Source organism: Xyrauchen texanus, chromosome 21, assembly GCF_025860055.1.
Source record: "Xyrauchen texanus isolate HMW12.3.18 chromosome 21, RBS_HiC_50CHRs, whole genome shotgun sequence".
In the NCBI taxonomy this organism is placed as follows: Eukaryota; Metazoa; Chordata; class Actinopteri; order Cypriniformes; family Catostomidae; genus Xyrauchen; species Xyrauchen texanus.
Genome location: NC_068296.1, coordinates 4,817,288 through 4,938,112, shown reverse-complemented (window position 1 = coordinate 4,938,112; position 120,825 = coordinate 4,817,288). Strand labels below are relative to the sequence as shown.

General features: G+C 37.9%; 6 protein-coding genes and 1 pseudogene across 7 annotated transcripts; 4 read left to right on the top strand and 3 right to left on the bottom strand.

Moving 5' to 3' along the window:
• Positions 1–20,984: 20,984 nt before the first annotated feature.
• Positions 20,985–31,441, top strand: LOC127661597 (ZP domain-containing protein-like). The gene is made up of 13 exons (XM_052152363.1): positions 20,985–21,124; positions 22,994–23,205; positions 24,265–24,402; positions 24,689–24,827; positions 24,948–25,317; positions 26,091–26,232; positions 27,233–27,376; positions 27,472–27,530; positions 29,538–29,713; positions 29,874–30,274; positions 30,506–30,602; positions 30,686–30,875; positions 31,014–31,441. Exons 4-13 carry the CDS (start codon positions 24,723–24,725, stop codon positions 31,154–31,156), a joined length of 1,827 nt encoding a protein of 608 aa, XP_052008323.1. The 5' UTR covers positions 20,985–21,124; positions 22,994–23,205; positions 24,265–24,402; positions 24,689–24,722; the 3' UTR covers positions 31,157–31,441.
• A 3,227-nt stretch (positions 31,442–34,668) lies between these two features.
• Positions 34,669–41,420, top strand: LOC127661273 (uncharacterized; annotated as a pseudogene).
• Positions 41,421–48,752: 7,332 nt separating this feature from the next.
• LOC127661602 (regulator of G-protein signaling 9-binding protein-like) lies at positions 48,753–51,488 on the bottom strand. The gene has a single exon (XM_052152369.1). It carries the CDS (start codon positions 50,972–50,974, stop codon positions 50,246–50,248), a length of 729 nt encoding a protein of 242 aa, XP_052008329.1. The 5' UTR covers positions 50,975–51,488; the 3' UTR covers positions 48,753–50,245.
• A 17,008-nt stretch (positions 51,489–68,496) lies between these two features.
• On the top strand, positions 68,497–96,207 carry LOC127661601 (palmitoyltransferase ZDHHC7). The gene is made up of 8 exons (XM_052152368.1): positions 68,497–68,642; positions 71,243–71,319; positions 73,369–73,662; positions 74,581–74,705; positions 76,302–76,398; positions 76,743–76,824; positions 80,795–80,925; positions 90,431–96,207. The coding sequence occupies exons 3-8, from the start codon at positions 73,375–73,377 to the stop codon at positions 90,608–90,610; spliced, it is 903 nt and encodes a 300-aa protein (XP_052008328.1). The 5' UTR covers positions 68,497–68,642; positions 71,243–71,319; positions 73,369–73,374; the 3' UTR covers positions 90,611–96,207.
• A 324-nt stretch (positions 96,208–96,531) lies between these two features.
• Positions 96,532–100,156, bottom strand: nip7 (NIP7 nucleolar pre-rRNA processing protein). Its single transcript, XM_052152372.1, has 5 exons — positions 100,013–100,156; positions 99,390–99,476; positions 99,160–99,298; positions 97,114–97,254; positions 96,532–96,782 (listed from the first exon to the last, which is right to left on the bottom strand). Exons 1-5 carry the CDS (start codon positions 100,066–100,068, stop codon positions 96,663–96,665), a joined length of 543 nt encoding a protein of 180 aa, XP_052008332.1. The 5' UTR covers positions 100,069–100,156; the 3' UTR covers positions 96,532–96,662.
• A 71-nt stretch (positions 100,157–100,227) lies between these two features.
• Positions 100,228–105,916, top strand: cog8 (component of oligomeric golgi complex 8). Its single transcript, XM_052152362.1, has 5 exons — positions 100,228–100,563; positions 101,820–102,027; positions 102,156–102,974; positions 103,755–103,923; positions 104,919–105,916. The coding sequence occupies exons 1-5, from the start codon at positions 100,235–100,237 to the stop codon at positions 105,284–105,286; spliced, it is 1,893 nt and encodes a 630-aa protein (XP_052008322.1). The 5' UTR covers positions 100,228–100,234; the 3' UTR covers positions 105,287–105,916.
• A 1,735-nt stretch (positions 105,917–107,651) lies between these two features.
• Positions 107,652–117,294, bottom strand: LOC127661598 (RNA-binding protein NOB1-like). 2 transcript variants are annotated; one of them, XM_052152364.1, is made up of 10 exons: positions 117,188–117,294; positions 116,509–116,641; positions 116,264–116,397; positions 116,103–116,174; positions 114,195–114,335; positions 112,112–112,252; positions 111,784–112,020; positions 111,571–111,668; positions 108,241–108,385; positions 107,652–108,137 (listed from the first exon to the last, which is right to left on the bottom strand). In XM_052152364.1, the coding sequence occupies exons 1-10, from the start codon at positions 117,254–117,256 to the stop codon at positions 107,880–107,882; spliced, it is 1,428 nt and encodes a 475-aa protein (XP_052008324.1). In that variant the 5' UTR covers positions 117,257–117,294; the 3' UTR covers positions 107,652–107,879. The 2 variants fall into 2 exon arrangements, with proteins under 2 accessions (XP_052008324.1, XP_052008325.1); XM_052152365.1 differs by lacking the exon at positions 114,195–114,335.
• Positions 117,295–120,825: the final 3,531 nt, after the last annotated feature.

Below are 120,825 nucleotides of genomic sequence, written 5' to 3'. Positions count from 1 at the left end.
ATATATAATTTATATACAATTACATGTCTTTTTTCTTATCTCACTTTAAGGTTTTGAGTGTGTAATAATATTATAATAAAGTATGACCACATATAAGAAACACCTAAAAATGCAACCATACAGAAAAGTGATGCAACAGTATACTGTCACAAATGTACTTTGAATACTTTCCACAGACACCTGTCGATCACCACGGTGAAACAAAGCAATACATTTTTTTTAGAAAATTTAAAAAAAAAAAAGGAGATAGAATATATCGTTTGTACAGTATAAAAACCATTAAGTCTATGGATAGACTTAAGTCCCCATAAAACATGGAAACCCAATGTGTGTGTGTGTGTGTGTGTGTGTGTGTGAGCGTGTATTTATCACTTTGTGGGGACCAAATGTCCCCATAAGGATAGTAAAACCCGAAATTTTTGACCTTGTGGGGACATTTTGTCGGTCCCCATGAGGAAAACAGCTTATAAATCATACTAAATTATGTTTTTTGAAAATGTAAAAATGCAGAAAGTTTTCTGTGAGGGTTAGGTTTAGGGGTAGGGTTAGGTTTAGGGGATAGAATATAAAGTTTGTACAGTATAAAAACCATTATGTCTATGGAAAGTCCCCATAAAACATGGAAACACAACATGTGTGTGTGTGTGTGTGTGTGTGTGTGTGTGTGTGTGTGTGTGTGTGTGTGTGTGTGTGTGTGTGTGTGTGCTAATTCTCAGCCTTGATTGAAGAACATCTGTTCATTTTGAGATTCAGACTTTATTTGGACTTTATCTGCCTATGTTATGAATACCTGAATTTATCTCATCATGAAATCCAGGTCAGAAATGACTAAAGACATTCACATGCTTAGTACATGTGTTGTGCTCTCTCGATCATGAAGTGTGTGTGTCTTGGCTCAGTGCAAACTGATTGACAGCTGTGATGAATGACACAAACTCTACATCTACTATGTTGTTGTCACTCAATTGAAAAGGTTAAACTGTTTCATGACCCTCTAACCTCACAAACAGATGAACTGATCGCTATCATGTTATCATGCTTATTCTTCCATCATGCTGCCATGTATCTATTTGATCTTTGTGATTTTTGACGAGAGACTGACACTCAAAATACCTGGTATGCCAGTCTGTTTGTTGTACTTCTTTATATCTAGACTAGAATTTCTTTAAAAATAATAACATCAATAGTTGTCATTCATCAATTAATTCCATATAAAATCCAGTAAACATAAAAAGCTAAATCAATATTTCTCAACACAACTTCGGTAAAGTGGAAGGGTTAATTAAATTGGGTCACGCACCAGACACATCTGGCAGATGATTATTTTCTATGAAGTTATGTACGCACATACCACAGAATCGCCATCTCCGGATGCTGTTAAAAATTCTGCAGCACCACATAACTCAACTCACATAGTTTTCCATTAAATTCGACCCACATCAATATCAAAGGACATCGATTATTTACTCTAGTCATTACTGGATGATATATTGTGTATAAGAATCTTTCATATAGCCTACACAATGTATTTTCAGTTACAAGTATGCCTTTTTGTGGTTTGATGGTTTTAATGTAAGACCCATTCAAGGCTTCATACAGGGTAATTGCAGGGTAATAAACATCGTAATTTCGAACCATTCAGTTTGCGTAGTAACAGAAAGTTATGTACACTAACCTGCAAACTCAGGAAATAGTACAAAACCCTTCGTAACTTTAGACTACCATCAGCTCGTAATGTGTGTGCTGCCTCGTTCATGCCGCCGCGACCAGCTTCAGTAAATGTTATGTCACCCCCTTGTGGTCTCCAAAGCCTATTACATCAGACTACATAAAATGGAAGGCAACGGCAGTGAATTTAGGCTTCTAATTTAAATGTTAATATCCATGTCAATAAAATAACATGCACCCACTTCCTGTGGCTAAAATTGACATTAATACATTTCCAGGAGGTACACCCTCGACTCGACTTTACATCCTAGCACAGAAACTGGTTGTGTTGAGCTGTGCGCACTTATTCATAAGGCATGACGCATATCCCAGACATAAGAAACACAGGAGTGGATTTACTGTACGGAGAATGCAGACTTCAAGCGGTGATCCAGGTGTGGGAGAGATATGGGGAAAGCTGCAGTATCTCTTCACATTGCCCGAAAATGCTCTCGCACTATCATCTGAACCAGGGATGGATTACCGACCTTGCAAATGGGGCCAGTGCCCAGGGGCCCTTAAATACCAGGGGGCCCTTGACTGCCCGTGGGTGCCCTGGGCTTTAAGGCTGGGTGATCAAGTTTGGTGATTTTTGTGTGTATAATGAGCTGTCACTCGTAGGTTGCTGGAGATATGACCTGGAGAGTCTTCCTTCTCTTTCTTGACATAAAATCGGTTTCTTAAAATAGAAAATAAAATATTGGGGAGACCCATTGGAACATAGCTTTCTCATGTGTAAAGCTGAAGATTGTCACATCTAAATGCTCTGTACAGTCCAAATTCCAAAAACATGAGCTACAGATTAATTGCTTTAAAAAGGCATTCAGCAACTGTTTCTAAACTTCACGTCTACAGTACTTCCATTAAATTGATCATCTAGATAAACTGGTTAATTTTCTTTTATGTGTGTCAGATACCTCTTTTTAACACACAAGCTATTACGCATGTTTAACTAAACCCAGAGAAAAAACAGTTTATTATAGTACGGTAATAACTTGAAAGACAGCATTACTTGATAAAACAGCATGAGCCATGTAAACATGTGAGCTGTTTTCTGCATTCTTATGTTCAATCGCTGTTAAATAAAATAGGGAAAATACTATTATTCCCTGCAAAATATGTCAAGATTATAAAATAATTTTGATGCTTGTAAGTAATCACTTCAAAGAACTACATCAAAATCCTAAACAGCTGTGTAAATGTTGTTTGTCTCAATTATTAACTGAACAACTGTTAATGCCAATCATTCTTTGTAGGTAACTCACATACCTTGCCTCTTCCTTGAACTTATACATTGTCATTTCCTCCATCAAGTACTTGAGTTGAGTTGCCTGGTGCTGGAGAGTGAGATCAGAGCTCTGAATATCATGTCTTTCTCATTTCTGCTCTTGACCCAGCTGCTGGTCACCACCGTTGCAGCCTCTCACTTCTACGGAGGCTCAATGACCTTCAACCCTCGAAGGAACTCTGATGGAACCTACAAGGTAAGAACTTTTTTAATTAGTTTACAGCGTTGAATCTGAGTATGAGCACCAAGATTTTTCATGTTTCTTCCTGAAGTGTGCAGTAGGGAATCTTAATTATTACAGTTTTATCTTAAAGGTTCAACAGACTTTTTTGTAAACACCGACTTTACGATAATTTAATAAAACATGGACTTTTTTCAGGTGGAATTACGCTTCAAAGAGACGTACCATTCCTGTTATCAAGAGGATTCCTGGGGATGCAGGTCTGGTGACTGCGGTAATGAGAACAGTTTTGCGATTGGGCAAGTAGATTCCAGTTCCAATGGTGGTAACTGGTGTCAGTCTGAGGGAGTTGTAACAAGAACTGTTTCCACCAACAACCCATTTGAGCTGCTGTAAGTACACATATTTACAAGAACAGAAACCATTAGAAAGAATAATTTGAACTAAATTACAAATTGATATTTATGTAACAAATCTGTCAACTGTGTCAACAGCAAAAGTAGTTGCTGCTGGATCTACAACACAGTCACTAATGTTGGAGGCTGGAGTCTTCTCACTTATATTGATCTTGGAGTGAGATCCGATACCTCAGAGCCTAACAGAACACCAATAACCACCACATTACCCTTGATTAGGTAAACAGAATTCATTGAAGCCAATACTATCCATTCATTTATTATTTTATTATTATTATATGTACTCAAAGTAATCAAATGTTAAATTCAACTGGTTTGCATTGTGTTGTAGAGTTCCTCAGAACTGTCCCAGGAGGTACAATATTTTAGCCTTTGATCCTGATGGTGACCAGGTGAAATGCAGATATGGCCTTAGACACAATAATGAGTGTGGAGTTTGCAATCAACCTGCTGGTTTTACAGTGGATCAGGTGAGCGAAAATGAAATATGTCTGTGAAATATTTGACGATTTAGGCCCTTTCATAGACATTCACATAAAAAGCTAATTTTAATTTTTAATTTTAATTTTCTTTTTAATTTTCTTCAAAATTAAGAGTAGCTGCTCTTTGTCATATGGCTACACATGGCTCCCTGGAGTATATTCATTTGAGCTGGTACTGGAGGATTTTCCCATGCATAGAATTACTCTCTCCTACACCAACCAACCTTCAGTGACAAGATCTCCTATCAGTGTCATCAGAGACAGACGTTCTAATAATGGACAAGGAAATCCAAATCAACAACTACCTGCTGTCAATGGTGGTCAACCTCCAAATAATGGACAAGCAAATCCAAATCAACAACCACCTGCTGTCAACAGTGGTCAACCTCCAAATAATGGACAAGCAAATCCAAATCAACAACCACCTGCTGTCACCGGTGGCCAACCTCCAAATAATGGACAAGGAAATTCAAATCAACAACCACCTATCAACAATATATCTTCAACAAACACCACTACACCTACAACAATCACGCTTGCAATGAAAACAAAGACTTTATCTACTACTACAACCATGGCTGAAACTACTACAACCACACCTGAAACGACTACAACCACTTTAGCAACTTCTACAACCACGCCTGAAACGACTACAACCACTTTACCTACTTCTACAATCACGCCTGAAAGGACTGCAACCACTTTAACTACCACAACCACACCTGAAATGACTACAACCACTCTACGAACTACTACAACCATGCCTGAAATGACTACAACCACTATAACTACTACTACAACCATGCCTGAAACGGCTACAATCACTTTACCTACTACTACAACCACGGTAGAAACGACTACAACCTCTTTACCTACTACTACATCAACACCTGAAACGACTACAACCACTTTACCTACTACAATCACGCCTGAAACGATTACAACCACTTTACCTACTACTACAGTCATGCCTGAAACAACATCAACCACTTTACCTACTACTACAACTATGCCTGAAACGACTACAACCACTTTACCTACTACTACAGTCATGCCTAAAACGACTACAACCACTTTACATATTACTACAACCATGCCAGAAATGACTACAACCACTTTACCAACTATTACACCCATGCCTGAAACTACTACAACCACTTTACCTACTACAATCATGCCTGAAACGATTACAACCACTTTAACTACTTCTACAACCACACCTGAAACGACTGCAACCACTTTAACTACCACAACCACACCTGAAACAACTTCAACCACTTTACTGATTACTACAACCATGCCAGAAATGACTACAACCACTTTAACAACTACTACACCCACACCTGAAACTACTACAACCACTTTACCTACTACAGTCACGTCTGAAACGACTACAACCACTTTAACTACTTCTACAACCACACTTGAAACGACTGCAACCACTTTAAATACCACAACCACGCCTGAAACTACTACAACCACTTTACCAACTACAACCACGCCTGAAATGACTACAACCCCTTTATCTACTACATCCACACTTGAAACGACTACAACCACTATAACTACTACTACAACCATACCTGGAATGACTACAACCACTTTACCAACTACTACACTCATGCCTGAAACAACTACAACCACTTTACCTACTACTACAACCATGACAGAAACTACTACAACCACTTTACCTACTGCTACATCCACACCTGAAACGATTACAACCAATTTACCTATTACTACAACCACACCTGAAACAACTACAACCACTTTACCTACTACTACAACCATACCTGAAATTACTACAACCACTTTACCTGCTACTTCAACCATGCCTGAAATGACTTCAACCACTTTACCCATTACTACAACTATACCTGAAATGACTACAACCCCTTTACCAACTACAATGACCATGCCTGAAATGACAACAACCACTTTAACTACTACCACAACCACACCTGAATGGACTACAACCAAATCTGAAAGGACTACAACCACACCTGTAATGACTACAACTAATTTTATACCAACAACGACCACAATAACTACTACTACACCAGAAGCAGCGACTACTTTGTCACTGAGCAAAATACCTCTTCAATTTTCTCTCCAAGGTATTGTGCAGTTTTAAATGCTTTAAAAAAAATGATGTTGCAACTTTTGCTTATTTGTGTGTTGCTGTTTCAGTTGATGGCCCAGCACCATCTTGCATTGAGGGTGAATATCTACCACGGTTTCTCCACCCAACACCTCATCATGGAGAACTCCTGCAGGCTCATGTGGATGAGGAAATTGAGATCAGAATTAAAGCTACTGCAAGTTTGTCAAGGTTGGGAAAAACATTGAAAATGTTCTTATTGTTAATATTAACAATGCATGCAGATAAATCCTAAAAGGTATATTGTTATGTGGTACTGTTTTCACTGTAAGCAAAAGCATTTTATATTTCAAGGCATCTGATGGATACAATACAAATTTTGCTTATGGAGCAAAACAATTTGCATGCTTCTAAAGAATTATGCTGTTTTGGTCATCTAGGATAATTGATGTCATTATTAGTGGACCACTAAACAGTTCAAAGCACAAAACTACCACTGGGGAGTATGTGATTAACTGGACACCAACTGCAGACAACTATGCCCAACATTTTCCATTTTGCTTCATTGCAGAAGGACAATATGGGTATGATTCACTCATTAAAATCATGTTAGACCAAGCGCACATCATATCATCAATGTTTACAAAATTCTTTCTGTTTTAAGGTCTAACATTTACCAGTCTGAAATGAGGTGTGTTATTGTAAAAGTGGAAGCTGTTGGTAGGTTTAATTTCCAAATAATTTTGCACTTTAAAAAAAATGTGTATGCATGCCTGTAATAAGCTACAACTATTTTAACTTTCAGGGCCCATGGTGCATGTAACCTGCCAACAGAACTCAATGTCAGTGACAATTGAGAGATCTTCCATCAAAGGAGTCCATGGAGACCACTTAAGGTTTATAGATCAATCTTGTCGGGTTTACTCCAATAGTACCCATGTGTTTGCCAGCACACCTCTTAATGGTTGTGGCACTCAGATGGAGGTGAGATGCCTCAATAGTTTTCAAATGGCTTAACAATATTCATTAATTTTCCTTCAAAGTTGTGAACATTGTAATGATTCATATATTTTGAGACTTAAACTAATGATTAGTTCTCAACTATTTAAAAACGTCTATTTCTTTAAAGGAGAATAATGATGAACTCATCTTCAAGAATGCAATTGTTACATTTGATGACCCCAAGGACGTTATCACCAGGAGGCATGAAATAAATATTGAAATCCAGTGCAATTACCAGAAAAGGAGCAACCTTACATTGGAGTTAAAAAGTCACAGAACTGCAATCAACTTCATCGAGGGAGGCTTTGGCTCCTTCAGCTATCAGTTTGAGATTTATGATTCTGCGAGTTTCTACGACAGAAAAGATCCAAACTCATACCCACTGGAGTTTGACGTGGGAGAGATGATCTACATGCAAATTGAGTCTGTCACTCCAGTCCAAAACACTGAGGTCTTCATCGAGTCCTGTGTAGCGACACCCTACGATAATCCAAATCAACCAATCTCTTATCCCATCATATCAAATGGGTATGATTCTAGAAACACAAATGCAGGGCATGTTTGTCATATCAGTTTGGCCCAAAAACTAATCAAAATATGCTTTCTTTTATCAGATGCAAAGTGGATAAAACTGTTCAGTTTTACTCAAACCACAAACCATATATCCAGTTTGGGATTGAGGCCTTCGAGTTCATTGGGTTCCACGAACAGGTCAGGTTGACAGAAAGTTCAAATCAGTAGCTTCAAAATAGCTTCCCCAACTCTTCCTGAAAGTAAAACCAGTAATCACAGGCATGTATATGTGTACGAGAGGACACTGTATATAAATAATTACAAGCAATATCTTCAATTTAACTTTCTGCATCTTCCTTATTCTGTCCTGTCTTTCCTCTGTAGGTGTTCATCAGTTGTTTAATCATCATATGTGAGGTAAACAATCCCAACACCCGCTGTTCTCAGGGCTGTATTAACAGCACGGTAGCTCCACCAACACACCACCATCGCAAAAGAGAAGCTCCCATCCAGACCTCCAGTCACTTCATATCCCAGGGACCCCTGCGACTGAAGAGGAGTGTGCATGGTAAGTCATGATTTTGCATCTGTAGGTTGTGCACCTTGTGTAATAGATGATCATATACAAAAAACAGATTTTTTTACACTCATTTTAGAGGTCACCGTAAGCCAAAGTGTGAATCTGAACGTGATTGTCATCGCTGGCAGTCTCCTGGCAGCATTTGCCATGGTGTGTGGTGTGACTGTCTACAGATCCAGAAGGCCAATGATCGGATACCAACCCTTGCCAACACACGAGTTTTGATCATGTCAACTCTGTTTAAGAATTTCTCAAAGCATAATGCTCTATATTTCTGTACATCAGTTTCAAAGCATTGGTGTCATTTGTTTCTATAGCTGGGATTTAGTCACAATTTGGTTGGTTGCAATTATGACATTTTTGTTTTAAAATGTTTAAATTGTGTTTTACTTTATGGTATTACTTTTGTACTGACAATAAATAAAATAATATGTGTCGGAAAAAGCTAATTTAAATTTACAACTTTAAAATTTGCTATTAAATGTTTTTTTACTGGGTTATATAATCATATAGTGAAAATGTGAGAAGTAGAGCTGTTCAATTAATCAAAATAAATTTTTAACTATACTCAGTATACTGTAAATAGTGACGGTACTACCATAATATTGAGACATGTAGTTACACTAATAACTTAAATTGTAGCGACACTATTGCCCAACACTGGTTATTTAATCACACTTGAAGCTGAAGTATGTAATTTCACTGACACTAGCATCACCAAATGAAATTGCAAAAATAAACATTCAAACTGATTTTTGACTACACCCTCCATCTGCCATCAGACGAACTAAAAGATAGTCCCGCCCCAAAATCACACCATTGATTGTGTCGACTGGCCGCTCAAACAAACAGAGGTGCATTTCCCGTAAAACTACGTAACTTGCTGCGTAACCAATATAGTACAATGCATCGTTGTAGAAATTAACAAGCTAGTCCCGACTGTTTCACGAAACCGTAGTAACTATTTTGCACATCCATTGTTTGAACCACGTTGGTTCACCTATTGTTAATTATGTTATTCATGGAGTTTAGTAATAACTATACATCATAAAGCCGTTTAATGCTAGAAACCTGCTGAAGAAACGAAAGCTGCATGCACTGTGTAGATGGGTGTTTCTCTCTATATTAGACTTCTGTGTTCCCCGACGCACTTGCGCATACTGTATGCACATGCGCACTCTTCAAAAACATATTAACGGCACTTCTGCATTAACATAAAATATAAGCCAAAAATAAAAGCCACGTTCTCCTATAAAAAGATAAAGATAACTTCAATGGCTGCTTATGTGACATTTCAGATCTTGAAACTATGCTTCCAACCACAGGTAAAGAGCTGTAGATCCGACCACACAACATTGTGATGTTGTTTCCAAATGTTCATTGGAACTACGGTTTTGGGAAACACAAAATTGTTGAAATATGTTGCTAACAACGCAACAATTACATCAGCTTTAAGTATATTTGATTGTAGTACCTTGGTTTAAATCTACCATTTTTTCATATGAGCACTTAGTTCTGAGACACTTGATATTTTAGCCAATCACCTGATCCAATAGTGACTATGCTAACTAACCATACAGTATATTTTCATTATTATCTACTAATCGGCTACATATATCTGTCATAATGTTACTAGCTGGACACTGATTGGCTGTGTATTTCTGAATTCCACAGAGTAGGGATGGATTTCCATAATTTACAATATGCTGATGGTGTGCTGCACACGCACTGTAAAAAATACTGTAAATTTACATCCAAATTCCTACAGCAACCTACTGTGATTCTTAAATACATTAGTTTGCTATTAAAAATGTTGCATTCTGGGAGCAGGCTCACTGTGAAGTTGCAAGGAGTAAGTTCTATGAAAGCTTTAGGGGAAAATGAACATTTAAAATCGTGATATCATCTTGGTGAAAGCTAAAGTGACATTTGAATGTCAATATATGCCACTAATGTCACCCCATGCCACTAATGTCACCTCACTGCATCACCAGCAGGTTGGTGGCAAATTCCACACTCATTGTTTTGCCTAAGGCAGTATCTGCATTTCACCTGATCTGGATCAAAGGCTAAAAGATTGTACCTCCTGGCAGCTCATCGGAGCACATAATTTAGTGGAAGATTGAAATTTATGATAATTTTGTGAAGTAAACATTCTTAATCTTAACCTTCAAGATCGTACTGTATGCAAAAGTCATTGCACACTCAAGATTATGCATTAAATGAATTGTCGCTGAATTCTTTAACAATGAGCTGTTTCTTAATTATAAGTTCAGCAACAGTTACTGATCTAGTTTTACTGCAATTAATTAGCTCATCTAGATCAACTGGTTCATTTACTTTTAAGGGTATCAGGTGCCTTAACGAGAATCATTTCAACACAAACCATGGAAACCATGTTTTGATTATGCAACAAAAAGACTTTACAAATAAACATTACCACAAAACAATCATTTGATAGACAGCTAATCTGGAAAACAAAACTGATGTGAGCTACTTTTTGCATGCTTTTGTGCATCCTACTAATTCCACAGACAAAAAGGTGAAATAATTATAATACTATCCTTCTAGTAAGATATGCATATGATATCTGAGCAGATAAACAATATTAGTCATAGTGTTTTTGTACATACTCCATCAAAGTAACTAGAGTAATCCCTTAAAAGGGCAGTAACATAGAAAATGACTGCAAATTATTATGTTGCCATTTTCCAACACATAAGGAGTAAAATATTAAAATTCCTTGTTTTTCTGTCAAATGTTGCATTTTATTTTACAGGCTGAATCTCCAATGAAAATAACATGTCAAAGACAGTATAATTTACCTCAGTGGACTTCTGATGAACTGCTGCCATGTTAAATTTTAGATAAAGATGCTTTGAGTTGACACCATATTAAAATATAAAGTTATATTTCATGTTGTGCAAATCAGACAACCAGCTAAATATTTAACGTTTACATTCAGACATTTTTGTTGTCTTTTGATTGTTAAATAACTGCTCTTTGACATATGGCTACACAAGGCTCCCTGGAGTTTACTCATTTGAGCTGGTACTGGAGGATTTCCCCATGCACACCATCACTTTGTCCTACACCAACCAGTCTTCAGTGACAAGATCTCGAATCAGCGACAGACATTCTGTTCATGGAAATAGTCATCAAGCATCTTCATCTACCACTACTGCTGCCACAATGAGTGCTCATTCAACCACTACTGCTCACATAACTACTACTACAACAACTACTGCTCATGTGCCATCCAAGAGCACAATTATAACAACTACTACTCACACTAGAACTTCTACTGCGCCAAAGAAAACCAAGAGCACTATTACAACAACTACTGCTCACACAAGAACGTCTACTGTGCCAAAGACAACCAAGAGCATTATTACAGCAACTACTGCTCACACTAGAACTTCTGCTGTGCCAAAGACAACCAAGAGCACTATTACAGCAACTACTGCTCACAATAGAACTTCTACTGTGCCAGAGAAAACCAAGAGCACTATTACCGGCGCTTTGGTAGATCCTACCTGTTGAGAGGGAGGAGTTGCTACAAACACGGCGACCGGGGGGCAGTGGGGACTGCCCAAGGGAGACACGGGTCCGCTCGCAAGGGGACCTTACCGTGGAAAATACATAAGTCCACATGGGGGCCCATTCTGTGGAGCACCTATTCTAGTACAGAGTAGTTTGAGTACTCGTAGTGGGTCTGGTCGGGAAATTCGTGGACCAGAGGGCTAGGGAGGAGTCATCCAGGGAGCTGAGTTAGTGGGATCTCCTGGGATAATAGCGCACAAGATCGCCTCAGTGGAGGGGAAAGGTGCTAGATGCAAGCTGTACACCCGGTCAGTTATTTCCACATTACCGAGTTCTACTGGCTTGGACCTGAGAGAACGCGGGATGAAACCAACTCGACCCTGAGATTGTAAAATCTCGTAAAGGTATTGGGTGTTGCCCAATCCGCTGCTCTGCCTCGCACTCGCGGTAGCCCGGGAAAGCATAGCGGACCTCTGTGCGTCAGGCTCAGACTGGGCGAACAGACCCGAAGGTGGCGGCCCAGGCGAGTCATCAGCATCAGATGCCACTGTACCGCTCTCCAATGCAGAGGCGATGCCGTCATCCAATTCCGGGAGCTCAAGGGGCCTGCCGGCCGGCCGTGAAGCAGGCTGCGCTCATCCCGAGCTCGGACGGAAGCAAGCAAGCATGCCGGGGAGGCGGGTGGTTCGAGGGGATTTACCCACCGAAACTGAGCCCGTCATTATCCCCAAATCGCCTTCATCACCTGTGGCGCCTGCCCCAATGCCGTAGGAAGGAGATGAAGCGCGGCTGATGTGGCTTTCTCTCGTGACAAAAGAAAGCCGCGACCGCAATTCTGCGACAGCTATGTTCTCGCACTGAGAACATGAACCATTGGAGAGAAATCACTCATTCCGAGCTTGGATGGAAGCAAGCAAGCGTGCCGGGGAGGCGGGTGGTTCGAGGGGATTTACCCACCGAAACTGAGCCCGTCATTATCCCCAAATCGCCTTCATCACCTGTGGCACCTGCCCCAATTCCATAGGAAGGAGGTGAAGCGAGGGGGGCGGCTGAAGTGACTTTCTCTCATGACAAAAGAAAGCCACGACCGCAATGCTGCCCTGGCTATGTTCTCGCACTGAGAACATGAACCATTCATAAAACGCTGCCTGCGTGTGATCGCAGCCCATGGCACGCGAGGCAGCTTTTATGACCGTCAGAGGTGGGGAGAAATCAACCGCATCCAGAAACTACACAGAGGCGGAAAGAGATCTTTAAAAAGACGCATCCTGAAAAGGACGTTCAACGCCAGCTGTGTATTTGCTCTTTTAGAGAAACTAACTCTTCTGCGCTGTCGAAGCACCCAGGGGCAAACTGCATTGCCGTGCAGAGAAGGAGAAAGCCGCTGATATGTGCCTTAGATCCAATTGCAATCGCACTCAGAGGAGGGAGGAACAGAATGCACCGTATATCCAACAGCATACACTTCTGTAGAGGTGAATGGAACAGCAGTACCCAGGAGATAATAGGGGCTTGTCTTTTAATACAATTTCTGAATAGAACACGGTTAATTGAAAGAATATAGCTTGGCCATAATAGTTTTTTTTCCTCTCCATGGGCAGTGATGGACTTGGGGCTGAAATGGAGGAGCTGAACACGCAGCGCCATTGAACCCATGAGTCATAAAAGGTCTGTGGAGAGAAGGGAAAGAGTCTCTGTAACGCTGTCTAAGCAAGGACGACAGGAAGCAAGACTTCAAGACACGGTAAGCCTTTTAATTCCCCTTTTTGTGCCAACAGTATTCACAATTTCTTTAGTATTCACAATTTCTTTGTACTTCGAGCGCTGAGTTAGTTGTCCGATCTCTGTCTCTCTCTGCTCTGTGGCTGCTGGCTTTTTAACCGCTCTCCTCGCTCTACTGCAATTAGAGACAGGTGTTAGACATAATTTAGCCCAGGTGTGGCGCCCTTACGCTTTTCTCTCGGACGGGCGCTTGACCACGCCCCGCTGCCACATACCCCCACCGCCCGACTCAGGCCGGGCGTCATCCGGCCTGCCTACCACTCCCCATTTCTGGAGAGGAAGTCGGCGGCAGCCATCTGCACCCCGGTCTGTGGACCACCTTGAACTTAAAAGGCTGGAGGGCCAGATACCAGCGGGTGATCCGGGCGTTAGTATCTTTCATGCGGTGGAGCCACTGCAGTGGGGCATGATCCGAACAGAGGGTGAAGGCCCGCCCCAGCAGGTAGTACCGGAGGGTGAGGACCGCCCACTTGATGGCCAGACACTCCTTCTCCACGGTGCTGTACTTAGTCTCCCTTAAGGAGAGCTTCCGGCTAATGTACAGCACCGGGCGTTCCTCTCCCTCCACCAGCTCGCGAGTACGGCCCCCAGCCCTCTGTCTGAAGCGTCCGTCTGCAATACAAAGGGGAGAGAAGTCAGGTGCATGCAAAAGCGGCCCCCACAAAGTGCAGCTTTAACCTGCGTAACGCCTGTTGGCACTGCTCTGACCATTGGACCGGATCTGGAGCCCCTTTTTAGTGAGGTCAGTCAGCGGGCTGGTGGCGTCCGAATAATTAGGCACAAATCTTCTGTAATAGCCAGCCAGCCCCAGGAACTGCCTCACCCCTTTTTGGTCTTAGGTCTAGGGCAAGTCGCATGTCGCCGCGGTCTTATCAATTTGGGGGCGCACCTGGCCATGACCCAAGTGGAACCCCAGATACCGTACCTCCACACGCCCAACCGCGCACTTCTTGGGGTTTGCTGTGAGCCCGCCCGCCGCAGCGATCTCAGGGCGGCCCTCAGATGTTGCATGTGCGCTGCCAATCATTGCTATAAATGATAATGTCATCTAAATAGGCAGCGGCGTGCGCGTGTGTGCGGTCTGAGGATCCGATCCATGAGTCAGCTGAAGCGTGGCTGGTGCCCCAAACAAACCGAAAGAAGCGTCACAAATTGGTGTAATCCAAGCGGCGTGGTGAAGGCTGTTTTCTCCACGGGACATTGGTGTCAAGGGGATCTGCCAATAACCCTTTGTTAAATCCAAGGTCGAATAAAATCGAGCAGTACCTAACCCGATCGAGCAGTTCATCAACACGGGGCATTGAGTGCAGCGTCAAATTTAGACACCGCGTTGACTTTTCTGTAATCCACACAGAATCGAACAGACCCATCACTCTTGGGAACAAGAACAACCGGGCTGGACCAATCACTGTGGGATTCCTCTATTACGCCCATATCAAGCACTGCATCTAATTCTTCCCGTACGATTTTCTTTTTATGTTCGGATTAGCGATAGAGGCGACAACGCACCACAGCGCCCGGCTCGGTCTCGATGTGGTGCTGTATGAGGTTTATACGGCCCGGTAGAGGGAAAACACGTCCGCAAATTCCTTTTGTAACTCAGAAACCTCTGTGAGCTGCCGCGGTGAGAGTTGGTCCCCACAAGTAACCGGAGTGTTGGGATCGTAGTTTTTGTTTATCTCCGGTCCGAGCTCCGCCCTCTCGGAACTACCGTGGCCAATGTCACAGAGGCCGCCTCCTCCCTCCATAATTTCAGGAGGTTGAGGTGATAAATTTGGCCGCGCCCCTCTATCGGTGCGTTTAACCTCATAATCGAGATCCCCACTGTCGTCGTGTGACCTCAAAGGGTCCTTGCCACTTGGCGAGTAATTTAGAGCTTCGATGTTGGGAGTAATCTGAGTACCTTGTCTCCGAGTGCAAATTCCGTAGCCGAGCACCCCTGTTATACAGCCGGCGTTGGCGTTCTTGAGCTTGGAGCAAATTCTCCTGTGTTAGTAAGCCCCAGTGTGTGGAGTTTTGCTCTAAGATCGAGAACGAACTGAATTTCATTTTACTATTAGAAGGTCCCTCCTCCCACGCTCGCGGATGGCGTCAAGGACACCGCGGAGCGTCGCCCGTACAGCAGCTCAAGCGGGGAGAACCGGTGGAGGCTTGCGGGACCTCTCGTACTGCAAACAACAGGGGTCTAGCCACTTATCCCAATTTCTAAGCGTCATCGTGTATGCAATTTACTGAATCATGTTCTTGGCGTTTTATTAAATCGTTCCACTAGGCCATCTGTCTGGGGATGGTAAGCGCTAGTGCTTGAATCGATTTGATGCCCAAGAGCTCGTAAAGTTCAGCGAAGTGTCCGTGACATAAAAGTGCGTGCCTTGATCGGTGAGGATTTCTTTCGGAATCCCCACCGGGAGATTATCTTGAAGAGTGCCCCTGCAACACTACGTCGCGGAGATGTTGCTCAGAGGCACTGCTTCGGATATCGCGTCGCGTAATCCACTAGGACTAACACGAGCGATGTCCGGCGTGCTGACCGTTCTAATGGCCCGGCGAGGTCCATTCCAATTCTTCGAAGGGGACCTCGATTAATGGTAGAGAGCGCCATGGCGCTTTTGGGGTGGCGGTGGGTTTACCAGCTGACATTCACGACACGCCGCACACCACCTGCGGGCGTCACCGCCAATGCCCGGCCAATAGAAGCGGGCTATTAGGCGGAGAAGTGTTTTCCGTTCCCCTAGGTGACCGGCCATGGGATTATAGTGAGCCGCCTGGAAAACCATTTCCGCGGCTCCGTGGAATCAATAATTGTGTTACTTCCTCCTTTGTTTGGGCGTCCTCGTCACCCTGTATAACCGATCTTTAATAAGCGAAAAATCACGGATATGAAACGGCGACACCGGCGGAGATGTTGACCATCGATTACTCTCACTTGGTCAAAAGCGTGCTTAAGGGTTTCATCCCGCGACTGCTCCAAGGGAAGTCCCCTCCGAGAATTCCGGAGAGGAGGAGCGTCCACCTCGCCCCTTCCACGTCACTTCGGAGCAGCAGAGGGCGGCCCTGGCTCCGCCTCCCCGCCAAAGCATCGCACATCACACACCCCTTCACTTTCACGCAGGACCCATCCGCACAAACTCCCTCCAATAACTTTCTAAAATTCGGCCAATCCGTACCCAAAATTAGCGGATGGGTGAGGCGAGAACTAACCGCTGCCTCCACACTATGTTTTTCTCCCGAATTTGATCGCCAGAGTCACCACGGGATACTTGTGAATATCCCCATGCACACACCTCACCCTCACCAGTTTAGCTGAGCCCAGAGCCCGGGTTGAACCAAGCGTTGGTGGATGGTGGTCTGGTTACAGCCGGTATCCAACAAAGCTTGGTATGTACCCCTGGATTCTTACCGAATCCGATGCGCTCCAGCCCGATCGGGGCAGCCTGCGGAACATCGGAGACCCGCACCACTGCCCCTATTTCCATCAGCGGACACTGATCCGGAAGTGGTCGGGTCTCCGCACCTCCAGCAGACCGGCCCAGAGCTGCGGCCGCACCCGTGCTGGCGGGTGCCCCCACCTGAGGAGGAGGCGGCTGAAGGGCGAGGGAAGGGCTAGGCGGGTGTTCCCAAGGCCGGGAGGCTGGTCTCACAAATGCTCAGCCTGCGTGGGGCAGGAACGGACCCTGGGGAGAGAGCAGAGCGAGAGGGAAGAGGGAGGGAAAAAAACAGGGGAAGACACAGGGGAAGGGGAGACAGAGAGAGGGCTCATCCGCCCTGGGAATCGCCGCCATGTGGTCCTCTGCGAGTCGGACGGCTTCCTCCAGCGGCGCCGGGCGGTGGCACTGGACCCACTCGGCCGTCTTCGGGGCAAGCGCTGGACAAACTGCTCCAGTACCACCTGGTCGACTAGCTCCTCGGCGTCGCGGTCCAGCGAGCAGCCACCTCCGACAGGCATCCGCGGAGCCGCTGGGCGAACGCAAGCGGGCGGTCGGTTTGTCGAGCTTCAAGGCCGGAAGAGCTGGCGACTTTCTTCCGGGCTCCGACCAACCCGTTGCAAGATGGCTTTCCTCAGATCGGGGTAAGCCAGGAGGCTTGTTGCCGGCAGCTGTTGCGCCGCGAGTTGTGCTTCCCGGACAGGAGAGGGACTAGACGGGCTGCCCACTGGTCTTGGGGCCACCCCCAAATTTCCGCCGTTCGTTCGAACAGGTCGATGAACGCTTCTGGGTCATCTGCCGGCCCCATCTTCTGTAACGCGGTGGGGGCAATGTGGCGCTGGTGTCCGGGGTCGCGGCTGCGGCTGGAGCGGCCTCCTGGCTGAGGAGGCTCGGATGGCGTGCCGGTCCTCTGCTTGAGCCCGCATGATTTCGAAGAAGCGGCGATCCTGGTCTTGCGGAGCTCAAGCAGGGATTGTTGGTGGCTCTGATGGAGTGTAGCGAGGGACTGGAGGACTTCCGCCAGCTGGGAGGACTCTACGAGGCGATTCTGTTCCATCCTTTGGAAGACAGGTGTTCCTAATAATCTCCGGGTTTCGGCACCAGTGTAACGCTGTCTAAGCAAGGACAACAGGAAGCAAGACTTCAAGACACAGTAAGCCTTTTAATTCCCCTTTTGTGCCAACAGTATTCACAATTTCTTTAGTATTCACAATTTCTTTGTACTTCGAGCGCTGAGTTCGTTGTCCGTCTCTGTCTCTCTCTGCTCTGTGGCTGCTGGCTTTTTAACCGCTCTCCTCGCTCTACTGCAATTAGAGACAGGTGTTAGACATAATTTAGCCCAGGTGTGAGCGCCCTTACCGCTTTTCTCTCCCGGACGGGCGCTTGACCACGCCCCCGCTGCCACAGTCTCTGATCTGTAACCCACAGTAGATGGAGGTAATGCTCTATTTTAGAATGCAAGCCGCCAATAAAAAAGAAAGAAGAAGAAGAAGCATGAAGTTGGCTAAAAGATATCACCCAGTAGCACAGTATGCCAAGGTCGAAAGAAATTCCAGAAATTATGAGGAAATGGTGATTGAAATACAACAGTCTGGGAAGGGTTACAAAGCTATTTCAAAGGCTCTTAGACCCTAAAGTATCACAGTGAGAGCCATTATATCCAAATGGAGAAAACATGGAACAGTTGTGAACCTTCCCTGAAGTGCCTGACCTTCCAAAATTCCTCCAAGAGCACAACGATGACTCATCCAGGAAGTCACAAAAATCCAAGAACAACATCCAAAGAACTGTAGGCCTCTTTCGTATCAATAAAGTTCATGACTCGACTATCAGAAAGACACTTGACAAAAATGGCATCCATGGAAGAGTGGATAGCAGAAAACCACTGCTAACCCAGGAGAACATTAAGGCTTGTCTAAATTTTCCCAAAACACACCTTGATGATCCTCAAACCTTTTGGGAAAATATTCTGTGGACAGATGAGTCGAAAGTGGAACTGTTTGGAAGACAGGGGTCCCTTTATACAGTATCTGGTGTAAATCAAACACAGAATTCCACAAAAAGAACATCATACCTACAGTCAAGCATAGTGGTGATAGTGGGGATGCTTTGCTGCCTCAGGCCCAGGGCAACTTGCAATAATTTAGGGAAACATGAATTCTGCTCTCTACCAGAAAATACTAAAGGAGAACATCCGGTCATCTGTCTGTCAATTGAAGCTCAAGCACAACTGGATTATGTAGCAAGACAATGATCCAAAGCATAGGAGTAAGTCACCTCTGAATGGCTCAAAAGAAGCTAAATTAAAGTTTTGGAGTGGCCTAGATAAAGTCCTGACTTGTACCCGATTGAGAAGTTGTGGCAGTACTTAAAAGGGTAGTTCATGCTTGAAAACCCTCCAATGTGGCTGAACTAAAGCAGTTCTGCAAAGAAGCATGTGCAAAATTCCATCACAGCGTTGTGAAAGACTGATCTCGGAAGAGTTTGGTTGCAGTTGTTGCTACTACAGGTGGCACAACCAGCTATTAAGTTTAAGGGGGCAGTTTGTTTTTCACATTGGTTATATAGGTGTATATTTGAAAACTGTATTTAATTTTTTTTAACATTTCTGCATATGTAAAAGCAAATCATGTTGGAGAAACAAGTCTGAACAGTTGTTAATGACTCCTTGACAACACACACCTATGCCCTTCAGTACAAATGTGCAAATAACAAAAGACAATATGACAATAGTACATTTGTATTCAAGGGGTGGTTGGGAGGATCAGTACATGACAAGCATTCTTCACAACAAATTATTATTAGCCATTGGGTGTAAAGCTATACTGCGTTAAAGCTTTCATCAGATGCTTATTAATTCAATGCTTCGCTGGTAATCATTCTAAAGCTAGAGAAATAAAATGTTGACAATTTATTTGTACATCTTCCAACCTTTCAATTCTTTCAATTGAATTTAGTTATCATGTTCCTGGAAAAGGCAAACCTGTAGAACAGATTTTATAAGGGATATAAGAGTCAGTCATTAGTACATTTTTATGTGGTAGCCTACATTCGGTACAGACTGCATCTTATGTTTGTGCTGAAACCAAATCAAAAGTAAAATTTCTTATGGTCTATGTTGACCTTGAATATCCAATCCAGATTTCAATGTATTGTCTTTATAATCGCTTGCACTTCTGTAAGTAATCTAAAGCAGGTTCTAATTTAAAAGAATAGTTTGTGTAATAGATCTAAAGAATGTGCTTGATTGATAGTGATAGAACCGGTCAGGTTAGGAAATCTCAAATTTGACTTGATTTACATTGTTCTTCCTATTTTATTACTGCCTTATCGCAACATAAATATGAAGCCAGATATAATTTCATGTAATATCTTTGATTTAACTGGCGACCTGTCCAGGGTGTCCCCCGCCTTTCGCCCAATGTTAGCTGGGATAGGCTCCAGCCCCCCGTGACCCTGTACACAGGATAAGCGGTTGATGATGGATGGATGGATGGATGGATGGATGGATCTTTGATTTATAAATATTACTTTAATGCTCTTCTGTCCTTCCAACTGTAATAAATCATCAAGCACCTTTCAAAGTCTGAAGTCCAGAGAATTTTGCTCACGTTTTTGTTTGTTTGAGTTTTGCACTTTCAGTACTGTGGGTAAGATAGGTTTTTAAGAAAGCAAACAGGTGTTGTATAAATGGATTTACATCTCATGTAAGGCCATTGTTATGGAGGAGTTCTGCCATCATGGACAAAAACAGAAATATAGGGCAGAGAAACAGCATCACAAAAATGGGTCAAATCAGTGTGCATAGTTTCACCTTTTAAGCATGTGATTTCTCTGAAGCATGTACATGCCCTGAAATTGTTTTCTTTGCCATTCAATGGAACACATTCCTCCTCCCCTGAGATAAAAGAAATATACTGTATAAAAGCAGGTGATCGGGTGCTCTTGGCAGGTATAGAGAGATGAAGGACTCAGGCACCATGATGTCTCCAACACTGGTGTTGAATCTTCTGCTTCTAGTGACCATTGCTTCAGCAGGACATTATTATGGAGGTTCACTGATCATTCTCACCTAAAGGAAACAATCCAGACGGGAGCTTTAAAGTAATACATTTTTTGTGTGTTTGATAGATATAGTAGAAGATTAGCATGTTTTAACATATCTTAATTCTTTATGTAAACAGTAATATGTGATTGATATATTCCATGAGATTAACAGATTCATATTCATTTTACTCTTAATATAATGCATTATTTCAGTTTGAAAACCAAAACATGCAAAATTCCATTAATGTTTGATATATATATATATAATCAAACATTAATGGAAATGTGTATGTTTTGGTTTAATAATAAGAATATATATAAACAAAAAAAATAATATATATATATATATATATATATATATATATATATATATATATATATATATATAGTATAATATTATTATTTTTACAAATCACAGTCAGCAAAATTAAGCACTGTGAATAATGAACGGTGAATTTACAGTAAATTGCTAGCAAAACATTTCTGCGTCAGCTCTAAACAGTTTTTGCAATGTTTGACAGATGTCGGTGCTTCGATGTCGATTTGAACAAAAACTATATGTCAGTAATGATATTTTGCCACATACTAACCTTATTTTGTCATCAGATAATTGTTTTGCATATGAATTATTCTTTATAAATGTACAAGAAGGCAAAAAAAGCTATTTTATTGTTCTGGCAATAAATGTTTTTTATAGAACATGGACTGAATCTATGTAATCTACATGGACTGAATTCATTTTATGCATTTATTTTGGTAGGCGCTTCTTTATTTTACAAATAGAAAAAAAACATTAGAAACTTTATACAACGCATAATATTTGTGTAATTATTAAAAAGAAACCATCAGTTTTTCATATCTACGTTTTCATGCTTATGACCAATATGTCAATGGTTTTAATTTGGTCAGTAATTGGCAAAAAAATACAAAAATACATTGTTCAATCCCTACTTTAAAGGAATGTTCTGGGTTCAATTCAAGTTAAGCTTTCTCAACAGCATTTGTGGAATAATACTGATTATCACCAAAAATTACTTTCACTCATCGCTTGTTTATTAAAAAATAGCACAAATTGCAGGTTAAATTAAGACACTTTAAATGGAAGTGAATGGAACCAATCTATACACATTAAAATATATATTGTTTCAAACATTTCAAACATTATTGTGTGATAAAATCAAGACCAGCATCGTTAACCAGATTACAGGTTTAACCATCATCTGTACTTTTGAAACAGTGTGTATTTTAACTTTTATGTACCGGCCACATTCACTTCCATTGTAAGTGTCTTTTAAATCAACAAGGGGCGAGTCACAATTATTTTCTGAGGTGATCCATATTGTTACGATGAGCAGGAAGGCAGACGAGGGGCGAGGATCTAATAGCAGGTTCTTTATTAAATGGACAAGAAAACACAGAATAAAACAAAACACTGGGAACAACCAAAACATCCATGAGGGGATAACAAAAATGTAAACATAAGAAACAAAAACACGGAGAACATACACAGGGAAACCGGCAAAACACGCATCCATAAACATCGACGATTGACAAGGGAATGGAGAACAAACAGGATTTAAATACACTGGAGACATGATGATGACAAACTACAATCAGGTGAGCACAATGACACAGGGCTGGCAGTGATGAGGGCAAGGGATCCTGGGAAGTGTAGTTTTGACAAAGACAAGTGAAACCAGGGCAGATAACAAGGGAATCGTGACACATATTATGTCACAAATACTGTAACTTGTATTTAAACTGGAATATTCCTTAACATCAGATTCATTTTCAAACATTTTAAATCTCATTGAACAGAGATTCAGATCTAGAGAAGTTCTCAAATGTAACTGTAACTAAAGCTGTAATGTACTGTAAACTTATCTGGATGTTAAGTAAAAGTATTTGTCTCTCTTTTATCAAAAGGTCGAGTTTCGCATCAAGCAAACCTATGATGAGATTTCTTGTTCTTACGTACCATATTACTGCGTCTTGGGGAATTGCGGGTATTCAAGCAGAGAAGACAATGCAAAGATTGATCGCAGCTCTAATGGCAGAAGCGGTTACACAAACACTTGGTGCCAAAATGAAGCTGTTGTGACAAGAAACATCCATGGGAATGAGCCATTTGACTTGCAGTAAGTCTTGAATTGTCATGTATTACCAGGGTTGTGAGGGTTACTCTTGAAATGTATTCCACTACAGATTACAGAATACATGCTGTAAAATTTAATTTGTAACGTATTCCATTAGAGTACTCAAGGTCAGTAACATATTCTAAATACTTTGGATTACTTCTTCAGCACTGGTAGATTTATTCACTTGTTTTGACTATAAAATTTCTGCCAGTGCAGTAAGACAAAATACACACGTTAAAAATACATTCTCTGAAAAACCTAAATATCTTATGCAGTGTAGTTTCTAAAACAGGATTAATCAAATTTATCTTGTTTTAAGATATTTTTAGATATTTTTACAGGAAAACAATACAAAAAATATTATCAAGAATATGATTTTTGACCTAATATCAAAGATCTTACTAGAAAAAAATGTATTATGATCCAGCGCGAATTTTCTTATTGAGAGATAAGATTGTATATGATCGTGTCTGGTAACATACGCGTGTAAAATGTCTAGAAACAGCATTTTAGCTTAGCGTAAAGCTGATAGTTTATGCAAGGTTTATTTCTATTTCTTCTGCTCCAAACTTACTTCAAACGTACTTCTCTGTCTGCTCGTATGGATGTAACACATCATAAGAAAGTGTTTCACCACTGTTCAAATGCACTTTGGATCGTATCATTTAAATGTATAAATGTTTTCCAAGTAAAAGGACTAAATATTAAATTAAACAAATGACAAGAAAAAGTAATCTCTTCAGTAATCAAAAGACTTTTTGAATGTAACTGTATTCTAATTACCAATGATTTAAATTGTAACTGTAGTGGAATACAGTTACTTATATTTTGTTATATTAAAAGATGTGTATTTGGTCATTTACACATATTCAAGAAACAGTTCACCCAAAAATGAAAATTCTGTCATCATTAACTCACCCTCATGTTATCCTGACCCCATATGACTTTCTTTCTTCTGCAGAACACAAAAAATAAGAAATTGTAAACAAGGACAGAATTATCATTTTTGGGGCGATTGCTTTCATCATTGTCTGATTGTTTTACACAATTGTATTATAGGGACGCTTCTTGCTGCTGGATCCCCACAAATAACTTTATTGACAGCTGGAAACTCTGGACACATGTGGATCTCGGCTCAAGATCTGACACTAATGAACCCAACTATTCCCCCCGCAACACTATTTTACCACTTTTGCGGTAAAGATTACAAAGACAGACTTTTTACATTTAAAATAGCATCCACTGATGAATTGTGCACAATAAGACCAAGAAGAAACACTGAGAAAATGTCTTGATATTCTTGATTCAAATTTACAAGAAAGCATTTTAATATGTTTTAAATGATGGTTACACCACAAGACATTTAAATGTTTTAAGTCATTAAATAATTTTTATAGAAAATGATAATAATGTTTTTTTATAATTATTATTATTATTATTTATCAATCAATATTTATGTCTGTTTCTATAACTACATCTTTAGTGTTCCCCAAAACTGCCCTCGTACATACCGCTTGATGACCTTTGACCCAGATGGTGATCAGGTCAGATGTCGATATGGAACTCCACAGAATAATGAATGTGACACATGTAGCCAGCCAAGTGGTTTCCAAATAGATGAAGTAAGAAACGGCGTAAATAATTTGTGAAATAATCTGTGGCTTCAAAAAAAGTTATTTTAATAGGAGCATAAGTTATTTTGGCACCTGTTTTTACAAATGTTTGTATTAATTCTTTAACAGAATGCTTGCACTCTAGAGTACAGCTATGCCTATAGCACAGGGGTCTATGGATTTGAGTTGGTTCTGGAGGACTTCCCAAGGAATCACATCACTCTGTCCTATACTGATGGAACCCAGTCTGATAGATACCCTCTGGGTGGTGGAAGTCAACACTCAGTATCTGGGTTCAATGCAAACACTCAAACTACAACTGTGTCATCCACAACTACACCATGGCCTCACCAGCAATTGACCACTCTTTCAACATGGTTTTGGCTGCAAACCACAGCTACGACCACAACATACCCAAACCAACAGTTCCCAACCAATAACATCAATCAACAATCTTATGATCCATTGAGCATGATTCCTCTACAATTTAGTTTTATTGGTGAGCCTTTCTCATGATTTGGTCAAGATCACAAATTGGTATTTGCTGTATATATTAATATACCAATTCACATATTAAATAGAATTTGGTCATATTGTGATCATAACCAGATAGTTTTTTTTTTTTATCTGAATACGACAGCTGGAATATAATTATATTAATCAGAATTTTGGGTCATGTAAACCTATTATGTAGAATATCCACTGAATATTCATTTATATCTGCGCATGTCTACAAAGTTAATTCTGGGTGACATTAGATACTAACGTTGAAATGCCAAGCTATTGGAGTAGCACATTTTTGGATTGCTGTTATGGAAAGTTGTTTTTTTTTAGTCCTCACTAATTGAAACATCATTGTTTTCCAAAGTATGCGATTATGGAGAACGTTTTTGGCCACATCCAGACTGATCTGTTTAAGTCTGTTTTCGATGGAGGACAAACACTGTTTCCAGTGTGGAACTGAAATTGTTGCTTTTTCAAATGAAAAAACATTAGTGTGTACATGGCCTTCAAAAGTCTGTTTTCGGATGAGGAAAGAGCCGTTCTAGTGTCGATGAGAGGCGTAAACGTAGTAAAAACTATGCTATAATGTGTGGACATAGCTTATTTATGATTACATATAAAAGAACATTCCGAGAGCTGTGGAACATTAGCGTCTTTATTGGAATAAAGATATAATCAGAAATAGGACCTCAATCAGAAAATGGCGTGAATGTAAACGTACATGTATGTGTGGTGTCTTCATTATATTTTTTCTTTATGTATATTCAGTTGACCCACCTGCTCCATCATGCACTGAAGGACTCTACATTCCTCACTTCATGTCCCCAACTCCCCAGAATGGAGAACAAATTCATGCTGCACCTCTCCGTGAACTGGAAATCATTGTTCAAGCCACAGCAGCTTATTCAACGTAAGGAGTCACAGAAGTATAAAAAAAAACGTGTGTGTGAGTGCAGATGTGTGTTTGCCCATTAGGCCAAAAATATGTTTGCTTGTTCTTTCAGTGTTTTTTAAAATATACGAAGAATTTTCATATAACATATCTGCAAAATGTATTTATATAGATCTGTATTTTACATAATGATCTCAAAAAATATTATGTGACCATGGCAACGTGCTTCATTACACGTTTGGCTGCAGTTTCATAGTGAAATTTCCAGCAGGGGGCACCAAAAGCGAGTGAAATGGTGTCGTAAACAAAGTAGTTTTTTTATTATGTGAATATTAAATGGGGGTTTAAATGGGTAAAAATGTAGTGAATATAGGTGGGTCTGTAATACAAGCATTAAAATATAGAGTTTTTCAAATGATGCGTTATAGTAAAAGTGTTTTGGTATCATTACATAACAGCGTGTGAGTAATAGTGCAAAAAACAAGTGTTTTAAAGTCATAATCAGCCATTGTAGTCATGATTTGTGTCAAAGTGAATAAAACACACAGTTGTTGTAGTGCCTCTAGTGTTAATTTCACCAGGTAAATGCAGCGAAACAGAACGCAGCCAAACGAAACTGCATGCTTCATTTCACGGTTCGAATAAGTGCATTCGAGTATAAATCAGAATGTAAATTCCCTGGAAATCAAACCCATGACCTTATTGTTTTTAGTGCAAAAGTTACTTACAGCTACTTGCCGATTTTAAAGAGTGGCCACACACACTGAGTTTGTTCTTGGCGATAAACATTTGCATGTATATCTAAAATTAATTTTGATATTGTAAATGTATTTTCAAAATTGTTGTAAACAAAATATATTTTCACAATTTGGACAATTTGGGAAATGTATTTCTTTCCAGTCCACTTTGCTGTTTACAACATATATTTACAATATGTTTCAAATATATTTCTGCCAGAAATGAATACATCATTTTTCTGTATGATTAATATGTGCTTGGTTTTATTGTTCATTCCCAGGGTTTCTGATGTCATCATTAGTGGCCCTCTGAACATAACTAAGCACCTTTTGAGCACTGGAGAGTACGCCATTAGATGGACGCCAATGACAGAGGATCTTGGAGATCATTTCCCTGTCTGTTTCATTGCAGAGAGCACAAGCGGGTGTGCAAAGAATTCATTTTCTATATATTCAAGTAGGCCTACAACTAGCAACCTCAAGTGACCTGTATACTGTATATCTTCCCATTTATTTCCAGATACAGCATTTATCAGTCTGAAATGAGATGTGTCATTGTCACCGTTGGAAAGAAAACTGGTTAGTAATTCACTTTGTTCACCTGTATGCATTTTAAAATGTATGTACGCATGTACAGTCTTTATCAGTACTAGGAAACAATTTCAGATTTTGAGTGAATCAGCCCCTTTGTGCTTCTACATGTGTATGCCTAATTGTGCACTGTAAAAATAATTAGTGTGAGTTTGCAGTAAATCCCTGGCTTCAGTTGCATGACTTTCGCAGTATATTTTACAGTAGTATTTCTACAATTTATTAAAAGACAACTGTGTACTGTGACTTCACTGTAAACAGGACCAATAAATTATTGTAATGTAGCATTGCTGTGTCATAGAATCACAATGATCATCTGTAATTATTTTATACACATCCATCCATCCATCTTCAACCACTTATCCGAAGTCGGGTCGCGGGGGCAGCAGCTCCAGCAGGGGGCCCCAAACTTCCCTATTCCGAGCCACATTAACCAGCTCTGACTGGGGGACCCCGAGGTGTTCCCAGGCCAGTGTGGAGATGTAATCTCTCCATCTAGTCCTGGGTCTTCCCCGAGGTCTCCTCCCAGCTGGACGTGCCTGAAACACCTCCCTAGGGAGGAGGCCAGGGGGCACCCTTACCAGATGCCCAAACCACCTCAACTGACTCCTTTCAATGCAAAGGAGCAGCGGCTCTACTCCGAGCTCCTCACGGATGACTGAGCTCCTCACACTATCTCTAAGGGAGAAGCTGCCACCCTTCTGAGGAAGCCCATTTCGGCCGCTTGTGCTCGCTACCTAGTTCTTTCGGTCATGACCCAGCCTTCATGACCATAGGTGAGGGTAGGAACAAAAATTGACCGGTAGATCGAGAGCTTTGCCTTCCGGCTCAGCTCTCTTTTCGTGACAACGGTGCGATAGAGCGAGTGCAATATTGTCCCCGCTGCCCTGATTCTCCGGCCAACCTCCCGCTCCATTGTCCCATCACTCGTGAACAAGACCCTGAGGTACTTGTACTCCTTCACTTGGGCCAATACCTCCTTCCCTACCTGGAGTACGCACTCCATCAGTTTCCTGCTGAGAACCATGGCCATGGTATATTTTATATACAGTGTTTGTTAATTGTCACCATCATTGAGTTTTGTATGCTGAGTATTGATATATTGCATGACTGATTAACAACTCATGACTATAAGTTAATAAGAGATAAGAACAATCATATTATAGCCTAGCTTTGCAAACACCCCTTCCACGTTGTTCATTTATAATGAAACGACTTCTTTACTTTCAAATGCATCATATGGTGTAGTTTATACTTCATGAGTCGACATAAAGTCAACCACTAAATTGGCTATTTTCTTCATACATTACAGTGCAATAAAATGTGTGCTTAAACACAATTGCGCCAGCTGGGAGACATTTAATTAGAATTAAATATAGAAATAAGGATAAGGTCCCATCCAAAGGGAACACTAAACACCGTAATGGTGACTTCAAACGAAACACTATGTTCCCATAATGCAGTGCGATATTCTAATTTATTTTTTCACAGTAATTTGTTGTGTTGTGACAGAAAATGACCTAGCCTGTATTGATTTTACAGTACAATATTGAAAGCAGTATATTATTGTAAGAAATGACTGTTAAATCTTAAAAGTTTTTTACAGTGGGCTAAAGAACGACCCCTTGAATTCACTTGACAAATGCAGTTTTATTTCCTGTGTTGACATATTTCCTATTGAAACAGGAAGTATGGGCAAGAAATATTGAAAGGGCTTGTCCCCCTTTTATTTTTTAAATAGCCAATAGGCTTTAGATACATCACAGCTATAAACCATGATTTGCTACTTGCTCGTCAGTTGCACATTTTTGCACATGACAAAAATCTGTGTAGTGCAGGCTGTGTCATCAATATTTTTTGTCCGTTTTCCCAGAAGAGAAAGATGCCTATTACAAAATGCTAGAAGTCAACATTTAGGAGTACACTAGCATATATGACTTATAAACTTTTGATATCCTAGGGATTATAATAATCAGTGATTGCTTGTATTTACAGTTGAGGCAAATGTGATTTGCACTGGAACCAACATGGTCATTGAAATTGAGCAGCTGAACTCTGTCGGGCTTCATAGCGACTATCTGCGTCTCAACAATCCCGCCTGCACTTTGGACTCAAATGGTACTCATGTGATTGCAAACTTTTCCCTCAACGCCTGTGGAACTATGATTGAGGTGATTCTTTTCTCCTGTACTCATTTATTTTAACAGCAGAAACATATTCACTTAAGCAATAAACCACAAGAGGTTATTGAGAAACTGTACATTTTATATATGTTTTCTCTCCAGTAAAACAACATATTTCTCTAGATTCAAACTATGCTATCATTTACAGGAGGATGACCAGTACATCATTTTCAGAAATGAAATCATCTCAACTGATGATCCAAACGGCATCATTACTAGAAAACACGAGGTGGAGATCGAGTTCTCCTGCCGTTATGAGAAGAGCAACAATGTTTCACTACAGTTCCAAGCACAGAGGCACATTACCACCGTCACCGAGAGAGGCTTCGGTACCCTCACGTATCACTTTGGACTCTTTGAAACAGCAGACTACACTGTAATGATGGACCCAAACACATATCCAGTGGAGTATGATCTTGGTCAAATGATTTACATGCAGATTGAATCCCAGTCTTCAATCGACAACACTGAGCTTTTCATCGACTCGTGCGTTGCTACACCATTCAATGACCCCAACTACGAAACGCCTTATTCAATCATCCAAAATGGGTAAGAACAATGTGCATAACATTTGGGCACATCTTCCAAGTGCCAGTAAAAATGCAGATAAAAGTGTTTAAATGGAGAGCAAAATTTGGGTAATGGGCAAAAATCTACTTGTGTCGATCGTTTTTTGCTTAAACTGTTGAAGACGTCAATAAAAGAATACAGATTAAACTGCTTACATGACCTTACTCGTTGTCTGCTTTTTGGGCATATTTACTTTTTTATTTACTTCAGGTGCATTTTGGATGAAACGGTACAGTTCTACACAAGCCACGAGCCAATGGTTCGCTTTGCAATGCAAGCCTTCAAATTTATTGGACTTTATGAGCAGGTAAAAAATAACAAAAGCCATCAAAGATGTGTGGACATATGAGACTTTTATGGACTCAATGTCTCTCACTCTTGTCCTTCTAGGTGTTCATCAGTTGTTCAGTGATCCTATGTGAGGCAAACAATCCCTACACCCGCTGTTCTCAGGGCTGCATTAACAGCACAGTAGCTCCACCATCGCACCACCATCGCAGAAGAGAAGCTCCCATCCAGACCTCCAGTCACTTCGTCTCCCAGGGACCCCTGAGACTGAAGAGGAGCATTGAGCATGAAGGCACATTACTTTATTTACTTTCTAACTTACTTGTTTATACTACGTTAATTTGTACATTTCTTTCCATACCAACTCAAGACAATTCATTCTCTATGAAAATACTATATATTAACTGGCACTTTTAATTATTTCCCTCAGTGTCGTCCACGACTTTGAACCTGAATCTAGTCTTCATAGCTGGAAGTCTTCTCGCAGCTGTCGGCATGGTGTGTGCAGTTCTGATCTTCAGAACCATGAGACCAGAAGTCAAATATCAACCTCTACAAACAACTGAAATTTAATGGATCATCTCAGAGACAAAATTTCCTTTTGCACTTTCGTTTCAGGGCTTTGAAAGATTTGTTAAGTTTTAAAATAATGTATTTTATCTTGTTAAACATTTTATTATGACCCATAAATTACTTTAAGGGATCTTTTCTTAACTTGTGACATCTTTGATTGACTGCACATACAGTGCATATCTTTGCACGGAACTCTTTTGTTTGCAGCTGATGATGTTTAAATAAAAATGAAAACAAAAAAAACGAGCCACTGTTCAATTTAAAGAAAAGTGCAAACAATGCATATACACCTAAATAAATACTTGTATTGTTTTTGTAGTCTGTCTTCACTTTCTCTATGGCTGAATCACAGATGTGCTGACATTCAATACAAATTTAAGCATTCTATTCTATTCTATTTACAGTTTTCCTGACCAACCACTGGTTGGCGCCATTATGATTCTAATTCACAATTGTTCTGGTGGTGGAGAAAAAAATGTACTACGTGAAAATATTTTCTTTAGGTGTCTTAGTGCCTTCCTGAACCTATGTCATACACATTTTTGAACAATTTTTTCATTCTGATTTTTTTTCTGAGTTGTTTTTTCATGCTAGTTAACAATTAGCATGTGGTACCAACCTCTGCCACAAGGTGCCACTATCAATAAACATAAAATCTTAAGCTGCGTACACACTGCAAGCGACTTTGTCGCTGCAGGTCGCCAGTGGCTGGCGGTGAAGTCGCTAGTGGGTGTTCCCACTACTGGTTGCCTAGTAATATTTATAAATGACATTCACGGATGTCATTCCATTGCTGTTGACAGCACATCGTTTTTCTTGTTTTCTTGGAAAAACAAACATTTTGGAGGGAAAAGACAAAATATAAATGGAATCAGTACATAAAATGCTTTATATCAAAGATGAATGAGAAACAAGGCGTGCTGTTTGCCAGAGTGGCTGTTTATCTGCGGCGAAAATGCAAATGCCGGTCTGTCTGGGTCCATAAAATCCCCACGATCTCAGATACACCTTTCCACGCAGTATTTTTCTTAAAAATGTCCTTGTACGTGGGAAGAGACATATCATAGAGCACTGGAAAATTGCTAACAGCAAGAATTAGCCTTTCATCCATCTTTCCGTTACTGCAGGAGCTGAGAGAGAGAAGGATCACGTGACCTCTCCCGTCTTCTCTCCTATTGGCTGTCGCTTCCGTTAGTCGCTCTTCATTTGAATAAAGTTGAACTTGTCTCAACTTTGTCGCGTCGCTGGACACGCCCACATCTAGTCGCCAACTGTCGCGAGAGGTCGACAGAATGTCTGTGGTACTTTATTTGTTGATTTAAACATTTATAGTAATAGTATAATACAAAAAAAACAGTCTTTTGCAAATCTTAATATAATGCAATGATGTACTGTTAGAAAGTCTTCTAATACATGGAATCCCACAATTAAATAAATCTACCTCAGGTTACATATGTTTCATATGGTATTCGTTGTCAAACGGGGTTATTTCTGCTTGTTTGATGACCTTCACCACATTCTGTCACCTTGTCAGCGTTAGATTTCATGCTAACAAAAAGTGACGCCTGGTTGTAGAGGTACATGCAAATTGTTAGCTAGCTAGAAAAAAAAATCTAATGTGTTGCATCTTGAGGAGAAAATGTTATTATAAAAAAAATAATTAAAAGAAAATAAAAAAATCTAATGTGTTGCATCTTGAGGAGAAAATTTAATTATAAAAAACTGTTAGTTGAGGTAAAAATAAGATCAGGCTCAACTTTTGCAGTTGTCCGCTGTCATGACATTGGGCCGTAGCTTCACATCATCTAACCACTTAAACTTATAGAGTGTAAAGTATCCGCATGGAGCAACATGCTCCGCTAAACGTCACAAACATCACATTGTCCGCCAAGAACATACGCAGATACAAATGAAAACTTGAGACTTGAAAACTGAAGGAAAAAGGTGGATTCCCATGAAAATGAAGCAGGGAATTGGTGAACCTGCTGAAATAGAAACAGTCTTCCTTAGACATGTTGGTTAATATACACTGAAAACTTTAATTTACCTGATGACATTTGTTTATTAGGTCAAAGTGGAATCCTGTTTTTGACATAAACTTCATCTCACTTCATCACACTGAGCAGTTCTTAGAAGAAGGAAGTAATTTTATTTTTGAAATCCAGTACAGATCTCAAATTACCATGAAAAACAAACAATGTAAATATCACAGTTAAATACTGATCTTCATGTAAAAGGAGAAGTAAGCTTATTCCTGACCAAATTTAAGTATATGACTATTTTAATTCAACTGACTGATTTGTTAACAAAAGCTATTTACACTGGACCTGTTGATGTGTACATTTTAAATGACGTGCAAAGAGCACTGACTAATCAGCTGTGAGCTCGAATAGACTTCAGCAATAGTTAAATGGGAAAATAACCTGTATCCTACTTTATTTTCAATGTAATTCCACTGGTATAAACATTTTCGTTGTATATACCTTTTATTGTAATGTTTGTGTTGCTTAAACTGCATATAAATGTGTTTAGAAATCAAAGATTATTTAAATTAGAAGACCAGAAACCAGAAATGTCATGAGCTGGATTTAACAAGATTCACACGTATGATATTTGGTAAATAAAACCTATAGTGAAAGAACCTTGGAATTCTTAATTTACCTGATTTGATGGTGCTATTTTTAATTTAGTGTATCTTTTATATGCAGTATAATATGATTAGTTAAATGCACATCTGTCTTTCCAATTGTCATATAGTTCTATCAGGAAGACTAGCAGACTTGAGTGAAATTTAAGATGACATATATTTGATGATTATAAAACAGAAATGTAATGTCTCTCTTTGGCATTAGCCCGTTTGGTGGTCAGAAGGAGTTGTACTCCTTACCGTCGGAGATAGGAGGCAGGGGCGAGGAGCCTACCCCCATGCAGGACGGGACTCAACTGGTGGTGGTAGGGTGGTGGAGGTTGCCGTGTTAGCACATTGAAAAGGCAACATGACAGATTGTGAGCAGACTTAAAAAGCGATGGCTAGGAGTTACCTAGCTAATGGTGTGATGATGTACAGCTGCTAGTCTTCCCGCTAGAACTACGCTGCACTTGCAATGCCAAGGTCATGGGTTCAATTTCAAGGGAACACATATACTGATAAAATGCATATCTTGAAAGCAGCTTTGGATACAAATGTCTGCCAAATTAGTAAATATACGTTATTAGTAAGCACATTTCAAAGTCTGATATCATGTGTTTTGCTGTTTCAGGAAACAGTTGGTAATAAGCAGGTATTTGAGACAACAAACAGGTATTGTCTAAATGGATTTATATCCTATGTCATGTCATTATGTTGGAGGAGTCCTAAAATCAAGGGGATAAACAGCACCGAGCAAAGAAAACAGGAAAACATTCTCATGTTCAAAATATACCTTTGATATCTGATTCCATAGAACAAATTCCTCCTCTGTGGTGTGATGTATAAAAGCAGGTGATAGGGTGCTCTTGGCAGGTATAGAGAGATGAAGGACTCAGGCACCATGATGTCTCCAACACTGGTGTTGAATCTTTTGCTTCTAGTGACCATTGCTTCAGCAGGACATTATTATGGAGGCTCACTGACCTTCTCACCTAAAGGAATCAATCCAGATGGGAGCATTAGGGTGAGACTTCCATTCTTATTTGCATTTGTCTTTAAAACAATTTAGAGAAATATTGCTGAGGATACATGAATTCTTTATGGGTTTTTGCATTTTAAGTGGCTGATATTAACATAAACAACTGTATATTCTCCTTCTCAGTTCTCAGTATCTAACTGGATTTAATTGCAATTGATGCAATCAACTTATTTAAAGCTTTCAGACCAGTTAAAACCAATCTTTACCAATGTCTACGTCAATGTTAAAAGTAAATAGTACTATCTATTAAATTAACTTCGACTAGTTTTAGTCCATTCAATATCTGCAGAAATCTTCTACTTCTACTTCAGCACAAGTCTGGAAATTTAAACAAGAATATAACATAGATTTTATTTATATTGTTATGTTATTCAAACTGTTATGGTCCATTTTTATCTCTAATTTGAGAACCATTGTATTGAGATTCGTGAAATACATTGTGTAAAATCTACCAACAGGTTGATTTTCGAATCAAGCAAACCTATGACTGGTGTGAATCTAGTTCATGGTACTGCCCATCAGGGAACTGTGGCTATGAAAACAGAAATGTACAAGCTGGAATTGACAGAAGTTCTAATGGCAGAAGTGCTTATAGTAACAACTGGTGCCAGATGGAATCTGTTATCACAAGGAACATCCATGGAAACACACCGTTTGACCTGCAGTAGGTACTAATAAAGTAACATTTTTAATAATTTAGCAATAGATGCCTTGTCAATCATTCAATATGACCTTAATTATGATTGTACTCTTGTATTATAGGGACTACTCCTGCTGCTGGATCCCTACAGTTAATAATGTTGGTTCTTGGTATCTCCGGGCCCATGTAGATCTCGGCATGAGATCTGATACTAATCGACCCAACCGATCTCCGGTCACCACTATTTTACAATTTATACGGTAACATGAATCTATTATCTTCATCGAGTAAGGAAATAAGCTGAAAAAAGTTACAAATGCAATATTTTTATGGCTTGATGGCTAAATTTGTTGTTTGATTAAATCGTTTTTTAATTAATGAGAAATTAAATATGTTGAAATAAGCTATAAATATGCTTTTTGAAGGCTTGTTGGAATACAAACTATCTTTAAATGTGTTGTTTGTTTAAATATATTTATAAAGTATGCATTTAGGTCTACTTAATACATTATATGTAGGGCAAACACAACATAACTGTATAAAATCTTAATCTAAATATATAAAATTGTGGTAACACTTTACAATAAGGTTCCATTAGTTAACATGAACTAACAATGAACAATACTTTTACAGCATTAATTAATCTTAGTTCATGTTCATTTCAAAATATAGTAATACATTTTAAAAATAAAAAGTTGTATGTATTAACATGAACTAACAATGTATTTTTATCAGCTAACATTAACAAAGATTCATACATTTAAAAAAAAAAAAAAAGATATTGTTCATGTTAGTTCATGATTTCTAATGCATTAACTAATGCTAACAAATGGAGTCTTATTGTAAAGTGTTACCAGAATGGTAAATCTAAATATACAGTTATAAATCCTGAATATGCAGTATATTTACAAATCTGTATATATAATTGTATCTGATTTATTTATTCAAATGTATAAATATTTATTTCAGAATATGCATTTATTTGCATATACATCACAACTTTATATTCAAGATTTAACTAGTATATTCAGATTTATACATATATATTTATAACAATATATTCATATTTACTTTAGTTCACCAAAGTGGCATTCAGCTGATCACAAAGTATAGTCAGGACATTACTGATGTTAAAAAAAACAGCAACATCACTATTTGAAAAACAGTCATTTTTGATCAAATCTAGACCAAATCTAGACCATCACACCAACACCTTATTCTTGAGTAATCATGCTAAATTGCTAATTTGGTACTAGAAAATCACTTGCCATTATATCAAACACAGTTTAAAGCTATTTGGATCATTAAATGAAGCTTAACATTGTCTTTGTGTTTGTTTTTGAGTTGCCACATTATGCAATAATGTCTTAAGGTCAATATTAAGTCAAAAATGGCAACAACAAAAAACGAAACAGCTTTCTCTAGAAACTCATCAGTCAATCATTGTTTTGAGGAATGAAGGCTATACAATGCTTGAAATTACCAAAAAACTGAAGATTTCATACAAAGGTGTAACTACAGTCTTCAAAGACAAAGGACAACTGTCTCTAACAAGGACAGAAAGAGATGTGGAAGACCAGATGTACAACTAAACAAGAGGATAAGTACATCAGAGTCTCTAGTTTGAGAAATAGACAGCTCTCATGTCCTCAGCTGACAGCTTCATTGAATTCTACCCACTCAATACCAGTTTAATGTAAAACAGTACAGAGAAGAATCAGGTGTGCAGCCTTATGGGAAGAATTGCAAAGAAAAAGACACTTTCTGAAACAGAAAAAAAAAAGAAAAAGGTTGGAGTGGGCAAAAAAACACAGACATTGGACAACAGATAATTGGAAAAGAGTGTTATGGATCTTAACCCCATTGAGCTTTTGTGCAATCAGCTAGACTGTAAGGTGCGTGAGAAGTGCCCGACAACACAGTCACATCTATGGCAAGTGCTACAGGAAGTGTGGGGTGAAAGTTCACCTGAGTATCTGGACAAACTGACCGCAAGAATAACAAGGATCTGCAAAGCTGTCATTGCTGCACGTGGAGGATTTTAAAAAGTAGTTTAAGAAGTTCTGGGGGAAAAAAATCTAATTGTAATAGTATTTTTTCACATTATTGATGTTCTGACTATACATTGTGATCAGTATAATGCCACTTTGGTAGATAAAAGTAGCAATTTCTTTCCAGACAAGCAATATCAGTACATTATTCCAAACTTGTGGAAACCGGTGTGTGTATATATATATATATATATATATATATATATATATATATACTGTATATATATATATATATATATATATATATATATATATATTGTAGGAAAATTGGTCTGTAAATTTGTTGCAACAGTAAACTTGATGGCTTTATATACGTTACTTTTTATCTTTAGTGTTCCCCAAAACTGCCCTCGTATATACCGCTTGATTAACTTTGACCCAGATGGTGATCAGGTCAGATGTCGATATGGAACTCAACAATACGTTGAATGCGATAGTTGTGACCAGCCAAATGGTTTCCAACTAGATCAAGTAAGAAGACTAAATTTTCCACATGATCTAGGCTTTCAAAGATTTTCACCATGTAATGAGAGATATTTTGGCACATTTTTAAAAATGTATGTATAATCTCAATTATTTTTTAGGAGACTTGCACTCTAGAGTACAGCTCTGCCTACAGCACCGGGGTCTATGGATTTGAATTGGTTCTGGAGGACTTCCCAGGGAAACACATCACCCTCTCCTATACTGATGGAACCCAGTCATATAGATGCCCTCTGAGTGGAATACGTTCGTTATACTCAACAACACACCCGACCACCACATCAACCAGACTTCCAGTCACAACAACCCAGAACTACTGGTGGTGGGGTAATAACCAACAAACAACCACTGCTCCACCTACATCTACCCTATGGTGGTGGTGGTATAACCAACAAACTACCACTGCTCAGCCTCAACCCTCAACTACCCCATGGTGGTGGTGGTATAACCAACAAACTACCACTGCTCAGCCTCAACCCTCAACTACCCCATGGTGGTGGTTGTATAACCAACAAACTACCACTGCTCAGCCTCAACCCTCAACTACCCCATGGTGGTGGTGGCTGCAGCTGTCTACCACACCGCCCACAACAAACCCACATCAACAACTCACGACGACTACCATACCTCCACGCCAACATTCTTATGAACCATTGAGCAAGATCCCTCTGCAGTTTAGTCTCCTTGGTATGTATTTTAAAATCAAGACCTTTATATCTCCTTATAAATATGCATTGTCTCTACTCCTTTCTTGTTTTGATTTAATTTTAGTTGACCCACCTGCTCCGTCGTGCACTGAGGGACTCTACATTCCTCAATTTGTGTCTCCAACTCCCCACGACCGAGATCAAATCCATGCCATACCACTACGTGAACTGGAAATCCGTGTTAAGGCCACAGCAGCTTATTCAATGTAAAACAAAGAAACATGTGTGAATATGCACTGTATTTGTGAGTGCAGATGTGTTTAATATGTGCTTGGTTTTATTGTTCATTCCCAGGGTTTCTGATGTCATCATTAGTGGCCCTCTGAACATAACTAAGCACCCTTTGAGCACTGGAGAGTACGCCATTAGATGGACGCCAATGAGGGAGGATCTTGGAGATCATTTCCCTGTCTGTTTCATTGCGGAGAGCTCAAGCGGGTGTGCATAGTATTCACTGTCCATTTGCTATAGTTGTTCTTGCAACCCATTATGTGTAACTTATTTTATAAATCTTGTGTACTTCCAGATACAGCATTTATCAGTCTGAAATGAGATGTGTCATTGTCACCGTTGGACGACAGACTGGTTAGTAATAACATTTTTTTCACTAAAATGGATGTTTGTGCATTCTTTATCAGTATCGGGCTGTACCATCAAAACTTTGAGGGTATCAATGATGGCTTTTTTTTACAGTTGAGGCAAATGTGATTTGCACTGGAACCAACATGGTCATTGAAATTGAGCAGGTGAACTCCGTCAGGCTCCATAAGGACTATCTGCGACTCAACAATCCCGCCTGCACTTTGGACTCAAATGGTACTCATGTGATTGCAAACTTTTCCCTCAACGCCTGTGGAACTATGATTGAGGTGATTCTTTTCTCCTGTACTCATTTATTTTAACAGCAGAAACATATTCACTTAAGTAATAAACCACAAGAGGTTGTAAATTACAAATAGAGAATGTTCCTAAGTGCTAAAATCATTGCACACAGTCTCAAGTGGCTTATTGCTTTTATTATTCTGGCGGCAACAGTCAGCATGTTCACATATGATATGTCAAGCTGAATCAGCTCACGTCGTGTAAACTGATAGGTCCTTTGACATGTAATAGGGTAGCCAGTCAACTTGCATTCTCTATCATTGCGTAACATTGAAATTTGCTCAGTTTGCAAGTAACCTGGTAGCACTGCAGCACACTGCAAGAGTTTTCTCTGAAACCCTCCTCCTCCCCAGCTCCACTTGTCAAGACCTGCTACTTGGATATTGTATATATGCATAATTGTGTAGCAGCATGTAATACATGCTTGATGCAGCATGTGTAGCAGTAGCAAGTCTACATACTTGCTCTGCAGCTGCAGTAGAAGCGTAGCAGATCAAGTCCACCAAAACTAATATGTATCAAACCATCAATATAGTCATACCCACGTTAACATCCTAACTCTAGGCTGTTAACAGATTCCAAGCAATGTAGAGACTTGGCGCATTAATATAAAATGTATTGATGATACTTTTACTCCAATAAAACAACACAACAGTTTCTCTAGATGAAAATTTGTATTTACAGGAGGATGACCAGTACATAATTTTCAAAAATGAAATCATCTCAACTGATGATCCAAACAGCATCATTACTAGAAAACACGAGGTGGAGATCGAGTTCTCCTGCCGTTATGAGAAAAGCAACAATGTTTCACTACAGTTCCAAGCACAAGGACACACGACCACCGTCACCGAGAGAGGCTTCGGTACCCTCACGTATCGCTCGGACTCTTTGAAACAGCAGACTACACCGTAATGATGGACCCAAACACATATCCAGTGGAGTATGAGCTTGGTCAAATGATTTACATGCAGATTGAATCCCAGTCTTCAATCAACAACACTGAGCTTTTCATCGACTCGTGCGTTGCAACACCATTCAATGACCCCAACTACCAAACGCCTTATTCAATCATCCAAAATGGGTAAGAACAACCAACCATAAACAATGCATTCTTAAATTCACATTGAATCTGTTAAATTACTACATTTCCTTCAGGTGCATCTTGGATGAAACCGTACAGTTCTACACAATCCGTGCATCATTGGTCCGCTTTGGAATACAAGCCTTTAAATTTATTGGACTTCAAGATCAGGTACAAAAGGACTAAATACATCAAAGATTTATTTATGGTTGCATGCCCATACTCTGACAGGATATGTACCTTTTTCTGAAAAGGGTGTGTATGTAAACATGGACTCAATGTCTCTCACTCTTGTCCCTCTAGGTGTTCATCAGTTGTTCAGTGATCCTATGTGAGGCAAACAATCCCTACACCCGCTGTTCTCAGGGCTGCATTAACAGCACAGTAGCTCCACCATCGCACCACCATCGCAGAAGAGAAGCTCCCATCCAGACCTCCAGTCACTTCGTCTCCCAGGGACCCCTGCGACTGAAGAGGAGCATTGAGCGTGAAGGTAAACCTCAGACAAAGACAACAATGTTACAAGACAACAATAATATGTGCTATGTTAACAGCTAATTTGTTTCAATGCAAACTCATAAAGTCACCTGCCATTTCTTTTTACAGTGTCGTCCACAACTTTGAACCTGAATCTAGTCTTCATAGCTGGAAGTCTTCTCGCAGCTGTCGGCATGGTGTGTGCAGTTCTGATCTTCAGAACTAGGAGACCAGAAGTCAAATATCAACCTCTACAAACAACTGAAATTTAATGGATCATCTCACAGACAAAACATTTTGTTTTGTCTTTGCAGCCTCAGGGCTGATTACTAATGGGTTTGTTTTCCCTTGAAAGGCTTGTATTGTGGTCCATACAGTAAATTGGTGGTAGGAATATATTTCATTTCTACGTCTTAAATATACAGTGCAAATTTTGGCATGGCACTCTTTTTATTACTGATGATGATGCCATTTTTAAAAATGAAAAAGAAATAAAATAAGTTTCTGTTTGAAAAAAAAACTAAACATTTAGTACTTTTAGTTTCAGTACTAAAATAATCGTATAAATGTGTGGACTGGAATTCTCACATTACTGGTGTTATTTGATGTTTAATGGGGCTTATAAGCTTTCCTCGTGTTTTCTATGACATTATATATTTCATGCAATTCGAAACAAAAATGTGAGATTATTTTTGTATAGTACATTTGAAAAATAATGTGATTTTTAAATGTTCATTTGTATTTTTAACTGGTATAAACACTCTCAAAATCTGAAACTGTGAGAATTTCCTTCCAAACATTCATTTCTTTTGAGTTATGCTCTTTCAGAAAACTGAAAGCTGGTAATTAGCAGGTAACTGAGAAGGTATTGTCTAAATCAGTTTAACTATTATATTCAAAACATTATTTAAACTGCTCTGAAAATAATAGGCAAAAAACAAAATCTTTGTGAAGATTCTCTGATATTTGTCAAGCCCGCCAATAAAGCAGACATGAGGTATTAGTCTGTAATTACAATGGAGCAGTTTCTGGAGACCACCATATTCGAATCCTTACATTTCAGGGTCAAACCCAGAAGATGACGATATAATGAGAAGTATTTCAGTTTAGGATTTACTTGGACAGGATTAGTTGATGCACCACAACCTTTTTGTTTCATTTGTCAGGAGATTTTAGCTAATGACAGCATGCGACCTGCTAAACTCTGCAGACACCTTGACGCCAAGCATGCTGAGGTAGTGGGAAAACCTCTACCTAGAGTTTTTCCAAAGAAAACTTCAACCTTTCCGAGGTCAGAAAAAAGTTGTCAGAGAATTTGTTAAATTATATTTAAAGGCCACTGAAGCTTTATATCACAATACAACAGTTAGTTCCGGTCCTCAAATCTGATTGGACGAGAGACGTTCCATGAGCACTGATGGTCAACAGCATTAGCACTTGGATGCTTGTGTGTGTGTGTGTGTGTGTGTGTATCACTCCGCTTGTGTTCATGCTGTTCTAAACTAAGGTGTAAGAGCAGTGCATCTCTGTAAAGAGTTACTGTATTTATTTTTGAAATTACACATGTTAGCCAGCAGGTGGTGTCAAAAAATATTTTTTGTGTGTAATATGAGCCAGTTGGTGATGTAAATTGAATCCATTAGTCATTGTTTACATAGAACAGTTCTCTGTGATCACTCGTATTACCACTACGTTACTTAAACTAGAACATTGTTTTAAAAGGCTTTAAATGAACAATTTCAGGATTAAGGCTCATCGCAGCTGAGAGACACACCAGACTGTTTTGATTACAGAACTTGAGGTGCTTACCGAGTTTACACATTGGATACACACTGTTTAAAATGGCGGAGGATATCGCTGTTTATATAGTGATCGACTCTTGCGGCTACCACGAAATAGGGAGAAATACCCTGCGTGGACGCTAATTTTCCACTGAGAAAGCTGACCTTCAGAGCACTGACAGCATTTCTGCTTGGGAGTGACAACAGGTGATCACACATGCTCCATCTCTCTCTCTCACACACACGCACACACACACACACACGCGCGCACACACCCATCCTTGTTTATCCAATAACTTGTTAGAAACAGCACAAGCCGTGATGCTATTTCTGAAGTGAACTTTTTGAATTACTAATGAAGGCTTGGACGCATCATTTATTTTGAACCAGCAACAGCAGATTCTGATCCGTCGCGTAATAAAGTAGTTCCATGCACAACTGCGTTTTTATGAACATACTTGTTTTTTCAAATATTTTTATTTTTTTAATTACTTGTTCATTGAACTGTTGTATATAAGCAATATCACACTCGCAATCATGCGATATGGCCCTACATCAGCACTGCTGTAATTACCTACGTCACTCGGCCTGCTGCCGAATCACAGCAGTGCTGATGTAGGGCCATATTGCGCTCTTGCTCGTGAGATAGTACTTAATTACGCTGTGTATTTCCTAGGCAGACAAACCACTAGTATGGATATAGAATTGTTTCATATTAACATACAGTACAAAGAGATTCACTAACAGAAAGTTGGTTCACAAATAAATTGAATGAGATCCACAATAAATGTAAGAAGTTTCAGGTATATTAATTCACAAATAAAAAGAATGAGATTTACAAATGTATGTTAGGAGTTTCACAAAAATAAAGTGAAATCACAAATAAATAAAATGAGATTTGCAAATAAAACAATTATTTACAAATATATTTTTTAAGTCACAAACACAACTCAGGTGGCAGGCCAGCATAGTAATATTTTTGAGTGTATCTTTTACAAGCGTCAGGGAGTACACAGAGGGATAGAGAAAATGTTGTATTAGTAATGTATGTCACAGACAGGGCCTAGGTATTCTGGGTTTCCTGACTGTATAAAGCTTTGGCCCTTCCTATTAAAAAATGCAGCTTAGAATTTGTTGTGGGGCCCCCTGGGACCCTGGGACCAGAACCATTAACACCTTTCACCCAAATACCTACAGCCCTGGTCAAGGATGACATATCCTACTATGTCTCACTAATTTTGAAAATGTGAATGCTGTTTTCACAGTACTTTTGCATTCTCTCTCAAAAGTAGGAGAGAAATAATTGTGAAATAATTTAAAGCTCCAAAACGTACATAAGGGCAGTATGAAAGTAATCCATAAGACTTTTGAAGACAGATATAACCTCTGAGATATGATAGATGTGGGTGAGAAACAGATACATATTTAAGTCCTTTCTTACTCTAAATCAACACTTTCACATTTGAAAAACTAAATAGGTGCCACGTGACTTTTGGATGTAAAAGTGAAGATTTAGAGTAAAAATAAAAAGGACTTAAATATTGATGCGTTTCTCTTTCACAGTCATTTAACCACTGGAACATATGGATTACTTTTATGCTTTATTTACCGTGCATCCACACTTCACTTTTTCTACAGTTATGTTAAAGCCTTATTCTAAAATGGATTTAATTCATTATTTTCCTCAATTCTACAAACAATACCCCATAATGACAATGTGAAAGAAGTTGGTTTGAAATCTTTCCAAATTTATTAAAAAAAAAAACCCACACATGTACATAAGTATTCACAGCCTTTGCTCAATACTTTGAAGCACCTTTGGCACCAATTACAGCCTCAAGTCTCTTTGTGTATGATGCTACAAGCTTGGCACACCTATTTTTGGGCAGTTTCTTCCATTCTTCTTTGCAGGACCTCTCAAGCGCCATCAGGTTGGATGGGGAGGTTCGGTGCACAGCCATTTTCAGATCTCTCCAGAGATGTTCAATCGGGTTCAAGTCTGGGCTCTGGCTGGGCCACTCAAGGACATTCACACAATTGTCCCGTAGCCACTCCTTTGTTATCTTGGCTGTGTGCTTAAGGTCATTGTCCTGTTGAAAGATGAACCTTTGCCCCAGTCTGAGGTCCAGAGCGCTCTGGAGCAGGTTTTCATCAAGGATGTCTCTGTACATTGCTGCATTCATCTTTCCCTCGATCCTGACTAGTCTCCCAGTTCTTGCCGCTGAATAACATCCCAACAGCATGATGCTGCCACCACCATGCTTCACTGTAGGGATGGTATTGTCCAGGTGATGAGGTTTCCTCCAGACATGACGCTTGCTATTCAGGCCAAAGAGATCAATCTTTGTTTCATCAGACCAGAGAATTATGTTTCTCATGGTCTCAGAGTCCTTCAGGGGCCTTCTGGCAAACTCCAGGCAGGCTGTCATGTGCCTTTTACTGAGGAGTGGCTTCCGTCTGGCCACTCTACCATACAGGCCTGATTGGTGGAGTGTTGCGGAGATGGTTGTACTTCTGGAAGGTTCTCCTCTTTCCACAGAGAATTGCTGGAGCTCTGTCAGTCACCATCGGGTTCTTGGTTAACTCCCTTACTAAGGCCCTTCTCCCCTGATTGCTAAGTTTGGCCGGGCGGCCAGCTCTAGGAAGAGTCCTGGTGGTTCCAAACTTCCATTTACAGATGATGGAGGCCACTGTGCTCATTGGGACCTTCAATGCTGCAGACATTTTTCTGTACCCTTCCCCAGATCTGTGCCTCAATACAATTCCTTGGACTTCATGGCTTGGTTTGTGCTCTGACATGCACTGTTAACTGTGGGACCTTATATAGACAGGTGTGTGCCTTTCCAAATCATGTCCAATCAATTGAATTTACCACAGGTGGACTCCAATCAAGTTGTAGAAACATCTAAAGGATGATAAGTGGAAACAGGATGCACCTGAGCTCAATTTTGAGTGTCATGGCAAAGGCTGTGAATACTTATGTACATGTGTTTTTTTATTTTTTATACATTTGCAAAGATTTCAAACAAACTTCTTTCACGTTGTCATTATGGTATTGTTTGTAGAATTATGAGGAAAATAATGAATTTAATCAATTTTGGAATAAGGCTGTAACATAAAAATGTGGAAAAAGTGAAACGCTGTGAATACGTTCTGGATGCACTGTATGGGTTTGGAGCTTCAAAGTTTTTATCACAATTCAGTTGCATTGAATGGACCTACAGAGTTTACATATTCTTCAAAAGAATCTTGAGTCATTTGTGTTCTGCAGAAGTCAGTTGTACACATCTGGGATGGCATGAGTATGAGAGCATGAGAGTAAATGATGAGGATTTTATTTTTGGGTGAACTATCCCTTTAAATGTTCCAAAAACTATTTATGTAACTAAGGAATTAATAAAATCCATAAAATTACATTTAAATAAGAACTCATAATTATCTATGTGCAGGCCTGAGTGTAGGATGTAGGGGAATGAGGCCTTTGTACACAAGTGTTTGCCTCATTGGTGATGCTTTTGAAGTACAAAGAAAAACTCAGACTTTGATTCGATTTTTGATCGTTACATTATTTTTTTCCCACTGACTTTTTCTACTCTAAGCTCAAATACGTTTACCGTGCACTCCAACGCTTTTCACGTGTTGGACAAAGCTCCGCATAACGCTTGCCTAGAGCGGAGTGTTGAAGCACTGAAGCCCGTGACGCAAGTGTTGTGAAACGGCCTTCGTTTCAGCGACGCACCGGTGCAGACATGGGTGATACCGGGTAAATAAATGAATCATGTAGGTGATATATTTTGGATACAAAGGAGACGTTTGCATTACTAAAAAAAAAGTAAATGAACCTATTCAGCGTCCAGCGGGCATCACAGCCAGAGCTTGCGAAGCTGGTGTGACATCTAATAACAGCTAGAGATTAATTAGCAGAGACGGGCCACTTGTATTTAAATGAATGGGAGAAATTGGAACGCCCAACGGTCAACGGATGTAGAAAGGAAGTCCCGCCTTACAGGTAAAAGAGCCAATCACCTGTTACATACAGACCTCACCTGTCAATCAACCGCTAATGCGCATGCGCATTAGCTATGCGAGCCAGGAAAATTGCCTGTTTTAGCGTAATATATGATATAGCACAATTTATGATTCCAATATTAACAAATTGATTTGCTTATCTGAAATATGTTCTTTGATCGTAATCTTGACCAACCGTTTATGAGATTTTGGTGTCCCCCTCACTCAAGTAGATAGCCTCCCAAGAACGTTCCAAAAGCTGGCCGACAGTGGACTGACTTGCCAGAAAGTTACAGCTGATGTCACATGAGCGGTCCAGTTCTGATTATGGAACGGTATCTTTGCGTTTTCTGGTGTACAATAATTATACAAACCTTATTTCACAGTCTAAACCAGTGGCTGGGTTACACAAAAAGTACCCCAAACTAGACAACAGAGAGAAAATAACCCAATAAAATGACCCTACAGGCCCAAACCAGAGTTTGGGTTGAAAAAATAACCCAGCATTTTTTAGAGTGTATAAAGCTTTTTTGTACAGATTTTATATATACTAAATATATAATACACACTATATATTGATTTATCAAATATACTGTACATAAATTACCAGTGGAATACTTTTACTTTGTGCCCTATTAAAAAAAAAAAGATACTGCATGATTACGTACAGCTGCACTTTAAATCATTGCTCTAAGTCTTTACTAATAAATGTTAGATACCTGCTGGATATGTAACTTGGCCTTTAAATGGCATCGATTTTCTTACCTGACGCTCCATTATGGGGCGCCACTTAACAAGCAGTTGTTCCAATCATTATGTGCTCCTGAATCACAGAGCACAGCAGGGAGACTAATTAATCGATCAAACTCGGGTAAAAGCTTGCACTGTTAAAAAATAACGATGGAGATCAAATTAGTAGCCTAGTCTGTTCACTGAGTTTTATCACGAGTTTGTAAACTGTACAACCTGCAAGTGTCCTCTGAATGATCAAACCCTTAAAATTAGTTATGTTGGTGTAACCTAATATATTCATGTTGATTCTGCGATGTTAAGTGTAATATCTGGCTTGAATCAAACTAGTTAATTTTGTTGTTAACACATGAAACTCATTTTTAGGGTAGCATTTTTTTTTTCATCCCTGATGCTTTTCAATGCGTCCTGCAGACAATTATATAAGGAATACTATAAATAGTTAAAAAAATATCTTCTGTCCCTTTCAGACACAATGGAAGTATTCTGTACAACTCAGTGGTGTAAAGGGGACTAACAGCTAAACACAAGTAAAAAAAATAATACAAATTACAACCTGATTGGCGGTAGAGCTACGGCGAAGGGCAGGCAGGCAAATGGGATTCTGCATTTTCTATAAATACCCTTTTAATTAGTTGAGCGAGAAGTGTCTGCCAACAATACTTTATCTCAAACTTAATCCTAAAGTCTGAAAGTAAAGACTTCGGGGACAGAGTTTAAAAATAACATTTGGAAACTTCAGGCAAGAATTACATTGCATAAGACAGGACCAATCAGCATTCATATGGTCATCTAAAGTCCCTTATGTCTGTGCATATACCAGCTATATGAATACCACAGCTTTAATAAAGTTTCTTAAATAAAGAAAGCCATGTTGAGTTTGGGAATTCAAGACATTTTAAATATAGCCTACTATATAAACTGATTATAACATTACACATTTACCCATATTATGCAGGGGATTCAACATCAACAAGGTGCTTGATTCACAATCAAAACAAAACACAAACTTCATATACTTCATTTATTATAATAAATATATTTTATGTACACTGATTTGACAAGAATGCAGTGACACCCACTGTTAGGCCCATTTTGACAGTCATTGATGGGCAGTCTGCTTAGTATATGACTAACAAGGATGGTGTGAATCACAATGATCTATATAATCTCAGAAACAAACATCGGTTTAATATGAAGAACCCCTTGTTGCTGTCTAAGTGCCCTAAAAGTTGTAAACTTCAAGTTTTAGGTCTTCATCCAGTGATGAAATACCTACTTACTGATATGCCTATGAGAGTGACAATTACTGTGACAAATATGCTACAACTAAGTCCTCTTCAAGCCTCAAGTGATGCAGTAAATTTATTTTTGGCTAATAAAACTTTCACACCTGACCATGATCTGTTGCCTACGGTTTAGATGTTGTATATGGAGTTATATATGTGCCACAATTCAGCATGCACAAAATTATATTTTGAGCTTACAAGAAGTTATTTTGCAAGCACAAGCTTATATTTTGAGTGCAAAAAGTTTTCTGCACACGCAAGATGATATTCTGAGTGCACAAAAAAAATTTCTGCACATGCAAGATTACATTTTGAGCTAACAAGTTATTTAGCAAGCGCAAGATGATATATTGTGTGCACAAAAATGTTCTGCACGTGCAAGATTACATTTTGAGTTTACAACAATTTATTTTGCAAGGGCAAACTGATATTTTGAGTGCAAAAATTATTCTGCGTGCACAAGATGATAATTTGAGTGCACAAAAAAATGTCTGTATGCGCAAGATGAAATTGAGCACACAAAAAGTTATTTTGCATGTGCAAGATAATATTTGGAGCGCACAATATTTTCTGCACATGCAAGATGAAATTTGGAGCATACAAGTTATTTTGCATGCACAAGATGATATTTTGAGTGCAAAAAAAATTATGCATGCACAAGATTATATTTTGAGCGCACAAAAACAATTTTGCATGCGCAAGATGCAATTTTGAGCGCAAGTTTTATTTTGCACACGCTTGAACTCGGTTTTGTAAAGCAATGTATCTTCTCGCGAAGATACATTCATTTTGAACAAACCAAAGTCAAGTTTGCACTTGAATAAAGTTTATTTGAATGTGAATTTGCTCAGAATTCTTACATTTTGCTTTCTCCTCCTACTCTGTGTACAAAATACCTTTTTGCATACTCAAAATATCATCTTGCGCAAGCAGTTGTTTTTGTGCGCACAGAATTGTGGCAGAAGTATAACTCCATAGTTGTAGAGCGAACAGAATGATGGGCCATTCGATTGTGACAGTTCTTTTAGCTATTCCCTTCAAAAACTGATGCATTTTACTAATGCTTCCCATCAAAATGTTGGCGAGGTGATCTCCAGCATTATGACATCAAGACATGCCTCCACAAATTCACAGGCCTACTGAAGCAACATGTTGCTGCCTCCATGTAGCCTACATTCAGACCGAAAATCTAAGCCCTGAGTCAGTGCCATCCTGATACACAGGCCGAATGATCCATCTTCACCACTAACATTAGTCACTAACCGTTGCTCAAAGATTAATCACAAGGTAGCCCAGAATTCCGGCAATTAATAAAACCGCAGTGAATATAATGCCTGCGAATACTTTCATCATGTCAGTTTCTGTTTCCACCGTTTCTTTGGGTTCCTCCTCGCAAATCGAGATGACACCGACCGACGAATTTCCGACACTGACGGTGGATTTTAACTCGGCGCCGGCTTCCTGTTTCGCCTCGACAGCCCACGGCGCCACCTGCACCTTCATCTCCATCTCCTCCATCATCTGGTCCACCAGAGCGATCTCGGTCTCCAGCTCTTTGAGATCCGCGGTGTCGATGTTGGCGTCCGCTTCGTATTTCATGTTTTGGACGCTCATGGCTCGGGCCGCCACTGTCGTGGTGCTGCCGGTCATGCCCGTTTGGATGAGGTGTCTCGTTGGCACTTTGAGTGGGAAATCCTGCCCGATCTCCAAGGACCGCTTCATGTCCACCTCCAGGAGCTCCATGCTGCTGGTGAAGAGCACCCAGAAGCGCTCATATTCGGCGCGGTCATCTCTACTGATGCTCTTGTCTTTCAAAAGAGTCGTCAGTTTAGTCCTGTTGGCCACGGCCAGCTCCTGGGCTTTTCTGCGGGTCTTTTTAAGTTCCTCTCGTAGGTTTTGAGAATCCGACGTGCTCCCCAAAGCAATCACCAGATGCCTGTAGCAAGCCGTCACTTTGTTCAGAGCGTCCAACATGGTTTTGCATTCGTCCTTACCCATGTCTGCGAAACTATGTAGACGTGGATTCTAAATAAAAGTCCAATACTTGCGAATATCAGCTGTTGGAAAGGCGCAACCGCGATCGAGGTGTATCAATAACAACGCGCGCGATGGTTGTCTCTTCTAGTTTTCACGGGAGCAGAGCAGCTATACAAATCCAGTCAACATCGCTCGCGCATATTCCTCACCATTCATGTTCGCTGTCGGGCTTATCACTAAATGGATCCCTAAACGGCTTTAGTTCTGCTGCCGGAGATTAGACGGCTTCAGTCCGCGAATTTTAAAACGTTCGCCCCTCGTCTTTCTGCAAAATATTACCGCGCGCCAGACGTCCATTTGAAAGATAACAGGTGTTCATTTCAACACTCGTATGACATCACGAAGGCATTCCGAGAATGGAATAAACAAACGTCCGAACGTTCTAAACACGCCTTGTCTCGTGGAGTTTTTTCGTGTACGATGATGACGATGTTGATGCTTAGATGTTCCGAAGGGAATAATCCGTAACACACCCGTCTTTGTTGATGTTTAAATACCTAATAAAAGCTTGAGTGGAATTGTCAGTCAGCGCCGAATGTTCTCTAGCACTAAGCTGATGGAAGATCAGCCAAACCTGTCGCTATTGGATGGCCGATACCATTTTAGATTGTTTGTTTGTTTGTTTGTTTGTTTGTTTGTTTTCAATATTATAGACCTTTCAAAAAAGTATTTATAACCGCTGCCTTATATATATAAATACTAACAGCGTTGTTGGAAAACATATTAATATTTTATTTATATGTTATTAATCAATAAAGTAAACCTTTATGTATATATATATATATATATATATATATATATATATATATATATATATATATATATATATATATATAAAGGGACATATACACTCACCTAAAGGATTATTAGGAACACCATACTAATACTGTGTTTGACCCCCTTTAGCCTTCAGAACTGCCTTAATTCTACGTGGCATTGATTCAACAAGGTGCTGAAAGCATTCTTTAGAAATGTTGGCCCATATTGATAGGATAGCATCTTGCAGTTGATGGAGATTTGTGGGATGCACATCCAGGGCACGAAGCTCCGTTCCACCACATCCCAAAGATGCTCTATTGGGTTGAGATCTGGTGACTGTGGGGGCCATTTTAGTACAGTGAACTCATTGTCATGTTCAAGAAACCAATTTGAAATGATTCAAGCTTTGTGACATGGTGCATTATCCTGCTGGAAGTAGCCATCAGAGGATGGGTACATGGTGGCCATAAAGGGATGGACATGGTCAGAAACAATGCTCAGGTAGGCCGTGGCATTTAAACGATGCCCAATTGGCACTAAGGGGCCTAAAGTGTGCCAAGAAAACATCACCCACACCATTACACCACCACCACCAGCCTGCACAGTGGTAACAAGGCATGATGGATCCATGTTCTCATTCTGTTTACGCCAAATTCTGACTCTACCATCTGAATGTCTCAACAGAAATCGAGACTCATCAGACCAGGCAACATTTTTCCAGTCTTCAACTGTCAAATTTTGGTGAGCTCTTGCAAATTGTAGCCTCTTTTTTCCTATTTGTAGTGGAGATGAGTGGTACCCGGTGGGGTCTTCTGCTGTTGTAGCCCATCCGCCTCAAGGTTGTGCGTGTTGTGGCTTCATAAATGCTTTGCTGCATACCTCGGTTGTAACGAGTGCTTATTTCAGGCAAAGTTGCTCTTCTATCAGCTTGAATCAGTCGGCCCATTCTCCTCTGACCTCTAGCATCAACAAGGCATTTTCAGCCCACAGGACTGCCGCGATACTGGATGTTTTTCCTTTTCACACCATTCTTTGTAAACACTAGAAATGGTTGTGCGTGAAAATCCCAGTAACTGAGCAGATTGTGAAAGACTCAGACCGGCCCGTCTGGCACCAACAACCATGCCACGCTCAAAATTGCTTAAATCACCTTTCTTTCCCATTCTGACATTCAGTTTGGAGTTCAGGAGATTGTCTTGACCAGGACCACACCCCTAAATGCATTGAAGCAACTGCCATGTGATTGGTTGATTAGATAATTGCATTAATGAGAAATTGAACAGGTGTTCCTAATAATCCTTTAGGTGAGTGTACACAATATATATATATATATATATATATATATATATATATATATATATATATATATATAAATGCCTCTTATTAATAATTTCTTATGTAATGGTTCTGTGTGTGTATGTGTATATACGCACACACACACACACACACACAATCACATGTATCTTCACATAAGACATTATTATCTTAATAGTTTACTTTTAATAGTCTGAACTATATGCATACCTGCTAATGTCCTATAACATTAGCATGGAGTTTAAAAACTCCACGTAATTGTGTAAAATATATATATATATATATATATATATATATATATATATATATATATATATATTATAAAAATTATGGTAAGGCTTTTGAATTTTTAACAGGACATTAGTGTGATGCATTTTCGCAATAAATATTTGTTTATTTTGTAATATTGAACTAGAACAGGTGGCAGAGCCATATTTGTGCAGTGCAGCAGAGAACATGCAGACCAATATTTAATCAGCTGATATTCATAACACCAATACACTGAAGGCACGGCAGCATCAGTTCCTTTAGCTCAACGGGTTTTGGAACACCTTACAACTTTATCCCTGATCGGAAGTGTTGATGCTGAGTGGCTTAGAGGGTTTATTCTGTCAACCAGCTTAGAAAGACTTACATTTGGACTTAAGTAGAACATTTAAAAAAGAACAAAGTAATTCTTAATTTAGATGCTGCATAAATTGCTTGGAATAAATGAGGCTATGCTATATTGACACTCCAGCCACAAAGTTGTTCTCAACTCTTCAGTATGACCTCTAACACAATTCAATGTCTGGGAAGGAGCACACAACATCTTCATCGAATTCTCCTGAGCTGCTCCCATGGGAATAACACAGATAGAAAAGATTACTTAAATGTACATGCTGTTAGTGACACTCTGGATAACAACACAGCATTTAAACAGCAATGAGTCTGTAAAACTTGGAATTCCATTGTACCAAATCTGCAATGGAATTCCTACTTTATTTGATGGTCATGTGATTTTATTATAATTGTAACTTACATTAAGATCAAATCATATTTTGGTTGGCATTCATTAATCCGAAAAAGAGACTGAATCTTTTAGAATTACGAGTCCTATGTATCTCATGTTATCTCATGATATCTCAACTAGAAGCATGATGTCTCCAAACCAATCTGTTGTAGAAACTATGTTTAGCATTGTATGATTTTTCAGATAAACAACTAGGCATTTGTCTATATGGGTCACTTTCATTTAATCACCATTGGCAACCACTCAACCATGTGCTACTTTCAAAAGCATCTCATTTCAAAACATCTTATGCCAGATAGGGGCTCTCATTAAGCACTTGTTTCATATAATGAGACCAGAGCCAGATGTATTAGATGCATTGCTCTCCATGCCCATCTTTTAATAACTACTTGAGTCCACAAACAGGCAGAAAGATTCAGATATTCACTTCACATATTGTCTGCCCATCCATCCGTCTATCTAGGCTTGTTTTGTGGAATGAGAAGGTTCCACAGATGTTAAAGGTTCTTCTTGGAACCATACACCTCGACAAAGAACCATTAAGAACCTTTATTTTTAAGAGTGGTGTGAGCTGCTCAGGAATATTTGTTCTAGATATGATGAGAGACCATGTGGCGTTTCGAATGCCAGATATATTTGAATAAAGGATTAGTATGCATTAATAAGGAGGAAATATTGATTTTGTTTCATTTACCCTTTTCTCAGTGCACATGCAAACGTATATTGTAGTTGTGCTATGGTTAAGAATCTTTGTCTTTGCTTCTGTTATGTCACTGTTGCCCCTGTGAGCAAGACGCCTCACCTCAGGTCACTCAGTGGAGACTGTCCCTGTAATTAGCTAACCGTGAGATGCTCTGGATAAAAAGCTATGGCTAATTAACAATAAACATATTCACAGAGCGTTATTCAGGTCTTATGTTGTCACTGTCTGTCTTTTATTGGTGATCATCATGATTTAAACTTGTTGAATTGTAAAGGTATAGAGTTCCCTTCTAAATGAGGCTGATGTTGAATGTTGTTCTACTAAACAATAAGAGCCATGCTGTGTCTACACCTGCTGGGGGACCCTGAGGGCTTCCTCCATAGGGGAAAAATCTTCATATTAACCTGCTGTGTGCATACAAAATAGAATAATATAATTCCAACTGCTGCCCCAAAGGGTGAAAAACAGTCCCAGCAGGCCACTGCCTGAGTCTGTCTCCCCAACCAGAGCTACCAGCTGTGACGCCCCACCGGTGTGTCCACCCCAAGGGACTTAATTTGGTTGAGTCGAATACAGTACACTTTAAATCAATTATCAATGTTTTTCAGAAGTAGGTCCAACGTTAACGCACATAACTTCATCAGTATTCCGAAACGTTCTTAATGTTTAAATTCCAAAATGCATCCAATTCATTTATAGCCAAAAACACAGATGTACATGAACAATCTTTTCACGCACGCTATCCGGGGTTCCGTGTTATTTTGATTCAGCGAATCAATTTGCAAAATGAATCATTCAGACAGCTTTTCGAGCTGTTTTTAACTGTTAGCGAGCCGCATGCAATTTACATTTACAGCTGTGATATTTTTTGCTTTGTTCGGTCGCAAAAGTAACAAAAAGCTCTGGAGAACAAGTATTCATTTTCTCTTAAAGTAAAGCGAAAGTCATCAGAAATATTTTTACTCAAGCAAAGTACAAATATTCAATAAATGTACTCAAGCACAGTAATGAAGTATTTGTACTTTCTTACATCTCTGGTATAAAAAATATAACGATGAGTTGTAATGTACCAAACATCTGTCATGTTTACAAACTGTAAACATGTTTCCTTTAAGCTACATGTGCTGTATTATAGTAACTTACTTTTCAATCGATCATTCAAATGCGCCATAAATTCGAGCACTGGGGAATATATATTGTCCCGGTTCTTGGCTCATGTCTGGCCAAAATTGAATCACTGAATCAGTGAGTTGTTTACTCGAGAACTGCTGCCACTGTGTATTGTGATTCGCGAGTGAATCGTTTAGTGTGTTTTGCGAACTAGTTCAACTGGTTAATTACAAAGAATCAGCACATGACAATGATTCATTCAAAGAAAGTATAATTTATTTATTTAGGCTATGAATTTACATGAAATTAAAATACATTTAATTACTCTTTAAGTACAGATAGGCCTACATGAATAGTGTAGCCTATTTAAGGCTATAGAGTAAATATGCTTTGTTACTGTCCACCATGTCCACCTTTTCTGTAAGGGAACCTACTTATGACATCTGGAGGTGTCATCTTTTTTAAGTTAAGTTAAATCAACAGCATATGTGGCATAATGTTGATTACATATACCTTTACTTAAAAAAATGTATTAAAAAAATCAAGTTTAAGGCGAGGCACTTAAAAATGGAAGTAAATGGGGCCACTTTTGGCAAATCCATAAATATTAAAATACTCATTGTTTCAAAGGTATAGCCATAATGCGTAAACATTATGCATATTTAACATGATTTAAGTGTGATGTAATTGCTTACTAACCTTTTTGTGTAAAGTTATGTCCAATTTTACAACTTCTTTAACATGATGAAGTAACTGTGTAAGTTCTAAAACCCTAAAACAACTTTACTGATGATTTAAACCACTTTACAGCACAAATATACACACGTTTTTATAGAATAATTAATAGAAGTGCTTTAATAAAATTATAAGCTTCACATTTCTGCCTTTAAACCCTTTAAAAATTGTCCCATTCACTTCCATTGTAAGTGCCTCACTGTAACCTAAATATTTCTTCTACTTTTTTTTAGGGATGAAATTGGTGAACATTAATTCATCATGTGCTCTTCTGTAATTCTTTACGGTGATTAACAATACCTTTTAAAGTAAAAAGCTGATTTTTACATTTCAGAAGGTTAGTATCAAGTTTATGATGCTTTTTTACTGTAAATTTAACAGATTTTCTTTTTTACAGTGCCAGTGTTTTCATTACAACAGTTTAAAACTGTAAATTGTACAGGTTGTCCTGTAAAGTTGTTTATATTTTTGTTGTATTTATTACAGAATTATTATGGCAACCACAGCCATAATTTTTAGTTTTTTTGTTGTTGTTTTCTTTTTTGTTTTCTTGTTGTTGTTGTAATAACAAGATTTATTTTTTAAAGTATATGACCTGATTTTGAACACTGAGTACTGATTTTGGTTTTATTGAAGAAACCATGAATGAAACTGACACGTGTGTGTGTATATATATATATACATATATGTGTGTGTGTGTTTGTGTGCATGTGATATATATATATATATATATATATATATATATATATATATATATATATATATATATATATATATATATATACACACACACACACACACACACACACACACACACACAGAGTTGTGTTTCCATGTTTTATGGGGACTTTCCATAGACATAATGGTTTTTGTACTGTACAAACTTTATATTCTATCCCCTAAACCTAACCCTACCCCTAAACCTAACCCTCACAGAAAACATTCTGCATTTTTACATTTTCAAAAAACATAATTTAGTATGATTTATAAGCTGTTTTCCTCATGGGGACCGACAAAATGTCCCCACAAGGTCAAAAATTTTGGGTTTTACTATCCTTATGGGGACATTTGGTCCCCACAAAGTGATAAATACACGCTCACACACACACACACACACACACACACACACACACACATATATATATATATATATATATATATATATATATATATATACAGTGGGTATGGAAAGTATTCAGACCCCTTAAATTTTTCACTCTTTGTTATATTGCAGCCATTTGCTAAAATCATTTAAGTTCATTTTTTTTCCTCATTATTGTACACACAGCACACCATATTGACTGAAAAACACAGTATTGTTGACATTTTTGCACATTTATTAAAAAAGAAAAACTGAAATATCACATGGTCCTAAGTATTCAGACCCTTTGCTGTGACACTCATATATTTAACTCAGGTGCTGTCCATTTCTTCTGATCATCCTTGAGATGGTTCTACACCTTCAATTGAGTCCAGCTGTGTTTGATTATACTGATTGGACTTGATTAGGAAAGCCACACACCTGTCTATATAAGACCTTACAGCTCACAGTGCATGTCAGAGCAAATGAGAATCATGAGGTCAAAGGAACTGCCTGAAGAGCTCAGAGACAGAATTGTGGCAAGGCACAGATCTGGCCAAGGTTACAAAAAATTTCTGCTGCCCTTAAGGTTCATAAGAGCACAGTGGCCTCCATAATCCTTAAATGGAAGACATTTGGGACGACCAGAACCCTTCCTAGAGCTGGCCGTCCAGCCAAACTGAGCTATCGGGGGAGAAGAGCCTTGGTGAGAGAGGTAAAGAAGAACCCAAAGATCACTGTGGCTGAGCTCCAGAGATGCAGTCGGGAGATGGGAGAAAGTTGTAGTAAGTCAACCATCACTGCAGCCATCCACCAGTCGGGGCTTTATGGCAGAGTGGCCCGACGGACGCTTCTCCTCAGTGCAAGACACATGAAAGCCTGCATGGAGTTTGCTAAAAAACACCTGAAGGACTCCAAGATGGTGATAAATAGATTCTCTGGTCTGATGAGACCAAGATAGAACTTTTTGGCCTTAATTCTAAGCGGTATGTGTGGAGAAAACCAGGCACTGCTCATCACCTGTCCAATACAGTCTCAACAGTGAAGCATGGTGGTGGCAGCATCATGCTGTGGGGGTGTTTTTCAGCTGCAGGGACAGAACGACTGGTTGCAATCGAGGGAAAGATGAATGCGGCCAAGTACAGGGATATCCTGGACGAAAACCTTCTCCAGAGTGTTCTGGACCTCAGACTGGGCCGAAGGTTCACCTTCCAACAAGACAATGACCCTAAGCACACCGCTAAAATAACAAAGGAGTGGCTTCACAACAACTCCATGACTGTTCTTGAATGGCCCAGCCAGAGCCCTGACTTAAACCCAATTGAGCATCTCTGGAGAGACCTGAAAATGGCTGTCCACCAACGTTTACCATCCAACCTGACAGAACTGGAGAGGATCTGCAAGGAGGAATGGCAGAGGATACCCAAATCCAGATGTGAAAAACTTGTTGCATCTTTCCCAAAAAGACTCATGGCTGTATTAGATCAAAAGGGTGCTTCTACTAAATACTGAACAAAGGGTCTGAATACTTAGGACCATGTGATATTTCAGTTTTTCTTTTTTAATTAATGTGCAAAAATGTCAACAATACTGTGTTTTTCAGTCAATATGGTGTGCTGTGTGTACAATAATGAGGGAAAAAAATGAACTTAAATGATTTTAGCAAATGGCTGCAATATAACAAAGAGTGAAAAATGTAAGGGGGTCTGAATACTTTCCGTACCCACTGTATATATATATATGTGTGTGTGTGTGTGTGTGTGTGTGTATATATATATATATATATATATACATATATGTGTGTGTGATATATATACGTGTGTGTGTGTGTGTGTGTGTGTGTGTGTATACATATATGTGTGTGTGTATATATATATATATATATATATGTATTTTTATACACACACACACACACACATCTATGTTTATATATATATATAGTATCATATATATAAGCTGGGATAGGCTCCAGCCCCCCGCGACCCTGTACACAGGATAAGCGGTTGACAATGGATGGATGGATGGATATATATATATATGTGTGTGTGTGTGTGTGTGTGTGTGTGTGTATATATATATATATGTGTGTGTGTGTGTGTATATATATATATATATGTGTGTGTGTGTGTGTGTGTGTGTATAAAAATACATACATATATATATATATATATCCCACACCCACACATATGTATATATATACACACACACACACACATATATATGTGTGTGTGTGTATATATATATATATATATATATATATATATATATATATATATATATATATATATATATATATACACACACACACACACACATTCATACATGCATACATACATAAATCATTTTGAGCGGATCAGCAACACTTTGCACAGCTTCCAGTAAATTAATTATGTTGACGATGGCACATTTCTCAATGTAGAAGAAAAGTGTGTTCACTGGCCCCTTGAGGCACTTCCAAAAACATTTACAAAGGCTTACATATTAATGAGAAAGACAGTGTATAGGAAGGCGTACAGTTGCATGTGTGTGCTCTAGCAGCTGCATGATTGATTAGATATTTAAATGGCAAGGAAAACTTGCGCTGGGTTGACTGTGGGGACACTAATGCAGTGCAAAGATTGATCTTTGGCTGAAGGGTCACCAGCCCAAACCACAGGATGATCTGCACATGCTGTAATCCAGATTACCAGTTTATTAAGGGCCCCTGGATTAACACTATAATGCTCACTAATGCCCCTTTTAATTGAAGTAGCCTTTTTCTTACTCTTCTTCTGGGCTCACTGACCATGTGAAATGGATTTGGCTTCTTCAGCTCATGGTTTTTGAATCTAGAGCACTTAATCAGAGGGTAGAGGATGAGAGCATCGGGCAAAAAACAATGGCGTGAATCACCAAAAACAATAGTAGAAGAACTCTAATGAGAAAAGAAAACTGAGGAGGGAGATAAATAGTTTATTTAGAGATATATATTGATTTGTTTCTCACCCACACATATCATATCACTTCTAAGGACATGGATTAAACCACTGGAGTTTATGGACTTTCTTTTGTGCTGCCTTTATGTGCTTTTTGGAGCTTCAAAGTTCTGGCTACTATTCACTTGCATTGTATGGACCTACAGAGCAGAAATATTCCTCTAAATATCATTTTTTTGTGTTTAGCACAAAAAAGAAAGTCATATACATCTGATGTAATCAGTTTTGAGTGTGTGTTAATGATGAGGGGTGAATTATTCTAGGGTGAAGTATTACTTTAAGGATCTATTTTAACCTGATCTGAGCTTTAAATTTGTTTTGTTTTTGTGTAACCTAATATATTCTGGTTGATTTAGTGATGTTAAATAATCAGTTTGAGGCTTACAATTGTTTTTATTATTATTACTTGTTTTTTTTTGGATGGTGGTATATTATTCTGAACATATAGCGTATGTTCTAACAGCAAAAATGTAAAATACAGCAACATGTGTCCTATATACAATATATGTATACTTCTAACTATTTATGAACTAACAATAAACAATTGTACTTTTTATAAATTAACAGTAAACATGATTAATAAATGCTGTAAAAATGATATTGTTCATTGTTTACTAGGTTTATCAAATAGAACCTTATTGTAAAGTGTTATTCTTAATAGTCCTTTTTGAGTTTCTTTTCATAGACATACTACATAGCTGACAGCAGGGCCGCTGTTAATATTAGCCTTTTTTACTTTTTGCGCGAACATTAAAAAGAAATGAGTGTTCTTTCGGCAGGATATGGAGAAAAAATAACACCGCACATCAGCCAGACGAAAAGAATGCGTAAAAGGAAGCTTGTCTTCTTTATTAAATTATTGATGTGCCACTCCAGAGATCCAGAGACTGTGTAGTTCCAGGCATGCTCATTCACGCAATGTCTGACCTGATTCAAATTGCCATTCTACAATGCTTACTGTGTTATAATGACTAGCCCCATGGCTACTAAACCCAAGGTAAATCTTGTTTGCTGTTTTAAACTATTTATAACCTTGCCCTTTTAAAGAGCAGAGAGTTTCTGCGTTCTGTGTTCATACTATGTGTATGCATTTAATGTTTTTAACATAACCATCTGCTAATGTTTTCTCATGTATTTAGCCTTGATTAAACCTGCAGTTTCATTTTACACCTTGGATGAACCCTGACTTATTCCACTTAAATGGATCATCCAAACGGGAGACGAAGCATCTGCCAGTGTCTGTTTTAGCACTAATCCAATCTCATCTTCACCCACTGATAGCCGAGAACTTAAGGTGAGAGTGAAAAACCCTGATTCTGCTCCATACTGTCCAGCCCATCTCTTGCAAGAAATGGCTACAGTTTTATCTTGCATCATTCTAACCACATGACAAGAGAGGACGTCATTGCACACAGATGCTTTTTGGGTTTCGGTCAAACTGTTGCACTGTTTGGAGCACATAAAGTCAGTTAACAATGCCACATTTAAATTCAAATGTAAAAACATCCCATGCACAGGCTGCAACCAATCAGTTTAAAAGACCATAATAACAAAATGAAACGTTAATTCAGAGAAAAATGACGTTACTGTCATATTACTCAGTTTATATCACAAACTGAACATGTCCGAGATGGAGAGTTTTAGAAAAGCTTTTAAAGAATAATTAGCTCAGACGTTCTTCTAAAACCCCAGTTTTTCATGCGGTGGGGCTCAGGGCATTATAGTGATGTTAAATAATTCAGGTTTCGTCAAAGATGTTTTGTGCTGACTGTTCTGGCACAGTCACCTGCCATGCCTGGTGTATCTGAGACATTATGAACTAAACACTCAACTGCTAACTGTTAGACTCGTATTTAGCCTGGTGACAAAATCAGTACCTCTTCAATGTACTCTGTATTCTTCATGTGGCTTAAAACAAAAGAACAGAACACAGAATTATGACAAGGATCATTTGTTGTTTGCATGTTACTATTGAGTTATTCATTTCCCACTTTTATGTTTTTAAATCAGTACGCTAACTCTTCAAACCAGTTAATTAACTTTGATCAGATCAGAACAAAGGGATTTTATGGAGAATACACAGTAAGTCTTCTCTTGCTTTTGTCATACTCATACTCTCTCTCTCTCTCTCTCTCTCTCTCTATATGTATATATATATTCTGTAAAAAGGAACGTCTGTTTAAGGACCATAAAGATTGTTTTCACTGTTCAATAATTTTCAGTTAATTATGTTAATTATGCACATTTCCCAAATGCTCATTACCATAATATGAAGAAGAAGATCTAACTCCAATCAGTCTCAATGTATTGCAGTAAAAAATACTGTTGAAATAATTTATATTTATTTTTTCTCTTTTTTTTTTTTTTTCAGGAAAATTATTTTTAAATCAAATACAAGCACTACCATGATGTATAAATGTTTTACAATTTAAATAATTTAGCAGTATATATTTAAAAAATACTGTAACCATGATTTGTGCTTTTATATTTATTTATTTTTTATTTAATTTATATTACTTTATTTTTATCAGCAAATGTTTTGTAAAGGCAAACACAAGTTCTAACATGATATATAAATGTTTTATGATATAAATAATTTATCAATATTTAAAAAGATAATTGAAATTTTTATATTTATTTTATTTTATATGAATTTATTTTTCTCAGCAAAATACATTTTAAAGGCAAATACAATTACTACCATGATGTAAAAATGTTTTACCATTACATTCCTATTGATTGATCTTTTTTCACATTACAGTCATGGAAATTACATATGTGCATTATATTCATATGAAATTGTTGGGAGAATGCTACAAATCTGAAATGGTTTAATCTTCTACAAGTCAAATTTAATTTCTTGTTTCTTTTATTAGATTTTGAGATTAAATATGACTAAGACATGTTTTTGAAAGGTTTTGTTAAATTTACCATCATTGTATGTTCAAAGTGTGTAAAATACAGCCTGATCTCATGAAAATTGGCTGTGGCAACAAAATGACATAACGTGGTTCCTTACATGTATGGTGGCAGTTCTGATGTTACATTTCCACTGTATTTAAGTGCTATGTGAAAGACTAAATATTTCTACCTCATGACCTCTAGGTGGCACTTATTTGAGGAGTGCATGTTTTCATCCCTTATTTTGTTATTTTATGTAACATAAAAGCAAATGTGATTGTTATGATTTGAAGCTTTCTAATGATACCACTGAATTATGTATTTGTGAACTTAAACGTTTTTAAGTGTAAATGTTTGCTGAGTGAAATTGGCCCTTTTTGTGCCCCCCTTTGTATGGCGCCCCTATGCATTGCATTCAATGCATATATCGTTTTTGATCCTCTACTTTTAGCTCACATGTTAATTTAACCAGGAAACTACCGTGATGCATTCAAAGATCTGTGTAAGAATCATTTTGCAAAAATTTAGGAATAGTAACATTTTCTGTGAGACCAGGTTGGAAACATATCCTTTAGAGGAAGCAGCTGCAGAAGAATGAATCTACTAATTTATCTTGGTCTGTTGTAAATAGATGTCTGTTTACATGCATATCTATGAGATGAGCTCTGCTTTGATTTGAAATGCACAGTGGATCATGTTGTGTTAAGCCAAGCTGTGGCTCATACATACACAGGCTGGGCTGTCAAACATGGCCTGAGTGTAGCTGACCACAGAGGCAGAAATGGAAAGAGCTCTTGCTTGCACGCTTCAGCCTTTAATCTGCTTTAGAGTATTGTTAGCGCGTGGCTGTTTTATTTGTATTTATTTTCTGAGCAGACTGTTGGAATTGGTCCAACAGTGGATAACTGTTTAGCCACAGTATTTAAAGAGATAGTTCTCCTTAAAAATGGGAAATTCTCTCATTGTTTACTCAGCCTCATGTTGTTCCAAACATGTATGGCTTAGTTTTCGTGGAACAAGAAATTAGACATTTTGAAGAATTCTCTCTGCTATACAATGAAAGTGGATAGGAAACAGGGGATGTCAAGCTTAAAAAGATCAAAAAATGCACCATCAAAGAATGCTAAAAGTAGTCAATATGACACATTCACTATATTCCAAGTCTTCTGAAGACATTTGATAACTTTATTTGAGAAACAGAATCATTATTTACAGAAAACCATCTGTGGTCACCTTTTACTTTTATTGTAGAGAAAAGAGCAGCTTGGACATTCTGCTATAAATGTCTCCTTTTTAGCTCCACACAGATGAAAGAAAATCATACAGGTTTAAATCACATGGGGAAGAGAAAATGATGACAGAGTTTTCATTTTTGTGTTACCAGAAAATGTTTTAAGAAAAAAGGGAAGGAAGTAATTTGAGGGATTTTGCTTTGGGAGAGCGTTGAGCTAAGTAATGCCATCAAACACTGATAAATCAGGAAACACTGAAGACGGAGAGAGAGAAGGAAAATATGATAAGCCTGATGATGCACTAAAAGCATCATAAAGCAAAAAAGACACGAAAGGATAAGGCATAAAGCCAGCGAAGCACGAACATAATCAATAAACATCAACATTCTTTCATGAGGTTATTAGTCATTGCGATTTAAGACACACACTTTGTGTTTTCCTGGAATGAGTCAGAAGTCCATATTTAAAAGACAGTGGACATTTTTTAATGCCTGGATGTTTTACTCTGTTCTTTGACATTTCACATCCACAAATAGAAGCAGATTTTCTATTTCATAAGAAGGATAAGAGGAGATCTGTAGCGCCACCCAGTGGAAAATCAGATGAATCACTCACTTGAGAAAGAGAAACTTTAAGAATGATTGCATGTTATGTTAGTCTCACAAACAGGGACTACATAGTATAGGATGAAGATTATTATTATTATATTATATGAAAATAGGATGAAGAATAAAGAGCATTTGTAAGAGGTAATATATATATATATATATATATATATATATATATATATATATATATATATATATATATATATATATATATATATATATATATATATATACTATATATGGTCCATATATCACATGAAACTTAATACTGAAATTCAACTGACAAGAACCAAATTGTTTAAAACTACACTATGGTCAATATAAAGTATAAGCTAATAATATATTTACAGTAATTATTTTGGCAGACGCTTTTATCCAAAGCGATTCATCTTAAGGAGACGGTGGTTTGAAAAGTGCTGCATTATTAAGTTTCACTAGCATCAGAGTAGTCAAGACAGACTAGAGTGCAACTAGAATATACTGTATATTAATTTATTTTTCATTTTTATGAGTGAATGGTCAAGTGCTCATGGAAAAGATGAGTCTTTAGTAATTTTTTGAAGACAGAGAGTGAGTCTGCTTCACAGTTGGAGTTGGGAATGTCATTCCACCAACATGGTCCAGTGAAACCGAATGTCTGGGAAAGTACTTTGGTACAAGGCGCCGCTCATTAGCTGACTGCAGGCTTCTGGTGGGCGTGTAGCTCTACAGAAATTATTTTAAACTGGAGCAGACCTAGTGACTGTTCTGTATTCCAGCATCAGAGCCTTAAACTTGATACGTGCATCAACCGGCAGCCAGTGAAGTGAGACAAGAAGTGGTGTAACATACGCTCTCTTTGGTTCATTAAAGACCAGACGTGCTGCTGCATTCTGGATCATTTGCAGGGGTCTAGTTGCACATGCAGGGAGGCCTGCAATAAGAGCGTTACAGTAGTCCAGTCTAGTTATGACAAGTGACTGAACAAGTAGTTGTGTGGCATGTTCAGAGAGGAAGGGTCTTATCTTCTACATTATCGTGCTGACTATGAGATGAGGTCTGTGAAATTGAGTTGGTTATCGATGGTTATCCCTAGATTTCTGACCGTTTTGTAAGGCATTACTGTAGTTGAACCCAGCTGAACGGTGATGTTGTGTTCAACAACAGGGTTGGCTGGAAAGACGAGGAGCTCAGTCTTCATTGGGTTGAGTTGCAGGTGGTTGATACTTCATCCAGGCCGAGAGGTCTGCGAGGTGTTATTCATCTGGAAAGACAAGTAGAGCTGTGTGGCATCGGTGTAGCGGTGCTAAGAGAACCCATGTGTGAGAATGATGGGTCCCAGTGATGTTGTGTATACAGAGAAGAGAAGTGGCCCAAGCACTGAGCCCTGAGGTACCCCAGTAAGTAGCTGATGTGATTTGGACACCTTACCTCTCCAGGCTACCTTGAAAGACCTGAGAGATATGACTTAAACAAGCCAAACACAGTTTCTATGATGTCCAGTGTAGAGAGTGTGGACAATAGTATATCTGATGGTTGACTGTGTCAAAGGCTGAAGAAATGTCCAGTAGAATCAGGATGGATGATCTGGATCCAGCTATGGATGTTGGTTGGAACCACAGAGAGTAGTTTAGTAACTATGTTATGAACATAAAATATGTTCAATATACAATAGAGGCAATTATATTATAGCATATTATATTATATAATTTTATATCATATTATGTTATATTATTTAATATTTGTATATATTTAATTATTTATTTATCAAGGACCCAATTGGTCAAAACCACACTACTGTATAGGCTATGTATTATAATATCAATATATTTTTGTGGAGAAAACAAAATATTTTGTTTTCACCAAGGTGTTGTTCAGCTGGAAAGACAAGTAGAGCTGTGTGGCATCGGCGTAGCGGTGCTAAGATAACACATGTGTGAGACTGATGGGTCTCAGTGATGTTGTGTATACAGAGAAGAGAAGTGGCCCTAACACTGAGCCCTGAGGTACCCCAGTATGTAGCTGATGTGACTTGGACACCTTACATCTCCAGGCTAACTTGAAAGACCTGAGAGATAGCACTTAAATCAGCCAAGCACATAAGTATGTTATGTTATATTATATGTATGTATGTATGTATTTATTTATTAAGGAACCAATTGGTCAAAACCACACTATGTTCAATATACAACAGAGGGTATTATATTATATTATATTTACATTTATCTGAGATGGACTGGCGACCTGTCCAGGGTGTCCCCCGCCTTTCGCCCAAATGTTAGCTGGGATAGGCTCCAGCCCCCCGCGACCCTGTACACAGGATAAGCGGTTGATGATGGATGGATGGATGGATTTACATTTATGCATTTGGCAGACGCTTTTATCCAAAGCGACTTACAGTGCCCTTATTACTGGGACAATCCCCCCAGAGCAACCTGGAGTTAAGTGCCTTGCTCAAGGGCACAATGGTGGTGGCTGTGGGGATGGAACCAACAACCTTCTGATCAACAGTTGTGCCCACTACGCCACCACCACTCATATATATTTGTATACAAATATGTACAATATGTATATATATATATTTATATTTAACTATATATATTCAACTATTTATTTATCAAGGACCTAACTGGTCAAAACCGCACTACTGTCAATATACAATATAGGCTATGTATTATAACATCACATGTTATATATACACATGTTTTTCCTTTTTACTTGTGAAATTTGGTTGGTTTGATAGTCTTCTAGGCTAGGGTACAGACAGTTTGACAGCCTTGTATTGTGAATTTAGCAAGGGATGCACAATTAACAAGCAAGAGCAGCTGTGTAAATTCTTAACGACGACAATAACACACGAAATTTAAGCAATATCAGCTGTGTGACGTATATTCCTCCTCAGGCAGATAACTGAGCTGAGGGCACCTGCGACCTCCCTGGAGGCCCTTATCAAATTAAATGCCTCCCTTGAACACTGCAGTTCTCATTATCCGCCGATAGGTGTCAGAGATGAGGCGGCGTGTGCGCGGGCCTGTCACTCATCAGACAGCAGAAGCAGCAGAAATGATCGCACTGGAGCCCGGAAGTGTGTGTGATCCTCAGCATTATTTCACACCAATGAAACCATTTAAACAGCTTGAGAAATTAAAGAATATATTTACATCGCTTTATTCCTTATCCGAGAATTAAACCCGGTGGATAAAGATTGATTTTGGAGGCGGTAAGTGAGAGAATACGCTACTGATCTCGATAGAAAGTAAATAATGAGCATGTCTGTGTAGCTCCGATTTATCAGCTGCTTTTAACTGTGTTGTGCAGAATTCATGAACATATCAGAATAATGACAGACTTTATTACTAAAATATGAGTTATAATTAAAGCAGGTGGAGTATTGAATAATCAGACGGGACATTAGACTGAAAGAGAGATAAACAAATAGATCAATGTGTTATTATGAAGTTTGCAATGCAATTTACAAAATAACAACAAAGCGTCAGTATTTACAAAACAGATTTGATTTATTGTCTATTGTTGTTATTTTAAGCTGTTTGTTTTTCAAACAAATCAATGTAATCAAAGCGCATTTTCTTAGAGCAGGCCATTGACTCTGATGTGTTTTTGTGATTGTTTGTAATGTTTATTATATACAGATTTTTACTATGTCAATAAAGATTTTTGAATCTTTACATTTTCACTCATCATAGATAATTCAGTGAATTACTGCTGTCTGGTGTAAAACTTTTGGGGTTTTGCTAGTTTAACCCTGAATTTCTGATCTGTCTCCGGAGAAGAAAGTGAAATCGAGGTTGTTGTTGTTGTTGTCTTTTTTATTATAATTTTTATTTACTTTTTAAATCAGTTGATGGGCAGCTAAATAAACCTGTGCTTATATTTACAGATAACTATCTTTATTTAGGATGTTAAACGTGGCTTATGAATGACTTGAGAAACCTTCAAAGAGACCTTACCTGATTCTAAATAATGCAAAAATAAAAGAAAAAGTTTTGTATAATTTTAAAATTAAAATATTTTGCTTCCTTGAAATTGGGGGTGGGTGATATAAGCAAACATTTCTATTGCAATATTCTTGAATTTTTGGTAGACATGATATATATCACGATATCCTTTTTTAATGGAAAGTTATGCGGAAACGTTTGAAAATTAAAGACATTTATTTAAAAGTAAATTATGTAAAGTATAATGCAAGTATTCTCATCCAAGACTGTGAGTAAAAAAAAAAAAAGTCACCCTTTAATTAAAACAAAATCAAGCAAAAATAACTAATGATGGATACAAATAATATTACAATTATGATATAATGATTGTTTGTAGTGTAACCTCTGATTGGTATTGCACATGCACTTCTTACGATGCAGCGGCATTGCTACACCCACTGAACCTTCTTTACACCTTAAAGTATTAATATGTACCCTTTAGAAACGGATAAGGACCAATAATTATTATTTATAAAAAAATGTTTGCCACATGTTCAGTTTACTTAATTAAAATTAACTAAAGCAACACAATTGTATAACATTTTGTCACAACTTCATTTAATTGCGTTCAATCCGTTTAAATTTGTAAAATGTAAGTTATCTTAATCCATTTGGGTTGGGACTACATGAATACTTTTTGCTTGCAGATTCAATAAGGAGAGTAAATGTTAAAATTAAGTGTTATTTGATGTGTTTTTGTGCAAGATGAATAGAAATGAGGGTAATTGTTTGTGTTAAATGTTGAGTTTTCAGTGTTACCGTTATGGTGAAGAGTGGAGCTTTACTTGTTAAAACATAAAACAATTAAAAATATAAATTTTAGTTATATTGACACATCTAGTTTTGTTGGGTTTTCCCATTCAATTAGGTTCTTTCTACACAAAGTGTTGGTTTGGAGATTACCTAGTAATTTTAAGTTGAGAAAACTCATTTCAAACAAGTTGAACCACTGTACACAATTCATCAAGTTCAGTCAAAGAGCTATTTTTTTGAGTGAATAGATTATGATTGACAATTGACTGCAGAACAGACCACAAAAGGGCACGATAGTCAGAAAAGGACAGCCCTGTGTTCATGAGTTCAAGAGTAGAGGTAGACCGATATATCGGTTTACCAATTAATCCGTGCCAGTAGTTGCTATTGTTATCTGCAAAAATCTATGCCTAGTTGCAGATTGCAGTTTTTTCACAATTTCAAAATAAGAGTCCCCAGTGTTTTTCAGGCTTGTTTATACTTAAAAGCCCCGCGTTATGCACCAAATTAGGGCTGGGCAAAAAAATATGCCGATAGTTACTTTTTGGAACTATCGGTTATCGGGGAAAAAATCTATGCCGATAGTTTTTCGCCATTTCAAAATAAGTGTCCCCGTGTGTTTCGGGCTTGTTTATACTTTAAAGTTGCGCGATTATGCACCAAATCTAAAAAAAATTCTGGTTAGATTAGATTAGTCAGATTTCTGCATCTGGGATTGTATTCATTTTGGACTCTCTCTCTTTGCCTGGCATAGAAAAGAAAGAATACGATTTTTTTTTTGACAGTTTATAAATTGATTTTAAAAACTATAGGCCAAATAGTCTGTTATCGGCCTTTCCCAAGACCTTAGTTATTGGTATCGGTAAAATCCACTATCGGACGAACTCTATTCAAGAGTTAACAGTATATTTAAATGTTATTAGTTACAGAGGGAATGAAGCTGATTACATGACTGGATATATGACCACACAAACAGCTGTTTCATTCTGCAATGCCCTGATTACTGACATACTTTCCTTTCTGGCTGTGTGTATAATCACTTTCAACATGACTCTCTTTCTCTGTCTCTCAGGCTTCAGGCTGTGGATGCCTTTGAGTTCAATCCCAACTGGGTCTGAGAGGATGTCATTGTGAGGGACGCTCTGTGTGGTGAGTCATGTGTCACTTGAACAAACCCCTAACGTTCAAAGAACGTCAGGCATGAATGATACCTCAAATTGTGTGGCTTATTGAGGACAGGTGCTCATTGAAGAACGTTTTTACTTTTCTAAGTGATTTATGATTTTCACCTGAGCGATGCTAAGCAAGCAAAAAAAAAGCTTTTAGCAACATTGCCAATGATGACCACTGAAAAAGTTGTTGTCAGAGAAGAAAATGCATGCAGTTTGTGTGTTTACTGTGCAGATTATCTAATCAGTTCATTTCAGAGCGTTGGATTTTTTTCAATCCGATTCCCAAAGTTCTGCAAAGCAATGAATGCACATTCGCTTCTTTTAGAGGCCACTGTGTCAGTTTTTGGCATTGACCATACACATCTCTCTCTGGGCTGTTTGGTCTTTGTTTGCTGAAGGATTTGCATTTCAAAAGTTTCTATGTAAATGAGATGCTGAGTTTCAGCTCAAGCCAACTAGTTTCACTAGCAAGACAAAAAATACAGATTGGCAGCTCTGTTCTGGTGAGTGTCGAAAATGTTTAACAGCTCAGTGTTTCTGTTTTAAAGGACAGACCAAGTGTATTAACCTCCTGAGACCCGAGCGTGACTGCTGTGTGCATTTTCTATTTCCCTTCTTTATTTGTAACTAGTAGCACCTAATAAACAAGCAAAACAAAACAAGAACGATTCTAGAGCAAACAGTTTTTCTAAAAATGACGGTCCACATATGTGGACAGCGGGACTATTTTAAATGATACCAAGCTATATGTCTGATTTTTTTTTTTTTTTTCATCTAATTGTTTATTATGTTTCCAGAAATGTTGGTTATTCATGTTTTTGAGATGTTTCAGACATTGGATCAGATATTAGCATAATTAATTCTGATTCAAAGTAATGTCCAGCATCATCCAATCACAGCCAACCATGTTAAAATAAAATGTTACATTATAAAATTCTGAATATATGTACTGATTATCACTGTCCCATGTATGACAAACATGTTGAGTGATCCAAACATCATCTGCAGCCTGAAACTGAACTTTTGGTCAGATTTGACCGAATCTCCGAATGATTCGAAATGCATTCTGATCCTTATTTTCCTCCTAACACCATATAACGCCTCTGAAAGCAAACATTTTTAGCTTTTGGATGAACTCATTGATTCTCAATGTGAAAATACACAGTGAATAGAAGAGTGCATTTACCAATGTTAACGAATAGAACCGTATTGAACAGTGATAACAAAATAAAATACAACAAAATATGTATTAAAATAAAGCAAAATTACCCACAGATGTGTTACTGTTGAAAGTTATCCAAAATAACATGTTTTTTCAACTTTAGAGGGAATAATGTCCCAAAATCCATGTATGTGGACATCATGTTTATCAGCGCAATGATGCGTGAAAAATTTATACATTTGATAAAATGGCATATCAAACAAAACTACAGATGCTACTCTTACACCCAAACAGGTTTCAATGAAAAAGCTTAAAGAAGTTTCTTAGCAGAGGCACTTATATTGGCACTGCGCCCGTAGAAGTGCTTCACGGAAATCAACGTCATGTTATCTTCATGTGACTCGGTGCGCCATAAGTTTAACCCTTAAATGGTAGTCTAGAGTGCTGTGAACTGTTTTCAGTCAGTCTAAATTCATTAAAATTATTCTTTGTGTATAGCGAAGCCAAAATACAACATCCATGTGGATGCGGGATTGCACAAAGTTAAAGCAAGTGTATTATTCCTAATGCCAAAGTAACTCTAAAGTCGGAGAAAGTTTTTACACTTTTCGAGGAAATCAACCTACACATGGTTTACTGTACATATTAAGCTGAGGTAGGAGAAAATATTTAAACTTTGAAAAAGTTACACACTTCAGATTTACACCTCATTTAGGTAGGAAAGTACAATAGACAACAGTACACAATGTGAAGCATATTGATTCTCGTTTACTCTAAGCTAGAAAAGGACATGTGTATGTATGTGAATCAGCTTTAAATCTGTCAGGAATGGTAGTGCAGTGTGAGCCATGTCTGTCTCTGCAGGAGAGAATGCAGTCTTCAGGGCACCGGTTGAGGGATGTGGAGCAGCACCAGCCTCTGCTCAACGGAGGAGAGGAGGAGGTGGCATCCGGACGCGTCTGGTTCATCCAGGATAGCTGTGGAATGGTGTGCGCCTTCGTGACCTGGTTTCTGGTGATGTACGCAGAATTTGTGGTGAATTTTGTCATGCTGCTCCCCTCCAAAAGCTTCTGGTACTCTCTCATCAACGGCGTGGCGTTTAACTTTCTGGCTGTGTTGGCGTTGACGTCACACCTGCGAACCATGCTGACAGATCCGGTAGGAAAGAGTCCTGTGGGATATTTTGGCACATATTTTCTGTTTTACCTGCTATAATCTGCCAATATTGTTTGCTTTGAAATTGCTTTCATAGTTCAGGTAGATTAAACATGATATTTGATTCTTTAATTGTGTGTTATTGGGGCTCAGAATGTGATGTGTGCTATTAACTATTGTCTGCATATGTTTTAATTTTGGTTTTAATTATGGAAATATTCTGGGTTCAATACATGTTAAGCTCAATCAACAGCATTTGCGGCATAATGTTGATTACCACAAAAAAATATTTTGACTCATCCCTCCTTTAAAAAAGCATATATGGAGGTTACAGTGTGACACTTACAATGGAAGTGAATGGGGGCCAAAGTTTTGAGGGTTTAAAGGTTGAAATGTGAAGCTAATAATTTAATATAAGTGCTTACATTAATTCTTCTGTTAAAACTCACGTATAATTTGAGCTGTAAAATTGTTTAAATCATAATTTTTACAGTCATTTTTGAATTTTGGGTTTGTTGACATTACATAGTCACAGCAGTGAAGTTCTAAAAATTGCTAAAACCTTAAACGGTAAAGGTAGGTAAGCGATTTTATCACACTAAAATCATGTTAACACTCATAGTGTTACTCATACTTTTGAAATACTTTTGAAACGGTGAGTATTTTAAAGTTTACAGATTGGCCCCCATTCACTTCCATTGTAAGTGCCTCACTTGAACCCAGATTTGTGCTTTTTTTTTTTTAAGAAAAGGAGGGTTGAGTCAAAATATTTTTTTGTGGTACTCAACGTTATGCAAAAAATGCTGTTGATTGAGCTTAACTTATATTGAAACCGGAAAATTCCTTTAATTCACATTTTACAATTGCTTTCGCATACGTCCACAATCCGCTTATTGACGTAAAGTATAATGTGTTCATCAGGGAGCTGTTCCCAAAGGTAATGCCACTAAAGAATACATGGAAAGTCTGCAGCTGAAGCCTGGAGAGGTGATCTACAAATGTCCAAAATGCTGCAGCATTAAACCAGAGCGAGCACACCACTGCAGGTAAGTCAAACACATGATTTATAACTCATAGTGTTGCAAAGCAGGAGGGAACTGAGGCCAGATTCACAGAAATCTACTTAAGAATAATTTTTTAGAATGTCCTTAATATAAATTATAGGAAGTTCTAAAGAAGGTATCTGGCTATAAACGATGACTGTTTAAATAATTTTTTTGAACTCTTTAGGCCTATACAATGCAAGTCAATGGATACCAAAACTTTGAAGCTCCAAAAAGCTCATAAAAGTGGCATAAAAGTATTCCATACAACTCCAGTGGTTTGATATATAGAGTGGCCTCAGTTTACCAAGATCTCAAATAACGGGTGCTATTTGCTTGTGCATTCTATGAAATTGTGTGTGCGCGTCGTGGGCGTTTTGCGGGTGATTTACTAAGCACAATCGCGTAAATAACTACACGTGCAATTATGTTGGACATACCCTTCAAAAGGAGGCTTTTGCATGTTGTACTTGTACCATATGCAATTACAGTACAGCTCTCACTAAATACCATTTTATTTTTTATTCAATATGGCATTTATATGTTTATTTATTAGATTGTATTATATCTTCATAAAATCTCTGCTATTGACACCCTTCACAATGAAATTGTCATAATTCACAAAGGAAATACAATATTATATGCACGTAAAGCCATCGCACCATTTATGTATACTTAAATGAAATCTGTATTTTAAACCGCTCTTATCTTGATCATGGCAAAGTTAGCTGCGCACGAGAGAGCAAGGGAAGCTGCACAGTAACCTACAGAATTTGCACTCCCTGCTCGTTTCACAGGATCAAGACAAAACCTGTTCGGCATACAGGTGCGTATCGGCCTGCCTACTGGAAAGAACCACCACTTAAAATATTTCGCAATATTTTGGCAGTTAAAAACAATGTTTAAATCGTTAAATTACGACATGATTTGTTAGTAGGCTTATGACGTTATCAGTTAAGATATCGAGATTTAAAATAATCGAATAAAACCGTTTCTTCATGAGTATTAATTTAATTTCACATTTATGTGTCAATAAAAAGGTCGTTATTATCTGTTCTCAAAGTCTCAGTTTTGTCACTATGAACGCATGATGTACAGTGCAAATCAGATTAATACCTGCCTTTCATTCGTATTTCACTATGCTCCCGTAGTTTCCCATTCTGAAATTATTTTCATGCTTTATAAATCACTTTTGCGGGTGCAATTTGATTCATTTGCATCTAGACCGCCCTTTGTTATGCGCATCTGAAATACGCAATCTTTAAAAGACACAGACCTTTTATTAGAGTGCTATCAAGTTTGCAAACCTTTAGTAAATCGGGGCCAATATGTCGATGCAATCACTTTGGGTGTTAAGCAGATTAATATATATTTCAGTCCTTTTTATTTACTGTAAATCTCCACTTTCACTCTCACTTTCAGAATGTGAAAGTGGAGATATATAGTAACAATTTTTTTTAAAATATTGATCCGTTTCTCACCCAGTTCAGACATTTGCATTTAGAGGAACTGTCTACATGGCTAGTTATGATTCGGTTTTATAGCTATTATGATCCCTCACTGAACAAGTGTCACTTCTCCGTGTATCTTGTGTCCTAGTATCTGTAAGAGATGTATCAGGAAGATGGATCATCACTGTCCCTGGGTCAACAATTGTGTGGGCGAGAACAATCAGAGATTCTTTGTCCTCTTTACTGTAAGTATTTCCGTATTGTAGTATTTCATTCTGGAATTGCTGAGCTGTTTGTGGCTCAGTTGTCTGGAAAGGCTTTCTAGGCGTTTTGCTACGATTCCAGAGGCTGCTCAAAACTCTGCTGTGAAACGAAGAGCCATTGCACCGTTTTCAATTCATATGACCCAAATCGTTGTCAAGTGACAGATTATTTACTTTAGCCTTGGCTAGAAGATGGTAAAAATTACAATTTATAGCTTTAAGGAACACAACCAGCAACATTTTTCCCCAATTATTGTTTCTGAATTAGACTAGATTTAATAGAATATGTGGATTTAACAAGCTTTTTCTTGTGATTTCCTCCTCAGATGTACATAGCCTCCATCTCTTTGCATGCACTCTGTCTTAGCGGTTTCCACTTCTTCACCTGTGTTAAAGTTCAGTGGAATGGTGAGTAATAGACATTTGAGACTTACACTCCAGTATTGGAGGAGAGATGATATCATCTCAATAAAGGTCAAAAGCAAGACTGTGCTGAGTCATTGTAGCGTTTCACACAAGGCACTTTGTGCTCAAGAAAGCATTTTTAAACAGCAACATTTCTGATTTGTTCACACTAACATGTATAGAGACAGTCAATGAATGTGTTTACATTCACACTGATGTCTAACACCGGTTATACTTAATAAACCAACAATGTATAAGGTCATGTTAAAGCCAGAGGGGCTGTTCACACAGTATTTGCGTCCATATGTGCTGTTTTATAGTTAATTTTATAGTTAATTATAGCTAGACTGCCATTTTTGACCATTGTGCCATATCTTGCTGTTTTGTTTTAGTGTCTCGTGTAGGAGTGCCACATTTTTAGATGGTGTGGCAAGTTAGAAAGAACTTAAACTTTAAAAATGCGTCTTCAGATATGCTGCGTCCAGCAATTTTAGTACTAAAACAGGTTCTTTTGTAGAGGAAAGGTCATAAACAGTTAAATAAATGCCCCACTGGTGCACCATTTTGCCCATTACCCCTTTTGCGTTGCATGTTAACACCTTTACCAGCATTCTGGTGGCTTATTCAATGTTTGCATGTCTTTTAAATGTTTTGACTTGGGGGTGGGCGATATGACCAAAATGTTGTATCTCGATACCATAAAAACCAGTCCATGTTTCTTAAATTCTCTCAGTCTTATGTGAAGCCCTGCCCACACTGTGTTCTGTATTTACATATTGCGATATACAAAATATAGCAAAATTGACGCTTTATATCTCTGCCGTGAAATATATCGTCATATCGCCCAGCCCTATTTTGACGTCAACTTGAGAAAAACCTCAGAATTCTGGATGTACTGCAGTTTGTTTATTGTTTTAGTCAGTAGGCCAGAAATGAGGGCATTACAATATTCAAGTCTAGAATTAATAAAGGCGTGAAGAAGAGTTTCTGCATCTTTGGTGCTAAGAATGGGGCGGAGTTGCGCAATGTAATGTAGACGATTGAAAGCAGTTTTTGTGAGAGAGGAGATGTGAGCGTTGAAAGAGAGTCTGGGATCAATGATAATGCCAAGATTACAATCAATAGCGGAGGGTCTGACCAGGACACCATTAATATCAACCAACTTATCAGGGAGACGTGATAAAACACTTGGAGACCCAACTATCATCAGTTCAATCAGTTTTATCAATGTTGCATTTTATAAAGTTACTGATCATCCATGAGATGATGTCTTTAATACATTCAGAGAGGGAACTTGTGGGAAATGGGGCAGTGTGCTTAGAGCTGATATAAAGTTGAGAGTCATCAGCATAGCAGTAAAAGTTGAGGCCATGAGGGCGAATAACATAACCTTAAGGAAGCATATAGGTGATGAAGAGCAAAGGACCAAGGACAGAACCCTGGGGGACACCTTGAGAAACTGGAACAGAATTTGATTTATACTGACGATTAGATATGTAGTGTTGGCGGCCAGAGAGGTAAGAGATTAACCAGGACAGAGCAGTGCCTGAGATGCCAGTTGCAGAGAGCCTAGCGATAAGTATGCAATGAGAGATAGTGTCAAAGGCAGAACTGGTGTCTAAAAGGACCAGGAAAGTGATGCTCCAGAGTCCGCAGCCATCAGTAGATCATTAACAGCTTTGATGAGTGCCGTCTCAGTGCTGTGTAGAGGACGAAAACCAGATTGAAAAGAGTCAGAGATTGTGTGTGGCCAAATAGGATGGAAGCTGAGATGCAACCACATTCTCCATAACTTTAGACAAAAATGGTCTCTGAACAGAGATTCCCATTTCAACATCAAACATGATACATACCATAACAACTCAAATACTTATACAAAGACCTACAAATATAAACTTGGGAAATAAAAGCAAATGCAAAGATAAAATTGGCCTCATATGCCATAATAAATACCACTTACAAAGTTCAAAATTATTCAAAGGTCAAAGTAAATAAATAAGTCTTTTGGCCAGTTTTGAAAGCATCAATACACGATGCTGATTTTATATATGGGGCAAATCATTCCATAGTCTAGGGGCTGCCACTGAAAAAGCATGATTGCCATTGCACTTCTAGCGGGACCACGTAACTAAGACACAACTGGTCAGTAGAGTGCAGGAATCTTTGGGAGTGAGGAGGGATGATAAAGTCTCTTATATACAGTGGTGCCAATCCACGTTGGGCTATAAAAACAAACCTTAACACCTTATATTGGATTCTAAACTTCACCGGAAGCCAGTGAAGAGCTGCCAAAACAGGTGTTATATGGTCCCTCTTCCTGGTATTAGTTAAAATTCTCGCTGTGGCTTTCTGCACAAGCTGGAGGTGAGAAACCGAGGCTTGACTAATATCTAAATATAAGGCAATACAATTGTCCAAACGGGTAGAAATATAAGCATGCAAATCTCCAACAGAGAGGATAGATTATAGCTTAGAAATAGATCTTGTGGCACTTCAAAAAACCTTTTCACATCAGCATTTATCTGATGATTAAATCGAAGCTCAGAGTCAAAAATAACTCTTCGAATTCTTCAAACGTGATTGCATGTTTCTAGATGAAGGGTTAGGAACGAAAACTGTCTGTCGTATTCTTATCACGGTGATTCTGACCAAAAACAATAAACTCTGTCTTATCCTCATTTAATTGGAGGAAGTTATTCGCCAACCAAACTTTGACCTCAAACAAACTATTATAAAAAAGTGTAATAGATGTATAATCATCATGCTTTAAGGGTAGGTACAGTTGTAGGTCATCAGCATAAAAATGATAACAGATTACATTTTTTTTAAAACATTTTTATTAACCCCAGAGGCAGCATATATAATGAAAATAAAACCGGACCAAGGATTGAACCTTGTGGAACCCCAGGACATAGTGACAGATGATAAACAGTTCCCAATCCAGATCAAACAAGTTTTATCCTGCAAGGATGAAGAAAACCACTTAAGGGTCAAGCCCTTAATACCTACATAATCCCTAATATGTTTTATCAAAATAGTATGGTTTATAGTGTCAAGTATTGCACTCAAATCCAATAACATTAGTGCCACATACTTTCCTGAATCAGGAACTGCATGTTTAAAATCTACTGGAACAACGCCATATGCTAGACTGCTATTTATAATAGATAAAATACTAGGACAAATAGAGTGTCCACTCCTCTTTAAAAGTTACGACGTGAGAACAACTGTAAAATAAGGTCTTTAAAACAATGTGAAGTGGTTTTAAATTCAACTACAGCACTCCCTGATGGTGAGATGCTAGATCTTATGAGAGCAACTGAAAAAATCTTTAAAAAACAAATCTGTAGAAGGATCTGAGAAGATAGTGATAACCGGATTAAGCACCTTATTTATAGTAGAAAACAAGATTCTCTGATTATTGCTATTTTGTGAAATAATTCCATAGAAATATGAGGATCTGGCCACCTTAAGAGCTTTTTGATAATTTAATAAACATTCTTTAAAAATATCATAGGATATCTATAATTAATCTTTCAGCCATTTATGCTTTCCTACATTCCTTTCTAAGATTCCGTGTAGTATTATTTATCCACGGTTGGGTGTTTATTTTGGGACTCTTCGGTTTATAGGGAGCCACTGAATCAAGAATCTCAGAGATAATTCCTCAGGTCCTGTAGAGGGTGAGGTAGGGGACTCAATAGGGAAGTTATAAGCGCATTATTGTGCATGCAAACACATTCATTGCTTACTATATATCAGTTTACGAGAATTACTTTTAGAATTGTATCATAGATGGAAACTGAAGACTTTTGTCAACTTCACTAAGAATCTACTGTATATCATGCTTTTTAATGCTTGAATTTGTAATCGAATTCCTCTTGCAAAGCTCTTGGGCTTCAGAATACAGTTTTGTCAAGAGTGTCTATTGACTGATGAGATTGTATTCTGTTTTCCTTCTCTCTGTTTTTAGAGTGCAGTGATTTCTCTCCACCTGTGGCAGTGATGCTGATGATATTCCTCTGTCTTGAAGCACTGCTGTTTCTCACCTTCACCGCTGTCATGTTCGGCACTCAGATTCACTCCATATGTAACGATGAGACGGTGAGTTCACATACACAAACCTCCAGAAATCATCTGACCCCTTTTGCAGTGGTTATCTCTGATGGTTCTGGAGTTTTAGATTTGTATTTGGTCTAAATCAGGGATGATATACCTGGAGCAGCTGTGGCTCAGGTGGTAGAGTCGGCCGCTTATCGCAGAGTTGGTGGTTCGATTCCCGGCCCACACAACTCCAAATGCCGAAGTGTCATTGGCAAGACACTGAACCCCAAGTTGCTCCTGTAGTGGTTTCTAGTGCCAATTTTGTGAAAAATCACTCAACATCTTTGGGGTTTTGATTTCAGAAGAATAGACTTTATTATCACACAATAAAGCCGAGTTGCCTACCGTGAAACCACAGTAACAACAACTGAAGCATCTCTGGGTTTGGTTTCACTTAAATACACCTCCTCAAACAAGGTGTGGCTTACATGCATTATCTATCATGCTCTTCATTGACTCTGGTCTTGACCATATTAAGAAGTAAGAGAACCACCTTTGGAAGAGATCAATTCTCCCACCAGTCATGAGAGCCCCCCCAAGTAATGCTATTTATGTTTTTGCACACACCGTCAAATAGTCACACATATGTTGAGCACAAATTCCATCAGTCCACAGGCCTTTACACACAGTAAACTGCATGTTTGCCCGTCAGACATAACTGTGGTACAAATCAACAATGTTTTCATTGATTACTCCTGATTAACTTGATAAAAATATACTACATATTCCCTCCTCTGTGACTTTCTATAGTCACAAATTAACATATTTAAGCATGTATGTGCTCCTGATTTGGTCTTGTTTTTGGTTGTCACAGTTATGTAGAGTGTAATAAACAAAATATTCATCCTAATTTTAAGATTTCTTGCTTGTAGTGTAGATGTCTTCAACCCAGATACTTTGCGCATCGTAGAGGGTCACCCTTTGGGGAGAGGTTAACCAGCACTTACACCCAAGGCGTGGTTCTTCATATCTTCTTATATATTCATTGAAGGAATCAACTTCCTCCCAATTTTTGGTCTTTCTGTCCATTCAGGGTAGTTGCCATTGCCTTGGGCCATTCACATCTATCAAAGTCATCTGCTTTACTGTTGCTTGAATCCAAAATTATTTTTATCAATGATCACACACAACAGACTCTTATTCCTTCCACAATGTTATTATCCAGATATGATATTAATTTTAGTTAATTGTTCACCCCATTTCTTTTGGCAATCAGGGCATGCTAATTTTTAGTCACCACCATGTTTTCTTTTTTCCATTATTATTAAAATGTACATGAGTTCAATAACAGCATAAACAAAAAATAATTTTCCAATCCTAATTCTTCATCATGCAAACAATCCCAGGTTTGCTTAATACTTCTTTAAAAATTTTAGGCACTTCTTGTATGTAACGGTTCTCAAAGCTTTACCTCCAAAATCAATCTATAATTGATCTTCTACACAGGGTGTGATCCCCTGATAACACAGTGATAGAATGCTTGCTATTCATCACTGTGATAAAATATTTTAATAAAGCGGTTATTAAGACACAGTCGGGTTGAGTGGAACTCACAACTTCTGGCAGGTTTCTTCTAGACCTCCCTTTTGATGCTTCTTTCCTAATAGCATCCATCCACTTCCTTAAACCCAGTTCACCCTTCTTGGGCATGTTTCCAGGGCGGTGGCGCCCTGTCTTAGGCAGCTCTCATTTTGCAATTGGAGAGTCTTTACCCGTCATTGGGTCGTCACCGCTTGCCACTGGAGAATTTTACCCATCATTGGGTCATCATCTCTTGTCTCTGGTCTCGGTACCGCTCAGTCTTATTATCTAATCTTTAATAATCTGGTATCAGCAAACAGCTATTTTCCCTTGATTCAGGGAGCATCACCTGAGAACCGTCACAGCCAATGGAGCATCTACAACAGCTCAAACATTGAGACAGTACAAAACCTGGTTAAATTCACAAAGCATTATTCAAAGTTCAACAATCTATTGAAATTGTCCAAATGAAAAGTAAAATGCAACAATTGAACTCATTTATAGTTCACTAATTTCCATTCAAGTTGTTATGTTTTTTCCTTTAGCAAAGGTCACAAAAGACCTTGTCTCTTGGTGAAGACTGACCATCAGAACAAATCAAAATACATGATCGCCTCTGTCAAGCTTCTAAGATGCTTAATTTAAATCATCACTTTAATTTAATAATTTCTAAGTAGTTTTAGAACCCACATTTATTCTTCCAGATGTACATTCAACCAAATCTCTTATCTTTAGTATGAGCACTTCACTTCAAATTGCCCTCTGAATATAACAAATCTTTAATCATGATGAGGAAAGCTGCTTGAACCTTTCCTTCATATTACTGTATCGAACATTATTGTCAAATCACATCATTTTCCATATAAAAGAAAATCAAAAGAAAATAAAACAATTTAGTGATATGGTTTTAGCCCACTTAAAAACTTAAACTGAGAGCGAGAGGGAAAGAATTTTGAGGGAGAGATTGCACTCCTTCACACTGTTGTTACAGTTATTCCTTTTTTCTTTCTTAGAAAATCACAATAACACATTTATGTAATTCTACAACAGAGAATAGTGATAAATGTAATTTAATAAAATGATATAATCAAATATATTTTATTATATTATCTGCTTTCAACCTTTGCCATTGTAAACCATCTTCAAGAAAACTTCTAGAATTTCTACTTCTCTTATCCCTTCCCTCCACATGCAATAAAAATAATGCGCATTTGTATTCAGACCATTGAGAAATTTAAGTTTTCGTGTTAAATTAATAAACTTCCTTATGATTACTGTCTCCCTTTTCTTACTCTTTCTCAGGAGAAGGAACTGTCATTATGTCAAATAAACCAACATAAATCACCTTTTTAAATTAACAGAAAATAAATTAAAGATTTTAAACAAAATAAAATAGTAAAGTGGCACATTGAAAGTTCAGACAAATATCTTGTGTTTTGCAATAATTGATCAGTAAAATACATTATGTCCTTTGAATTTCTTACAATTCTCATTTTTTATATCCTAATGTTATCATCATTTAATAATATGATTTTTCAGTTATTATCGTCTTATACTTATCAGCATTTCATGATCAATTATTCAGTTAAATAGCAGAGACAGATGTCACTGTGCATAAACTGTATACCTCTAAAATTGTATTTTCATGGATTTAACTCAAAATAAAAATAGCTTACTAGAAATAGTCACTTAATTAACTCCTTGCAGCACTGATTAATCTTTTTCTTTAAAGTGAGGGTAGTCTTTGGAAAATTTAGGGGAGTAAACAATCCAATATGTTACTCTTACTTTGCCACTAAGTTTTAATATTTAACCTTCACATCAACAAATTCGCAATTATATGCTGGATTTAAATTTAGACCCTCAGAACAATTTAGACATGGATATTGCACCCATGGATGGCAGTTGGAGAATCAAACATCCAATTAGTCATATATGACTGAAATCAACTTATTAAGAGAAATTTGAATCCACAATTGAATTGTCAATTTAGTAATGATTACCAGCATTCATGATAGTAGGAGGGCCAGTCATATAACCGGCCACATACTGTATTTCTTAGTCTTAATTCCTTTTCTCCGAACTGTTTCCTGTAACATAAGCTTCTTCAATAAATCACCTGGCTCAGCAATCTGCAGTGGTGAGAGACTGGTTCCAGAATGAGTTATTGAAATGACTTACACAATGCTGACAACAGAGAGAGTAAAACATAGTTAGCATCAATTTCACACAGAATAGACACATGAACATCAAATTATTTATGATATTCAATTTAATCTTAATGTTTCTCCATGGGTTTCACCTAATATCAATCTCCAGTTTTTCTTTAGTATTACCAATATTTTTTCAATCAAATTCACCACATATTGGGACTTATTTCAATTCTATCTGGCATGACTGGTCATAGAACAAACCCAAGAAACAACTTCTCTAAGCAAATTTGAAACGTAGAGAACATGAAATGATTTAAATTATTCTTAAATTTATTTTCTTTAATTCTAGTCTTAGTGACCACTTTCAGTGTACCCATGATCAACCAATGCCTACACTGTATATATAAAACAAGAAATAAAATAAAAATATCTAATCTTAAAAGAATCTGCTATCTCTTTTTTCTAAATTCGGGGGCCCCCTGTGTTTGACTAGAGACATTATGAGAGACACCGGATTTAACCTCTCTGTTCACTATCAGGTCTCACTCAATCTCTCCAGTCAGACATTCCCTAGCAAAAATAAAATAAACACTATCTGTCTTATTTTTGTTGGTTGATCAAGTTTACACCAATAAAGTTGCACACACATGTACATTGTTCTCCAGACATATTTAAACACATCAAAAATAAAACATATAATCCTGGGTTTTTAAATGTATATATCAAGACATTATAGTTTAATTTAATATTGTTAAAAATGTTATTCTCTCATATTGGACTAGACAGAACATAAAACAGACACATGAATGTGAAATTTTCACATTTAAGATTTATTTTTCATATTCCAATTTTAAAATCCTTCTTTTTAATCTCCCTTTACCATTTTCTGTGGCTTTGATAACTACTGGCCTCACTACGAGAAGTACCATCCACATTCTATCTAAAATATTTGGAGCTGACCTTTGGGAGCTGACCTTTAGGGTCACATAGGGAGGTATTTTTAAAAAGGACCCTGTCATTTTACCCTCCTCTGCATCCCTCAGCTTTTTCTCAGTGAATTTTAAACTTACTGGACATAGCTTTTACTTTATTCTTTTTATTTTTCCTGTTTATTACTTTTCCTGTTTTTAGTTTTTACTCTTATATTTTTATTTATTGATTTTTTTAACCTTTTAAGCTAAATGTCTTTCTTAATCAATTTCCTTATCTTCTTCTAATATATGAATTATTATACCCCATACATGAATACATTTCCTATATGTTTGTCAATTTACCTTTAGGATCAGTCTTCATCTAGATCTTAGTTTTTATTTCTCCACTGGTTCTTTCTTCATTTTTACTTGGCATATAAAAATGAGAAATTATTTTAGCACCCTTAATTTAGATAAATCAATACACTTAGAGAATAAATGAATCTCTTGTTTTTTTAAATGTATTTCCTTATACACTAATCTTCAACGGCAATATTTTGAAACAAATTTCCCAATTTCTTTCACCTTTACTTTTTAATACACAAAGTTCATTCAAGTCACTTTATTATTTATTTATTTCGCTTTCTCATTTCTTTGAGATTTTACACAGTGGACTTCTAGATTTTACTCTTTCCCCTGGAGTTTTACCTTATGTAATATAACAACACTTATCTTAACTACAACCTTTGTTTAAATTCCAATTACTTAGTTGACTTCAGTTAAATGCAATACACTGGACTCAAAGCTTTAATTCTTATTCTTATTATTTTATTTTTCTCCTAGCTTTTTTTTTTTTTTTTTGATTTTTCAAACTGATTTTAATTACTTACAGTTGTTTCATTTTTTTATTTCAATTTCAAATGTTTTATTGTTACTTGTCCCTGTGCTTTAAAGGCTAAACTTTAAGCACAGATATCTCTTTTGACATCACAAATTCTCTATATGAAGTTCACTTGTCTTCTGTGAATAAATAGTTTGGAAGCTCAGTATATTTTTACCGTCCGCTGCCAGCTGCTAGTTCTAAAAAAAAACCTCACAGCTCAGATTTTAGTTTTCTATGTGTTACCTAAGGAAATTTCCTTCCACAGTTTTATGAGACAGCTTTCATTTCCAACATTCATTCAACATATAAATGACAAACTTTCGTTATTGGACAGCTTTTCTCCATTCATCTTGTCTCTTATTTATTTATTAGGCTCATAAAACATCCACTCTGTGTTCCTTTTATTGTTTAAGGATTCATCAGACATCTCAATCCCTGTACTAGGTTTATATTTGTATTCAGTCATACACTTCCATACACGCACTTTCAAACACAGACTCAATTACATTCACAACCACTGAAATGTCACACTTAGTACACACACTAGGCCTTTATAAACACAGAGCTCACAATAACACAAAATAATTCTAGAACGCAACTATTCTACCACTCCTCTTGAGTGACCCGTTCCTACAGGATTTATAAACATAAAACAATTAACAAAAATTTACTGTTATCCATCAAGGCCCACTTAACAGTAGAAAACAATTAACAACAATTTTACTGTTATCCATCAAGGCCCACTTAACAGTAGAAAACAATTAATTACATGCAATTATTTCTTCTGGAATCAAAACCCTTTATTTATTCTTATTTTCCTTTTTTTTTTATTATTAGTTTAGAAGAGCTTTTTGAGCGTTCTTACCACCACAGGCAAACTGGCAAGTAACACAAACGTTTATAAGCAAAATATGCTTACCTCTTAATGGTGGCCACCGTGTTTGTGTTCGCCTTCCCAGCCAGCCCGCGATGTAACGACTCTGCTCTCTTCTGTCCCTGTTCGGGCGCCAATTGTAGTGGTTTCTAGTGCCAATTTTGTGAAAAATCACTCAACATCTTTGGGGTTTTGATTTCAGACTTTATTATCACACAATAAAGCCGAGTTGCCTACCGTGAAACCACAGTAACAACAACTGAAGCATCTCTGGGTTTGGTTTCACTTAAATACACCTCCTCAAACAAGGTGTGGCTTACATGCGTTATCTATCATGCTCTTCATTGACTCTGGTCTTGACCATATTAAGAAGTAAAAGAACCACCTTTGGAAGAGATCAATTCTCCCACCAGTCATGAGAGCCCCCCCAAGTAATGCTATTTATGTTTTTGCACACACCGTCAAATAGTCACACATTTGTTGAGCACAAATTCCATCAGTCCACAGGCCTTTACACACAGTAAACTGCATGTTTGCCCGTCAGACATAACTGTGGTACAAATCAACAATGTTTTCATTGATTACTCCTGATTAACTTGATAAAAATATACTACACTCCCAACTTGGCAATGGCTAGCCGCCATTGGTGTGTGTGTGTGTGTGTGTGTGTGTGTGTGTGTGTGTGTGTGTGTGAGAATGGGTGATTGGGACACAGTGTAAAGCGCTTTGGTAACCTCTAAGGTTTAAAAAAGGCGCTATATAAGTGCAGACCATTTACCATACAGTCAGCTGGTCATAATCGCAAAATAAACCCCAAACAGGGTGATTTCCCCCGTCATAAAGCAGAGGGGTCTTGTTCCACCCTGAAAGTGTTTATTTTGTAACAATGAACTGCTGATTGGACATCATCCCACTTATTACAAGAATATGTATTTTTATGTAACAAGAAAGAGACTGTGAAATGACACGTGAGACGCATACCACCAAAGCTACAGTATGTAGGAAAATGGTTTCCTGAGACAGTCAATTATACAGTTTTGTGGTCATTATAGAGAAATGTTTGACTGCTGAAAGCTGCAATTGACCAATTAGAATCAAGTATTCCAGAGAGCAATATTATAAATATATGCATGTTTCTTCAGCTTCTGGCACTTTTAGCACTGTGGATTCTAGAAAATAAAGTCTCGCTAAAAATAATGTTCACACACTCACTAGATTGTTTAATTTGTCTACCAACAGTGTGTGTACATGCATCACAGGAGATAGGCCTGCTCGATTATGGCAAAAATCATAATCAAGATCATTTTGGTCAATATTGAGATCACGATTATTTAACACAATTACTCATTGACTTTGGAAACATTTGGAAGCATTTATTGAACTTTTATTCTTTTAAACAGTGGATTTCCTTGAACTTGAAATGTAAACTGCACTGGGTAGGGGAGCTATTCACTTTGAAAAGCGGTATTCAAAGCACTTTACACTGCGTCTCATTCACCCATTCATACACCAATGATGGTAGAGCTGCCATGCAAGGCGCTAGCCTGCCATTGGGAACAACTTTGGGTTCATTGTCTTGCCCAAGGACACTTCGGCATGTGGAGTCGTGTGCGCCAACCCTGGGATTAGTAGCCGACCCGCTCTACCACCTTTTAGACATCCCTCTCTGTGTTCACATGAATACCTCACCAAGACGAGCATTTTGGCAGAATTTCGAAATGTATTTGACCATTCAGGTGTGCATTAGTGCGAGCATGTTCAGCACACACATACGCCGCCTGTCAATCAAACAGTGCACAGCTGTAACAACTGTAACTACATCGCTAGTGGCTTATAAAATTACTTTCAACAGCATAATATGGAATTTCTAGTAAGTGACACAGGCCTAGGCTATCACAAATATAGCTGGTTATTTTTTTCGTTATTGACGTTTTAATCCTACACACTCTCGGGCAAAATCGTAAGGATTTAAACAACATATCTTAAATTTGTCTAATTTGTATGGTGTTATACGATTGCATTCGTATACATTTGTACAACTTTCACTACAGCGAGTGACGTCGCTAATATTAATAAGCATGTCCTTAACGCCTCGTGCGTCAAACTCACGTTTACTTGCGCATTAGACATCCGGCATTTGCACGTGATGAAATCATACAAATTCATACGAACGAACTCGTACGAAATCATAGGAAATAGCCAACTCGTAAAATACGTACAAATTTTCATGGGACTGGGATGTTTTAATCTGTCTGATTGTCTTGTTGGGTAAGTAAAATTCTCTTTCACTTGCCCCTTCAAAAATCCACTTGTCCTGGAGAAGCGTTAATGTCGAACCCCGATTAAATATTGTATTCAGCGTTCTCCGATAACAATCTGCAGTAGAGCTCCTGAAGTAAATATACGTTGTTTTAAAGGAGTTTTAGATATTATTTTGGAAAACAAGCCAAAAACATATTTTGTTCCAGTGTATAATGGGCAAAGACTACACTCTCTCACCTTTTATGTTCACTTCGATCCATCTTTAACTCACAAAAAACAAACGTTCTCTTCTTAATAGAGCTGCGTTTCAACGATTTTCTTCATGATAAGATACACACAGTGAATGTGACGCATCTATTAAAATTTACTACGTCGCGAGCCATCACGTTATAATCTAGCTGCTGCAAATGCGTACGAGTGACGAGTGTTCCCGCGCCAGAATGTGCATCAGCCGGGAGAAGATTAAATCTCTTCCCCGGTCACTTCACGCAACTCATAGATGCGGTGCTGACCGCACAGAGAAATGCTGATTTTGCACATTATTTTCATAACCCGCTTCCTTAATATTTGAACTTTAATAAAGAGTAAAAAAAGTTTAAGAAACACCCATGTAAATGCTGTAAAGTCCCACAAAGAATCTACACCCACCAAACTCCCAAACGAAAACTTTGCAGATTACAGAAGAATTTAAATGCATGATATTCAACAATTCTTCACACCCCATAACCCTTTCATTTGTTTTAAATGAAATATTTATCAATTTAAAGCGACAGAAAAGAGATGTGCATGTTTACATACAATGATACATTATTCCTCTGAATTTGAATGAACTGTACTTGGTTTCTATGAACATGCAGACCATATTAACCATAACTTTGCATTTCCTGTTTGAGCTGCACAGGAAATCGAGCGGTTAAAGAATGAAAAGCCCACATGGGAGCGGCGAGTGCGATGGGAAGGGATGAAGGCTGTTTTCGGCAGCCCACCCTCTCTGCTGTGGTTCAATCCTTTTGCTGGACTCCGCCTCCAGCACCTGCTGATGGTCCGTGCTTGGAAGGGCGGGGCCGAGTTCTCTGTTTGAAGAAGAATGCTGTCTATACTGGCATGACCGTCTACTTTCATGCCTATAACCCTCTCACACAAGACATGAGACTTCTACCTTAATGCTGGTGCAGGTTTGGAGGTACTGCAATGAAAACCTAATAATAACTGATGTCGCCCCTGGAACAAAGAGGCTACGACTCGATACAGCCCGTCTGTGTCCACATTATTACCTCGTAAAGCAGATCACAATTGTTATGCTCGTTTTGTCTTCATGAATGATCACACTCATGGGTTTGATTTATTTTTAAGTGCACAATCTTTTTTTTTTGTTTTAGTTTTTTTTAGCAAAACAAACTTTATGGAAATGTAAACGTTGAAATATTTGAAGGGGGTCTATATCCGTTATTTAGCCTAAAGTAGTTGCAACTTGCTATTTAAATAGAGCTCCTGTGTGACAAATATCACGTTTAATTCGGTTAACAAGCAGTGATTATTTAAACAAAAACAGATCATTAACTAAACTGAAATTTGTAGAGGAATGTGTGTTGCCAAAAACAGTTCTTGGGTGAGTTTCATGAAAAAGTCCGGCTCATATTTCAGCCCAGAATCTAAAGAAAAAATAAGACATTATATTAACAAAGAAAACAAAACCTATTTTTAGGACGCTTAGGATTGTTTTCATTGTGATATGTTCAACGCATTAAAAATATTTACGCAATGAATCGCATGCCCACGGACCATTCCTGGAAGATTCCTGAGAAATGCAAGCTTGTAGTACCACCTGTTTAATCCAGAGGGCAGTAATTGAAATTTCAGCTGTATGAGCAACACACAGTTTATACAGTGAACAACCATCCAGCAGCAACAAAACAAACATGCGTTACGTTCTTGCGTTCAAAACACTTGATGGAGCGCAAATGCGAACTAAATGATCTCAAGATGTGTTTAAGGAGTATTAAACTATATTTAACTTGACACAGTGACCTAAACATTTTAAGTTTATGATGCAACACACCCGAGACGCTACACAAGCATGTCTGACGCAGGTGTAGATTGACGGGCTCTTAAACAAGCCCTCATAATAAATCTCCAACTGATTGATAAAGTCACTTGTGACATGGATTGCTGTGAACTGTGTGCCAATGATCGACTTATGATCAATAATATGGTAGTAAACAATACATTGTATTCTAAAGCCGCTTTTTTTATCGTCTTATCAATGATTAACTCTTCTGCCACAAGAATGTAATGCATTTTAAGTATCTGAATATTTATATATATATTCTATACATATCTATATGTATATATATATTTCAAGCTTTCTTCAGCAGAACACAAATGAAGAATAAAAAAAGTTCAGAATAAAAGTCCATATGACTCCAGTGGTTTAATGTATCCAGAAGTGATTTGATAGGTGTTTGTGAGAAACAGATCAATATTTAAGTAAATTTTTACTATAAATTATCCCTGCTCAGTCAACCTTCAATTTATCTTTCACATTCTTCATGCGTACTCCCCCTACTGGGCAGGAAGAATAATTTCTTGCAAAAAAGGACTTCAATATTGATCTGTTTCTCACCCACACCTATCATAACACTTCTGAAGACATAGATTCAACCACTGGAGGCTTATGAATTACTTTTATGCTGCCTTTATGTGCTTTTTTGAGCTTCAAAGTTCTGGTCACCATTCACTTGCATTGTATGGACCTACAGAGCTGAAATATTCTCTAACATTCATTTGTGTTCAGCAGAAGAATGTTAGTCACACATCTGGGATGGCGTGAGAGTGAGTAAATGATGAGAGAATTTTCATTTTTGGGTGAACTCTCCCTTTAATGAGAGTGAGACATTTTGGCGAGAAAATGAGTTAATGCACACAATCTTAATGGTCCTAAAAATACAAAATACATTACAAAATGCTAGTCATAAATAAATAAATAAACAATGCAAAATATAATTTCTTATTTTTGTCTTTTGAGTTTGGGGTTAAATTCAACCCGGGCATGTCTTTGGTAAATTCACCCTCTTAGGTGTTAAGAGTTTGCAGCTAGTTTTGGCTGACTTCATCTTATCTTTAGCACATAACCTCAATAATGAAGTCATTTTAAAATCATATTGTCTTCATATTGTAGAGAGAGTTATAGCCTCATTCCGTAATCTGGAAATTAATGCCATGTTCTGTGAGATAAAGACAAATCAAACTTTGATAAACATGAAGGATGTCCTTTGTGCACATGAAGCCCAAAGGTACTGAGCCAGGAACTCTTAATTAACATGTAGCTTATAAATGAAACACAATGCAGTGAAATGAGGTGATACGCAGGCACGTTACTCTGTATATCCCTCCAAACTTAGACCCGTGAGCTCATTATTAGAGAATAAATGATGCTGCACATTCAGAGGCTGACTATCATGTTTTGTTTTATGCTGTTTCTTGTGACTGCTTTTATATGTGACCAATTATTTTCAAAGCTGGGACTCGTTTGGCAGGGTTGACACGACACGTGTAGAGTTGCATCGATCGCACTGTGTGAATCTCACGAAGCCAGTCAAGAACATGTGCAGGTCATATTTCACCATAAATTCAAAAGAAAACAAATCAAAGAAATTTTTATGCATTAAGATAATTGAGTGTAGTTTTAGAACTAAGAACGTTTTTGCATTGTGACATCATTTTCAAGACAAGCACATTTACCAACCGAAATTCTCTTTAATGCAGCGTGCAATAAATTATTACAATTTTTTATCTGATAATCAATTTGTCCTATTTTGTCGCAAATAAAAATGTATAAATTATAAATGTGAGTTCAAACAGGATGATTTGCATTGCTGTATTACTAATTAGTTAATCAGAATAATCATTTAGAATAATGAAAATGGCAAAAACAAAAATTCAAATGAAATTTTAAATTTTTTTGCTTTGATTTGGGGGTCAAATATGAAAATGTTCTTGATATGTTTTAGAGATCCACCCTACTAACTGGTTTGATTAAACTATTTTTTTATTCCCAATCAGTACATTTTAGTAATAAATTGACATAGAAGAAAAATAATATCAGTGCATGAGAATTAAATCACTTGAGTACGTGCAAGCACGAGCGAGTGAGTGTTACGTTAACAATGCTGGTTGTCGTGTAGTTTTAAGCATTGATTTAAATGTCTGATGACCGTCATCCTTGTATAATGGCCAGTCAAAACAACCCCAACTGTGTGTTCAACACCAATAACCAAATATGACTAAAGATAAACAGAAATGGAAAGTCTGAGCCAGTACCGACAATTGATATTTCCATAAATCTAATAAAACTGCATAACTGGAAAGACTGTGTCCCAATTTGACGTATGACTCTGCCATAAATATCAGTATAATTCCAGCATTTTATTTATATTAAAGTTATTTTTGTGTGCCAATTTTATTATCTATTCTTACAACTGGCATTGAAAACCCTTATTATACACATTCCCTAAAGATATCTTATCATTACGAGGGTTGTGGCGTATAACTGGCTTTTTATACCGTATGATGGAACTCTGAACTGGAATGACGGAGTAATTTATTATATTTCATGAAATGTTTTGTGAGCATTTTTCTGTAAAGGGAATGTGTACTAAATGCAGTACCTGAAGATTATGTTTAGAATTTGATAAGAGAAGACTTGCCTTTTATCAGCACATCCTTAAGATTGTATCTCATGCTTTTTGTACGTTGGTTTAAATGGGTAGAAGAGGGACAATTATGTTATTTGCATCAGATCTGTTTTGCAATATGTACTACTACTACTACCACAGTATTCGCCTGACCTCAACTCTTGTTTATAAAATACACTTAAGACTTGTAATTCTAGATATTACTTGACTGTAAAAACTTAGGGAAATGTTTTTTTTTTTTTTTTTTACCATTTATTACCACGAAGAGCCTCAAAAGAATGATATTAGTGCAGGTTATTTTAAATCCCTTGAACTTCCAACAAATGATAATCCCATGATCAGTGTGGTGCCTGTAGCTATCATTTTACCAACAGAAGTTCATCTGGAATATTTGTTTCCACATTTCCACAATGTAATTCTACAGGGTTCACTCACTAGGATGTGGGTTATTGATCTAAATATAGCTTCAAGCTCACTATATCTGTGTCTGAAGTTGGCATGGGAACAGGGTTTGCAGCCGGAAAGCAAAGATTATAAAACTATGTCTGTAATAAATAGTGTAAACCAATATTATTTAGATACTTTCATGAAGTGTCATACATGTATGATGTTCTTTTACATAATAAAGTCATTAGATTGGAAAGCTTCTGAAGGCTTGTTTATAAATCTCGGCTGTCTGATATGAAATAAAATGGTGTGAAGATAGTTTTATTGAATACAGCACAACAGTATCACTTGTTCTTTGCATTATACGGTCAGTGTTTTTGGTGATGTATTATTTGACAACACAAATCACTTGTTGATTATAAAATTGAAATGCAACATCCACAACTGTTCCATCATTTGATAGAGATTATACTCGCAAAGAACAATTTATAGGCGATGATGCATTTTAGAGCCGAGCATATCTAGCAAAAAACGATCACAATAAAAATGTCTTTGAAGTTTCGAGATTTAAAAATCCATGATTTGGACAGAAAATCACCCAAAAAAACTTTTTTTTAAATAATCCTCGCAAACACATTTATTAAACACTACGAAACTGACTGGTTTTGGTTTGTTCTGCACTCAAAAAATATTCGGCAACACTGAAGCCCATATTTATAATGCATTAGTAATGTCTCATAACACACCTTATAATATGTTATAACTTCAGTTATAATACATTATAATACTTACCTATTCATAGTTATACTTCAGAGTATAATGCATTATAACACAAGCAACATCAAAGTTATGATGCATGATATACTGTATATTTGTAATATATAAATATTAGGTATGCTTTAAGTAAAGTGACAGAAGCAATGTCGTCTTATAAACATCTATAAGATCATTTAAAGTGGTTCTAAGACATAAACATTACACATGTTGATCAGACATGTAGCCAATCTTCTTGGGTGTAAACACAAATAAATACATTAATTCATAATTAAATTAAACTGATTCTATACTGGACTCTATTCAATAAACTTGAATGTTTGTGCATCTTATTTGGAGACTTATTTTATTATTGTATTGTATTTACAAGTCTATGTTATGGCTGTTTATATGAAGATATTGCTTTTGTAACTTTACTTAAAGCAGGCAAATACCACTTATAATATGATTATAAAGCCAGTTTACACTATACAGCACTTTATGATTAACTTTATTCACTTCTGCTGCATTCAAATTGGATGTTGCTTGTGTTATAATGCATTATAATCTAAAGTAAACTATGAAGGTGATACTATAGGGGATGTCTTACTGTATATTGCATTATAACTGTAGTTATAATTATTTATGAGAAGTTATATCTTATTATAAGGTGTATTATGAGACATTATTAATGCAGTTTAATGCCTTTACAATGCATTAAAAATATGGGGTTTATAGAAAGTGTTACCAAATAATGTATACTATTTCCAAGATTTACAAATTAAAATTTCATAACCAATTTCCATCATATTACGTTCTGCAATTTTTTACGAAATTAAATCAATACATAAAATATTTATGTTTTTGTAATTCTATTTTGTTAAAGATTTCTCAGTTTATTTTGATGGAATTTTGTTATGAAATTTAAATGTATAAATCTTAAAACTATATTTTTGAGTGTGTTTAAGTACAAGCCAAGCTTCACTTTACTGTTTTAAATTAAGTAAAAAAAATAAAAAAATCTATAAAACATAAATAAAAAATGAAAATGTTTTATTTATTTTTTATATATATATATATATATATATATATATATATATATATATACACACATACACACCCACACACACACACACACACACAGAGAAAAAAGTAAATAAAAGGTCAATGATCTCTAACCATGCATTGAAGAATTATGAATTCAGCACTATATACACTGATCTTTCCAAGCATGTGTAAAATATTGTCCAATAGTCTAAATTAAATGAACTGTCCATTGTGATTTTTGGAGTGATGGTCTTATGTCAGTGTGTCTTCACTTCTGATGTACTCTCCAATATCAGCCTGATGGAAAACCACGATGGACATGGGGTCAACCTTCCGACAATCCTGTGTGGTCTTTGCCGCGACTCCAAAGCCCTGAAATGAGATGACAATTTTACGTTTTCAAATACTCAATGTTTTATGCAATACTATGAATATCCTCTTTTCTCTTTAGTCACACGTTCACATTCAAATACTAGCAATGTCAAAACCAGTTACGTGTAAACAAACAGTCTCTAGGCTTCACTTTACTCGCTGAATAATACAGACACGTCTTTGTTTTAAGGATGGTTATATGGTTCATGTCACTGTTCACAAAATAGCACCTAATAAATGTGACCTAGGCAGTTAAATGCTGAGAAACTTCCTTCTAGTCGCATGATAAGAGTATTTCCACCTTTAGCATTTTCAAACAGTAATCTCTTACCAGCGGTACATCAGCCATTGAATACACCACCACTCCCTGGTACTGCACAGTGTTTTCTGTAATCCTGCCCAGTCCTGACTTCATAATGTGATTTCCATACAGGAAAGACTGCTCTGAGCCAGGCTTCACCCACACCTTAAACTGCAATGATATACATAAGATGCATTCGATTTTGAACAGATTATATATTTATATTAGGGTTGTCACCAGTCCAGGACTTTCCAGGATCGTACCAGTTTTTGGCCATCTGTCCTGGATTGACACATTATGATTTCATACATTTCCATTGAATTTTGTGATTAGTAGAACTTAAAATATTACTATTATTATTATTTATTTTTTGTGTAAATGTTTATGTACATTTATTTGAATTCCTTTATTTTAAATGTGTATGTGGAGCGGAGGGGGGCGGGGCCGGTCGGAATATCGCGTGCCCGGTCCCCAATCGGCCTGATGAGGCGCGCGAGGGATAAAGGCGGCCGGTGACGATGGTTCGAGAGAGAGCGAATTACGGACATGTCCGCATGTGTGTTTGTTTATGTTGTGTTTTAAGTTTCTTATTAAATTATTATTTATGTTGACAAGCCGGTTCTCGCCTCCTCCTTGCCCATCCTTTAACTGTTTTACAGTGTAAAAAAAAAAAAAAAGATAAATCATGTCAGAACTTTTTCCACTTTTAATGTGACCTATAATGTGAACAATTCAATTGAAAAACAAACTGAAATCTTTGTGGGGGAAAAATGAAAATTAAAAACCTTACAATAACCTGGTTGCATAAGTGTGCACACCCTCTTATAACTGGGGATGTGGCTGTGTTCAGAATTAACTAATCACATTCAAACTCATGTTAAATAGAAGTCGTTACACACCTGCCATCATTTAAAGTGACTCTGATTAATCACAAATAAAGTTCAGCTGTTCTAGTAGGATTTTCCTGACATTTTCTTAGTTGCATCTCAGAGCAAAAGCCATGGTCCGTAGAGAGCTTCCAAAGCATCAGAGGGATCTCATTGTTGAAAGATATCAGTCAGGAGAAGGGTACAAAAGAATTTCCAAAGCATTAGATATACCATGGAACACAGTGAAGACAGTCGTCATCAAGTGGAGAAAATATGGCACAACAGAGGCATTACCAAGAACTGGACGTCCCTCCAAAATTGATGAAAAGACGAGAAGAAAACTGGTCAGGGAGGCTTCCAAGAGGCCTACAGCAACATTAAAGCAAATGCAGGAATTTCTGGCAAGTACTGGCTGTGTGCTACATGTGACAACAATCTCCCGTATTCTTCATATGAATGGGTGGCAAGTCTGAAGCCTTTTCTTACAAAGAAAAACATCCAAGCCCGGCTGAAGTTTGCAAAACCAAACCTCAAGTCTCCCAAAAGCACGTGGGAAAATGTGTTATGGTTTGATGAACCCAAGGTTTAACTTTTTGGCCATAATTCCAAAAGGTATGTTTGGCACAAAAACAACACTGCACATCACCCAAAGAACACCATACCCACAGTGAAGCATGGTGGTGGCAGCATCATGCTTTGGGGCTGTTTTTCTTCAGCTGGAACCAGGGCCCTAATCAGGGTGGAAGGAATTATGAACAGTTCCAAATACCAGGTAATTTTGGCACAAAACCTTCAGGCATCCATTAGAAAGCTGAAGCTGAAGATGAAGAGGAAGTTCACCTTTCAGCACGTCAACAACCCAAAGCAAACATCCAAATCCACAAAAGCATGGCTTCACCAGAAGAAGATTAACATTTTGGAATGGCCCAGCCAGAGCCCAGACCTCAATCCAATTGAACATCTGTGGGGTGATCTGAAGAGGGCTTTGCACAGGAGATGTCCTCGCAATCTGACAGATTCAAGATGACATCACAAGAACCTGGCATTTTAACAGGGGGTGTGTAGACTTTTTATATCCTGTGTGTGTATATTCTTAATTTTTTTGCCTCAAGTCCATATTCATTTCTGACCATAACATAAACGCACTTATATATAGAAACCTATACATTTATACATGAACAGATATATCATCAGAATGACTCTGTACCTTGGCATATGGTGCGAGGAAGTCGAGAGCCGTGATGTGCAGACGGAATTTTTGTGTCTTTGTAAACTTTCCGAAACATGTGCCAACTGATACCAGTTTATCTCGGGAGATATTCGTAGCCAACTTAAGGATTTTCTCACTAGGATGAAAAGTTCAAAAGAATAAAGATTACTATAACATAAGACGTTACATTATCATTAGACCAATCATATCAGGAGAAACAGTCTCACCTCATGTAATAAACTCGATCATTATGAAGTCTGAAACAGTACGTTCCATCAGGTCGATCAACAAGAAGTTTGATGTTCTCTCCAATGCTGGAAACACAAGTACAACATAATACAAACATAAACAATGACGTCACACCTGCGTCTGTGTGCATTTTTTAACGATTGCCAAAAGCATCTTACAAAATAATCTGCAGCCGTTACAGATTAAAATAATTGTTGACATTTCAGGGATTTTTACATTAAATAGATGTTACCCAAATATTATAATCCACAAACAAAAATCGTTCCAAAGTTAATGAATACAATAAAATAAATACAAATGTACTGTATCTATGACTTAGTATCATAATTGACAAAAAATTATATATAATAAAGCTTCAGTTGAGCTGTAATTGTTTATTAAATGTGTCATCATTAATTTGAATGTCTTTCAATGAAACTGCATTGTTCAAACACAAGTTTTGATACAGTTGGGAATAACATTAACTAAAATTATATACTCTTGTTAAGTCCACCATATACAGTACAAATATGTTTTGAAATATGTTTTCTATATTTTAGCTTGGTTGTCGCTTTAAAGGACAGCAAACAAGCTGGTAAGAATATTTAAAGAAGCCACTTACTATTTAGAGAGCTTTTCAAACATAGTTTTCGTCTCTTCGTCCGTTAATGGACGCATGATAAATGTAATAATTTCGTTGTTCCTGAAGTATTTAAATAACACGGCAGTATTCTCACTGAACACACCACGTGATGACACGCTCAGGATTTCGTCGCACATCTATGACGTCATTTATTTTTAAATAAAGTTTATTGTTCAGTTTCGAATCAACACTCTGCCGATCATGGCGACCGTAGACGTGGAAGACGAGAGTATTTTGGCGTCGATCTTTAAAGACAGCTTTCCAGACAACTGGAGAGAGAATCCGGACATCACGACGTATTTATCGGAGTTGAGCTCGTATGGTGTGGATAAATTAAACCGTGAGCCGGAGCGTCTGTCGGAGGAGAGAGCTCAGATCCTGCAGCAGACCCGAGAACTGGCCTTCAGTAACTATAAAACTTTCATCAGGACAGCTGACTGCACAAAACACATATACACTGACTTCAGCAGAGTGGAGAACAGTGTGTCTAAACTACTCAACAAACTACCCAGCTTTGGAGAGAAATGCAGGTCAGCACTTTACTAGTGTTATAGCTTGACGTTGAAACAGGAAGTGGGCTGATAGATAGATAGATATAGATAGATGGATGGATGGATGGATAGATATAGAAATGAGAGATAGATAGATAGAGATAGAAATGAAAGAGATGAGAGATAGAAATGACAGAGAGAGATATATATATTAAAGATGTGTGTGGTATGTATGTATATATATATATATATATATATATATATATATATATATATATATATATATATATATATATATATATATATATATATATATATTAGTGTTATAGCTATAAAGAGATAGATTGAAGGTGGATGGATGGATGGATATATAGAAAAGACAGAAAGAGGGATAGACAGAACATCAAGATAGATAGATACGACAGAGTGATAGACAGAATTTGCAGATAGATAAAAGAGAGGGAGAGAGAAATAGATGGATAAAAAGAGATGCAGTTGAAGGCAGAAGTTTACATACACTTATGTTGAAGTCATTAAAACGTTGCGAAACTGCAAATAAATCCCAGAACAACAGCAGAGGACCTTGTGAAGATGCTGGAGGAAACAGGTAGACAAGTATCTATATCCACAGTAAAACGAGTCCTATATTGACAAACTGAAAGGCTGCTCAGCAAGGAAGAAGCCAATGCTCCAAAACCGCCATAAAAAAGCCAGACTACAGTATGTAAGTGCACATGGGGACAAAGATCTTACTTTTTGGAGAAATAGCCTCTGGTCTGATGAAACAAAAATTGAACTGTTTAGCCATAATGACCATCATTATGTTTGGAGGAAAAAGGGTGAGGCTTGCAAGCCGAAGAAGACCATCACAACCGTGAAGCATGGGGGTGGCAGCATCATGTTGTGGGGGTGCTTTGCTGCAGGAGGCAAATAGATGGCATCATGATGAAGGACAATTATGTGGATATATTGAAGCAACATCTCAAGACATCAGCCTTTCACATTCTTAAAATAAAGTAGTGATCCTAACTGGCCTAAGACAGGGAATGTTTTCTACGTTTAAATGTCAGGAATTGGATACAGTTTAAATGTATTTGGCTAAGGTGTATGTAAACTTCTGACTTCATAGATGGAGAGATAGATTTCAAAATTAGAGATATATTTTTATGCATAGACACTTTATAATAACTATATTATACTATAAAATGCTTAAAATATCTGCAGTTCATGCGGTGGACACTTTACTGTAAAATATGATCAGAATTGCTTTGTGTACTCTCTCTCTATATTTGCAGAGGTTTTATAAAGGAAGCCGAGGAGATCAGTGTGAGCAGGCGAATGAACAGCCTGACACTGAATCGACACACGGAGATCCTGGAGATTCTCGAGATTCCTCAACTGATGGACACATGTGTGCGTAATGGATACTATGAAGAGGCACTGGAGCTGGCAGCTTATGTCAAGAGGCTGGAGAAAAAACATTCATCACTTCCTGTCATCCAGGTACAATATATGAAGTGTTTACACTCTTCAGTATGTCAACATATGATTATTTTGTCTCTGGGATTTAAACATTGATACATTTCACACATTAGCTGAAATCACTTACGTGTCATTTGTTTTTCATTTAGGGAATTGTGCATGAAGTTCGACTGTCTGCGCAGCTTATGTTGAACCAACTCCTTCAACAACTGCGTAGCAATTCTCAGCTCCCAGTGTGCCTGCGTGTGATCGGCTACCTGCGCAGAATGGACGTTTTCACTGAAGCTGAGCTACGTGTCAAGTTCCTGCAAGCCCGTGGAAGCTGGCTGCGTTCTATCCTCGTTGCGATCCCCGACGACGACTCTTACTTCCACATCACCAAGACCATCGAAACCTGTCGCGTACATCTCTTCGACATCATCACCCAATATCGTGCAATTTTCTCCGATGAGGATCCGTTGCTGCCACCTGGTGGTCAGATGTTGAACGAGAGCGCCATCTTTCATGGTTGGGTTGTGCAACAGGTGGCGCAGTTTATGGAGACCCTGGATCGGGACCTCCAGCGTGGTGTGGGATGTCGCCTTGACTCCCTGCTTGGCCAGTGCATGTATTTCGGCCTTTCGTTTAGCCGGGTCGGGGTGGATTTCCGTGGCCAGCTGGCCCCCATATTTCAGCGGGTCTCCATTGATACGTTCCGCAAGGCTGTTCAGGAAGCTGTGGAAAAGTTCCAAGAGGATATGAACATGTATACCCTGATTTCTCTCCCAACGATACTTGGAAGCACCATTCCCTCAGTGGCTCCGAGCACCCAACCAGGCACACTGCAGCCACCCATGGCACTGCTGGACTTCCCACCTCTGGCCTGCTTCCTAAATAATGTCCTAACATCCTTCAATGACTTAAGACTGTGCTGCCCCATTGGACTCGTGGAGGAAGTTAGCAAATGTGTTGAGGAAGCCCTTATAAAGGTACGGTATTTGGAAAGGGAGTGTAGAATATGAAAGGGATTTTTATTAGTTATAGGAATGTTCCTGGTTCAGTACAAGTTTAGCTCTATCGGCAGCATTTGTATCTACATGATTTTAGTGTGATAAAATCATTTACAGGGTTTTCCAGTGTTGTCGTCATGACAACGAAGTTGTAATATCGGATGTATCTTTACACGTATAAGGATTGTAAGCAATTTTATCACTCTAATATCATGTTTAAACATATAATGTTGACATATTGTGGCTATACTTGTAAGACAGCGGGTATTTGAATGTTTATGAACTGGCCCCATTAACTTCCATTGTAAATGCCTCGCTTTAACTTGTAATTTTTTTATGTTGATTTTTATTGTTTGTGGTAATCAGCATTATACCCCATATGCTGTCGAATTACCTTAACTTGTATTGAACACAGAACATTCCTTTAATTTAGGTGTTTGCATGTAACTCTTGAGCATAATTAAGAAGATTGATCAACTTGGACTCACTCAATATTTAGTAATAAATATACAGTTGCCCCAAACATTATTTGAACTCTTAAGTCACACTTATTGCATGCATTTTCATTGCATTAGATAACAAAATATCAAATCATGTGACATTTAGCCTATTTTATAGAAACATTTCACAATAAAAAAAATGTATTGGGTAGATTTTTAAATTATAAAAGTGTGTCTTTGGTGTCCGTGTACTTTTTGTAGCCATATTTGCTGTTCATTGACATTATCTGATGCAATAATATTGTTCTGATCTCATCAGGTGACCAAGCTGATCCTGGTTTTCCACCGAGCTGAAGAATCTGCCTTCAGCAGCCGAGAACGGGAGTTTTTTGTTCAGTTCTGTTCGACGTATGCTGAGGACATGGTGCCTTTCTTGAACCGATGTTTGCAAGTTTTGTTTCCTCCAGCTCAGCTCGCTCTTATACTAGGTAAATATTTGCAATATTAATACATTTGTCCCACATTTTAAACGGTAGAAAAATGACCGTGTTCCTTATAGCGTGGGCAATGCCATGTTCCAGGAAGTGGAAAGTGTATATTAAAATATACAGATTTCAGCTTTTTTTTATTTTTGTTATATGAAGGTCGCATTTAAACTAGAGGTCAACTTCTAGTGGATTTTGCCAAGACCTATAACTGAGGTGGTGGGAAAGGCCTTAAACCGATATGTTTTATAATCGATTTATAGAATATACATTTAAAAAAATATATATATATTACCTATGGCGGGCAAAGACAAAGAGTCCAAAATGAATAAAATCCCAGATGCAGTATTTTGTTCAACAATATTTCAATAATAACCAGAAATAAATTCAGATTTGGTGCATAAAGAGGGACTTTTAAGTGTAAACAAGTTGGAAACACACTGGGGACTCTTATTTTGAAATGGCAAAAAACTATTGGCAACTATCGGCATCGATTTTGTAATAATTTTTTTGCCGATAACGGATACGTCCAAAAAGCAACTATCGGCTCCAATTAATCGGTAAAACCGATATATATCGGTATACCTTTAATTTAAATTTAAAAAAATTATTTATTGTTTTTTCAAATGCGTTTATGTATATGTTATTGTTTTGTCTTGTTGTAGACCCAGACTTTCAATATTAAACTATGAAAATCCATTATAAAATATATATATATATATATATTACTTGTTTAAAACTCTGACAATCTAAACAAAGAGTGTAATAAACATAAACCATTTCAATATTTAACGTGTGAAAATGATTTGATTAATTTCGGTCTCACATTTGTGGTGTAATTTCCACATCAAATAATTTTTCCCCTAACAAAGTTTTTCCAAAAGTTAGTGTACTTGTTAACCAAGTGGACAAAAGTGTGCATGCTCGTCTTGAGATGAAAACAAACAAAGAAAAATCAAGGTAAATATAACTGTATTTATCTCCTATTTTTATTCCAGGTGTCCCTCCAACCCAGGTTTATAAGTACGGCAGTCTTGGTTGCATCGATGTAAACACTGTTCTGGAGCCACTAGAGTTTGTTCTGCCCAAAAAAGAGCCCATGACATCAGTTCTGGATCTCTGTGCTGATCTGAGCAGTCTGACTACAGCTGAATCAGATCTCTTGCCTGCAATCAAACCCGAACCTACTGAAGAAAAGCTTCCAGAAGAGTCTGTACCTCCTAAACAAGGCACATTTACAGAAGAGCCCGAGACAACTTCCGATGCCCATCTTGCTCCAAAACAGGACATTTCAGTAGAAGCACTTGCTACAGGGCAAAATGACCCAATCCCAGGGTCTGAAATGACTTTTGTTGTAGAGGATTAGTCCACAACAGACATTAACGTTGAAGAAACATTTACAGAATAAGCCACAGCAGCTATATATAATCACTATAACTGCAGTTCCTTGTATTTCAATCTGAACAATGTTTCTATGTATCCTAAAAACTGATTCCTAACATTGGGATCTGGTGGTGTTTTGACATTAATTAACCATCTACACTTAATCCAGAGCTGGGCTTGGTCTGCGTCTTTTATTTGGTGAAGGAAAAAATTTAATACATGATGAAATTAAACACGGTTGATATTTAAATTGTGGGAAAATATATGTTCATTGAATCAAAGGGGAGCATCAGTGGGCACAAAAAGGATTTGGACACATAAGTGACACTTTGAAATGTATTGATGTCAATGCATTGGATGATAAAATGTCAAACCAAGTCTCATTTATTTTTAAGAAACATATTTTTACAATGACCCTTACTTCCACATCACCAAGACCATCGAAACCTGTCGCGTACATCTCTTCGACATCATCACCCAATATCGCGCAATCTTCTACGATGAGGATCCGTTGCTGCCACCTGGTGGTCAGACGTTGAACGAGAGCGCCATCTTTCATGGTTGGGTCCTGCAACAGGTGGCGCAGTTTATGGAGACCCTGGATTGGGACCTCCAGCAAGGTGTGGGAAGTCGCCTTGACTCTCTATTTGGCCAGTGCATGTATTTCGGCCTTTCGTTTAGCCGGGTCGGGGTGGATTTCCATGGCCAGCTGGCCCCCATATTTCAGCGGGAAATTTCAGAACTGTATTGATGTCAATGCAATAGATGATAAAATGTCAAACCAAGTCTCATTTATTTTTAAGAAACATGAAACAAGCACACATTTCATGGCAAACATGTCACACACAAAAACATGCAAATTTAAAATATAGTGATACTTTGTGGTTATCAGACTTTAGTGGATCATGTTTATAGTTCATGTGCTGAAGTCCACCTGTGAACTTGAGAGGAACTGACTTTATTCATCCACTAAAATCACCAGTTGCTTAAAATAGCAAAAACGGCTCAGCAAAGCAAATTAAGTTCTTTTAAGATTTGCATTGGGGATTTTGTTCGGACGATTCATTTAATAAAAATAAGAGCCTTCGAAGTCTCCGTGCAACATTTAAGGTAAACATTTGTATTAAAACGGCTATTTATCACCGTATTTTTACTATTAGGCTATTTAGATTGTCAAATGTTGTTTATTGTTACAAGAACATCACTGACAATAGTGTCGCCAATATTTATCCTAATGTTCATTTTAAAATTTCCCCATTAACAACTCCGTTCCCATTCCAATTTTACTCCTAAACAAAATCATCTCTTACAGTTTAGGTGATCTACCAAAAGCTCTGCGAATCGGATGAAAAGGATATGTTCGTGGAAAGGCATAACTATTGCAGATTGACAGTGAATGGTGATCGGGCCTTTGAAGCTCCAAAAATGAGAAGTCAGCATAAATATAATCAATCAGACTCCAGTGGTTTAATCAATGTCTTCTGAAGCCATCCATTTCAATTTGCGTGAGAACAGACCAAAATATAACTTTTTTTCAATGTACATCTTAACATGATTTCGAGCTCGATTACACGTCCCAGTGCTTGACGCTTGGACAGAGCGCTAGATGGCAGTGTAGCAAGTGTAATCAAGCTTGAAATCATGATCGCCAATGATACTCCTGATGTTAAGATTTATTTTAAGTTCGTTATTTTTTGGTCTGCACTCTACCAAACTAATCTGGATCGCTTCAGAAGACATTGATTAAACCACTGGAGTCTGATTGATTATGTTTATCCTGAATTTATCTCCTTTTTGGAGCTTCAAAATGCCTGATCACCATTCACTTACATTGTAAGGACCAACAGAGCTGAGATATTCCTCTGAAAATGTGTTAAAGAAATCACACATCTGGAATGGCATGAGAGAATTTTACTTTTTGAGGCCTGTAATTTGACTTTTATTTTAATTAGTCATTTTTATTTGTATAGCGCTTTTAACAACACATAGTTTCAAAGCAGCTTTATAGAAAATCATGCATTAACAGAAAACGAAACTGTGATATCTATGAAGTCTTAAGAGTCATCATTGTGTAGTTTGATTAAATATGATTGCAAATGGATTATAAAAATAAATAAATATTTCAAGTTTGTATTGCAATTAAATTCTGATGTATGCTTATGGTTTGTTAGGGTTTAAAAAATACATTAAAAAATGGTTTATTAAAACTGGTCAAATTTAAGCCCAGACTTTTTTTTTTTTACTTCAATATTAGCATGAAGCAAATGTTTTGTAGTTTAAAAAAAAAAAAGAGTTAAGTTGCAAATGGCATCCTGTATTTTCAAAGAATTTCTGAAGTCAAATAGCATGTCAGAGGTATTTATTACCACAAAATGAAAACAAAATACTTTCCATTTCACAAATTCATCTGGTATGCAGTTACAATATGGAAACATTTCCACAAGGTGGAAGATTTATTGCATTTAACAGATGCTTAAAGTACTGCAAATCATTTTACTAGAGAATGCAAATGATGTTTGGAACTTCTATTCCAGACAGTTTTTCTCCACAATGATTCTGCATGTAGTTTGGGGACATCAGATTTTTTTGCGTGCTGCATTTGGATTTGTCCGTCGTCTCCCTCCTCCGGTCTGGGCGTCCTTCAGGTGTAAGCTAGCTGACCTGCTGTAGATATCATGCTCTGAGAATGGTGAGCTGCCGGCCAGGTAATCTGGATCAAACACATCGGTCTTCTGACGGGCTTTTTTAGACACTCTCTGCTGGGGGAAACGCTGGTCTTCAACCAGGTGGAGGTTACTGGCGTGTTTTCCTCCTTGTGGCAAAGGTAAAGAGTACTGTAGAGGAAGACAGGAGAGACAGGTGAGAGAACACAACAAAATCATATGATCACATTGCCAAACCTATTCAAGTCATCTCTTGTATCAAAACATTACGCACCCTCTTCCCCTTTGGATTAAGCACTTTCGGGTTTCTGGAAAAATGCATCTGCATGGAACCGTCCTCATTAATGGTGACAGCAACCTTCTTCAAGGTGTCGTTGCCACAATGTGGACAGAATGATTTGTTCATATTTGTTGTCGTCCTGAAATAAAAGAGATAGCAATGATTCATATTTCTGCTTGGAAATGTGATGTTTGAGTTATTAAGGCCCATATGGATTTTTTTTTTTCTTGGCACAGATTTTGAGGGAAAATCGGAAAGGTTTTTAGACATAGAAAACAATCGTTAAATGGACCTAGTGCTACACTTTTATTAGCACAGGCCTCAGCCAACACTCATTCCTTCGACTATAAACGCAAAGTCCAACCATCACCCCTGGTGAGACAAAACCATGACTTGTCAGTGAAGACCACCTTTTTGCCAGTCCTGTCTGGTTCAGTGAAGGTGGGTTTGTGCCCAGAGGCGACGTTGTTGCTGGTGATGTCTTGTAAGGACCTGCCTTACAACAGACCTTCAAGCCCTCAGTCCAGCCTCCCTCAGTCTATTGCGGACAGTCTGAGCACTGATGGAGGGTTTGTGCATTCCTGGTGTAACTCGGGCAGTTGTTGTTGCCATCCTGTACCCGTCCTGCAGGTGTGATATTTGATGTACCGATCCTGTGCAGGTGTTGTTACACGTGGACTGCCACTACGAGGACAATCAGCTGTCCTTCCAGTCACCCTGAAGTGCTGTTTTAGGCGTCTTACAGTACAGATATTGCAATTTATTGCCCTGGCCACATCTGCAGTCCTCATTCCTCCATGCAGCATGCCTAAGGCACGTTCACGCAGATGAGCAGGGACCCTGGGCATCTTTCTTTTGGTGTTTTTGTTTTTTTAGAGTCAGTAAAAACGTCTCTTTTTAGTGTCCTGTGACATTAATTGCCAACCGTCTTAACAACCATTCCACATGTGCATGTTCATTAATTGTTTATGGTTCATTGAATTGGTTAACATAAATAAATTGGTTCATTGGATCAGAAATCAATCAATTATATATAAAAATCTAATATAATTTTTTTTTTTTTTAAAGTACAAAAATAAATACAATAAAACTGAATTAAGAATAAATAAAAACAACACATTATAAAGGCATTTGCCAAGACTGTACTTTAGACTGAATTAGTTTAGATGGTAATAGAGGGAATATGAAAAGGGAGACTTTAGGAATATGAAAACAAACATTTATTGTTTCCATGATCAGGTGAAAGATGAAGCGTGTCATTTCTACACCACAAGCATCACTAGACAGAATTGGAAAAATATTTAGTTTTCCCAAGCACTCACCCCATCATACATCAACACAGTCGCACACATAAACCCACGCCACTGGTTGAGCCAAAGTTTCTATTAGGGACAGAGGTGGATATCCTCCTGAGACCAGAGCGTGACTGTTGTGTGCGCTTTCCATTTGTAACTAGTAGTACCAAAAACATTTTTTTTTTTTATTATTCTAGAGCAAGTAGTTTTCCTAAAAATGTATGTCCACATATGTGGACAGTGAGACTACGTTGTGAAATTTTAAATAAAACTAAGCTATAGAAAGTCCAGGAGTGTTGGTTATTCATGTTTTTGAGACTTTACAGCTGATTTTCTGTAAAGCTGAATAAATAATTATGATTCAAAGTAATGTCCAGCATCATCCAATCACTGCCAACAATGTTAAAATAAAATGATACATTAATTCTGAATCTATGTACTGATTATAACTGTTCCGTGTCTGACAAACATGTTGAGTGATCCAAACATCATCTGCAGCCTGAAATTGAACTTTGGTCAGATTTTAGGATTGAATACACTTTAGTGAATGACTTAACCTCTGTTAAGTGCTGTCTGACTTAACCTTAAGACAGAGTGCTGGCTGTCTGCACTGTTCTCAGAACAGTTTGTAATACACCTTATTTTCATCCGAACTCCATATAAAGCTTTTGAAAGCAACATTTCACAGCTTTTCAATGAACCCATTGATTTTCAATGTGACTGCGCAGTCAGTATAGGATTTTTAAGGAAAAACTTTGCTAAAGTACACATTTATGTACATTGTCTTTAGCAGCGTGGCGTTTCCTGAACAAATCTGTTAAAAAAATTAATAAAAGCCATTTCGGATGAAATGTGATTTGCAAAACGGCCGGCAGATTTTGAAAATACACAACTCTAAGGTCCTACCTTCTCTCCTCCAACGCTGGCCCTGACTCCACCCATTCGAAAAACATGGACGCCGCAATCATGCACTGGCGAAAACTCAGATGCGCAGTGTTCTAGCAGTGTTCTAGACTCACTAGTCAAACAGTGCATTCACCTGTCAGACAATTTTTCAGAGCAAATTGTTGACACAGCAGGAGGAGGGGGTCGCATACCACTCTTGAAAGGTGTAGAGCTGATTTTCTCATAACTGTAAAAAAAAAAAGAACATCGCCAGCCCTGGCGTCTGTACAGCGGTCTTCTATTCAAAACAGGATTCATAGAAATGTGGAACAACCCCACTAGCACTATAAAAGCTCTATTCTCCATACATAAATACAATCGCTTCCTGTTACTGGGTCACGAGCTTTGAGTATGCGCACGAACGGGACACGCACGCCAGGGTGGTGGGGGGAGGGGGGCATGGTATGACTGTTTGATTGACACATTTTCTGTCCAATGATTCTAGATGGTCTTGAAAATGATTGGCTGGAGTTTTTCGAGTCCTGCCCGTTCCACAGATGATTAAATTGCTTAATTTTCATTTCAGTGCTTCTAATTTACAGCCAGTAAGTGGGTTAGGAATAGGATTTCAAGTTATTTTGAAAAAATGGTCAAAAAAGAAAATCACATACCCCACCTTTAACAGATGTAGTTTTGTTGGCGTTTCTCCCAAAGACATACTTTGCTGTGGTCGGCCCTGTGTTGTTTTGTCACTTGACTCCTTACACTGAAAGTTTAACCCTTTACTGATATTACAGAGTCTTTTGAACTGAAATCAGTCAATTCATTTCAATTATGCGTTGCATATAGCGAAGCCAATATACAACGTCCACGCATGTGTCCGCGGGGGCGCACCAGGCTAAGAAATTTTACATACATTGATCAGCCACAACATTAAAACCACCTGCCTAATATTGTGTAGGTCCCCCTCGTGCCATTTAAAGAGTGCCAACCTGCATCTCAGAATAGCATTAATAATAGCATACTAAAATGGAATAGGAAAAAGTATACAAAAAATGACACACATCACCTTTTAAGTAAATAGGGTCTATTTTGATTTCATTCTTAATGGTCATATGATTTCCAATGTTAACTCATAACTCACTTGAAGCAGGCGTGACAGCGCAGAATGTAACTCCTGGTGTTTTTAATGAGCATCCCATTCACAGACAGCACATGCAGTCCAATTTGAATCAGAACATTCTGCCAGGAAAATAGTTATTTGCAAAAATAATTGACAAGTTCAACATGGTGACATCAAGCAATATAATATATGATTTTAACTTTCTTTCCATACTTGGTGTAATCAAACAAGTACCTGCATGGCAAAATCTGTGGTCACACAGCCCACTTTAACATCTGCTGACGGCCCCTGGATACCAGCATCCAACTGAACTCGCTTGATGTTGCTGGGAGTAATCCAACCCCCACCATCATCATCATCACTATGTTCTTCTTCAGGTTTGTCTACACTATTGCCATCATGATCTTGAGAGTCAGTCAAATGATTGTCACTTGACATATCAACAGTCTGCAGTTTCACAGTGTCTGCACCCTACAGAGAAAAATGAAAGAAAGAAAAGTTAGCACGACAGTTTACTTTTTCCTAAAGAGATTTTGAGAGCCGTTTTAGATTGTTTCCTCACCAGCAGTTCCCGAAGCTCCATCTCAATGCTGGGCAGATGATTCCTCCAGAACTGAAAGGTGTTGAATTCTGAACCTTCTGGTTCTTGTGGCTCATTTGTGCTAGGTGGACTTTGGACAACAGTGCCTGCTTTACCTAAAGACTTTATTTAAATCAAGAGGAGAAAAGCTGAAATGAATAAACTCCCTCAATGTTAGCTACAGTTGAAGTCAGATGTTTACAAACAGTTAGGTTGAAGTCATTAAAACAAATTATTTAACCACTCCACAGATTTCATATTAGCAAACTATAGTTTTGGCAAGTCATTTAGGACATCTACTTTGTGCATGACACAAGTAATATTTACAACAATTGTTTACAGACAGATTGGTTCACTTTTAATTGACTATATCACAATTCCAGTGTGACAGAAGTTTACATATACTAAATTAACTGTGACTTTAAGCAGCTTGGAAAATTCCAGAAAATTATGTCAAGCCTTTAGACAATTAGCTTCTGAAAGGAGGTGTACCTGTGGAGGTATTTTAATGACTACCTTCAAACTCAGTTTCTTTGCCTGACATCACTGGTATCAGTCCAGACCTCAGAAAAAAACAAATTGTTCAACCTTGGGAGCCATTTTCAAGTGCCTGAAGGTACCCCGTTCATCTGTACACAAACCACGGGGACACGCAGCCATCTTACCACTCAGGAAGGAGACGCATTCTGTCTCCTAGAGATGAACGTATTTTGGTGCGAAAAGTGCAAATCGGTCCAAGAACAACAACAAAGTACCTTGTGAAGATGTTGGAGGAAACAGGTAGACAAGTATCTATATCCACAGTAAAACAAGTCCTATATTGATATAACCTGAAAGGTTGTTCAGCAAGGAAGAAGCCACTGCTCCAAAACCACCATAAAAAGCCAGAATACAGTTTGCAAGTGCACATGGGGACAAAGATCTTACTCTTTGGAGAAATGTCCTCTGGTCTGATGAAACAAAATGTTTTACTGTTTGGCCATAATGACCATCGTTATGTTTGGAGGAAAAAGGGTGAGGCTTGCAAGCTGAAGAACACCATCACAAACTTGAAGCATGGGGGTGGCAGCATCATGTTGTGGGGGTGCTTTGCTGCAGGAGGCAAATAAGCGGCATCATGAGGAAGATGGATATATTGAAGCAACATCTCAAGACATCAGCCAGGAAGATAAAGCTTGGTCGTGAATGGGTCTTCCAATTGGACAATGACCGCAAGCATACCCCCAAAGTCGTGGCAAAATGGCTTAAGGACAACAAAGTCAAGGTATTGGAGTGGCCATCACAAAGCCCTGACCTCAATCTGATTGAAAATTTTGTGGGCAGAACTGAAAAAGTGTGTATGAGCAAGGAGGGCTACAAACCTGACTCAGTTACACCAGTTCTGTCTGGAGGAATGGGACAAAATTCCAGCGACTTATTGTGAGAAGCTTGTGGACGGCTACCCAAAACATCTATTATTCTGATATTTCACATTCTTAAAATAAAGTAGTGATCCAAACTGACCAAAGACAGGGAATGTTTTCTACGGTTAAATATCAGGAATTGTGGAAAAACTGAGTTTAAATGTATTTGGCTATGGTGTATGTAAACTTCTGACTTCAACTATATATATATATATATATATATATATGCATATTCATTATGAAGAATTAGTGCTCAAACAATATAAGATTTCAACAGCCAATCCAGATGCCACAGTTCAGAGAGCAGGATTGCAGTTGGCCGATATAAAGATGATCTATTAAGGCTACGCAAATGCCATAAAATCGCGACATGAGCATGTGCAAATCAGAATGCAGAATGTTGTTTTGTTTAATTCTGCATTCTGATTGGTGCACATATTTTGAGCATGACGAGATTTCCCCAATCAGAATGCAGTGCACAAAAAGGTACCATTGGGAGAACAGAGCATAACTCGGCATGATGAATAAAACATCAAGACAAAAGGCACAAAGACATAAACAATGATAACATCTATCATTTATGCTAAGACATTTTTTTTCCCTTTTGAACTTTTACTTTTTCCTAAAGAGATTTTGAGAGCTGTTTTAGATCGTTTCCTCACCAGAATTTCCAGAAGGTCCATCTCAATGCTGGGCAGCGGATTCTTCCAGAACTGAAAGGTGTTGAATTCTGAACCTTCTGGTTCTTGTGGCTCATTTGTGCTAGGTGGACTTTGGACAACAGTGCCTGCTTTACCTAAAGACTTGAAATCAAGAGGGGAAAAGCTGCAATGAATAAACGCTCTCAATGTTAGCTATATCTGCATATTCATTATGAAGTAGTAATGCTCAAACAATCATTTATGCAAAGACATTTTTCCCCATCTTGAATGCATTTTTTAATGAAAAATGAGTGAATAAGCAAAACATTTGCCAAAATCGCAATTTAATTAGCAATCACAATATTTACAATATTGCAATATAATGTTTTTGTACATAAAGCACAGCCCTAACATCCATTACAGGTTGACCGATAGTAGATTTTCAAGATACCGGTAACCTAACCGATTAACTGGCAGATAGTATTTAAACTTAATTCATAGAATGTCGATTTTTTTTTACTTAAGGGACTCTTATTTTTAAATGGAGACTTGGCTCCGTTACAATATTTATATTTCAATATGAACCAAATTAAGCTTTTTATAGCCCATATATTAACCAGATGAATGGTTAATGAGGAATAAGGTTTATTATTCAAAAGATATTTTTAACATTTATGCATTTGGCAGACGCTTTTTATCCAAAGCGACTTACAGTGCACTTTTTACAGGGACAATCCCCCCAGAGCAACCTGGAGTTAAGTGCCTTGCTCAAGGACACAATGATGGTGGCGGTGGGGATCGAACCAGCAACCTTCTGATTACCAGTTATGTGCTTTAGCCCACTACGCCACCACCACTCTCAGATATGAAGTTGAAGACACAATTCATTGCATGCTCTCGCTTCAATTTAGAACACTCGATTATCTAATCAAAATATGCATTGAAGGATATAAATATGGATGAATATTGTTGTCAATGATGTAAGATTTACCATGAGGTGTCAGGGATTGGTTTTATCTCACCTATATTGCTGCTTTTATATTGCAGAACCAAGACATTTAACCGATATATCAGTCTACCTCTAATATCTAGATCCTAAAACAGGTTCTAGACACACACACACACACACACACACACACACACACACACACAATGATGAGCCAAAACATTATGAACACCTGCGTAATAGGATGTTGGTCCTCTGCATGCTGCCAAAACATCACCGACCTGCCGAGGCATGGACTCTACAAGAACCCTGAAGGTCCTGTGGTATCTGACCCCAGACATTAGCAGCAGATCCTTCAAGTCCAGTAAGTTTTGAGGTGGAGCCGCCCTGTATCGGACTTGTAGGTCCAGCACATCCCACATATGCTCAATCGGATTGTGGGATAGCCTTCGTTGCCCTCACGCATCGATGAGCCATGGGCGCCGGTTTGTGGTTTTCCCTCCTCGGACCACTGTCACCACTGCTGACCGGAAGCACCACACAAGCTTTGCCATTTCAGAAATGCTCTCCCAGTTGTCTGGCCATAACAATTTGGCCTATGTCAAAGTTGAAGGTCTATTCTCCTGCCCATTTCTCCTGCATTCAACACATTGATTACGAGAACTGATTGTTCACTTACTATCTAATCTACGCAGACCTTGACATGTGGCCTTGTTAGGAGATGATCAACATTATTCACTTCATCTGTGAGTGGTCATAATGTTTTGGCTCATCAGTGTACATGCGCTGTGTGTGTGTGTGTGTACACACACACACACACACACACACACACACACACACACACAGACAGACACACAGACAGACACACAGACAGACAGACAGACACACACACACACACACACACACACACACACACACACACACACACACACACACACACAGAGGTATCTTGACATCATTCCAAAATAGTTTGGAAGTCTTACTTTTGATGGAAAATGGAAACCAGCGATATCAACAGGAGCCTCTGGGTGTCTTTTTGTGCTACATATCTGAACCTGGAATTCAAACAGATAGCCGTGTCTGCATACAGAGAACAAATGCTTGTTTTAATCATGCTCCATCTGAATTACTCAAACATTAATACCTTTTTCTCTGGTTCTTTCTTCAAATGGTCAGTTCCCACATTCACAGTTTCCAGTTGATAAGTCAGAGCTAACACCTTGATGTCCGTTGCAGATAGACTGGGGTAGTCTCCTGTCTTTTTAGCAAATTCTGTAACTGTAGGTTAAATTACAAACAAGATAAGACACACAAAGCATCACCCATAATATATCAACTGGATTCGAATCAGATGTTAGATTCGTAAGTTGTATTTGCAGTTGCTATTACCAAGCCGTATGAACTCGGGGAACGGTTCTTTGAAATTAAGAGTGTATGGGAGGAAAGCCAAGCTCTTTTTAGTTTGTTTATCTCGGATTTCGTCAACAACATCTTTCAAGGTGTAGATGTTCTTTCCAATTTCCTAAAACAAGATAACACACACACACACACACACACACACACACACACACACACACACACACACACACACACACACAGACACAGACACAGACACAGAGAGAGAGAGAGAGAGAGAATAACCAAAAGATGCATGTTTTTCAGTGTGTAATAATTATAATGTAAATAGTACATCGGATATTTCTGTATTTTTAAAAATTCCATTTGTCACACCATTTAAGTGAGAAAAAAACAGAAAAAAGTTCAAGATCATCTAATGTTATTTAATGTCATGGACACTGGAATGTAATTACATTTAGATGAATAAATGTACTGTGATGGTAATACTAAGATGTTTACATTGAGTCCAAGGCACATGTCAAATAATAACAAATATGGTACCACCATCGTACTAAGTCTAAAAATAATCAAGAACACTGCCAACATACAGTTAAAAAAAATTCCATCACTACCCTACGCAGTTACAGCATATGTGCCAGTTTAGTCACATTAATTGACAGCTATTTCAATTTAAACACATGCGCCGTCAATGTCATCCACAGTAACTCACATGCAATGGAGCCCTTTTGAGAAAAGCGCCAGCATCTGCCACAACATGCTCCACCATAGTGGCCACCATTTTCACCGTGGTGGAACGAAGCAGCCAATCAGCGTTGTAGAATCCTCGCTCAGTATGCATGACGTCATTTGTTGACGTTCTGGACGGGGAAAAGATGGCTGCGCGCTGGAGTAGTGAGAATGTTCACGCAGTCACTGCCACAGAATGTATGCAATAAATGCCTTAAAAAGTTTAGATTTTGACAAGCATTCGGCTAGTAAACATGCGCAAGTTTCTTGTCAATACTGAAGTTACCAATACAATTTTGGTAACTTAGTATTAGCCTTCAGTGTCATGACTGAAGATGCTGTATCATATTTATTACAGTACTAACAATAACTATAGTAAATGGGGTGACATTTACAGAAACTATGCATACCATGGTACATTTTAGTAAGGGTGTAGTTTCCAACAGTAGTGAATAATCCCTATTTTCAACTGCCTTTGATTTGAAAGAAAACCTGTAATTCTTGATTCGTATTAAATGTACACGGTCGGCCAACATTTTTTAATAAAGTACAAGATTTTGCTCTTATGGAAAGAAATTGGTACATTTTCACCACAGTGGCATTCAACTGATCACAATGTATAGTCAGGACATTACTAACGTGAAAAATTACTATTATAATAAAATAAAATAACAACTTAAACTACTTCAAAGAGTTCTCATCAAAAATCCTCCTCGTGCAGCAATGACAGCTTTGCAGATCCTTGACATTACAGTTGTCAGTTTGTCCAGATACTCAGGTGACCTTTCACCCCACACTTCCTGTAGCACTTGTCATAGATGTGACTGTCTTGTCGGGCACTTCTCATGCACCTTACAGTCTAACTGATCGCACAAAAGCTCAATGGGGTTGAGATCCATAACATTCTTTTCCAATTATCTGTTGCCCAAAGTCTGTGTTACTTTGCCCACTCGAACCTTTTCTTTTTCTGTTTCAAAAGTGGCTTTTTTTCTTTACAAGTCTTCCCATAAGGCCTCCTGAGTCTTTTCTTTACTGTTGTACATGAAACTGGTGTTGAGCGGGTAGAATTCAATGAAGCTGTCAGCGGAGGACATGTGAGGCATCTATTTCTCAAACTAGAGACTCTGATGTACTTATCCTCTTGTTTAGTTGTACATCTGGCCTTCCACATCTCTTTCTGTCCTTGTTAGAGTCAGTTGTCCTTTGTCTTTGAAGACTGCAGTGTACACCTTTGTATGAAATCTTATGTTTTTTTGGAAATTTCAAGTATTGTATAGCCTTCATTCCTCAAAACGATGATTGACTGACGAGTTTCTGGAGAAAGCGGTTTATTTTTTGCCATTTTTTACCTGATATTGATCTTAAGACATGCCAGTCTATTGCATACTGTGGTAACTTAAAAACAAAAGCAAAGACAATGTTAAGCTTCATTTAACATTTACATTTATGCATTTGGCAGATGCTTTTTTATCCAAAGCGACTTACATTGCACTTATTACAGGGACAACCCCCTCGGAGCAACCTGGAGTTAAGTGCCTTGCTCAAGGACACAATGGTGGTGGCTGTGGGGATCGAACCAATGACCTTCTGATTAATCGTTATGTACTTTAGCCCACTACGCCATCACCACTCCACGAACCAAATGACACCACTGTGTTTGATATAATGGCAAGTGATTTTCTAGGTTAGCAATTTAGCATGATTACTCTTGATAAGGTGTTGGAGTGATGGCTGCTTGAAATGGGGCCTGTCTAGATTTGATTAAAAAAACGACTTTTTTCAAATAGTGAAGGTGCTGTTTTTTTTACATCAGTAGTGTCCTGACTTTACTTTGTGATCAGTTGAATGCCACTTTTGTGAATTAAAGTACCAATTTACTTCAGAAACAGTTAAATCTGTACATTATTCCAAACTTTTGGCCAACAGTGTATATTTGTTTTGAATATGTTGTACAGCAATCTAATACACAGACAATTAGATTTATGGAGTTTATGGACAATCGCTCCCATAAAGCACCCTAAAAGCATTTGGAAACACTTAAAAATGTACAATTGTCATTGCAGTGTATTAAACCAAATTACATTTATTTTAAAGAAAAACAGCAAAGGCACACATCTAAGCAGATGATAGATGACATCTAAACAAAAAATAGGTTTATTAAGTATTGAATTATTAAAATATATACTTTTGAAAATTATAACAAAAATATTGTGATATTTTCTGTTTGTCAAATGTTAGTGGAACATGTCCATATTTAATAACAATGGCACTAACAATGCATTACAATCAATGGAGGAGGGGGTAAAGGAGACATTTTTGTGAGATTTCTTGTCTTATGGCAACCTTTAGGCAACTGCCATGTCAGTGGACTGCCTCGGCCAGCACACTGTTCTTTCAGGGTGTGTACAGCTTCAACCAACATCATACCAGCATGCTAAAAGTCCTTCACATCTGCAGCATTCTGTACACACCCTTATTTTAATCTTTTGCAGTTGTGGCATAGCTTTTTGGCCCCCTTTTACATCTCTGATTTAAATGGTAAATGGTCTGCACTTATATAGTTACTTTTTTTAACCTTAGAGGTTAACAAAGTGCTTTACACTGTGTCTCATTCACCCATTCGCACACACATTCACACACCAATGGCGGCAGAGCTGCCATGCAAGGTGCTAGCCTGCCAATGGGAGCAACTTGGGGTTCAGTATCTTGCCCAAGGACACTTCGGCATGTTGAGTCATGTGGGCCAGGAATCAAACCGCCAACCCTGCGATTAGTGGCCGACCTGCTCTACCACCTGAGCCACAACCACCCCAATAATATAAATGTTGCTGGTAGTTTGTTATTATACTTTCTTATATAATATCTTAACAAACAAGGTTAAAATGCCTTTTTGCATGCAGCATTGTGCCACACTCTTTAACGTGTAAATATTTTGGACAGGAGGCGATTCTTATATGTTGTAAATCTGGTGACGCCATCCGAAGCTCCATGGAAAATCAGTCGCCAAAGCAAATGGGATGTTGGAACAGTGCAGTGGAATCCACACAAAACGGAGGCTCATTTATTTGCTGCATCTGTACGTTTATCATCTCAAATCAGTGATTCATGAACGTTATTGTTTCATATGTAATAAGAATGTGTCGTGAAGTTGAAGTTTTTATGAACAGTTTTGTGTATAATTTTAAATTTTTTCTCATCTTTGCACAGAGTAACCAGCGTGTCGACCTGTACGTTTGGCGTAATGATCTGGTGAACCAAACAATTCTCTGCAAAGACACGCGTGTTATAAGGTAATACAGATATAAACATTTTAAGCTACTTTTGTGCTACCATAACCTTAACAATGACAGAAATGCTTACAAAATGCATACAAGTTCAGAACTTGACCTACAAATGTCATTCTGTGTTTTGTTACATCAGTGTTATTGGTATTGATTATATTATTATCAGTCTCTCTGTTTGTGTATCTGTTAGGACTGAGTAAAAATATTGTTTTTACGATGCATCACGATCTTTGTTTGAATGATCTCGATATTGATTTTTAAATTTCAAGATCAATCTTTTACTGTATGCAGAAACCCTCTACAACAATAAGATGAAATCACTTGCATGTGTGACCAA

Coding starts and splice junctions, on each gene's coding strand:
- LOC127661597 (XM_052152363.1), top strand. CDS start 24,723: ATGACCTTTGACCCAGATGGTGATCAGGTCAGATGTCGATATGGAACT. Junction 25,318..26,090: donor TCTACAATTTAGTTTTATTG/GTGAGCCTTTCT, acceptor ATGTATATTCAG/TTGACCCACCTGCTCCATCA. Junction 29,714..29,873: donor CCTGTGGAACTATGATTGAG/GTGATTCTTTTC, acceptor TATCATTTACAG/GAGGATGACCAGTACATCAT.
- LOC127661602 (XM_052152369.1), bottom strand. CDS start 50,974: ATGGGTAAGGACGAATGCAAAACCATGTTGGACGCTCTGAACAAAGTG.
- LOC127661601 (XM_052152368.1), top strand. CDS start 73,375: ATGCAGTCTTCAGGGCACCGGTTGAGGGATGTGGAGCAGCACCAGCCT. Junction 76,399..76,742: donor GATTCTTTGTCCTCTTTACT/GTAAGTATTTCC, acceptor TTTCCTCCTCAG/ATGTACATAGCCTCCATCTC. Junction 76,825..80,794: donor TGTTAAAGTTCAGTGGAATG/GTGAGTAATAGA, acceptor CTCTGTTTTTAG/AGTGCAGTGATTTCTCTCCA.
- nip7 (XM_052152372.1), bottom strand. CDS start 100,068: ATGCGTCCATTAACGGACGAAGAGACGAAAACTATGTTTGAAAAGCTC. Junction 99,477..100,012: donor TTTGAAAAGCTCTCTAAATA/GTAAGTGGCTTC, acceptor TTGTGTTTCCAG/CATTGGAGAGAACATCAAAC. Junction 96,783..97,113: donor CAATGGCTGATGTACCGCTG/GTAAGAGATTAC, acceptor ATCTCATTTCAG/GGCTTTGGAGTCGCGGCAAA.
- cog8 (XM_052152362.1), top strand. CDS start 100,235: ATGGCGACCGTAGACGTGGAAGACGAGAGTATTTTGGCGTCGATCTTT. Junction 100,564..101,819: donor AGCTTTGGAGAGAAATGCAG/GTCAGCACTTTA, acceptor CTATATTTGCAG/AGGTTTTATAAAGGAAGCCG. Junction 102,028..102,155: donor CATCACTTCCTGTCATCCAG/GTACAATATATG, acceptor TTTTTCATTTAG/GGAATTGTGCATGAAGTTCG.
- LOC127661598 (XM_052152364.1), bottom strand. CDS start 117,256: ATGGTGGCCACTATGGTGGAGCATGTTGTGGCAGATGCTGGCGCTTTT. Junction 114,336..116,102: donor GTTTCCATTTTCCATCAAAA/GTAAGACTTCCA, acceptor CTTGATTTCAAG/TCTTTAGGTAAAGCAGGCAC. Junction 111,669..111,783: donor CCACAGATTTTGCCATGCAG/GTACTTGTTTGA, acceptor TTTTCCTGGCAG/AATGTTCTGATTCAAATTGG.